The sequence below is a fragment of the Amblyomma maculatum genome, chromosome 11 (assembly GCF_055883805.1).
Source record: "Amblyomma maculatum isolate TAMU_Amacu chromosome 11, ASM5588380v1, whole genome shotgun sequence".
NCBI lineage: Eukaryota > Metazoa > Arthropoda > Arachnida > Ixodida > Ixodidae > Amblyomma > Amblyomma maculatum.
Genome location: NC_139354.1, coordinates 125444007 through 125588185, shown reverse-complemented (window position 1 = coordinate 125588185; position 144179 = coordinate 125444007). Strand labels below are relative to the sequence as shown.

General features: G+C 45.5%; 1 protein-coding gene across 1 annotated transcript; it reads left to right on the top strand.

Moving 5' to 3' along the window:
• Positions 1-70829: 70829 nt before the first annotated feature.
• LOC146174908 (uncharacterized) lies at positions 70830-137741 on the top strand. Its single transcript, XM_084583271.1, has 7 exons — positions 70830-70983; positions 71807-71871; positions 95850-95924; positions 96839-96917; positions 129284-129351; positions 133623-133715; positions 137543-137741. Exons 1-7 carry the CDS (start codon positions 70938-70940, stop codon positions 137624-137626), a joined length of 510 nt encoding a protein of 169 aa, XP_084439397.1. The 5' UTR covers positions 70830-70937; the 3' UTR covers positions 137627-137741.
• The last annotated feature ends 6438 nt before the right edge of the window (positions 137742-144179 follow it).

The following is a 144179-nucleotide window of genomic DNA, read 5'->3' as shown; positions in this document are numbered from 1 at the left end:
GCTTCTGTTCTTTCTTCTCTATTTTATAATTTTTGTTTCACACTGCCACATAGAAATGTGTAAAAAGTCAGCAAGTGTGTACTATCAATATCTGTAATTTTGTGCTTTGATTTTATACCCCGAACCTGCAACAACCTCCGCAAGGAGCTTAGCAGTATGTATCAAATGAATAAATTAAAAAAATTATCTGCGCTCCAAATATGGCAGAAACTTTATTTAAGATAACAGAGATAATGTTGTTAAACCGAAGGTCTTCACGGAAAACAGGATGTCAGCAGTCAATGTTTGGGACTCTGTGCACGCAAGACACTTTTTCTTCTTCTACAGCGCATTGCGCCTCATCGTCTTTGCGGCTCATTACATTTTCCCCTTCACTGCAGAACCTACCGGGAGAGCTACGCGGTGTTTCAAGAGTGGCAGGGCTTCAAGCACGCAAAGTGGAATAGTTATGTCTTTGTTGAACGGCAACCTATCTCGGTTTGAGGCGTGCAGTGAGGTCACATCACTTATGCGGCTAATCTTGACGTAAGGACCATCGTAATGGGACTTCAGATTCTGAGGAAGGCCACGTCATCGTAGTGATCGCCAAAGCCACACATCGCTACTCAGAGCGTAGATAACGGGCTGACGGCGCACATCACAACATTCTTGTGAACCAATGATCGCTAACACGCTTTTTGACCGGAACAGCGCGCACTAAGACACAGACAAGAAGAGAGACACGACACACACGCGAGCGCTGTGTGTCGTGTCTCTCTTCTTGTCTGTGTCTTAGTGCGCGCTGTTCCGGTCGAAATGAGTTACCAACTTGCCTAAGCATCTGTTTTAAAGCTAACACGCCAATCACCCAGCTTGTTCGGCAGGGCACAGTCGCAGCGGCGGATAAATCGTAACTTCCAGAAAACGACAAATTTTTGTCTAGAGTATAGTCTTTTGACTGGCGTAACAAAAAAAGGGTCACAGCTCGTCGTCACGTAGGTCGAAGTTGTAAAGGCGCATATAAGAAAAAGCAGGATGGCACACACGTTCTTGTAAACGGCGGGTACGTAAGTAATAAAGCATAATTATGAATTCGTGTTTATACGCTATGTCACGCCGTTAGTTTCTGGGTGGTAAGGTATGGAGAAGGTAAAACGCGTTGCACATAGATCTAGTAGCTTCTAAATGACATCCGCGGTGAACTTACCGCCCCGTTACTTAATACAACCCACAGTAGTCAATGGTGTAAGGTCACTGAGCCGAGCATGAATAGCGACATTTTATTATATGTAGCCATTGGGATAGCTGCTGTTTTGCAGACCTGAGAAAGATACTTGTCGCAATCGGCAATCCAGTAGTTGCCAAAGAATGAAAGTGGATACAGCACGTTGGTACCGACGTGCTCAAAGAGCACGCTTGAGGGGGGTACAGAGTGAAATAGCCCAGATGGAAAAACTATAGGGTTTTTTAGGGCGCTGGTACTTCGGTATCCCACGTATGGTGATCTGGCATCGGCTCGGACACTCCCTCTGAGCCGATGTCAGATACCATACGGGAGATCGTTATGCACTACGCGCAACACAGACGAACAGAGGCTCTCGGGAACTATGAGTTGTAAACGGGGGTCCGCTGAACAATCATTCCACAGGACACCACCGCGAAACGAATGGTAGCTCCACGGGTCAGCGGGATGTTGAACAATTGCCTGAGACAGGTATTTTCTACATACTTCAGCCAGAACCAAAATGCAGTTGTTGACGTTGTTTGCGTCGCACTCAGTGGTAGATAGGGGAAGACGTGAGACAGTGTGCGTCGGCCTGGCGTCGCCCGTTCTTATAGGCTACCTCGAAGCAAGTGCCCATCTCGGGAGACCACCATATGAACTCATGAAGGATGACAAGCCAACAAAGTGATGGTCGGTTACAATGTTGAAAGGGTGTGGCCGTTCAAGTATAAGCGAACCCGTTGGATGCCGGGGACCACTGCTAGACATTCCTGTACAGTGACCGTGTAGTCCCGCCCTAGTCTGCTTAAAGTGTGCCCTGCTGTTGTTGCTCATTGTAGCGAGGAATCAAAAAAGCCCCAATGCCAAAGCTAACCGTACCCATGAGAGTATGGGGCCATACCGACATAAACTTGAGCTGGTGTAAAGAGACTTCACATTCTGTGGTCGATTCCAAAGAAGCACTTTCTGCAACGGAATCCTCAGGAGCGGGGATATCAGCCAAGCTGTGGGAAAACGACGGAAACAAGAGCATAATCCCAAGAAACTGCCAAGCTCTTTGAGAGTTTGGGGTGCATTAAACAGTTCGACAGCCGCTGTTTTCTGGGGATCAGGTCGCATCTGGTGTTCGTCAATGATATGTTTAAGCCCCACTGCCTGTGCTCGTAAAACCGGCGCTTCTTAGATTCGAGAATAAGGTTGGCGGGAAGCAAGCACTACCGAACAAAAGCTAAGCATCAGTTCACTGCGGGTAACTTTCACTCAAAGTATTTCCAAAAATAACGACATCATATAGTTAAAATATATAAACGTTCCAATTTAAAGCACACAGAACCGCGTCCATAAATATTTCAGAAGTTCCAAGTGCATTGAAAAGTCAAATAGGCATAACCCGGTTATCATCCCGTTGGAACATATTTTGTCTTATAAAAACTTGGCAGTGGCTTATCTTGGCTAAGCCAGGATATAAATAGCGAGATACGTTCCCTGGCTAAGCTCGACGTGGTCACTGTATGTTTAGGAATGAGAGACTTGAGTGTACACATCTGTTATTCATTTTTCTCCAAAGAGACGAAGGCTGCCTGATGATTTGTGAAGTAGCATACAGCGGTCTCAATTTTGTATAAGCAGTATTTCAATTTGGTAGAGTCACTCTGGTTTAGGAAATTCCCCATTATGCAGCCAAGTGCCAGGCGAAAACCTGAGTATCGGAAGCCTTAATATTCTCTTAACTATACCGATATAAAGCAGCGGCTAAACTCTGCTCTGCATGCGTGTAAAACTTGATACAGCCGCCTATTTCATCAGCGCGTTTTATACGCAACGCTGCTCATGCGGCGCGCGGTTCGGGATTTAGAACGGCGTGCAGGGAGGCGGCGATGAAACACATGGCGTACGTGTGGTGTTTCTCTGGTTGCCATGGCATTTACGCATGCTCCCAACTGCTGATCCGGCTAACGTCACGCGCTGCTCCGACGGTGGGGCGGGCGCGCGGCCGCATTCACGCAACTGGCCTCTCCTGTCTAGCCCAGTGTAGCTCAAAAGTATGCAATGGTCCGGCAGAGAAAGTCAAATAAAAATTTCCCTCATGGATAAACATTATTTGTGCTCGTTCACACTGTGTTTTTAACCATTTGCAATGAAATAAAAAAAACGATTGAAATTTTTAGTACAGCAAGCCTGCCCCTTCACAAAGGCATTGTTCTATATGTTCTATATAATTTGGTATAACATCTGTTGTAACTCTCGCGAAAAAATTTGTATGATAGTATATTGCGTTCACGAAATAATAAACAATAGATGAAACGGCTTGCATTCCCTTTCAAGTCCAGAGCTTCGGTGTTGTAATGAGTGTCAGTACGAAGTGTGAGAAGGAGCTCGGACAGGCTGTTCGTAACCGATTATGGGTAATAAAGAAGGTCACTGACGGCGCAAAGTGAAAAGAATAGAGAAGAAACGAGGTGCAAAAGGCTCCACGTTACAGGCACTTCGGTGTGTAACATGTAGCATTACCACCAAGAAATAGGCATATTACAAAGCTGTATCGCGCATACGGGAGCACAACCACTTGTGTGACACACAAGACTTGTTCTCACCGTCTTGCGTAAAGCATGTGCAGTACCTAGATGTTTTTATCGTTCGTTTTTGTTTCTGATTTATTTGCAACCTCTTCTGCTTGCAGACAGGAATATTCTGATTGCACGTGGCGTTGTGTGCGTAAATTGTATTGCGTCATTGTACCTTTAAATCGATTGTAAAAAGAAAAAAATATCTGTCTTGATATCTGAACGCAGAGCTACGCATAATATGTTGTTCTTGATTATCGGCTAAACTTGAGTGCGCTTTCGTAGGAACTATACAATTAATAATGGTAAATTTAGAAAAAGTGCTATGCTGATAATAAATTCTTGTGTAGCAGTAGGTGAGGCCTTATTGAAAGGAGCTGCGCAGTGGTAACATGGACACAATACACACGGAAAAGCCTAACTAGCGCAGACTACCAACTAAACTTTTATTGAAAGACAGCTAGGCCATAATTTATACGCGTGTTCTCTCATCTTTATCCTGTTTTATTTCTTTTCCCTTTGCCATATAAGCCTTTTGACAGCCTGTGACCTTCCTGCGATAATAAGATAACTGTCTTGCAGTGATTTTATTGTGCTTCGTGCTTTCTGATTGCTGGCCTTGTGTAAGTTGGAGTATGAACTACGGCCAATCGTTCAATGCAAGTTGACTTGGTAGTCCCCGCTAGACCTGTTGTTTTTCCGCCGGTCTTAGTGATAGCTCATTATTTCTTCATGCTGAATCACAGTTTTTTGTTTAGGTTGTAACATAAAGTATTGTTGAGCAGGTCTCGACAAATACAATCTAGAAATCAAACTTTAGTCGAAACTTTGGAATGATAACCTAACGCTAGCTCAGTTTTGTAACTTGCGCACTTCAGATATTATTCACACATATTTCCATCGAAATAGAGGAAAATTTATATGCTTTGATCACTTGCTTCTGCCCGGCGTGTTTTGTGACCGGCTCAGCGCTCTAACGCGCGGCCGAACTGTCGCAGATCAATGATTGAACACTCTTTGTAAAAATGTGCAATTGCGTTCTAGTTTCAGCTGAAATCTTGCAGATATGTAGCGTAAGGACAACAGATGGCACGTATTCTTGCGTCGTTGTTAGAATATATTTGCTTGCACTTTTGGGTTGGCATACTTCCGAGAACAGGTGGCCTATCGATGGAGGCAGTGGTATAGCTAGAATTCCGGGGTAAATCCTCAAGCAGCTCTACGTAATTCTGCAATGGCTACGTGTACTTGCAGTGTTCTCTCACAGCATTGCTCCCGCGCGGAAAGCCGAACATATCGAACCTTACGGCTGTGGCTCGCATAAGAGGCTGCTTATTAACATATACAACTATGCCATCCTACACTTCACGGTATGCATTTCTCCAGGAACAACTTCAATATTGTGAATGGCTCATTGGGAACACAATCCTACGTTTTGCAGCCGAAGTGGTACAAAAAACTGTCATTTGGTCAAGACAATGTGTTGCCGCAAAGGCGGGAAATACAAATTTTCACCTTCAATGGCCAATACAGGTGCTTAGAGCCTCTCCATCTATAAACGAATAAATCAGAATGGAATTACAATCGAACTACACAGCTGAGGCATTGACCGCACGTAGGTATACTCTATATATTTTTTGGGATTTAGCTTCGGGGCGTCGTACGCCGTTTAGAAATGGAGCATTGGACTTCGAATCGGTGAAGTGACAGGCAGTAAAATATTTAGCCTGGGCGATTCGCTCCCGGAGAGCTGTCCCATGTGGCCACTTGGGTATTGTGTGGTAGCAAGGGGAAAACAGCGCAAGCTAAACACGGACAAAATGGAGGACGAGACACCCTTTTTGTCCTCCCTTTTTTTCCGTGTTTAACTTGCGCTGTTTCCCCCTTGCGATGAACCAACTAGCCCGCGACGTTTTGTTCAAGTGTGGTAGCAAAATACAACCTGTTAACGTGACCTGGAAAGTTCTTCAAGCCAAGGTAAAGCAGGTAATAAAATTTTATCGTCATTAAAGCTACGGAAATTTCTAGTTTTGGCAAAATAGAGAAGCAAAATGCGAAGGAGAAATCACGCAGGAATTCCGCAACAGGCAGACGACCACTGACTACTGTGTGATGTCGAATGGAACTTATGGCAAGGTCAAAACAATGGAAATAGACGAAGAAGGGGAGTAAGTCTGGGAAATGATCATAAACGTATTAGTCTGCAGATGGTGCCCTTGAATAAAAGAGAAAGGAAATTTAGACAAAAAGTAAACACAAAATTAAACGTGGATCAAATAGCGCAGATAGCGGCATACATAGAGGAAGCAATAGAGAAAAGCCCCATGGAAGACTGGGAATATCAACAGGTAGAACTACTCATATAAGGAAGACAAATAAGGAGATTAAAGTAGCAAACCACTGGAATGGAAAAAGGAAGCCACGAAGCTGGTGGAATATGGAAATCAGGGCAGCCACTGAACAACGACGGGCCGCATCAAGGAAACACTGACAGGCAAAAAAGCACAGGTATCTCAGCAGGAAATCGACCAGAAATGGGAATCATATCGACAAAAGAAACGATCTACAGGCCCTTGTCCAAAGTACAATAAAGCAGTCCACCGATCGCTGGATGGCTGACGTACACGATGCCACTAGTGGTGGACCAAGAAAATTCTGAATCCATATAGGCTGGCTAGGTAAAAAGAATCAAAGAAAGCAGGACCGGATTCAAGATAACGTGGGAAATTGTTTAAAGGGAGACAACGCAGTGAACTACTTTACATCAGTTATAGCCGAGTCAGGTAAGATCGACGATAGGGTAATCTAAGAAAATTAGGAAGCAACACAAGGTAGCAGAATACAAAGCAGCTTAGAACTGACAAATCTAAACTGACAAAAGGCAGAAAAAATATTCGTATAAACATATCTAGAGGTAAAGAAAAATTTCCATCAAGCTTATTAATTAACTTGGTCCAAGAAGTAAGGAAATTTTGTTAAAAGCCTTGGAAACAGTCATAACGAATAAGCAAATCCCGGACAGCTGGCGGCAGAGCAAAATGAATTTGGTTTATAAAGGAAAAGGAGAAAGGATGCACATATAATCCAACAGGTCGCTTACCATGACATCTGTTATGTACAGGTTCTGATAATTTTCAAAGGCTCAACTGATCAGGGTCTTAAAATACAAGGCCATGAAATACCCAGAGTAGCAGAATATAAATGTCTTGGGGTATGGGTAAACGAAGGATTGCATACATTGGCAAGCATAAGCAATCACTTAAGGCAGAAGGGCGAAGAAATGCCTGGATAATGAAGCATAGGGCATTGTGGGGATACAAAAGGTATGAGGTATTTGAGGGGTATTTTGAAAGGAATTGTGGTGCCCGGGCTTACTTTCGGAAATGCGGTTTTGTGCCTAAATTCAGAGGTACAGTCGACATTAAAAATAAATCAGAGAGCTGTCGGAAGATTAGCACTTGGTGCCCAGGGCAAAACCACAAATGAGGCGGTTCAGGGAGATGTGGGCTGGGCATCTTTCCAAGTACGGTAAGCTCAGAGTAATATATTATATGAGGAACGCCTGGCGAAATTTGACACTAACAGATGGGCAGCTAAAGTATTTAAATAGCTTTACCTAAAAAGCGTTGACTCAAAATGGAGGAAAAGAACTAGGAATATAACCAATAAATATGCTGGTCACAAGAACGAAGAAATAACGAGCGTGGAGCAATAGGGGAAAAACACAGAAGGTAAATATTAGATAAATTCGATGAAAAATAAACAGATTGTGGAATTATACTGAAAGTGGAAAGGGCAGTTCAGGAAGGAAGCTTTCTTTGATAACTCAAGAGGCAGTGCACTACTTTTTGAAGATAGATCAGGGTGCCTTAGAACACGCTGCTACAAAAAGAAATTAAACAATGAAGATGACGCATGTGCTGTAAGTGGTAACTCCAGTGAAACAATCGACCATATTATACTCGAATATAATGGTATTCATCCGGAATTCGATTCAGGCGCAGTCACTCTTCCTAAACCTCTGGTGTTTAGAGATACCAGTGGCCGGGTGAATAAACCTGCGGTGGAAGCTAGGAAAAATTGACTGGAAGATTGGTGGCTTAAAAAGCGAAAAGTGACGTAATGTTAGTAATGAGAAAATAATTCAATAAATATAATGAAGGTAAAGGTAACCAATCTAAAACAATATTAAAGATACAGGGAGGAAAATGAGCATGATAGCAACTTCTACCACCCCGTTTCAAAGGGGATGGTCCAATATTCCATCCCATCCATCCCAAATCAAATAGTCGTTGCTGCGTGCGGTGACGCAATTTTGTACATGCATCTCATTTTCTTTGGACTTTCGTCACCAATTACATAATTCTTTATCTGGAACCCCAAAACAGCGAAAATAAAACCTGTCGGCGTGAAATTAGGTGTCTGTGAAAGTTCTGAAAATTTGGATTGCTTAACCGAGAAGTGTCGAACACTCTCCTGCGACATAAGATTTCTAATGAGCTTTTGTATGCTCTGTCTGTAATACTTTATTTTTGCTTTAATCCTCAGCGTTTTGAGTGGAATAACAGGTGGTCCACATTTCAGTGGGATTGGGGATGGTGATTTGCCCACTGGGGCAGGTTGCCATGAATTAGCCTAAAATTGAGCCTATTGGGAGTTCGAAAATGGACACCTGGGTGCCACAAGCAACATCGGTGTAGCTACGTATGAGACGGCCACCTGCCGGGACAGTGCCGCATTGCTTAACCACTGCATTACTGCGCCAGTAATAGTATGATGACCCTTTGGTATTGATAAATCATTGCGGTTCAACGAGGGAGCATATGTGCGCGAGGGATCGCTAATGTTATCACCCTGTATTTGTTAATAGATGCTTAGTATCGTTCAATATTGTCAATGACTAATTTTCTGTGATATTACCCCTGGCTACCCCTGTTATGAGCGGTTAACAATCATCATTCTCATGTTTCTATTTCAGGTATGTCCATAAAACGTCCTCGAATGGTCTTTTAAAGGCGCCGATGTTAATATAAATAAAAACATTTGGGGTTTAATGCAGGCAAGATTGGCGCGGCGTGCCTTGGAGATACAGAGGAGAGATAGATAGATGGATTTATTGATAGGAAAATGCAGAGAGGGTGGCCCGAATAATTCAAATCTGGCCTGCTACTCTGCACTGGGGAAGGGGGAGGAGAGAAGAAAGAAGGTCATGATGGGTGACGATGTGGAAGAAGGTATATGAAATATATATACAGACACAGCAGCTTGCTTTACAAACGTGAATCAAGTCCGCTGGCGCTCAAATAACGGCAAAGAGCGCGCACTGCCTGGATGCCCTTCTCCTTGTCCTGCCAAGCGCCCAGCAGCAGTTCCTCCGACAGAGGCCTCTTGTCTAAATGCTTCAAGGAAGCAGCTAGCACATTTCTTTCGTTCGCATACTCTGGGCACACCAATAATACATGGTCCACAGTCTCTGGGATGCCACAAGTTAAACATTCCGGTGAGTCCATCTGTCCAATTAAATGTAAGTACTTGCGCGTGAAAGCCACGTTTAAACGAAGTCGATGTATCAAGCATGTCTGATGACGCGGAATATCACGCGGAACATTAAATTTAAATGTTCGATCAAGCCTTCTTAGACGGATGTGTCGGGCGTCTGGTTGAGCACAGTAAACTGCTGTAGCAATATTCGTATAACTCTTTAGAAGACACGTCGTATCCGCTCTTGAAAAAGGCACAGCTGTTTGGAAGCCATTGATGAGAGCGCTTTTCGCTTCAAAATCGGCCTGCTCATTCCCATGGAGGCCGCAGTGGGCAGGAATCCATTGAAACATTATCATGTGGCCTTGCAGCTGGGCATATGTGATGAGCTCCGTAATGTTTAGTGCCAGGGACTGATAGGCAGTGTGGCATAAGAAGTTTTCCAAAATTTGTAATGCAGTCTTCGAGTCCGTGAATATACACCATTTTTGAGGTGGTTCCCCACATATATAGCGAATAGATTCCCGAATGGCTATAAGTTCGGCAGCGGTTGATGTAGAGGTATGTCCCAAAAGGAAATGCAGAGTCGTTTTCTGAGCTGGTATGACCACAGCTGCAGCGGATGCCTGTGCTGACACAGATCCATCGGTGTATACGTGAATATAACTGGGATATTCTGACCAGATGTGTGCCAGAGTACGTTGTTTGAGTCCACTAATTGGTACCATAGATTTCTTTAGTATTCCGGGAACACCAAGGTGCACCAAAGGCTTATCCACCGTCCATGGTGGTTGGGTGGGAAGATATGGGAGGGCATATCCTGTCGGTACTTGCGACTGATGGCAGCGGAGTGCATTTGTTGACCAGATGTGTGCCAGAGTAAGTTGTTTGAGTCCACTAATTGGTACGATAGATTTCTTTAGTATTCCGGGAACACCAAGGTGCACCAAAGGTTTATCCATCGTCCATGGTGGTTGGGTGGGACGATATGGAAGGGCATATCCTGTCGGTACTTGCGACTGATGGCAGCGGAGTGCAGATGTAAAACTGCAGTGCGGCCTCTCATCCAGAATCTTGCTGAGTGGGTGAAAACGGTGTCTTGTAAGTGCTCGTAAATATACACGAAGTGGTTCGTGTGACAAGTATATGGACATTGGGCGAGCGTGTGCCTCTTCAATTGTGCCTTTGTTAGAGGTGTATCTGGGCAGTCCAAGGCATATTTTCAGTGCCTACGCTTGCACGCTCTCTAAAGTCCGCAAGCAGGAAATGCTCATACTAGAGAGTACTGGGAGACTGTACCGGATGTAGCCAGCAAACACAGCCTCGTAAAGCTGTATTAAGGAGCGCTCAGTTGGACCCCATTTGATGCCAGCTATGTAACGAAGTACATGGCAAAAATTAATTAGCCTCTTCTTCACCATAACAATATGTTTCGACCAAGATAGTCGGTGGTCAATAATTACTCCCAGGAATCTGTGCCTGGAGAGGTATGGTATTACGACTCCATGAAGGGTAATCGGGTAGCGGCTGACACATTTTCCCGTGAACGCGATCACTGCACACTCTTCTGCCGCTAAAAATAAACCTTGACGCCGTAAGTACATCGATGTTGATGACACAGCTCGTTGCAGTCTCGCACGTAGTTGTGGGCGCGTCGAACCAGAGGCCCAGATGCAGATGTCGTCAGCATATGCACTTATGTGGATGTTAGTTGGCAGTTCACTCACCAGGCCAATTAGCGCAACGTTAAATAAAGTTGGGCTGAGAACTCCTCCCTGTGGAACTCCACGACCGACCTGAAAGTCGGTAGTGTCTCCTTCAGGCGTAGTCATGTAAACAGAGCGGCCGCTGAGATAGCTTACAATCCACAAGTACAGTCGGCCACCAACTCCCACGTCGTCAAGTCCATCAAGAATAGCTTCATGAAGGACGTTGTCGTAAGCTCCCTTTATATCTAAAAATGCAGCAGCTACTAGTCGACGGTGAAGCTTTTCGTGTTCTACTGTCGCCACAAGGTCGATGACGCTGTCAATGGAAGAGCGTCCGCGGCGAAATCCAGTCATCATATTCGGATAAAGATCATTACTCTCTAGATACCACTCAAGTCTTGCCAGCACCGTGCGCTCCACAACTTTTCCAACACAGCTTGCTAGGGCAACTGGCCGGTATGAGGTAAGTTCGAGGGGAGGCTTTCCAAGCTTCAAAAGAGCAACCAGGCGGCTAATTTTCCAGTGTTCAGGAACAGTACTAGAAGCTCATATATCATTGAAATAATTAAGTAGTGCAGTTATACCATCCTTGCCTAGGTTCGATAAGGTTCAATAAGTAATCCAGTCTGGACCAGGTGCAGATGAATGCCGACAAGAAGCAAGAGCGGTGTCTAATTCAGCTATTGTAAAGGGCACGTCGTATTGATCATTCGGCGAAGGTGGTGCAAAAACCTCTGAAATTGGTAACTGTGCCTGGTCTGTGCCCACAACAATTTTACAAAAATCTTCAGCTACGTCAACTTCATTGCGGCGTTGGTAAAGGGCCAGGGCACGAAAAGGGTGCCTTTCTCGCGGAGGTGTGCGCAAGCTTCTCACAACATGCCAGATACGCGACAGGGGCTTACGGGGATCCAGTGATGAGCAGAACTGTCTCCAACGTTGTCGTCCTAACCTCTTCAGGTGACGCAAAACTTGTCGTTTAGCTCGGCGAGAGAGTGCGAGATCTTGCGCGGATTTCGTTCTTCTGTACTTCCTTTCAGCCCGCCGACGGATCGCGCGAAGCCGCTCGAATTCCACGTCTATGCTGGACACTGACACCGGCACACTAACATAGCGAGTGTTCTCACTGAGGGAGAAAGTAATGAGTCCCTCTATTTCAGATGGTGACTGGAGGTCCACGCTGGAAGTCTCCACCGCTGCCCTAAAGGCGGGCCAGTCTGTGTACTGCACACAAGGTGAAGTGGCTGGTGCAAACCACTTGATGCATATGTACGTTGGTATGTGATCACTCCCATGTGTTTCCACATCACTACACCAAGAAACGGAGGGATGGAGGTTTCTTGAAACAAACGCCACATCCAAGCAGCTGCTGTAGGTTGTTCTGCGTAGAAACGTCGGTGAGCCGTCGTTTATATTGACGAGATCTTGCGTATGCATAAAGTCTGCCAGGTCTCTTCCTCTATTGCTCATTATTGCACTACCCCACTGAGGGTGGTGAGCATTAAAGTCCCCCACAATAATACGAGGAGCTGCACAACACTGGATTGTTGAAAATAGATATGATTTGTCCAAGCCATCCCTCGGTGGAATATAAGCGCCAATTAGAGAACATACTCGTCCTTTCAGGGTTAACGTCAAACAAATGTAGTGGTTCGTGTTGTGGGGCTGCAGAGCATGGCGGACGTTCGCAATGTCTTTGCGTACACATGCCAGCACTTTGCTTGTTTCGTTTGCTTCTCTAGACCATATCAGAACATATCCAGAACGGCGGAAAGCAGCCGGCATGTTGGGCTCACAGATCACGATCACAGGAAAGCGGTACTTCTGTACCCGCTGTCGGAAGTCACTCAGCCGACCACGCAGGCCTCGGGCATTCCATTGCATCACAACACTGCGGCGCAAGTGCATCGTCACAGAGGTGGGGTTAGTTTGTTGCGCCATTGTGAATTATTGCAATTCCGCCAAAAGCGGCTCAAATGCGTCCAAAAACTGAACAGCAAATTTTGCTGTTTGCGTGTTGATGCTGGAGAGTAGCACCCGCATTGAACGAACCAGCTATTTCAGCATTTCTTTTACCTGCTGGCTGTCGGGGTTGTCGGAATTTTCAGTACGTGTGGCAACCAACCTGGGATTATGCCTGGCGTTGGCCTTTGATGGTAGAGCTGGCCACTCAGCATCAGAGGCGGTAGGTAATACAACAGCCTCTGTCTGATCCTTGGCCTGTGACACTGTCTGCGACATTACAGCAAGAGTACTCTTAGCGGGATTAGACTCAATCTGTTGTGGCACCTGAGCTGACGTTAACTCTGAAGTTGACTTATCCAGGCTAGGCTTGCCTTCCGATTCCTTGTGTCGGCGTCGGGAACGGTGCTTGCGACGACGAATAGACGCGGCCGCTTCTTGTTGAGTCGAGTTATCTCTCACCATCTTTTTTAGTATACTTTTTTCATCCCGAATTTTAGGACAGTCCTTAGCCGTCGATTCATGGGCACCCGAGCAGTTCGCACACTTGACAGTCTCCGTCTCGCATGCGTCATGAGGATGCGTACCGCCGCATCGACGGCAGGAGACCTCGTTTCGACAAACGGCGCTCACATGTCCGATCTTGTGGCATTTGTGGCATTGAACAGGTCTTGGAACATACATCCGAACTGGGTGTCTCACATAGCCCACTTTAACGTGGGATGGGAGGGATTCAGTTTCAAAGACTAATTTAACGCACTTTGAGCGGCCGAATCGATGAACATCCACAATGCGCGCCGTAGATTTGATCAGCGTGCAGAGATCGCTTTCATTTATCTCGGGTTCAACGTCGCTGATTAACCCTGCAGTAGTCTTTTTCCCATGTGCAAGAGAGGAACGGACCGGCATGTTGCCTAGCGCACCAATTACTTTCAGCTTGTCCACTGTAGCCTGGGATTTGACATCCACGGTCAGGATATTCTTCCAGGGATTAATTCTGACTTCGTCAACTTCACCGGGAACCAGCTGGTCGAAAAACTGCGTCAGGTGCTGTCTGTTTATCACATTCAGATTCGCCGTTGCCGTTGTTGGTACGAAAGCTACGGAAAAGATCCCTTGCTTTTCAGCATTCTTCTTTGGTGTCTCACTCATTACTGATGTTCGGCGCAGCTTCCTTTTCAGGCGGCGCGACTGTACAGGCGTGTAACTGTTGTCGGAATCCATCTCAGTCACGGTGGAGTCATCTGCCGAGTCTGGAAGCTCCACGTCCGCGACGTCAAGGTGACCCGTCGAGTACGCTGTAGCCTGTTCGATGATGGCTGGTGGGCGCAGGGGTCGTGCGCCCGCCATCCCGAAGGATGTCGAGATCACAAATAGCTCACAGCGATATAAAATCCAGAAAAGTGGAAGAGCGCTAGCTTCAGACGTTCGGAATCCTCCACTTCTTCTTCATCGTTCCACAGAGGAGAGAAGCGTTGTGAATGGCAGTCCAAAAGGAGTGGGAGCGACTGAGTGCCCACGCAGACCTGGCTCGCAACCTATCTGCGTCTCTGCCCGGGAGAATACAGGACATTGAGGACGCCGATTGTGGCTTCTCGCGGCACAAACAACAGCGCCACAAGCTATTGGCCGTCATGAAGAATTGGAGGCGGCGAAGGTCACTGATTCAGTCTTTTGCTCACCTTTTGTTTGATCCTTTTGAAGTGGAGACACGAAATCTAGCATTGTTTTTGCTTTCATATGACATTTATGAAGCATGCCAGATTTTTTTATCGTGCTTTGCGTAATCAAGCAAAAAAGCAACGACATTTATTTTGGCAGGATATCAAGGAAAGAGGGCTTACCGCTTTATATTTGCGAACGTTGGATGTCTTGCAAAGACAGCCTTTTCATTGAAATAAAATGCTATGCTTTGGTTTGTGAACCATTGTCATGTAGGCTACAATATGTATCTGCACGCGCCTAAACGCGAAAAATGTTCGAAAAAGCTCAGTTGTGGCTTTTGCTATTTAGAACAATGAGAAGAACAAACAGAAATAAAAGCTGGAAAAATACAAGTGTCTACAAAATTTGCAAGCCAAATATAAGTCCACCCACTTTATTCATTCCATGCATCAAGCAAAAAAACATATTCACACAAAATATAGCACTTCTACTTTGCGAAAACTAGAAGTTGCCGTAGCTTTAATGACGGTAAACTTTTATTATCTGCTTTACGCTCTGCTTGAAGAACTTTCCGGGTCAGGTTAGCAGGTTGTATTTTACCTACCGCTTAATACATACAGCTCTCCATGAGCGAATCGTCCAGGCTAAATATTTTACTGCCCGTCACTTCACTGATTCCAAGTGCAAAGCTCCATTTCTAAACGGCATGCGACGACAAGATAAATTAAAGGAAATATATAGAATATACCTAAGTGCGGTGAATGCCTCAGCTGTGCAGTTCTATTCGAATTCCATTCTAATTTATTCCTTTAAAAATGGAGAGGCTCTACGTACCTGTATTGGATATAGAAGGTCAAAATCTGCATTGGCTGCCTTTACGGCAACACATTGTTTTGACCAGTTGAGAGTTTCTTGTACCACTTTGGAGGCAAAACGTAGGATTGTGTTCCCAATGAGCCGTTCACATTATTGAAGTTGTTCCTGGAGAAATGTATACCGTGAAGTGTAAGATGGCATAGTAGTATATGTTAATAAGCAGCGCCCTATGCGAGCCACAGCCAGCCGTAACGTTCGATATGTTCGACTTTCCGTGCGGGAGCAATGCTCTGAGAGAACACTGTAAGTACACGTAGCCATTGCAGAATTACATGGAGCTGCTTGAGGATTTACTCCGGAATACGAGCTATACCACAGCCTCCATCGATAAGCCACCTGTTCTCAGAAGTATGCCGACCAAAAGTGCAAGCAAATATATTCTAACAACGCCGCGCGTATATTTGCCATCTGTTGTCCTTACGCCGCATATCCGCAAGATTTGCAGCAGGAACTAGAACGAAATTGCACATTTTTACAAAGCGTGTTCAATCATTGATCTGCGACAGTTCGGCCGCGCGTAAGAACGCTGAGCCAGTCGCAATCAAAGCCGGGCAGAAGTAAGTAATCGAAGCATTTAAAACAGTTTCCTCCATTTCGATGGAAATAAGTGCATTTAATATCTGAAGTGCACAAGTTACAAAACTGAGCTAGCGTTAGTTTAGCATTCAATTGTTTCGGTTGAAGTTTCAATTTTAGATTGTATTTGTTGAGACCTGCTCAACAATATTTTATGTTACAACCTTAACAAAAACTGTGATTCAGCATGAAATAAATATTAGCTATTCATTAAAACCGCTACATACTAAGACCGCTAATTAGCGATATAAACTATGCAAAGGTATCTGACGATGTTTTAGCAAAGGGTTGAATTTTTACATAACAACAAATTGATAATAACATGGGAACTAGATTTAAGTTAATGCAATTATACTCGATATGAGCTATTCAACGATTTACGACTTGAAGTAGTCAGGGTAATTTCAATTTTTACTCAGACAACTAATTGGTTTCATAATTAGCTTTTATATTTAATTCAGCGAAATTATACTTGACGTAAGCTATCCAAGTATATATGATGCAAAGTTGAACCGTAAAGTTCAAAATTAATTCACAATTAACTTAAATAGGTTAGCACCACGTTTAGTCCCCTGCAATTATACTCAACTTAAGCTATCCAACGATACAATACTGAACCTTCTAGAATGAAGTTTAATTAAATAGAAATTTGAGACCCACGATTACCCCAGTGCAATTATGCGTGACATACGCTATCCAACGAAGGAACTGCACTCGGCAATAATCTGCAAAGTCACTAAGGAACACTGAACACACGTCGTGTACACGAAGCCCTTGAGCATGAACGCCGCGTATGAAAAAATACAACACAAGCGAAACAGTAGCAATAATGATTACGCATTCAGAGCATGTAAGAAGACGGAGTTCCTGCGGTACCATTTTTGTTTACAATATGCGCACGAACCACGCTCTGCATATATTAAACACCGGGTCTGTAGCGTCAGCATCGAAAACATAGCTTTGACTTATCGAACGTGCATCGTAGAGATGCTAAAAAGAGAAAAAACAGTATGTGTAAAAGCAGCTCGCTCAAGCACCCAAGCGTTTCTTGCTAAATTATTAACACTCCGCGTTTGCATCACTGCGGTGAACGTGAACTGTTCGGCCACAAATACAAATATTTTCAGTACTCCTAGCTCTGGCCACCTCCGTATGTAGCGAATTTGCAGAATATGAAACGAAGATGCAACAGCATGGCGCGTGAAAAACTACGCAATTGTCTGATAGAGCCCTAACGAAGCTAATGTGAAGTTAAGCGCACGGTATTGTAGTCCACGAAGCCTAAATGCACGCAGAAGCACAGGGAGTCTAACTAAATATGGCTTCCTGCATGATGCACCGCTTTCCGGGAAACTGGTCCGCTGCTGCGCGCACTCACCGCGGCGAAATTCTAAGAGCGAAAATAAACGCTACTCCAGCATTTTGTATGCCTCCTTATCAAAGTGAGTTAGCGAGAGAGAGGGATGCTCCTTCTGCCAGCGCATACCCTCGCCACCGGTGCGCGTCGAGGCGCTGTTGCGATGGCAGCGCCGCTATAGCGGACAGCAGCCGTTCCCGGCTTCTTCGGAGCGGCCTGGGAACGTTTGACTTGCCGTGTACATACCTCTCGTCATGCAAGCAGGCACATATTGAAAGAAGTCAGCCAGTACCTCCAAAGCACTTGGTTTATCATCAGATGGCCTGCTGGAGTTTGCTTCGAAACGTTCCAGGAAATCCCACTCTGACAAAGACGTAGTCATTCGAAGTAGATTTCTCGAGCAGACATTTTCTTCTGTAGACATTGCCATGACTAACAAGTGTTTCGAAATCAGGTAGCTGCTTGAAAAAGCCCCGAAGGAAATGGTGCCCTGTGGAGGCGCATCCGCCTTGCATTGGGGAGGTACCGGATTCGATTCCTGGTGCCGCCGGGTATGCACCGGTTTCCAATGGGTACAAGATTTCTCCCGACCTAGTGCTCGGCTCTTCTGGGATTAAATGCTTGGGAAAAGATACCATGGACCGAGAATGTTGTTTAAAAAAGGTCCACATAAAGAGCTTATACCGCGGGATGTGGACGTATTTTTGTTAGATGGCGGAACGGACCACTGTCCCATCGGCGGAACTATTAGGGACCTATAATCCTATTACCAAGCCTTTCACCCCTAAGAATCGAGCACCAGGCCGGGGACAGCTTGCACTTTGGTGAAGGATTATTTTCTGGTTCTGGTGCAGCTGGAGCAGCATTACAAGGAAAGGGAAAAAGATTAGGGACTGAAGTTTCCGTCCCGAAAGGGTTCTCCCACACTCTGCTTCCTCCGGGGACTCTACCGATTGCAGTGGTCCTGGAATGTGTGAGGGGAGGTAGTTTTTTGGTTTTGACCTGTCAGGATCAATGCACGCCGGTTCCTTTCCAGTTCCAGACCCACATCTGTCCTGATGACGTGGAGTGCGGTCGAGAAGAATATATTAAAACCGTAGCACTGACCCGACGGTCTTTTGCCCACACCCGACTTTCGACTTGTAGCTGTTTCAGCTGCCTAGCCATTTGATGGCTGTCGTCGTTATGCCGCTGCTTTTCTCTGACCGCTTCATTTCTGCTGACAGACGTTTAGGTCTCTCGACTTCGGAGGTCTCAGCCGGTTGGGATGCAGCGGTACAATTGAACGTAACCGTCTGTTCACTAGGAGTTTGGTTGGTTGGTTTGTCGGGTTTAACATCCCAAAGCGACTCAGGCAATGAGAGGCTCCGTAGTGGAGGACTCCGAAAATTTCAACCACCTGGGGTTCTTCAACGTGCACTGACATCGCACAGCACACGGGAACCTTTCTTTTTGCCTCCATCGAAAAGCGGCCGCCGAGGCCGGAATTCAATCCCGCGTCCTTGGCAACAGTAGTCGAGCGCCGTAACCACTGCGCCACCCCGGCGGGGCACTAGGAGTTTGGCAGGGCTTTTGCCCAAAGGACCTGGAGTGTTCCTGTATGCCACCAGGACGAAGTATGAATCTGCCGACTTTTCCAGCTAAATTTTCATGGTTTGAAGAGTGAGCTCTGCTGCATCGTTAGATTGCGGATACCAGGGGCTTCACGTGACATGTGTAAACTAGAATGCAGTTGCATCTTCCTTAAACTCTTGCGAGAAAAACTGGCTGCCTTTATCAGTCACCAATGTTTCTGGTATGACATGCCTGGAAAAACAACTTTTCAGCTGAATTATACCGGCAGTAAAATTTGACGACTGTAACAAACCAACCTTCGGATAGCGCGAAAAGTAGTTCACAGCCACAACGGTTGAGATAAAACAGGTCTGCTCCTGGTTTCTGCCAGGGCAAATTCGACTTCGATGGTATCGTTGGTTCTGCCCTTCGTACTCTCGGTTTAGCGCATTCTAAGCAGCTCTTCACCACTGAAACTAATTCTGAACTAATCCCCGGCCACCAGACAAATTCGAGAGCTCGAGCACATCTTACTATCCCTTGAAAGCCTTCATGCAACGCTGTCAGGACTTCTGCTCGCCTCTTCTAAGAGATGACTAGACAGTGATCATACAATAGCACCTCGCCAAAATCTATAAAGTGACCTCGGTGCGAACAAAAAGGCCTCAACCAGCTATTAACACTTCGGAACCCCGGTCATACATTCCGGCAGTAGAACAATAGCTGCCGGCAGATTGCGTCGCATTGTTGCGCCTGCTTCACCTCATTCAGATGGACTGGGAACAGAACTTCGCTCACGGAGCCTTGAACAAATCTTGAGACCTCATCTTGCGAAAACTGGTCCCACACCGGAATTATTTACAAGGTGCCAGAGAAAGGCCATCAGCACTGACAATCTGTTTTCCTGGGAAATACAAAATGGTGAAGGAAAAGCACATACGCACCACGCGAAACATTTGGATCCTCGGAGGTAACACGTCGATTGGCGATTTTTCCAGAAGAGTAACCAAGGGCCAGTGATCGGTTTCAAACTGAAAGTCAAGCCCTCTTAGGTAAACTTCCAGGCGTTCGGCCGTCCAAGTGAGAGCCAGCGCTTCGTTTTCAATTTGCGCGTACCTCTGCTCCGTTGATGGCAATGCACGGGAGATAAAAGCAACAGCCTGTTTCTGCCCGTCTACCTGATCTTGAAGCAGAGCTGCTCCGATGCCGAACGAAAATGCGTCAGCCGATAAAACTGTTTGAAGCGTTGGATCGAACTTTGCAATACACGTTGCTGACGACATCAGCTGTTTCAAAGTAGCAAACGCTCTCTCCTGCGATCGGCCCTAATGTCACACTTTGCCTGTTACGAGCAGTTCACGTAGCGGCACCGATAGTTCAGCTAGGTCTGGAAGAAATCTTCGCAAATAACTCACCATGCTTAGAAAGACGCGTATGACGCGTACTGCTGCCAACGCATCCATTTATTTGATTGCTTGTACTTTCTTAGGTATTCTCCCATCTACCCTTATCCCTAACTGCTCCCATTCCAAGTCTCTGAATTTGTTTTTGAGAAATTATTTATTTCAAAAATACTTCCTCTAAGCAGGCTGTGAATAGTACTGGGGACATTGTGTCTCCTTGCCTAATACCTTTCTTTATGGAAATTTTGTTACTTTTTTTATGCAGAACTATGGTTGCTGTGCAGCCACTATATATATCTTCCAGCACTTTCACGTACGGCTCATCTACCCCCTGATTTCGCAATGCCTGCATCATCGCCGAGGTTTCAACTGAGTCAAATGCTTTTTCGTAATCAATGAATGCTAGTATAAGGGCTGGTTATATTCAGAGCATTTTTCTATCACCTGACTGATGGTATGGATATGATCGATAGTAGAGTACAGTTTCCGAAACCCTGCTTGATCCTTTGCTTGATTGAAGTCTAAGGTTGTCCTGATTCTACTAGCGATTACCTTAGTAAATACCTTATACGTAACAGACAGTAAGCTGATTGGTCTGTAACTTTTAAGGTGCTTAGAGTCCCCTTTCTTATGAATGCCGATAATGTTTGCGTTCTTCCATGGTTCCGGTACCGTCGATGACAACAGGCACTGCGTATACAGGGTGGCCACTCTTTCTTGCACGATATCCCCCCCCCCCCGTCCTTCAACAAATCTGTAGTTATCTGATCCTCTCCAGCTGATTTCCCCCTTTTCATAGTTTCTAATGCTTTCTTGACCTCGTCCTTCGCCACTGGTGAAACGTCTGACTGTTTTTCCCTACCTCCAATCTCATTACGGTCCTGACTAGTTTGGCTACTGTACAGATTTGTATAGAACTCCTCCGCTACTTTGACTATCCTATCCATATTCGTGATGACGTTGCCCGTCTTGTCCCTCATCGCATACATCTGGTTTTTGCCTTTGCCCAATTTCCTATTTACCGCTTTAAGCCTTCCCCCGTTTTTTACAGCATGCTCAAATTTTTTTATGTTATACTTCTCTATATCGGCCACCTTGCGCTTATTGATTAGTTTTGATATCTCGGCCAATTCGAGCCGGTCTGTTGGATTGGAAGCTTTCATACTCTGGCGTTCCTTAATCAAATCTTTCGTCTCCTTAGAGAGCTTACCGGTATCCTCTCTAACTATCCTACCGCCTACTTCTACCGCGCACTCAGTAATGATATCTCTGAAATTATTGTTCCTTGCTTCTAGGGCAATGTCGCCATCCTTGGTTAGAGATGAATACCTATTCTGTAGCGAGATTCTGAGCTCTTCTGCCCTCCTCCTCACCGCTAATTCGTTGATGGGTTTCTTTCTTACTAATCTGTTGCATTATTCTTCAGATCCCCTCAGACCTTAGTAATCTGCGATTTGCTAATGAAATTGCCTTGCTGAGCAACTAGTGGAATGAACTGCAAACAATGATTGATGACCTAGGCAGGAAAAGTAGAAAGGTAGGCTTGAAAATCAATATGCAGAAGACAAAGGTAATGTTCAACAGCCTCGGGAAGGAACAGCAGTTTACATTAGGTAGCGAAGTACTGGAAGTAGTAGGCGAATATTGTTACGTGGTGGCATGACGAGCGATGGAACACGGCGACACAACAGAAACAGAACGACGTGATGACATGATGATGAATTATGCTTTAATGGCCAGCGGGCCTGGCGCGAGCGCCCCGCCCCGCACCACTGCCCGCTTCGTCATCTTCGTAACATTACCCGGGGGCGCCGAGCGATCGTCCCGATCGATTGCTAGGAGTCCAATGCATGAAGCGACGATGAACACAGACACACGATTAGGACATAAAACGCTGGACACCACAATTAATGGGAAGAGGCGATGAATGCTTGCCCCGGAGCATCAGGTCCAACCTTCATCGTTTGCCGAAGGCCAAGGCTCATGGACACGCCGAACGGCTTGGGCGGGGGTGCTGTCTTCGTCATAGTGGTCGTGAGGTCGCTTCGTTGTGGGGTCGGTCGGGTCGGTTTTGGGCTCTTCCTGATCGTCGTGTGTAGTGGTCAGGGCTGGGGACGGGGCTAGGGAGAGCGACTGTTCGGGTCTGTCACAAAGGGCTAGGGTAAAGCTGGACAACGATCTCCACGCGCTCTCGGCTGATGGACCCAGCGTATGGTTGGCTTCGATGGGGCACAGCGAGGATGGGGATGAACCGCACCTCCAACAAAATGTTACGTGGCGGCATGACGAGCGATGGAACACGACGACACAACAGAAACAGAACGACGTGATGACATGATGATGAAATATGCTTTAATGGCCAGCGGCCCTGGCGCGAGCGCCTCGCCCTGCACCACTGCCCGCTTCGTCATCTTCGTAACAATACGTCTACTTAGGACAGGTAGTAACCGCAGATCCGGACCATGAAAAGGAAATAACAAGACGAATAAGATTAGGAAGGAGTGCATTTGGCAAGCACTCGCAGATTATGAATAGAAGCTTACCGGTATCGCTAAAGAGGAAAGCATATAACAGTTGTATCTTACCTGTACTCACCAATGATGCTGAACCGTGCAGGCTGGCCAAGGGAGTTCTGCTTAAGTTGAGGACAACCCAGAGGGCTCTGGAACGAAAAATGGTAGGGGTAGCATTAAGAGATAGAAAGCGTGCAGAGTGGGTCAGAGAAATAACTCAAGTTACCGACATTCTAGTGGAAATTAGGAAGAAGAAATGGACATGGGCAGAACATGTAGTGCGAAGAGAGGATAACCGATGGTCGCTTAGGGTAACAAACTTGATTCCGAGGGAAGGAAAGCGTAGCAGGGGGCGGCGGAAAATTAGGTGGGCGGATGAGATTAAGAAGTTCGCAGGGGTCAAGTGGATGCAGCTAGCACAGAACCGAGTTGAGTGGAGAAATATGGGAGAGGCCTTCGCCCTGCAGTGGGTATAGTCAGGCTGATGATGACTTTCTTAGGGTCCAGTTTGATACCAGATTATTCAACAACGTAGCCTAAAAACGTTACCTCGCGAACGCCAAAAGAACATTTAGCTCGATTGAGTGTTACGCCGGATATAACAAGCTTGCTTGTAACGGCAAGTAACCTTTTATTATGATCAGTCTTTGATGAACCAAAAATCAATATGCCATCCATGAGCTTTACTATCCTGGCAGACAGTCCAAGATTTCGCTCATGAGCTTCTGAAAATATTCTGGGGCAGAAGTTATACCACATGGTAACCGGCGGAAACAGAAGCGCCAAAAGGGTGTAATGAAAGCGGTGACCAACTGATACGCCCCAGCCAGTTTAATTTGATGGAAGTGCGAGTTAGTGTATGACTTCAAAAATAAGATGCTCCTGTAAGTACGCCCAACACATCGTCAACGTTCAGCTACACGAAATGCTCCCGCAACACACATTTGTCTAGTTGAGTTAAATCTACGTAGATGCGCACTGCAACTGACAGCTTAAGTACTGGCACGATGAGCGCGCACTACTCGGTTGGCTCATCAACGTTTCTGATTACTCCTTGTTGTTACATTTTGGGCAGAAAAGAACGGGGGAAGCATTAAAGCGGTAAAGAAGAAATTGGGCATAGGCAAAAACCAGATGTATGCGATGAGGGACAAGACGGGCAACGTCATCACGAATATGGATAGGATAGTCAAAGTAGCGGAGGAGTTCTATACAAATCTGTACAGTAGCCAAACTAGTCAGGACCGTGATGAGATTGGCGGTAGGGAAAAACAGTCAGACGTTCCACCAGTGATGAAGGACGAGGTCAAGAAAGCACTAGAAACTATGAAAAGGGGGAAATTAGCTGGAGAGGATCAGATAACTACAGATTTGCTGAAGGACGGGGGATATCGTGCTAGAAAAACTGGCCACCCTGTATACGCAGTGCCTGGTGTCATTGACGGTACCGGAACCATGGAAGAATGCAAACATTATCCTCATTAACAAGAAAGGGGACTCTAAGGGCCTTAAAAATTACAGACCAATCATCTTACTGTCTGTTACGTATAAGGTATTTAGTAAGGTAATCGCTAATAGAATCAGGACAACCTTAGACTGCATTCAAGCAAAGGATTAAGCAGGGTTTCGGAAACGGTACTCTACTATCGATCATATCCATACCATCAATCAGGTGATAGAAAAATGCTCGGAATATAATGAGCCCTTATACATAGCATTCATTGATTACCAAAAAGCATTTGACTCAGTTGAAACCTCGGCGGTGATGCAGGCATAGCGAAATCAGGTGGTAGACGAACCGTACGTGAAAGTGCTGGAAGATATATATAGGGGCTGCACAGCAACCATAGTTCTGCATAAAGCAAGTAACAAAATTCCCATAAAGAAAGGTGTTAGGCAAGGAGACACAATCTGCCCAGTACTATTCACAGCTTGTTTAGAAGTATTCAGAGACTTGGAATGGGAGCAGTTAGGGATAAGGGTAGATGGAGAATACCTCAGTAATCTGCGATTTGCTGATGACATTGCCTTGCTAAGCAATTCGGGGGATGAACTGCAAATAATGATTGATGACCTAGACGGGAGAAGTAGAAAGGTAGGCTTGAAAATCAATATGCAGAAGACTAAGGTATTGTTCAACAGCCTCGGGAAAGAACAGCAGTTTACATTAGGTAGCGAAATACTGGAAATAGTCGGTGAATATGTCTACTTAGGACAGGTAGTAACCGCAGATCCGCACCATGAAAAGGAAATAACAAGAAGAATAAGATTGGGATGGAGCGCATTTGGCAAGTACTCGCAGATTATGACTAGCAGCTTACCGGTATCGCTCAAGAGGAAAGTAAACAACAGTTGCATCTTGCCTGTACTCACCTATGGGGCTGAAACGTGGAGGCTAACCAAGAGAGTTCTACTTAAGTTGAGGACAACCCAGAGGGCTATGGAACGAAAATGGTAGGGGTAACATTAAGAGATAGAAAGCGTGCAGAGTGGGTCAGAGAAATAACTCAAGTTACCGACATTCTAGTAGAAATTAAGAAGAAATGGACATGGGCAGGACATGTAGTGCGAAGAGAGGATAACCGATGGTCGCTGAGGGTAACAAACTGGATTCCAAGGAAAGGAAAGCGTAGCAAGGGGCGGCAGAAAGTTAGGTGTGCGGATGAGATTAAAAAGTTCGCAGGGGTCAAGTGCATGCAGCTAGCACAGAACCGGGTTAAGTGGAGAAATATGGGAGAGGCCTTCGCCCTGCAGTGGGTATAATTAGACTGCTGCTGCTGGTGATGATGATGATGATGTTCCATTTTGAGTACCTGTGCCTGCGCAGCTTCCCTTAACGGAGTTTAAATACAACGAAATGTACTTATGGCAAAAGGAGAGGTACCCTGCCTCAGCCGTATAGTGTACTCCGCAATCATTGGGCCAAGACCAGAGTACAATTTAGGGCATATGGTTTCAAACTCTTTATCCGATAGGACATCAAAAAACTTCACCACACCAAGGGCTTCAATGGCTGGTAGCCCTAAGAGAACAGTATACACAGAGTCTACCACATAGAGTGTCTATTGTGAAACCGGCTGCTTCCAAACGACTTCTGCCTCGACAATTTCCTCAAGGTGAGGCGTTGACCTCATGCCGCGTTTAATACTACGCGTGACAGCTGTAACCGCATAGACACTCCAGAGAAATCAAGCCGAATCAACCCCAGCAAAAATTGGCACTCTATGTATTTTCCTGAGGAAACCTAGCCTTAGCCCCATTAGACATTCCTACAAAATAGTTTTCTGGCTTCGACTGTTGGGTGGAAACCCCTACCTCTCGTTTAGGGGTGTTGCTAATGCACTCCACAGCGGAGTGTCCTTTGGCTCGGCAGCTGTTACATCGCACCGCCCGAACAGGACATTTGAAGGTAGAATGGTTCGAGCGTCCACAAATACGGAACCGCTGCAAGTCTTCATGACTTTTCTGCGCAGGGCGCAATGTAGGTTGGCGAACGCCGCTGTTACGATAAGTCGAGGCACTCGGTGTCGTCTTTTTAGCTACCGCCCACAGTTCGGAATTCGCTTCGGTGGGGGGTCGGTTTCGCTGTTGTCGCTGAACAGTCTCCTTGAGGCGAGCCTTTGTGAGCTCCGTGTCCAATATGAGACTGGAATCCATCTGGAGCGACTCTGACAGTGCGGCATCTGCAAATCCGACGATGAATCTGTCCCGCACCAGATGAGTTTTAAGGGTGCCGAACTCGCCGCGGTCAGCCAAGATATGTAGCGCAGTTGCGAGCTGGCCGACTGACTCCCCGGGAGCCTTCTGTCTGTGGTGGAAAGAGGCGCTTTTGTACTCTTTTTTGCCACGAAATGAGCAGAAAACTTTTTTTTTCACACTGCCGCGTAATTCTTAGATTCTTCTTCCGAGAGACCGAAAGTTTGGATAATTTTCCTACTTGCCTGCTGATGGTGTAAAGCAGCTACCGCACTTGGATTTCTTCTAGCTTTTCATTCACATCCAAGGCGTATCGGTAGACGTCAAACTCCTGAACCCATTCTGGCTAGTCCGATGTTGATAGAAAGTTGAAAAGGCAGGGTGGAGGAATTGCCAGCGTTGCGGCTGGACTGCCTGGTGTTGACGTGGGGGTGTCCATTGCGCTATCCGCTGTCAGTGGAGTGCCGCGGCACCAACCCTACGGACTGGATCCCACTTCTGATACCACTTCGTGTGAAGCGAAAGGCGCGGCTCCAGCGCGGTCACAGACAAGCCAGTTCATCGTTGAGGGGCAGAAGGACACCCGTCTTTATTTACAGGTTCCTTATATAGTGCCATGCGGTGATAAGCCTCCAATGTGCACCGCCTTATCATGGTTGTGCATGACCATCTGCGCACAAGTTTAAATAACACCACAGTGAGACCAATCCTCACATGCGGCATTGTTAACTCCAGTGGCCTTCTTTCTCCGTAAATCACCACCTTTGTATTTTTAGCGGACGATCGCGTTATTAGCAATAAACAGGCACGGAAAATCAAGCAAGCAAAAGGGTCGAATGGTTGGTGAGCATGGTGCCTTAGCTGCCCTTCTCGTAAAAAATAAAACAACAGCGCAAAAGGCAAAGCTGTAATAGTTGTAAACGAAAAAAGCGTAATGCTCTTTGGATTAGAATGAAATGTCCTTACAATGGTGTGAGCGAAGTGTTCGGTCATATTGCTTCTCTAACTAGGCTATCTGTTTCAATACCCCAACCCCACCCCCTCTCCTTCCCAGGCAGCACACCAACATCGCACTAACCCCGGCCCAACGTCGACAAAAATTGGTATCAACATTGGTGTAACACTGTTTTTTGAGAAATTACTGCATTTTTATATATTGGTCCGGCTTATATGCCAACATTCCGCCTGTCTTGGCACTGCCAGCATAGGCTATCAGTTGGCCATGCCCCTAGTGTCACGAATTGGCATGCCACTAGTATTCATTGGCACATGTGACAATTGGCAATAAACTGGCCGTGCCGCTAGTATCACATATTGGTATTTGTTGGCATGCAACAAGTATTCAGCGGCACACGTGGCATTGGCACTGCCACTGTTAAGCCACCTTTAGCCATGCAGGTATTTCACCCTTGCCCTTACTGTTGCCATTTGCTTAACTGTCACTCTGACAATTGTGGTTTTCTTATGCAGTCATTTCCCAATACCACCTTTCATGTCATCTCCCTAAGGAGCCATAAAAACCATGCAATTAAATGAGGCAAGCAAAATATCTACCGAAAACATTTTATTGAGAGCTCATATACATGTACATGCCACAAGGACATCAGAGGGCCAAAATGCAGTGCAGGAGTCATTGGGTACAGGGTTAATATGGGAGAGGCTAGTAGGTGTAATTGGAAACAGGGCACTAAGCAGCACATGACCAAGTAGTGCAGGTAGAGGTGGTGGGGTGCATTGGTCATGATGGAAGGGGCTGGACATGTTGAGCAGGGTTGATGCACTATAGCCTTGTAGTGCGAGAGGTGTTGCAGGAATAGGAGGCTGAGCATGGGTGCATTCCAAAGCAGTGTCCACCATGGATGGAAAATGGCAGTGGACTGTGTTGAGCATGATAGTTGGCAGTGAAGGGTCAATGGATCAAGTGATGAGGTTGAGGGGGCGGGGGAAGCGCATGGCCCAGGTAGTAAGCTGGGCGCCCCGCAGGAAACAACCATTCAGGAGCAGTTTGTTGAGGATATTGGCCCGTGGGTCTTACAAATGACATCTGCACAGAAGACAAGCATATATCACCATACGATCTAAACTCACCTCCTCAACACTTATTAAAACACATATTTGAAGTCTGGGTGCTCTATACGATTGAGTACAAAATACAGAACCCCGCGATAGTATAACCTCTGATATAGTAAAGTCAAACTGAAGTCCCAGTTCATCTTCCATAGGCAACTGTACATTTTCCTCCTTTATAGTAAAGATGTTTTTGGTAAAAATCGGTTAAAGTGCTTCTGGCCATGGCGACGACTCCCGTGCACTACCTAGAGTCGCGAGGCCAAGACGTTTTGTATTTGAAAACAGAACAATAACCCCGAGTGTTCTTTTAGGTGACTTTACTAATAGCCGTAGCAGCAGTCAGAAGAAGCCTACTTTACAGATGCCTTGGAGCCGTGAGGGAAAGCGCGCAGCGCGAAGAAAAAAGAAAAGCTGTCTACAAACATAGCAAGGAGGCGGCGTGTTCCATTCAGAAAGTAAAGGAGTAAAAGTGCAGCAAGAAATAGGGAACGGAAAGAAATGGGTCAACATTCACTGCAATGTGCAGTACAAATCATGAGGCAGTGGTGGCAGAAAGTGGAGGTGCAGCGAGTAAGGTCTTACAGCACTTGAGTGCCATGCGAATTTATTATTTATTGCCTTTTAAAAGACAGAAAGAGCAAAAAGGGACACCATGTTCATGCAAAGCTTAGTTTTTGAATGAAATCGAACTTGGTTGCATTCGTAATCACGTCTTCATGCTTCAGAGATACTTCCACAAGATGTAGAGAAATTTTATAATGGAAAAGTCACACAAAGAGATGATAAAAGCGAGATGGAAGGTATTTAGGTTTTTTTTTTATTAGGCAACAAGAAGTGTTCAGCAAGTGCCTATTTAACTACTAGACAGCACTTTCAGGACCATGTCATCACAGACCACTGATACAGTAAAGACCATAATATAGTAAATATTTTCGCTGGCCTCAGTGGCTTTATTATAAAGGGGTTCTACTGTATATATTGAAGGCCTATTGCCACACATTCTTCTTTTAGAGCACTTTGCAACAGGTTTCTGGGCCTGCAAGGGCATGCAGCATCTTATGACGTAGGGATAATAAACATATATGCATAATAATATCCATTTCAGATGCAAAAGAAAGATATTTGGACGGAAAAACCTGCTTCTGGCAAACCGATATATTCAGGTGGATGCTTAGTGTTCATATAGATATACAGTTCCTGAAATTATGACGTTCAGGCTCCAGAACTTTCAATTTTTAAAAAATTCTTAAACATTCCTGCAAAAGACAATATGGATTACTAAGCATGCAAAACTAGATGATATTAAAGAACAAATTAAAGAATATTCTTCTGCAGTACACCAGTTACAGGCATGCATACATTACTGCGGCCAGAATAAAGAAATAATTGCCCTGACAGAATCAATCAAGCTATCTTCAATCAGCTGAGGGAGATATGTACATCGCAGATATTCTCAAGCATGTGTACGCATATAATATTCTCAAGACCGTACCATTTAAAGTTCCAGCTTTATAGCTTTCACAGCTTTATTGCTTGCTACATTCTACTATAAATAATTGCCTTACTTGTAATGTACCAAGGAATAGTTTTCATACAGTGCTCATTATAAATTAAAGACACCAGAACAACATGCACACAAACAAGAAAAGAAGAACGGGACAGAGCGCCATCCACAACTGATTTATTGTGCAGAATAAAGTACATATATATCTCACTACCGGCATATGCGCAAGGAACCCATTCAGCATCATGTAGTTTAGGATAAGATATGTTCAAGAAGCCCATGCTTCATACCACAGCCTCTTTTTCTGAGAAAGCATGAACATAGGTTATCTTAAACTACATGATGCTGAATGTGATGTAGCTGAATGTGTTCCTTGCGCATGTGCCGGCAGTGAGATATATATGTACTTTGTTTTGCACAATAAATCAGTTGTGAGTGGAACTCTGCCCCGTTCTTTTCTTGTGTGCGTGCATTGTTTTGGCACATTCAGTTTATAATAAATAAACACGAACAAGCCCAACAAGAAGTTCTAGTAATCATACAGTGCACGCTTGTTCAGCTAAAATTCTTACAGTCAGCCTGCAATGAGCAATTGAGCAAGTACTAGAAATTTACTTTGTATAGGCAAGAAAATGTTATGCTAGGTCTGAGTACAATGATATCGTACTTCCTTATCAGCTAGCAGCCTACCAGGTATGCATTTTCCCTCATCACTGCTAATCGTACGGCCAACCACCGGCAACCTTCCACGTGTAAGATCATATTCAGTTAGGCATACATGGGTGATTTTATGTCCAGGTACCAGGTGTGGTGCTCGGGCATCTGATTTCTTCAATCCAATTCATAGTAGTTGTTGGTACAGAGATTAGTAATCTGCCTGAATATCTCAGGCCAAATATTATTTTCATTGCTTAAGCACACCTTAAAATACAATGCTTGATGTGACTATGGGATCATAAAAAACGATACATCTAGCATGACAGTGATTTTTCACTTTCACCCTATGACAAGTTCCTTGAAAAAGCCGGTTTAATCCTGAGCTGAAAAGTTGTTTCGCACACATTTTATATTTCAATATCTATTAAATGTTGATATTTTGTGAATAGATTTCAAAATCAAAATTTCTTAACAGCCTCACAAATTATTATTTTCTTTTCAAAAATGAACAATAGTTTCTACTCAAATTAAAAATAAGGTTGTGTCTGGAGAAATAGTACTGTTTGCAGAACAAAACAGCGCATACGCAAAAAAGCACCAATATCGCTCAAAATTAATGGGCAATACACGAACTGAGAGTTCACCCAAAATTAAAAGTACAATAGCCCTGTGTACATGGACTCGACAGCACCGGGTTTAATCAGCGTTGAGTAAGCAAGGTCATCATTCTCGACCCGGCTGATGTTTACATGAACTCGCTTTCTAGTGAGTAAGTATCGTAGCAGAGCGTAGCGTCGAGGTTCGAAGTTATTGTGTAAGTTCTTACTCGTATTTGATCCCATTGCCCTTTACTATCGAGAGCTTCGATTATTTTTTATCGTTGATGACCGCTAAAAAGCATTCATTTTGAGTTACGCTTGTCGCCGCTTCAGAGGCTTTTTCATATGCCAGAGTTCCCCACAACTAGACTCCCTGACTGGACAGCGTCTACATGCCTTTAGATAAGCGGGTCAAGCGAATTAACCTACCCCCTGCAAGCGAGTTAACGCGACCTGCTCCGCTGCCTATTTTACTCGACCCGCCTGTGTATACATGAACCCCACAACTGATTTTTCACTCGACAGACGTACTCGACCCCATTCTGCCGAGTTCATATATACGGGGGTGGAACGGACGTGTAACAAGTAACAATGCTGCTAAGAATCCAATCTGCTTTCTTCTGGCTCATCCAGTTTTCTAAAAAATATCTTGTCTGACAAAGGAGGATATTTGGAGTTAAGCAGCTAAGCAACACAAGATCCATATGCTTGCTCTAACGCATGACTCCTCAGTGCACCTACAGTTGCAATTTGCTTGGTCATGTGACAGTTCACTAAACCGTTTGACAAGACATGACAATAAAAAAAAATCGGGGGATGGATCATTTCTACTTTTATTAAGACATGCGAAAGCTTTTTTGTTGTTGACATAGCATTCAGAGACTGCGGGAGTTTGGCAGTTTTATACGTCTTATTTTGTTTGGCAGTTGCAAGGGGATGTAGAAAAAGAAATATAAGTAAGAAATATAAGGGATGACAACATTCCGAAATGAAACTTATGCACCAATGATGTCCACTGCGTATCTTAAATGGCGTCACTGGTAACATCAAACACAGAAAATCGTCCTTGAGTATGACAAATTTGAAGCCCAGGAGGTGGGTTGGTTGTGGGCAGGTAGTTGGAAAAGGGCAGTCCCCCTGAGAGGTAGGCGGCAAGATCACTGACACCCATTACGGGGAAAGCCCTGGCAAGCATGCAGGCAAAGGTGCACATATATAAGAGCAATAAATACACAAGGGATGCATGCCTGAATAAGCAGCTGCATTAATAGTTTCCTTTTGTCTTGCAGCCCACCCCTCCTGCACTGTAAGCAAGTCTGCTCTGTTTTCCGAACACAGAAGCATATGCAAAAACAAACAGAATGTTCTCTAAAATTTACAAAATTTGAACGAGTATTGCATGATGATCTCCTTTCTGCAAATGTTTTGCTCTAGGGTTACAGAATAAATTCATTTCAGCTGCGAATAAAGTGAGTTGGGAGCTAATGGAGAATCTCAATGGCTTGGGGAGAGAATTATTTATAATTGTCTCTATGAGCAAAGTAAATAGCCTGGTTTAGGTAAAAGTAATATTGCATCTACATGGCTGAAGCCAGTGTAGGCAACCAAAAATGCACAAGCAGTCAGTAACTGCATGTCTGTATGAACAAATACACACAGTGCAGGCAGCAGTAATGAATGGAGGGTGGAAGGCAAATAACCTGAGCAATACTGAATGGTTTTCTTCTCTGCCATCTCAATACAGGCTTCCTGCGAATTCTTGTAATACAAGCATAATCAAGTATGCTAAATATTTCCTCACTTAAAGCAATTGCACTCCCGTGTTACGCAAATGACAACTACTTCGTCAGTTCAACAAGCTATGTCTATTATTGTGCTATTACACCACAGGTTCACTCAATCATGCCTCAACTTGAAATAGTCGCATACTGTTGAAATAAAGCAACAAAATATAGCACCAGCTATTAAAGCACTGCCAGGGACATGAAGGATATTGTTTTCTGCATACTGTGGGCAAGACTTCTGAACAAGTAAGTGTTGAGCTAAAAAGCAGCAGTAATTAAGGGAGAGTGGAAGGCAAATAACCTGAGCAATACTGAATGGCTTTCTTCTCTGCAACCTCAATACAGGCTTCCTGCGAATTCTTGTAATGCAAGCATAATCAAGTATGCTAAATATTCCATCACTTATAGCTCCTGCACTCCTGTGTTACGCAAATGACAACTACTTCGTCAGTTCAACAAGCTGTCTCTTATTGTGCTATTACAGCACAGGTTCACTCAATCATGCCTCAACTTGAAATAGTCACATACTGTTGAAATAGAGCAACGAAATATAGCACCAGATATTAGAGCACTACAAGGGACATGAACAATATTATTTTCTGCATACTGTGGGCAAGACTTCTGAACAAGTAAGTGTTGAGCTAAAAAGCCAGAAAACGTCATATAGCATGCAATCATATAGCAAAAAGCCAGCAGAGCATTTAAAGGCTTTATATAACGCAAAACAAAGGCAATGTGTCATACCTACCGAGGCAATGTTTCCTTACACACAGCATATTTCATGGCAAGGCTCCCACAGTTGTTGACAGGTTATGCAGCACCAAAATGTTGACGATGTTGTCTGCCTCACATTCAGGCCGCACCCCTTTGATGGCAGATGATTGCTTGTGCAAAAGCAGTGCGACGATACAAGTGGAGCAGCTGGACTGCGGGCGTTATAGAGCAAAGAGTCCTAAATGCAAGGAAAGAAAGTCTCCATTAAAACGATGCCTCTAAATCATGATAACAGCATACCACGGCTCTCCTCTGTACAGTTAATCTATAATTTCAAATGAAAGCTGTCTCAAAAAATGGACTAATTGCAACTCTATGTTACACATGGTATAACATAGCTGTGCCAGGGCGGTGGGGCGATCAGTTAGCATAACGACCGGAAAATGCATACTGATGTTTCATGCAGTCTTGATGCTGGAGCAAAGTGTCATGGTGCGAAGAACAAAATTAAAAGCATGCACGGGTGCCAAACGTGTGCTACACAACCGACGCGACTAGAGGTGTGCATGGGCACAAATTTTGAGCCCGACCCGGGCCTCATGCGACAAACCCGAACCCGGCCTGGAACTGAAATTGCCTGAGCCCACCCAGCGCTCACACTTAAGGCTCCGGCCCTGCTGGACATGCTATAACAGACCAGTTGCAAAACCTACAAGTCGGCTTCCCTGTGAGGCAGGAATTCGTGCACAGTGGCGGCAGACTCTGATTCAGGGATAATAGGTGCACTACATGCATTTACCACAGTCCACGCTGCTTGAGATGCAGTTCCCCACGCACAGGCCATTGTCAGAGAGAGGTTTGCGGGCTTCTGAACACTGGAATAAAGGGGGGAGCACTGTCACTCTAGGGGCGAAGAAAGAAAATTTAGAGAAGGGACACTAACTGGAGAGGGTAATAGTGGGGCGATAATGCGCACGCGAATAATACTGTGACGAATGGGCAAGAGGTGCGGGAATTACCCTACCCGTCAGGCGATGTTCTAGCACTGTACCAAACTATTACCCCAAAGTCTATGCCGCCATTGTGCAGGAATGTCTGCCGCACAGGGAAGCTGACGTGTAGTTTTTGCAACTGATCTATTGCAGCTGAGGCAACGATACAGAAATATAGCACATATGCGACAATCCCTGGCGATGCATCGCGCGACGACGACGCCAACGCCTGTCGCTGCCGCTGGTGCACATCGCACAGAGCGAAGGGCGCGACAGAGACGCGTTTTCAGCCTTGCTTTGTTAGCGCCGCCTCTCCGTTTGGTAAATGAGAACAGTTACACTATATCCAGTTTCCTGCACTAAACAGCAACGCTGATGAAATTTCTTGAAAAGCGTCATGCCCCCCCCCCCCCCCTCCCCCACCCAAAAAAAATGGTCCCAGCGCGATACAGTCATAATTGAAAGCAGTGGCGTTTTTCTGCAACTTTCGAAAATTAGCAATATCTAGCCACACTAGCCTTTTTTGTTTTGCAATACTACCCTACCAAGCTTTTACTAAACCGTCTCGATGCGCTCACATCTGCACGGATCAGACGAAATGAGCGTCTGCAGGATTTTCGCTCATACCGGACAAGGGAAACAAACTTTGCATGCAAAAAATAAAAGAAACAAAAACAACGAAGGTGAGTACCCCAAAGCATTTTGCGATTGGCTGGCTCGCGAGCTGGTTCCAGAATCATGAGCGATTTTCTAAAAACCCTGAACCTTGGCGACAGCGCCGAGCGGCAATGCTTTAGCGGTCCTCAGCGCACTGCGCATCGTGCTGCCGCGCGACTCATGCGGTTAGCGTTTTATCGCACCAGACCCGAGAAAATATGCTTCTGCCCGGACTCCACCGACTCCGCCCGAGGTCACCTGAGGGAACCCGAGCGGCCGAGCCACGCGACGGCTATACGTCGTTCCAGCCACTGTAACGCCGTGAATATCCGAAGTTGGCTTTTAGGGCTACGATGCCACGCAGTTGTTTACTTTAGGAAATCAGTACTCTGCAAAACAGAAACGGTTTAACTTGAAATAAGCAGCAAAATGATCGGCATCAAGTCGCGCACACTTGAGAACCACTTTTGAAAAGTTTACAACTTAAGAAAAATATGCTAAAAGAAGACGAATCTCCCTAGCACATGGCTTACGCAGCCTGCAGCAACAAGAAAATGTGAGACAACGCTTGTAATTTAAAAAATGCTCAATCTAAGGGGCTAATATTTTCCTCCAATATACACAAACGCTTTATGAAATCTGAATGAAAAAAATTGAAAACTTACTTGGAATATTTCTTGAAGAAAGAGGCATTTTCCGTGCGCGGTGCCACCGAACGCCGAGCAGAGCGAGCGTGGCCGTTGGATGGAAGGATGGGATGGATGGAATATAAGAGCGTCCCCTTTGAAACAGGGGGGTAGCAGTAGCTATCATCCTCATTTTTCTCCATATATCTTAATTATTGATTTAGAATGGTTAACTAAACCATCATTCTATTTATTAAATTTTGCTCCTACATTACTAACATTATGTCACTTCTCTGCTTTTAAGCCACCAATCTTCCAGTCGTTTTTTGCTAGTTTCCACCGCCGGTTTATTCACCCGGCCACTGTTATCTCTAAACCCCAGAGCTTCAGGAACAGTGATTGCGCCTGCATCAACTTCGGGATGGATACCATTACATTCGAGCTTATTATGGTCAATGTTTTCGCTGGAGTTACCACATACAGCACATGCGTCATCTTCTTGGTTAAATTTCTTTTTGTAGCTGCGTATTCTAAGGCACCCTGATCTAGCTTCAAAAAGTAGGGCACTGCCTCTTGAGTTACCAAAGAAATCTTCCTTCCTGATCTGCATTTTCCACTTTCGGTATAATTCCACACTCTGTTTTTTTTTCATCGAATTTATCCAATTTTTACCTTTTGTGTTTTTCACCTGTTGCTTATTGCTCTTTATTTCTCCGTCCTTGTTACTAGCATACTTACTAGTTGGTTCCTAGTTCTTTTCCTCCATTGTGAGTCAACGCTTTTTAGGTACAGGTATTTAAATACCTTAGCTGCCCATCTGTTACTGTTCAATTTCCTCAGGCGTTTCTCATATAATATTTTACTCTGAGCTTCCCGTACTTCGAAAGATGTCCAGCCCATATCTCCCTGTACCGCCTCATTTGTAGTGTTGCCGCGGGCACCTAGTGCTCATCGTCCAACGGATCTCTGATGTGTTTCTAATGTCGACTGTACCTCTGATTTTAGGCACAAAACCGCATTTCCGAAAGTAAGTCCGGGCACCATAATTCCTTTCCAAATACCCCTCAATACCTCATACCTATTGTATCCCCACAATGCCTTATGCTTCATTAACCCGGCATTCATTCGCCCTTTGGCCTTAAGTGATTGCTCATGCTTTCCAATGTATGCCAATCCTTCGTTTACCCATACCCCCAAATATTTATATTCTGCTACTCTAGGTATTTCAAGGCCTTGTATTTTAGGACCCTGATCAGTTAGCCGTTGAAAATCATCAGACCCGACTTAACTGCGCTGAAACTGAAGCCTAGAGCGTCCCCTTCGTCTCCGCAATACTTAACTAGAGTTTACAATTCTTCCAGACTCTGAGCTAGTACCACAATATCGTCTGCATACATCAAACCGGGGAGGCGCTGCATTACCGCCTGTCCACCTAATCTATATGACAGGCTAAAACCTAGGTTACTATCTTGCATCCTCCGTTCTAGGTTTATCATATAAAGCATGAACAGCACCGGTGATAGAGGACAGCCTTGTCTTAATCCTTTGCATACTTTGACATCCTCCGTACTTCTTATCCCTTCTCACGTAATTTTTACTTTATTATCTTGGTATATTTCCTGTAGAAGCTCTATTATGGATGGACGAAAGAACGGAGCGCCGTCTTTGAAACAAAGTACAACTGTCGCCGTCATGCCGGCTAAGCGATTGTCGCGTCATCTTTCGAGCTCTTTAGTAATCGCTTTTTAATCAGCAGCAGCATAGATGCGCTGCTGCTGCTGCTCATCTATGTAGGGCTCTGTGCCAGCAGCGAAGCGCGTCGTCACCCTGGAGACGCGCCTAGCTGTTTTGTTTATAACACCCAAACCTGTTCAAGTTTTATTTTGTGAAAGTTGTGTTCTACTACGATTAGTTTGCTCACTTTTAGCATACCAACGAAAATGCTTTCATACAGTAGGGCTCAATCGAGTGGAATATTTCAATCACCCTGAAATGAGGATTTGAAGCAAGTTTGTTGAAAATTATTGAACTAAGCATCTCAGTACCACGACTCGCCACCTCTTTAAAAGCTAGTTGCATACGATGCTTACATTTTTTCTCATATATCCGCGCCGTCAGCATTATTCTATCTGCTAGATTAGTCGTTTGTTGGCCCGATTCATTAGGCGCTTGTTTCTTTCCCACAGTTTAGTTTCTTGAATATATTTTATTGGCCAAGAAAATGCGGTAAAAGCACATTTCTCTATGCACCCTGTTATGAGAGCCCGGAAATGTTTGAAAGAAGTCTCCAGTGTGTTAGCGTTCGTGTTTTTAATACTGCGCAATTCCTTCCCCTGGGCGGCGGCCGCCCCTTGGACCCTGAGTGGTGCGTCGACCCGTCCACCGCTTTGGCGCACCTGCGTGGATTTAGACGCGCGCATGCAACCTCGGACCTTGCTCGCATCGCATGCGGTGAGAGAGTGCGATCCGGGGAACGACAGGAGTGCGATGTGCGCGAGGACGGGATTGAGCGGTGCGTCAGCACGGAGAGCAGGAGCTGGAAAACTGTGCGAACGAGCGTGTGCGAAACAAAGATGTCATTGTAATCCAGTTGTTAATATACCCACTGTACCTTTTCGTATTTTATTTGTGTTTCCAGTCTTTTCTTTCACATTTTTTTTTCCTTTAATGCGAACAAGTCAGTTTACATGTGGGTATCTTCTCTCCATACACAATATTTGTAAAAAAAAATACCTTCCCCGCGCACGCCTGTAACTGTTCCACCACAGAGGTAGTTAGAGAATAAATAAGCTTTGATACCAAATTAAGGTTAATTGTAAAACAACGACTGCTTTATTTAGTTTTTGAACTCTACAGTTATTCCTTCTTGCCATATGTAGCGCAAGCATTGTATTGCAGTGAACGACGACGGAATCGCGAGTTTGGAGGTGTGAATAAAAGCGAAGAAACGTTACAGACTTCTTTCTTTCGCACTTGTGCAAGAAAAAAAAATAATCGAGAAATTCAAAAATTATGCTATCAATGCACTTGCATGGCGTAGAATCAAATGTTGTTCTGCTGAGCTGCCGTTCTTGTATACTGGCTGCTACACGAAGCTATTTTGATTTCCTATAAAATTCAGTGTGACAAAGCCCCAGGCGGATATATTTCGCGTTTCAAGTTCTTGTGAAAGGTGGAAGGCGGCCCGTCGCCGTGCCGCGGACGACTCTAGCTGGCTCTGCGATCATTTTTGCCACTGCAGTGATTTGAATATCGGTTTGTTTAGCAAATAACTGGCGTATTCGTTTGCCGAGTGAGTGTTTCAAGATAATCATAGAGCATTTACCAGTACCGTATGTGTGCGATATTCCATCAGTGATTAATGCGCCATGGTCATTGCAGTCGTGCTTTTGATTATACACGTCTACTCTTGCAAAGCCTAAGACGTAAGTTACGCTAGCTCTGGGTATGTCAAATAGGTATATGAAAGAAATAGAGCCTTAAAGTATAGCGGCTGACGCATTGCGTCGTGAATTCCCGCCCGGGTTGCGGCCGTGTGCACCTTGAACCACACGTGGAGCGTCAGTGCCTGCGTCTTGGATTGCATCGCGCCGCGTGTAACCCGACAACCCCACCTGCAGAGCGCATTCACTCGGGCAAGTCGGCGCCGCTGTTGCTGGCGCCGCGCCTCCATGTTTTTCTTCCTTTGTTTGTAATGTTTTCAATGCACCTAGCAAGCAGCGAACAGAGCGTCCATATTTCGGCGCGAGTGTGTGCCATCAGTGGACTGGAACAGAAGTGCGCGGTGTGTCGTCAGCAAGGGCGGACGCTTTAGAAAAAACAAATGTGCGAACGAGTGCGATGAAGAAAAGTGAAACTGTAACCCAGTTATTTGTTTCAGCATACCTTAATATTATTCATACTGAGATTTTACGTGCAGTGTTTTCTCTCCATGTTTTTTCTAATACTTCACTTCTTATAGCGACAACGAAGCAGGAAGCGTCGATACGATTTGCCATATGTGGGAACGTGCACGCATGTGCGGACCGACGTTTAATTTACCGCTCAATAACCCAGCTTTAATTTAGATCACCATTGCTAAATCGTTTAAGCGAAAGTATGTGCTGCGATGCTTCGTATTCGTATAGCTTAAACGGCCTATTGTATTTTTAAAGTGTATTTTGATGGAAGCGCGCTCGCCATAGTTGATCTGAGTCACGTACGAGCCTTAATAGGCCGACGCTTAATGCTCATTTTTTGCATCACACTGCATTCGTGTCCTGCGGTAATCGTCTGTTTGAAGCCACTGTTATTAAAACTAATACACTCGGGGGCAAAGAAATTTGCTAAAACGTTTGAAATTCCTTTGAAAGAGCAGCAGGCATCTCCACGGGAGCGGCCATGGAAGAACCTCGACCATTGCCGAATAGAATACAAAAAATCGCAACCCTTGCTATGCACGATATATGACATGCCGTTTTGATTCTTTCTAATCTCCCGGTTGGCGTGGAGCTATTTATCACCGCCGCCACCTTGACGGACCAGCAAACGGTAGTGAACTTATTGATATTTTACGCCGTTGACCGATCGTCGGTCTCATCCAAATTCGCCACAGTATACATGCGGATTGATTACAGTTCCAGCTTAAGTCAATGAAGATCTAGTGTAAAAGAACATGATGTAATCCCAAGCAACATCAACAACAGCTAGGTGGGATTAAAGCAAACACGACGGAAACCAGCACCGCCGAACTATAACTATTGAGACACACGATTTCCGAGGTATTTAAAATTCCATAAGTAACTTGAAAACATCGGTTATAACAGCACTGTTAACGACTCCAAGTACTAAATGAGCCTGCCAACCGCAAAAGCACGCTAATGCGGTTTCTCACGGAATATTTCCAGCCACACGCTAATTTGCATTTATTATGGTCCAGTAGGTGAAATCGACAAGACAATGTTGACTAAAGAGTAAGCCAATGCATCTGGCGGGACATGGTAACAGAGCTGACAGTGTTGCCCAACATATGCCATATATTAGCCAACGTCAGTGGAGTAATGGCTAACGCTGTTCGATATAGCCATCCTTATGAAAGGGCAATGCAAATACCGTTGATATCTTAGGTATGCCAGTGTATATATGACATTGGCGGGCCATTGTAACAGAGCTCACATTATTGTCCAGCTTATGCCGAATATTGGCCAACATCAGTGGACTGACGGCTAATGCTGTCCGTTATAGCCGTCCGTATCTCATGGCAGCGCCGACACCGGTGATACGCCGGATATCCAGGCCCCTCATCGCCATCCTCGTATAATGGTACCATTGATATTGTGAGGTCATCGGATGTGACGGGCCAATGTTGTTATCATTATAAATTGGTACGACAATATTGGTTACCATTGGAATCCTCAGGGCCAGTGTTGGACGTGTTATAGAATGGCACAACCAATACCAGCCATAAGATGGCAGCGCTGGGCCTACATAGGGCTGATCCCTGCCAACTCACTGACAATATTGGCCCGGGCTCTTGTGCTGCCTGGGTTGTAGTTGGTGCAGTGACTAGTATTGTCTGGCATGCTTCCTCTCATGTACCTGCGCCTCCTTTAAAGGACAAAATATGAAGCAGGCATGAGGTTCACTCATATTTCTATCCTACATGAACTACGTTGTCCAAAAGAATATTCCCCTCAGCTTTGTGCGCCTTAGACGTCCGTCTTTTGTAATATCACCGAAAATCCAAAACTTAGAAATTACTTTAAAAATCCCGAGCCTTTTCATGCAGTCACTTTTATGGGTAGTTCTAAATCTCGCTTCGTTTGCATCCTTTACCTAGAAATGGGCATGCCTTACTATTGTCACAGCTGTAAGGTAGCTTCGAGAATTTTTGCGAAAAAAAAAATATGTATCTATATATATATATATATATATATATATATATATATATATATATATATATATATATATATATATATATATATAAACAACCTGATATATCTTTTCATTCTTGTTGTTTCCAGGAGCTACGCTGGAGCATAAAATTATGTTCGTAATGCTTAAGCCATAATTTCCGATGGAACAAGCTACCAATATTTCTTCTGCGTATCAGCATGTGTATGCCCGACAACGTAATGTATTTGTTCAGCAGCTCAAATGCGTAATACTGATTGCCGATCATAGCGAAAACACTAATGTCATTCCTCTCAGTGAAGTTTAAAAACATTTACGCGGAGTGGAAGAACAGATAGATGCACAGGGGAAACAAGGGAAATGAAAATCTATCCGGCAAATGCATTCCTACATTTAAAGTTCCAGCATTGCTACCACACTGTATGAAATAGAAAGTTTGTTATATAGAAACTCCTAGTTAGTGTGCCTTACATTCTTATTGTATTTGTTTCTGAAAAATGTAAAAATATTCTGAAAGAGATTGAAGAGTTCTGAAGACAACAAAAAAACTTGTTTTAAATTGATTAATAAGCTGAAGATTTTAATGCACGTTATTTTTTGGATCTGAAGTATCCAAGAATGAGGATAGCATGGCTGTTTTTATCTTGTGAGATATTTTGTGGCAATATTTTACACTGTCTTATTATATCTAATAAGTACGCAATTGTTATTTCACAGGCCAGAATTGGTTTCTGAATACTGACGCTCTCAATTGAGAGCTGTGTTTCTCAGAAAGAAGATAGAGTGAAGTTACAAACAACACTAAGGAGCAGTTTTTGAATGTAAATTGGAACAGTCTGAAAATGCATGTTTGTTAAATTTACAGTCGAAATCATTAATACCCTGTTGTTTAGCGTTAAAAGAAACCCCCTTGCAATAATACATGTGCTTTATGCAGAGAGGGCAGATGATTGGACTTATTCTCAAGACATTATCGGTGCAGCGCAAACGACTACAACGGGAGGAGACACAGACACAGCACGTCTGTTTCGCTACTCATCCTCGTCGTATGCGCTGCACCGATGGTGATTTATGAATCTGTACAGAAAACACTTTACAAAACCGCCTTGAAGCTGTTTCCACAATGAGAGTGTGATAATCGCCGAAAATTTCCGCGACATAAGACAGGATAATAAGAGACAGCCATCGACAAACCATTGATTTTGACTTTCGTGTACTGGTCAGTCACGCCGGCTTATTCTGCTATTTATACAATGTTGAAAGTTACCGACCGACATTCCCAAAGCTACAAAAACAAGAATGACGGTGGTGCCAGATGATGGTAAACTTCAGACACAGTTGCTATTTCACCAGCACTAAATGCCTCTGTCGCTTCAAATGACGTAGCCCCGAAATGCCTGTGGAGGTCGTCTCTGGCACTGCGATAGATGCGAAGTCACCGCTGCTGTACATTTGCAAGGAGGCGACCAATCTATATGCGTGTTTCCACCTGGCTCAGAGGTGGTTCGTGCTTTAAACAGTGAAAATCTTTTACAATGCTGGGGTAGTTGCTGGTGCGGACGTAGTAGCTTTAAGTTGTGCAAGCCTGTATTGCAACGTTACAGTGCTGCTGGATGGTATCGAATTTTCTCCTTCCTCTCAACGGCATCTCCGTTGAGCACAAAGCACTTTATGAACCTCGCCCCTGAGCTACATGTCGGCGCCATATATGTCTTACTAACAAGCGCTCTTTGCAGAAAATTAGTCTCGTGACAGAGGAAACTATTTGCTAAACGCACTTCACACTGCCTTGAGAGTTCTTTGCATAAACCAAATTTTTAAGAAAAAAAAAACTCCCAATTGCGAGTCATCCATGTAGAAACCCTTGAAAGGTGGCTGATCCGGGACACAATGTCGGTGCAAACTATCTGGAGGTGATTGCGGGCACTGGCACATTAAAGGTGCAAAAAGGCTTTACCTAGTGGTCGTGCTAGGAAAATACGTTCACCTAGATGGAAACGAGAGGGCTCACTGGCCCAATCACCTTACAGAAAGGTGCACAGCCTTGCTTCCTTTATTTAACCATTTATTTTATTTCATTTTCAAAACGTCGACTTTGGCACGTGCCGAAAGTAAGAAACAAAGGCATTGGTGCTGCCCCTTAATGTCCTTTTATTGAACTGACGTGTGCCGGTAATAGAACCAGGAATTTATAGGCAGCGACAATGACAAACGGACTCATCGGTCATGGAACCGCGAATTCCCGACGCTTTCGTCAACGCACAATTGAAGTTCGGCCAAAAACATCAGGATAAATACGCAAAAGGTGACTCAAACAAACTAGAATGATACGGAAGTATGCACGAGTGATACATTCGTCATACATCTCAACGCATAATGAATGGCAAAGAAAATGGGAAAGCCGCGTCTGGCGACACTTGAAGTCAAAACTCAAGGAGCACAAGGACGCTCCGGGAACTTCACTGACTGTGATAGGATCCCATACCGGCGACTGTTAAAAATAAACATTTAGATTGTTCGTGGAACTATGGCGCATGGTTACACGTCGGATATGAGTCTTGCTAAAAATGCGTATCTGTGCTAACGATATGAATGCAGTGCCGCTGTTAGACATTTGGATTGGCAAAAAACATTTATTTATGGACTGTAGTAGAACGCGCGCTCGCGCGCGCGCGCTCCTGAAGCCGGCCGTTTCCGTTCGGCAGACTGCATTTGTCTGTCGGGTGCGTCTCGTGATACATTCTGTGCATCAGCGACGGGCTGGGGAGTGAGCCCGTCAGTAGCTGTCTGAATAAAACGGCTTGCTCTCGACTGAGCCCCGAGCAAGGGGGTGGAAGAGTTCTGCGAGCTAAGCGGAACGTCTTGGTTATTTCGCTGTAGTCGGTCACCAATATTTTTATAACACCGTAAAGAGCAAGCATACTTTTCAGATATTTCACCATCCCTGCGGTAGAGATAGACTACACGAGGAACTTCTAACAACTCGGAGAGCAGATCATCGATCAAAAACATTTTGCCTTTAGAAGAGCCGTCAAGGTATATATGGAAGCGAGTCCAAGGATCTCTTGTGCCCTTACATGGGCGGAATTGCGCTTTACTAGGAGCGAACTATCGTCATGCCTTTTTGGCACACAGCCTCGTTTCGCTCATTCTGCCTTTCAATGCGGACCCTCCACGGAAAGGCTTTGCATGTCAAGACGGTGGGACATGTTTGTAAGGATCCAGCTCCACATGGTGGTTGCAACTCCCGGAAAGAGGGAGAACCGAGGAGGACGATGACCTACGTGGCACATGTGGCGGAGAACTCAGAGAATCTTGCTAAATTTTTCAATATCACATGTTCTACAAATCTCATTGTCAATCTGCCGTGTGAATTATGACTTTTTAGTTATATAATTTATTTCACCATTTCTTTTCCTCCACCTCTCCACTTAAATTTTCTTTTTTACAAGTAAGCATACTTCAAAAGCATTCTTTGCTGCCCAATCCTTGTCCAATCCCCCTCTGTGGGTTTATGCCATGAGTAATTTGGACAATACCAACAACGACACCTAAGAGAGATCGGCGAAGCAGGGCGGCTGGAGGACGGGTGGTCAAGAAGTGCGGCTGATCTCATCCACGAGACCTGGGAGTGGCCAGGGAGCTCTTGCCGATCGCGTCTCACCTTTCCAATAACCCGGGTGACCAGACCTGGGAAAGTCGACTCCTGTTGTGCTCCCGGAGCAAGTAGCCAGCACGCGCGTTCGGCGTCGGGCGTGGTGCGCTGGATAAAAGCACCTCGAAATCGGGCGTTCCTTCTGCGTGACTGCAACCTCAGGCTTGTCGCCTCGGCTGGTCGTCACCCGCCGCCAAGCTACCTGCTGGCCTGACCCAAGCCTCTGTGGACACCGGGCGTTTTTTGCACTCACAGCCCACGTACGGGAGCGTCCGCATAGATTTCCTTTTTCTAGCGTCCGCTGACCTTTACTGGGTTGTGTTCGTCTTCATCTTGTTTGCTGAGCTCGTTATTTTCTATCTGTTGTTATTTGTCTAGTCCTACGAATTGATTATATGTGTGTTTCTTTGATCCCACCAATTCAGCCCTGTGATAGGTGGATTTTAGCCTCCTCACAATGATACATCCTGATGTGCTGTAACGGTAGGGGACTCCAAGAAGTTCTTTGCACATTTGTGTGCTGCTGCTTTGATCTTCCATCAGGGCAGCACTTTGTCCTAACTTAAGGGACGATAACGTACGACCCTATCATATGGACAGCTGTGTTCAGAAAATGGCCATAAACGTTCAAAAGCACCGAAAACCGACTGCAGGTCCTTCCGCTTCGTCGGTTCCGGCACTTGCTTGATGGCCTCTGCCATTTCTGCTGAAGGACGTAATCCATCTTTGTTGAAGCTTTACCTCAGGTAAATAAGTTCTGCGCCTCTGAACACTCGTCTCTGCACTGAATGAAATCTATGCTCTTTGATGTCATGAATCACCTTCTGAGGCCTCGCATCGGTCTTCGTGACTCCCTTCTCGATAAGAATATCGTCCAAAACACTAGACTCCATCAAGGCGGATCAAACGTATTTTCATGTAAGATTAGAAAATAGAAAAGTCAACCACAAATGAAGCCTGCAACCGGGATATATTGAAAAGTACCTTATTTTGGTTTCGGTAAACAGCATGGCGATGTCGCAATCTACAGTCTCTTGTTGATAGGAATTCACCACACGGCGAGAAAACGCTATCCAAGGCTACTAGTCTTAATAGCAGTTACTTGGCTGTGGGCAATGCATGAGTGTCCCAGTTGAGGACTGGGTTGAGGGCTGTGAAGGGGTTCTATTAATGGAGATAAATAAATCAAAAAGGCGCGAGGCGGCAGTACTGTGAAGAAAAAAACAACTCTAACACGTAATAGAAAGAAAAGGATAAGAAACACGGGGAAGGAACAGGATAATAATTTACACCAGGAAAGGTAAGGCGCGTTTATTTGTTTGCGTCCTTGGTGATGCTGCGTCTGACGACGTAATACGGCTCTGCGTCGGTGAGGCGGTGACTTTGGATGCGTCTCAGGTTGACGAGTCTGGTCAACGGCCGCTCTACATAAGGCCTCTGCGCGGTAGCTAGGATCCAACTGTTACGCTTCACATAGGCGTACTTCATATGGTCGGAGCCGCATCTCGTGGAAACGTGGTCCACTTGCGTTCGACCGCCCGGCTGGTGGTCACGTCGTCACAGCTCCTAGTAGTAGTAAAAACATTTGTTTAAACAGAGGAGTTCGGGGCGCGCAGGCCCCTGGGCCCCCGCACGGCCCCACTACACTCAAACGTTCATGTTCCTAGAGATTCATGACGTCGGCAGCTCGGTCTGGGGCAGTCTTTTGCCGGACCGGGTCCTTAGAGCGTAGCAGGGTCTCCGAGTCCAAGTTCATCTGCGCATGAGTCCAGTAGCTCAGGCTCTGCTGTCCCGGGTCCGCTGTCCCGGACGTCTTGGTGGAAGCCCTCGCCTGGTGTGAGGTTCTTTCTTTAAAATCTACGGGCCACCTTGTTCCGTGGCTTATTGTAGGATACCAATCTAAATATACTGCCAGACCGACCACTTTAGCAATGAATACTTTTATCTGTGCACATTGACGGGACGAGAGTATAAGCGAAAAATTAACGAAAAATTGACGAGTCACCAGTTCGTTGGGTAAGTAGGAAAGTCAAGTCGGTGTAGACGCTCCGGTTGGTCACACTTGGTACGGTTGCTGACGTAGGACATCAGCAGGCCTAGCGAAAGGCTAGGCAACCGAACGGGGCCCAGTGAAGGTACGAGGCCTCGGGTTGCCATACCACGGCCGCTGAGTCCGGTCTCCCTAATGTGCGTAGGTCCCGCACGGCAGCGAACGCCCGTACCGATGATGGACGTTCGTCACCGCAGCGAAACTAAGTTAAAGTAGTGGTAATCCCGGGTCCGATCACCCGGGACAACAGGAGGAACAGGACAAGATACGGCCGGCAGGCCCCAGGTCTGGATCCCCGGGTCACGCCTGGCAGAAGACGCACCGCTCTGAGCTCCTTGGACAGCCGATCGACTCCGCTGCTCGCCTGTTTTCTCGTCCTCGTACCTCGTGCTTCTCGAGCCAACCTCCACGTTTTTCTCTTCTTTCTTCGTTCTCCGAACGTGTTTCCCTACTTCGTCTTTTCTCAGACAAAAGACGGTTGGTTTTTCCCCACTCACACACATGTTCTTCACACCTGGTCACTCGGGGCGCCAACAGAGAGACGCAGCCAATAGACTTTTCTTTCCAACTGTTCTCTTCCGTGTCCTCGTCCCCACTCTCTGGTTCGCCTGCGCTCTTGTCTCCACCTGCTGTTTGCTCCACGTGGCACATCACTCATGCGCCACGCGTTTGTTCCTTTTCTCCACGGGGCGCTTTCTCGACGCGCCACATGTTTCTTGCCTTCTCCACTTATTCGTCGTCATCATCATCATCATCATCATCATCATCAGCCTGATTATACCCACTGCAGGGCAAAGGCCTCTTCCATATTTCTCCACTTAACCCGGTTCTGTGCTAGCTGCATCCACTTGACCCCTGCGAACTTCTTAATCTCATCCGCCCACCTAACTTTCTGCCGCCCCCTGCTACGCTTTCCTTCCCTTGCAATCCAGTTTGTTACCCTCAGCGACCATCGGTTATCCTCTCTTCGAACAACATGTCCTGCCCATGTCCATTTCTTCTTCTTAATTTCCACTAGAATGTCGGTAACTTGAGTTATTTCTCTGACCCACTCTGCACGCTTTCTATCTCTTAATGTTACCCATACCATTTTTCGTTCCATAGCCCTCTGGGTTGTCCTCAACTTAAGTAGAACTCTCTTGGTTGGCCTCCACGTTTCAGCCCCATAGGTGAGTACAGGCAAGATGCAACTGATGTATAATTTTCTCTTGAGCGATACCGATAAGCTGCTATTCATAATCTGCGAGTGCTTGCCAAATGCGCTCTATCCCAATCTTATTCTTCTTGTTATGTCCTTTTCTTGGTCCGGATCTGCGGTTACTACCTGTCCTAAGTAGACATATTCGCCTACTACTTCCAGTATTTCGCTACCTAATGTAAACTGATGTTCCTTCCCGAGGAACATCAGCGCCCTACTTATGTGACGCTTGCTCCGCAAAAAAGCCCCCTTAAAATATTTTTTATGTATCGGAAAAAAATCCACTTGCAGTGATGATGTGGGGTTGTAATAGAGAGATAAATACGTTTTCCCCGCTTATTCACTTTAATCACTTATTCACTTTTCCCCACAAAGTGATCGCGTGTGCTACCGAGCGCACGCCGACCACTGCTGGCCGTGCTCTTGGGATCAAAGGAACAACACGCGCTGACCACAAACAGGTATTTATTGCTGCAATAACAACACCAGCTAGAAATAAAACACGCTAATAAATCTTAGTCGTCCGACTCACCAGGAAGGTCGGTAACTAGTTCTAATCTTGCACTGTTCTAGGCAAATAACTATTTGAATCTTAAGTTTTAGCAAGCATTGGAACATTTGAATGCTCAAGAATACTCCTAGTCCTTCTAACTAGAGGACGCTAAGTACACCATGACCGCAAGTGTGTATTTTATCCTGATAAAGTTTAAAAGAGGAATATAAATCGGGCTATCTTTCTGCGGATTTTTAGTGTATGAATGTTACTTAGAATCATGAACTGTGAAGTGGACTCCTCCGTTCTCTACTTTTCAAATATAAACCCAACAGCAATCCTTTTAAAATTTCAAGGAGCTCTGTCTTTTTTCGTGTACGAGTCCCACACAACTTAAGCATATCCAAGTTAAATCCCAATGCGTTTCATAAGGAAAGTTTATATGTGACGGGGCATTCTTTAGTGTGGTGGTGCAGCGGTGGCGTAGCGGTAGAACATCCGCCTCGCATGCAAGAGGACCGGGGCTCAAATCCCGGTGCCGCGCAATTCTCCAGCGGATGAAAGAAAAAAAATAAAAAAAAAATCCGCGTGTTGATGGAATTGCATAAACAGGTTTGGGGTGCGACCTGATGCCGGCGAACACCTCGGAAAACGCACTCCCTCACCAGAACAGGAGTTGGCCACCCTGGTGCAGTAATTGGCCGCAACCTCCTATGATAAGCTCCATAAAACCCCGGCCCTCAGTCACCAGCGGCTGCGGAACAACTGGCCACGGCGGCGGTCAGACCTGTGACGCAGCAGGGGGTGCTAAAAAAGTCTGGCTCCGCTGGACAGGCCGCCATTGGAAAATGACCCTGGCAACGTTTAATGCTAGAACCCTAGCTAGTGAAGCTAGCTTAGCAGTGCTGTTAGAGGAACTAGAGGGCATGAAATGGGATGTCATAGGGCTTAGTGAGGTTAGGAGGCCGAATGAGGCATATACTGTACTGAAAGATGGGCATGTACTGTGTTATCGAGGCTTACCAGAGAGGCGACAACTAGGAGTAGGTTTCCTTGTCAATAAGTATATAGCGGGTAATATAGATGAATTCTATAGTATTAATGAGAGGGTTGCAGGCATCGTAATTCGGCTTAATAAGCGGTATAAACTGAAGGTTGTACAGGCCTATGCACCTACATGTAGATATGATGACCAGGCAGTTGAAAGCTTCTACGAAGATGTAGAATCGGCAATGCGAAAAGTAAAGACGCAGTATACTGTACTAATGGGCGATTTCAATGCCAAGGTAGGGAAAAAACAGGCAGGAGACAAGGTAGTAGGTGACTATGGCATTGGTTCTAGGAATAGCAGGGGGGAGTTACTAGTTGAGTTTGCAGAGCGCAATAACTTACGAATCATGAATACCTTCTTCAGCAAACGGAAGAACCGGAAATGGACATGGAAAAGTCCTAACGGAGAGACTAAAAATGAAATCGACTTCATAATGTGTTCAACCCCCGCCATTATGCAAGATGTAGAGGAAATCGGGAAAGTACGATGTAGTAACCACAGGATGGTGAGGTCCCGAATTAGCCTAAATCTGAAGAAGGAACGCAACAGATTAGTAAGAAAGAAACCCATCAACGAATTAGCGGTGAGGGGGAGGGCAGAAGAGTTCAGGATCTCGTTACAGAATAGGTTTTCAGCTCAAACTGAGGATGGCGACATTACCCTAGAGGCAAAGAAAAATAATTTCAGAGATATCATTACTGAGTGCGCGGTAGAAGTAGGCGGTAGGATAGTTAGAGATGATACCGGTAAGCTGTCTAAGGAGACGAAAGATTTGATTAAGAAACGCCAGAGTATGAAAGCTTCCAATCCAACAGGCAAGATCGAATTGGCCGAGATATCAAAGCTAATCAATAAGCGCAAGATGGCCGATATTAGGAAGTATAACATGGAGAAAATTGAGCATGCTGTAAAGAACGGGGGAAGCCTTAAAGCGGTAAAGAAGAAATTGGGCATAGGCAAAAACCAGATGTATGCGATAAGGGACAAGGCGGGCAACGTCATCACTAATATGAAAAGATAGTCAAAGTAGCCGAGGAGTTCTATACAGATCTCTACAGTAGCCAAAGTAGTCAGGACCGTAATGAGATTGGCGGTAGGGAAAAACAGTCAGACGTTCCACCAGTGACGAAGGACGAGGTCAAGAAAGCACTAGAAACTATGAAAAGGGGGAAATCAGCTGGAGAGGATCAGATAACTACAGATTTGCTGAAGGACGGGGGGGATATCGTGCTAGAAAACCTGGCCACCATGTACACGCAGTGCCTGGTGTCATCGACGGTACCGGAACCATGGAAGAATGCAAACATTATCCTCATTCACAAGAAAGGGGACTCTAAGGACCTTAAAAATTACAGACCAATCAGCTTACTGTCTGTTACGTATAAGGTATTTACTAAGGTAATCGCTAATAGAATCAGGACAACCTTAGACTGCAATCAAGCAAAGGATCAAGCAGGGTTTCGGAAACGGTACTCTACTATCGATCATATCCATACCATCAATCAGGTGATAGAAAAATGCTCGGAATATAACCAGCCCTTATACATAGCATTCATTGATTACGAAAAAGCATTTGACTCAGTTGAAACCTCAGCGGTGATGCAGGCATTGCGAAATCAGGGGGTAGACGAGCCATACGTGAAAGTGCTGGAAGATATATATATAGCGGCTGCACAGCAACAATAGTTCTGCATAAAGAAAGTAACAAAATTCCCATAAAGAGAGGTGTTGGGCAAGGCGACACAATCTCCCCAGTACTATTCACAGCTTGTTTAGAGGAAGTATTCAGAGACTTGGAATGGGAGCAGTTAGGGATAAGGGTAGATGGAGAATACCTCAGTAATCTGCGATTTGCTGATGACATTGCCTTGCTAAGCAACTCGGGGGATGAACTACAAATAATGATTGATGACCTAGACAGGAAAAGTAGAAAGGTAGGCTTGAAAATCAATATGCAGAAGACTAAGGTAATGTTCAACAGCCTCGGGAAGGAACAGCAGTTTACATTAGGTAGCGAAATACTGGAAGTAGTAGGCGAATATGTCTACTTAGGACAGGTAGTAACCGCAGACCCGGACCACGAAAAGGAAATAACAAGAAGAATACGATTGGGATGGAGCGCATTTGGCAAGCACTCGCAGATTATGACTAGCAGCTTACCGGTATCGCTCAAGAGGAAATTATACAACAGTTGCATCTTGCCTGTACTCACCTATGGGGCTGAAACGTGGAGGCTAACCAAGAGAGTTCTACTTAAGTTGAGGACAACCCAGAGGGCTATAGAACGAAAAATGGTAGGGGTAACATTAAGAGATAGAAAGCGTGCAGAGTGGGTCAGAGAAATAACTCAAGTTACAGACATTCTAGTAGAAATTAAGAAGAAGAAATGGACATGGGCAGGACATGTAGTGCGAAGAGAGGATAACCGATGGTCGCTGAGGGTAACAAACTGGATTCCAAGGGAAGGAAAGCGTAGCAGGGGGCGGCAGAAAGTTAGGTGGGCGGATGAGATTAAGAAGTTCGCAGGGGTCATGTGGATGCAGCTAGCACAGAACCGGGTTAAGTGGAGAAATATGGGAGAGGCCTTCGCCCTGCAGTGGGTATAATCAGGCTGATGATGACGATTCTTTAGCGTACATCTTAAATTCGATAGCTTTCGTAATGATCTGAATAAATATTGATAATGGTTTCTAAGCAATTTAACTCATTGTGATGTGTTGCGTCTAAAATTTTGTATTCTTCAACTTCCAAAATCGCATTGCCGTGTAGAAAGTAAAGAAGCAAATTAGGAGACTTTTTCTTATTATTCGCAAGACATTGTTTTTAGTATTAAGTTCGCTGGGCAATTTTTCACACCACTTATCAATGGCATAAATTGCTTTTTGTGCTGAATTAACCGATACATCTCCAGGAAAAACTGTAACTCAATCATTTATACATAATAAGGACAAGAACTTCCCAAGCACATTTTCCTGATGAACTCCTGAATGAATAATGAGAACACTTGAAGGGTTCTCTTTAATTCTGCCTATTGCCGCGAAACCTTCAACACTGTATTTGTTGTTTTTTAGCAGCCGCCGCTACACGTCCTTATCACTTTGATTCCGGATCACGCATCAGTTCTGTATTCTTTGTTTGGTTATGCTCGATGTCGCGAGTCACACCTTTATCAGTTTCGTTGTAGCGCATGATGCACCGAGATCTATCCCGAAGATTCCGGCCACTAGTTTGTCTTTCTACAATGTTCCAGCTTCTCTTTGAGACGTTATCTAGATTGATCTGAGCAGCCTTTAAATTGAGCGTTGACGAGTGTGACGGGCATTCTTTGTTCCACGATCGACGAGCACGTTTGTTTCTATCGCCGCCGCCTAGTTGCTTAGTTCTTTTGCGGGCGCAAGTAAGCCCAAATAAAGTTTCTTTAGTGCAATCATCGACCCCTTCATTTGTGTCGTCGACCTCGTCACCACTACGTGACATCTGGTGGAGGTGCTGCTTTTGATCCTTCAAGAGAAGACCCAAGCAATGTCCCTGTAGCCCTGGAAGACCAGCTTCCAGGCCATCAAGCCAGCCGCCGACTTCAAGGCCTACAACCCGAACACGGTCTGCTGCCTGACCCCATTCGATCTCGGAAGGCATCGACGCTGACAGTGACCCAGCCTGCTACAGCACCGGTTGTTTTCGTCCAACCCCGTCAGCCCCCCTACTTCCACGGACGACCGGATGAAGATGCTGGAGACTGGATGAACCTTTTCGACCATGTGGCAGAATTCAGCGGCTGGAACGACGCTGCGAAACTCAGGCAGGTCTACTTTGCTCTTCAAGGACATGCCCGAGATTGGTTTGAAAATCATGAGGCAACTATGAAGGATTGGGAGGTTGTCAAGGAAGCTTTTTTGACTGCCTTTGCAACCATCGTCCGAAAGGAAAGAGCCCAGGCCCTCCTGCAGTCAAGACTTCAACTTACTTACGAGCCTGTCATGGCATACTTTGAGGAGATGAAGCGCCTCTTTCGCCGCGCAGACCCTAACATGACCGAAGGTGAGAGAGTCAAATTTTTAATGCGAGGCGTCAAAGAATCACTTTTGCAAGTCTTGTCCGAAATCCGCCAAAAACCGTGGCAGAATTTGAAACGAAGGCGTCTACTATCGAGAAGACGATGGCCACCCGGATGCGCCACTACGAGCGACCACTTCAGCCGGACTGCTCAACGCACTACCCCAACGCATCTGCAAGCAGAGAGAACCTTCGGGACCTCGTCCGGGAGATCTAGCGAGAGGAGCTCCGCCGAATGCTACCATCATCGCAACAACCCCAGGTGGCGATGCTCGCGGACGTCGTCCGTGAAGAAGTCAGCAGGCGCTGGGCGTTCCTAAAGCGACGACTCTGACGGCTCCAGAGCATGAATCAGCAGCGATGGACTATGCAGCTGCATTATGTCATCCTGCATCCCGACGCGACCTCCCAAGCCCTCATCGCTACCATCCTGCATCCGAAATTCGCCCCTTGGTCCCCGCCCGCCAAGAATACCAACGATCCCCAAGCCCCAGAAAGTGCGACGCCTGGAGGACAGCAAACATCTGACCGCTTTGCTTCCTTTGTGGTGAGCAGGACACATCCTCCGTCACTGCCCGTACAGGCGGATCAGCCTCCGTGGTTTCGCTGTCGACGCCCCACGACCCCGTCCTGGCGAGCGACCACAGGAAATCAACGACTTCCTACGCAGCGGAGAACACTCGTCGCCAAGGCGTCTGTCACGCTCCCCATCACCGTACAATGCCCAATTTGCGTCGCCGGGCCGCGGTTACGTGCTAGGACAGTATTCTAGCCCCCGTAGGGGAAACTAAAGGCAGCAACCTTTGGAGGTGAGGTTGCTGAACGGAGAAAAGACGAAGATCCTCCGCCGCCGACGACCACTAACGACGACGCAACCATTTCATCGCCGCTCCACACGACGACATCGACGACAACACGACCAGAGTGCAAGCAGACAACGCTGCCCAGCGAAGTAACAACAGTATGCCCCGGCCATAACCTGAAGACGGTGCCGAGATCGGACACTAAGGCCCACGTGCAATGCGAGGACGCGATCAAGTGACCTTCAAGTTAATATCGACGGTCGCTTAGCCACTGCCCTTGCAGACACCGGAGCTGACTATTCAGTCATCAGTGGACCGTTAGCCTCCCATCTCAGGAAAGTTACACCCGCTTGGGATGGCCCGCTGATTTGCACCTGCAGGTGGCAACCTGATTACGCCATCGGAACGATGTACTGCAAGAATAACCGTAAATTGGCGTATCTTACCCCACCAGCTTTGTGGTCTTGCCGCCGTGTTCCCGCGACGTGATTTTAGGCATGGACTTCCTAAATGAAAATAGGGCTATCATCGACCTCCGATCCAAGCTCATCAAGCTCCCTGCAGACAAAACCATACCTGCTACGACGACTTCGACGCAACACGTCCCTCTAAACGTCCTCGACTGAGAATTGACCGCGCCACCCCGATCAAGCGTCGAAGTCATGCGAAGGTAGCACAGACATTGAAACCGCTGAAGGCATCGTCGAAGGAAATATCCAATTGCTCTTGGAACGAGGTATCGGCATCGCAAGAGGCATCGCGAAATTCCGGAGAGGACAAGCTCAGGTGCTGGTAACAAACTTCACTGAAGAATACCGGCATCTCAACAAGGGCACGACCATCGCTTTTCTCGACGAATTAGCGGATCTCAAAGACGTATTCGCCCTCCACGACCAACCACTGGAAGACGCATCGGACCAATTCCGTCAGCCCACGTTTGTTATCAACCCAGTATTAACCCACAGCAGGAAAATCCAGATTCGCAGTCTTCTTCGAAATTACAGGGAGTGCTTCTCGTCATCATCGAAGGTACGACAAACACCACTGGCCAAGCACCGCATTATAACGGACGAACACGACCGACCTCTGCGCCAAAGCCCTTATCGTGTATCGCCGCGAGAACGCCAGGCCATTCGCGATCAAGTTCAGGAAGTGCTGCGTGATGACGTAATCCAGCCGTCGAACAGCCCCTGGGCAGCACCAGTCGTTTTGGTCAAGAATAAAGACAGCTCACTTCGCTTCTGCTTTGATTACCGCCGCTTGAATAGCATAACGAAGAAGGATGTCTACCCGTTTCCCCGCATCACCGACACTCTCGACCGGCTCTGCAATGCAAGGTACTTCTCATCCATGGACCTGAAGAGTGGATATTGGCAAATTGAGGTCGACGAAAGAGATCGCGAGAAGACCGCATTCATCACTCCGGACGGTCTTTATGAGTTCAAGGTGATGCCATTTGGCCTCTGCTCCGCACCAGCCACGTTTCAACGAGTAATGGACACAGTCCTGGCAGGCTTGAAGTGGCAAATTTGTTTGGTATATTTGGACGACGTTGTTGTCTTCTCGTCAAACTTTGAAGACCACCTAAAACGACTACAGACAGTGCTGGAAGCCATCAAGTCATCGGGACTAACGCTAAAAGCAGAGAAGTTTCACTTCGCCTACGAAGGATCCGGTTCCTATGTCACATCTTCAGCAAGGACGGTATTCGCCCAGACTCGGGGAAAACAGCTGCAATCGCGCAATTCCCACCACCTGCCGACAAGAGAGCTGTGCGCCGATTCCTTGGGCTGTGCGCTTATTATCGACGATTTGTCAGAAACTGTTCCGGATCGCCGAACCGTTGACGCAGCTTACAAAGGCTGACGCACCTTTTAAATGGGAAGCGCCGCAAGGAGAAGCCTTCGACGAACTCAAGCGCCGCCTGCAATGCCCTCCTCTACTTGGCCACTTTGATGAAAACGCCGAGACCGAAATTACCACCGACGCGAGCAGTGTGGGCCTAGCAGCCGTTCTCGTCCAGAAGAGTGCCGGACAGAAGAAAGTAATCGCCTACGCTAGCAGGTCCCTCACAAAAGCCGAAGTCAATTACTCGACGACCGAGAAGGAGTGCCTTGCAATCATCTGGGCCACTTCTAAGTTTCGTCCATACCTATACGGCGACCATTCAAGGTGGTAAGCGACCATCAGCTAATTTGAAAGATCCTTCCTGCCGCCATGCCAGATGGAGCTTACGACTTCAGGAATTTGACATGACTGTAGCCTATAAGTCGGGCCGGAAGCATTCCGACGCAGACTGCTTATCCCGCGCTCCCATCGATGCTCCCCCGAAGGACGATGACGACGGCGCCTTTTTGGGACCGGTAAGCGCCAGCAGTTTCGCAGAACAGCGATCAGACCCTGAGTTGAAAGCGCTAGCCGATTACTTGGAAGGAAAGACCGCTTCCCCTCCTGGTTTGTTCAGGCGACATTTATCATCCTTCACGTTAAGCAATTGCCTCCTCGTGAAGAACTTCGCACCCAACAAGGCCGCGCAGCTTCTCGTAGTGCCTAAAAGCCTTGGGCAAGAAATTCTGCAGGCGTTGCACGATGAGCCCACAGCAGGCCACCTCGGATTTGCGCGCATGTTGCGTCGAATCCAGGAGAAGTATTACTGGCCGCGACTGCCTGCCGAAGTTGCCCACTACGTGTATACGTGTCGTGAGTGCCAACGACGCAAGACGCCGCCGATCAGACCAGCAGGACTACTAAACCCGATTCCGCCCCCAATCCTGCCCTTTCAACAAATTGGGATGGATCTCCTCGGCCCCTTCCCATCCTCGTCTATGGGTAACAAGTGGATCATCGTGGCCACTGAATACCTTACCCGTTACGCCGAAGCAAGAGCACTACCAAATGGTACCGCGGCAGAAGTCGCCAAATTTTTTTTCGAACAAATTCTCTGGCGACACGGCGCCCCAAAAGTGCTCATCACGGAAAGGGGAACGGCGTTTACGGCAGAGTTGACGCAAGCCATCCTGGAATACAGTCACACAAGCCATCGACGAACAACTGCGTACCATCCCCGGACCAATAGCCTTACGGAGCGCCTGAACAAAACGATCGCGGAGATGATCGCTATGTACGTCGACGCTGAACACAAGACCTGGGACGCCATCTTGCCTTGCGTGATCTTCGCGTATAACACGGCAGTCCAGGTGATGACCAGAGCGACCCCGTTTAAGCTTGTGTACGGCAGGGAGTCCACTACGACGCTCGACGCAATGCTGCCGCACGTATCCAGCGAAGACAACCTTGACGTCGCCGCCTACCTACAGCGTGCAGAGGAAGCCCGACAACTCGCACGGCTGCGTATTAAAGACCAACAGCGCACCGACAGCCGACGATACAATTTACGACAACGCCACGCAGAGTACAATCCAAGAGACCAAGTGTGGGTTTGGACACCAATTCGCCGTCGCTGATTAAGCGAAAAGTTGTTGCGTCGATACTTTGGGCCATACAAAATCCTTCGCTGCGTCGGATCACTTGACTATGAAGTCATTCCCGACGGAACGTCAGCATCACAACGGCGACGCGCGCGCCCAGAAATTGTACATGTTGTGCGACTGAAGCCATATTACGCGCGTTAAAGAATCTGTGGTGTTTAAACTTTGCGGTGTTTATGTTTAAGTTTCTTTGTTTTGGAACATCGAGGCGATGTTTTTTTAAGGGGGAGTAATGCCGCGAAATCTTCAAAGCAGTATTTGTTGTTTTTTAACAGCCGCCGGCATACAGGATTATCACTCTGATTCTGGACCCCGTATCAGTTCCGAAATCTGTTTGTTAATGTTCGATGTCGCGAGTCACACCTTTATCAGTTTTGTTGTAGCGCCTGTCTCGAAGGTTCCGGCCACTCGGGTGTCTTTCCACAATGTTCCAGCCCGCGCTGGTAGCTGTTTGCGACGTTATCTAGATTGTTCTGTGCAGCCTTTAAATTGAGCGTTGACGAGTGTGATGAGCATTCTTTATCCGACGACCGACGAGCACGTTTGTTGCTATTGCCGCCGCCGAGTTGCTTAGTTCTTTTGCGGGCGCAAGTCAGGCCAATAAAGAGTGTCTTCAGTGCAATCATCGACCTTTCAATTGTGTCGTCGACCTTGTCTCCCCTACGTGAGAATATATATACATATATATATATATATATATATATATATAGATGTTACGGGGATGTACTTAATGTGACGGCACTGCGATGGGCTGAACTGGACGCAAGACTTCGGTAGCCGTGCAGAATCCGCTCTCCCAGCGTCGTTCTCTTTTTCAACGCTTCGTCGTGCCTGCGTTCCTTGATCGTCGTCTTTGTCAGTGAGCACATCACTTTGGTCTCGCGTTTCCCGGTAACACTACCCCCCTCGGCAAAAGGCACCGTCCCGGTGCGTATTAGTCGTGCGGTGTGGAGGGGGAGTAATATGGCTTGAGGCGGGCGACATGTACAATTTCGGAAGTGGGTTTAGCAGTCGGTGACTTTGGGTGGAGCGGTGCAATCTCATAGGTCACGTCGGTCACAGGGCGTAGTACACGGTAAGGACCCGTGTAGTGGGGCAGAAGTTTCTGACACAACCCCACACGACGGCACGGAAGCCAGAGCAACACCAGAGATCCGGGAGGATAGTGCACATCGCGGTGGTGAGCGTCGTAGCGGCGTTTTTGAGCTTCTTGAGAGACGGTGAGATTGTGACGAGCAATCTGGCGAGCAGCGTAGGCTCGGGCGATGGTATCGCGGGCATAGGTGGTGACGGGGCTAGCGGCGGGAAGCAAAGTGTCGAAGGGCAGTAAGGGGTCTCGTCCAAAGAGAAGATAGAATGGAGAGTACCCAGCAGTGTCATGACGCGAAGAGTTATATGCAAAGGTGACAAATGGCAGACTAATATCCCAGTCGCGATGACTGTCGGATACGTACATTGCGAGCATGTCGGTGAGTGTGCGGTTAATACGCTCCGTAAGGCCGTTCGTCTGAGGGTGGTACGCAGTGGTGAACTTGTGCCGAACGGAGCAAGAACGAAGTATTTCCTCAACAACTCGGGAAAGGAAACAGCGGCCACGGTCGGTAAGTAGTTGACGGGGAGCACCATGGTGTAATATGACGTCGTACAAAAGGAAGTCAGCAACGTCTGTGGCGCAGCTTGTTGGAATGGCGCGAGTGATCACGTACCGCGTGGCGTAATCGGTGGCCACAGCGATCCATTTGTTTCCTGATAAGGACTCGGGGAAGGGCCCTAGGAGGTCAAGGCCAACACGAGAAAATGGCTCAGTCGGGATAGCAATCGGCTGCAGGTGTCCAGGTGGCAGCACAGGGGGTTTCTTCCGGCGTTGACAGAGGTCGCAAGCGGCTACATAACGTTGGACAGAGCGGTAGAGTCCAGGCCAGAAGAAACGCCGGCGCACGCGATCGTATGTGCGTGAGAGGCCAAGATGACCAGCTGTAGGGGCGTCGTGCATTTGTTCTAGAACGGCAGAGCGTAGGTGTTGGGGAACGACGAGCAAGTGCTCAGCACCATCAGGTCGCATGTTGCGGCGGTATAGCGTATTCCCATGAAGGAAGAACAGGGCGAGGGAAGAGTCACGGCTGTGTGTGCGGAGGAGGTCGATAAGAGAACTGAGGGTTGGGTCCAAGCGCTGTTCGTCGGCTATGTGAGAAAAGTCCGATATAGAGAACACACAGGGGTCCGACTCGTGGTCAGTAGAGGAAGGGGGATCGACGGGATAACGGGACAGACAGTCTGCATCCTGGTGGAGCCGGCCTGATTTGTATACAACGGAAAAGGTATACTCCTGCAAGCGCAGTGCCCAGCGGCCGAGGCGACCAGCAGGATCCTTGAGGGAAGAGAGCCAACATAGGGCGTGGTGATCGGTAATTACAGTGAATGGTCGGCCAAACAAGTAGGGTCTGAATTTTCCAACTGCCCAGACGAGAGCCAGGCACTCCCGTTCCGTAATCGAATAGTTCTGTTCCGCTGATGACAGGAGACGACTGGCGTAGGCAATCACGCAGTCTTGGCCACGTTGTCGCTGTGCAAGAATGGCACCAATCCCGTGGCCACTGGCGTCGATGCGAAGTTCCGTCGGGGCAGACGGGTCGAAATGGGCCAACACAGGAGGATTGGTGAGAACAGCGATGAGGGTGGAGAATGCGTTAGCCTGCTCTGGTCCCCATGAGAAAGGAACGCCTTTCTTCAGGAGATTGGTGAGAGGACGAGCAACAGCGGCAAAGTTTGGGACGAAGCGGCGAAAATAAGAGCACAGTCCTATAAAGCTGCGGACATCACGGGGTGAACGGGGAGATGGAAAAGCACTGACAGCACGAATTTTGTCAGGATCGGGTTGCACGCCGGTGGAATTCACCAAATGGCCAAGCACTTTAAGTTCGCGGCGACCAAAACTACACTTCTTTGAGTTCAGTTGAAGTCCGGCACGGCGGAAAAGTGCCAAGATGGAAGAAAGGCGACGAAGATGGCTTTCGAACGAGGGCGAGAAAACAATGACGTCATCCAAGTAACATAGACAAGTCGTCCATTTGAAGCCGCGGAGTAAGGAGTCCATCATTCGTTCAAACGTAGCAGGGGCGTTGCAAAGTCCGAAAGGCATACCCTAAATTGGTAAAGACCATCGGGTGTGACAAAAGCTGTCTTCTCGCGGTCTTGTTCGTCAACAGAAATCTGCCAGTAGCCGCTACGAAGGTCGATAGAGGAAAAGTAGCGGGCTCCATGTAAACAGTCCAAGGCATCGTCTATTCGCGGCAGCGGGTAAACATCTTTCCTTGTAATCGTGTTCAGATGTCGATAGTCGACGCAAAAGCGCCAGCAGTTGTCTTTTTTTCTAACGAGCACGACAGGAGAAGCCCAGGGGCTGTTCGAAGGTTCGATGATATCGTTGGCCAACATCTTGTCGACCTCCTGTTGGATGACTTGGCGCTCAGAAATGGACACACGATAAGGCCTCCGATGTACAGGTTTTAAATCGCCGGTGTCAATGCGGTGAGTCACAACTGATGTTTGCCCCAGAGAACCGGCAGCAAAGTCAAAAATGTCGGAGAAGGATAACAAAAGGTTGTGCAGGTCCCGAGCGTGTTCGGGGCTGAGGTCAGAGGCAATCATTGCGGAAATAGGGTCGGTAATTGTGGTGTGGAGTACGGGTGTTGGAAGGACGCTTGAATGTGGGCCAGGAGTGAGTGCACAAATGGTGCAGTCTGTGAGAGGAGACAAGGTAGCAAGGGATATTCCTTCGGGGAGAACTTGGGGTGACAGACTGAAGTTCAGAATAGGAAGGTAGGTGTTCTGTGTAACGCGTACGATGAGATGAGGAAGAACGACGTTGCGGTCAAGAAAGACCTCGGTGATAGGGCAGGCAACATAGTCACCGTCAGGCACAGGCGGGAAAGGTGACAGAGGTAGGTAAACAGCAGAGTCAGGGGGCAGGCGAGCGAACTCGGTGGAGCGAAGGCGGGGTGTTATCGGTGCGGGGCGGCTCATAACGAGGCGTGAAACGGCGGTGACCGTAATCGGAGTAGCGGTCAACGTAAGGGAAACGTCTAGGTGGTGATGTCCAGCGGCTGCGGCAGTGGCGAGAGATGTGGCCAACACGTGAGCACGTGAAACAGATCGGCCTGTCGTCAGGTGTGCGCCACTCCTCAGGATTGCGGTATCGGTAGCGTGGCGTGTAGGTGTTGCGGGGCGCAGCGTGGGCGACCATGGGAGGGATGGGGCTCGAACTGGGGGGTTCCACGTTGTGGCTATAGGGGACGCCCAAGTTAGCAACCTCTTGACGAACGACGGCTTGAATGAGGGATATCGTCGCTAGGTTACTGTCCGAAGAGGGCGGGTTGGATGCAGCAGGAGCGAGCGCTTCCAGTTCACGACGCACGATGCGGGTCACATTTTCAGTGTTGGAAGGCTGCCTTAGGGTCGGCAGATCCTCGCACATGGAGCTAGGGGCAGTGTTAGGGAGCCGATTGAAGCGATGTGCAATGCGTTTGTGTTTGGCCTGCTCGAAATGTCGACAAACTTGCAGAACGGAGTCAACCGTAGAGCAGTCCCGACAGAGTAGAAGATTGAAGGCATCGTCGGCTATGCCTTTGAGGATGTGCCCCACCTTATCAGGTTCTCTCATGTCTTTGTCGACTTTTCTGCAGAGGGCCAGAACGTCTTGTATATACGTAATATAAGGCTCGGTAGATGTCTGGGCACGTGTGGCGAGGTCCCTCTTGGCGGCGAGTTGACGGCCAACCGGTTTTCCGAACAGGTCACGGAGTTTTTGTTTGCAAACATCCCAAGAGGGTATATCTGCTTCGTGTGTTTCGAACCACACGCGTGCCGTTCCGGTAAGGTAGAAGATGACATTGGCCAGCATGAGCGTAGCGTCCCACCTGTTGTGCTGGCTAACACGCTCATAAAGCGAAAGCCAGTCCTCGACGTCTACCTCATCTGTACCGCAGAACGTGCCAGGGTCACGGGGGTGGGCTACGACGACAGTTGGAGTTGCGGAGGTTGATGGAGCCGCGTCGGTTGTCATCGTAACGGTTCCGATGTGACGGCCACTGCGGAGATCCAGCGTCAGATTGTGTCGAACCCGCGACCTCCACCAAGATGTTACGGGAAGATGTCCACCAAGATGTTCTTCGCCCTGTAACCTCCTCTCCCTGCTCGTGGATGGTGTTCCCGTCTCTGCCCTCATTGACACTGGTGCCCAAGTCTCGATCATGAGCTCATCATTTTGCCGCCGCCTCAAGAAAGTACAGACCCCCGCCGCTTTGCCCACCGTTCGTGTTGCCGATGGCAGTACTGCTGCCGTCACTGGGCTGTGCACTGCCCGAGTCACCCTTGCCGGTCATCACATCCCTGTTTTGTTCACCGTCCTCAACCAGTGCCCTCACAATGTGATCCTCGGCCTTGACTTTTTAACGGCCCACTCTGCCCTTATCGACTGTTCCAGCGGCCTTCTTCGTTTGGACTTACCTGTCTGCTCAGAACATCCTCCATCTATACCCCGCACCTCCACCAAGATGTTACGGGGATGTACTTAATGTGACGGCACTGCGATGGGCTGAACTGGACGCAAGACTTCGGTAGCCGTGCAGAATCCGCTCTCCCAGCGTCGTTCTCTTTTTCAACGCTTCGTCGTGCCTGCGTTCCTTGATCGTCGTCTTTGTCAGTGAGCACATCACTTTGGTCTCGCGTTTCCCGGTAACACTATATATATATATATAAATATATATCTGAGATTAAAACATTCAACAGGCTTTCGTTGATATCGTGGAGTAATCTAAACTGAAGACGCGTTGCACATTCCCAGAAAACAGTACAGAACAATGAAAAGGTATTAGATCACGTTAGCATAGGGCCATTGAACTCTTTATGTAGATAGGCTGTAAAGTTAGAAATACTGAACCAGTTATCGCGAAATATCTTGTTACTTATGACTAGCCGTGCTTATAAATGATTTTACCGTGTGATTAACATATATGCCGCGTGCCTTTTTGCAACGTTTTCGAAAGTTGGGCGCACCCCGTGGCCAAACACCGCATTATCATTGACGCGGAGACCAAGCTGATTTTCCAACACCGATACCGCGTGTTGTCAGCGGAACGTGAAGCTTTTCGAAGCCAAGTGCAAGAAATTCTTACCGACGGCATGGTGCAGCCATCTACCAGCCCCTGGCGTCTCCAGTAGTGTTGGTGAAGGTAAAAGACAACACCTTGCGTTTTTGCGTCGATTATCGTAAGTTAAATCAGGTAACAGAACGGGACGTATACCCGCTCCCGCTTATCAAACGCATTGGAGCAGTTACGCAATGCCAAATATTTCTCGTCTCTTGACTTCAAGAATGGCTACTGGCTTATAGAAGTGCACGAAAGGGACAGAGAGAAAACAGCGTTCGTCCCTCCCGACGGCTTTTATCAATTTAAAGTGCTTTCTTTCGGTCTCTGTTCTGCGCCAGCAATCTTCCAGCGGATGATGGACACCGTTCTCTCTGGACTGAAGTGGCAAGCGTGCCTAGTGTATCTCGACGATGTCGTCATTTTCGCGGCTAGTTTTGAGGAGCACCTTGACCGACTGCGAATGGTGCTACAGGCGGTTCAGCCCACTGACGATAAAACTGGAGAAATGTCAGTTCGGATTCCAGGAGCTTAGATTTCTTTGCCATGTTATCAGTGCTGAGGGCATGAAAACAGATTCCGACAAGAGTGCTGCTGTAAAGAACGTCCCGCGCCCAAACACCAAAACGTCAGAAGGTTTTGTGGGGTATGTGCCTATTACAGGCATTTCGTCGATAATTTTTTAGCGATTGCCGAGCCTCTTACGCTTCTTACCCGAGACAATGTTTCTTTTGCGTCGCAAGCAGATAAAGAGGATGCCTTCAACGAGTTACGCCGGCGACTGCCGGCCGCCCCGACACTTGCCCATTTTGATGAAAACGCTGCTACAGATATTCATTCCGATGCCGGTAATTTTGGACTCGGTGCCGTTCTGATTCAGTGGCAAAATGGCATTGAGAAAGTTATCGCTTACGCCAGTCGCTCTCTTTCAAAAGCAGGGGCAAACTACTCAACCACAGAAAAGGAATGTCTCGCGGTAGTTTGGGCGATAACTATGTTCCGACCTTATCTTTATGGACGCCCTTTCAGGACTTCGAGCGACCACCATTCGTTATGCTGGCTAGCCAACCTCAAAGACCCCTCTGGACGGCTTGCAAGGTGAAGCTTCGTCTCCAAGAGTATGACAATACGGTTGTATACAAGTGCGGCCGTAAGTACAACGACGCCGATTGCTTGTTGTGTGCACCAGTTGATGCAGCCTTTCCAGACATCGAAGACACGACTTCTCGTTTCTTGCTGTAGTCACGACCACTGACATGGCCCAGCGTCAACGGGCTGACTGCGGTTTACGCCCGCTTATTGAGCATCTCGAAGGCCTTGATGTAGCTTTTCCATGTGCTTTCGCATGATGTATATCCTATTAAAGCATTCGTAATCGCATCCTATATAAGAGAAACTTTCAGCAAAACAAGGAAACATTTCTTCTCGTTGTTCCTTCCGACCTCCGACCAGAAATCTTGCAGGCATGCCACGATGAGCCTTCGGCTGGTCATTTAGGAGTCACGCGAACATTAGCACGCATTCGACAAAAATACTATTGGCCCAAGTTGCTGCCTTCAGTCCAGCACTACGTGAGATAATTCCGAGATTGCCAGCAGCGAAAGACACCTCCGCTGAGGCCTGCAGGGCTTCTTTAGCCGATACCTCCGCCAACAGCCCCTTTCCAGCAAGTGGGCATGAATCTTCTGGGCCCTTTCCGACTGCCCGCATCAGGAAACAGATGGAGAGTAGTGGCGACGGACTACTTAACGCGATATGCCGAGACACGGGCACTTTCCCGTGCATTTGCCGCTGATGTTGCCCAGCATTTTCTCAAGACCATCGAACTGCGCCACGGTGCCCCATCAGTTATTATTACTGACCGCGGTACAGCCTTTACGGCCGAACTAATGCAGGTTATCTTCATTCTTACCCGCTCACGTCATCGTAGGAATACTGCTTACCATCCCAAAACAAACGGACTGACTGAACGCCTTGCAGACATGATTTCCATCTATGCCGATGTTGAAAATCGCACGTGGGATGAAGTTCTTCCGTATTCAACTTTTGCATACAATACGGCTGAACAGGATAGCAGCTAGTCTACGGTCGTCCCGTCACCACAACGTTAGACGCTATGCTGCCCATAAGTCACGGCGACGATGCCACCAACGCCTACGCGGACATCGACATATTTCTGCAGCGGGCCGAAGAAGCGCGCCAGCTCGCACGGTGCCGTATTCAAGATCAACACTTTATGCCAATCGGTCCAACCTCCGACACCGAGGCATTCACTACCGACCTGGCGATCTGGTATTGGTGTGGACACCAGTGCAGCGTCGAGGACTCTCCGATTAGCTACTTCTCCATTACTTTGCGCCATACGAGGTCATCTGCGATTTGCTGATGACATTGCCTTGCTAAGCAACTCGGGGGATTAACTGCAAATAATGATTGATGAGCTAGACAGTAAAGTAGAAAGGTAGGCTTAAAAATCAACATGCAGAAGACTATGGTATATGTTGAACGGGCTCGGGAAGGAAGAGCAGTTTACATTAGGTAGCGAAGTACTGGAAGTAGTAGGCGAATATGTCTACTTAGGACAGGTAGTAACCGCAGATCCGGACCATGAAAAGGAAATAACAAGAAGGATAAGATTGGGATGGAGCGCATTTGGCAAGCACTCGCAGATTATGACTAGCAGCTTACCGGTATCGCTCAAGAGGAAGGTATACAACAGTTGCATGTTACCAGTACTCACCTGTGGGACTGAAACGTGGAGGCTAACCAAAAGAGTTCTACTTAAGCTGATGACAATCCAGAGGGCTATGGAACGAAAAATGGTAGGGGTAACATTGAGAGATAGGAAGCGTGCAGAGTGGGTCAGAGAAATAACTCATGTTGTCGACATTCTAGTAGAAATTAAGAAGAAGAAATGGGCATGGGCAGGACATGCAGCGCGAAGAGAGGATAATCGATGGTCGCTTAGGGTAACAAACTGAACTCTAAGGGAAGGAAAGCGTAGCAGGGGGCGGCAGAAAGTTAAGTGGGCGGATGAGGTTAAGAAGTTCGCAGGGGTCAAGTGGATGCAGCTAGTCCAGAACCATGGTTAAGTGGAGAAATATGGGAGAGGCTTTCGCCATTCAGTCAGGCTGATGATGATGATACGAGGTCATTCGGTGTCTTATTAACGTGACCTACGAAGTTGTTCCTCGGGATTAACGACTCTCAATACGGCAGCTCTCAAGTGCTGAAACTGTTCACGTAGTGCGGATGAATCCGCATTAAGAGAAGGAGTGATCTTTTACGCGTGTGCAACATTGTGTTCCCTGCTTCTCCTGTGTGCATCTAGTTTAAGGACACTCCAGACGTCGAGTCGGCGCTTTCGAAGAAGGGGGGTAATGCCACGTGCCTCTCGGAGCCGAGGAAAACGAGGACGAAGCACTGCCACGTGCCTCTCGAAACCGAGAAAAAAAGAGGATGAAGCTGAATGTGTGAGACTGATCCGTTCAGGGGCTGGTGCCTTCTACTGGTTGCAATATGTAAAGTGCCTTCTGCATGTTGTGTAAACTGATCGTTGCTTTGGTTATGAGAAGCGTAGGGGCTGATTACATTGAAACATGTTTTCGCGTTGAATGTTGTGATTACATAACTATGTACAACGTCTGCGACTACCTTTCTCCGAGGTATTTTTGAAGCTAGTCGTTCTGCTTCATTCGCTAAGGAATGTGGCTGCTGAGCTTGATGTCTGTACGATAATATTACGGGGCGGCATGCCGGAGAACAGGGAGAAAGAGAACTTAACGAACAGGGGGAGGAGAAGGAAACAACATTATTTAACGCACTACCAAGCATCGCGAATGTCTTGGGTCAGTTTCACCAAAACCAACTGGTCGTTTAGCTAGTCAAAAGCTTACCAAGCCCACCACCTTGGGGGAGGGTGTGGTAAATGAGGAGACTGAATTGCCACCGGAGAGGAAAACATGCTGTGTTCAAAGTTTGCACAGTGTTCAGAACGATTGGGCATGCAGTGGAATATATGATTCGGTATAGAAACGATCGGGTAGGAGTAAGGAGTGTATTCTTTTCTACGCGTATAAGAATGCGTATTTCCGTAGTTGTGACGAATTTATCATGAAGAGGAAGATAACTGATCACCATGAGATAATTTTAATTAATCGCTGCGATAATAGCGTGAGCGCTCTTACCCGCGGTACTGCCCGCTTCTTCATCGTCCATAACATTTCCCGGGACCACCGAGAGATAGTCCTGACCATGGATGAGGAACTTTTCTATGTCGATTACATCTATGGCAGGACGGTGGGCGTGACGGGATGGTTGAAAATAGAAGAGGAAGAAGAAAGAAGACATCGACTTGCCGCCTATATAATTCTCAGACGAAGCCTGGCGCAGGACGCATTTGGATCATAGGTAGCCAATATTCGTTGGCCGAAAACAAGCCACGCATGTTTTGAAGCGTCTTGGGTCGGTATAGGGTCTTTGCTGGGCACGTCTGGTCAGTGCGATCACATGGTCTTTCTTTTCTGTAGTTCTCTCTTGTGGCCGTGTGCGTAGCGTCTCGACGCAGTCTCTTGTTCGTCGTGTCTTGTGGTCGAGGCAGGAGAAGATTCAATGGAACGGAACGGTCGCGTTGAATCCGGAAGGCTAGGGACCAGCCATGCGTTGCCTCCTATACCTTTTGCCAGCTGTGCAAGACGCAACGTGCCGAAGTTCCGGGCCAGTGTGAGAAGTGATGACGTAACTGGCATCTCCAACTAAAATTTTACGGGGCGGCAAGCAGAACAGATAGAAGATGACTGATGACCGTGAGAGAATTTTAATAAATCCCAGCCGGCCTAACGTGAGCGCTGCTACCGCGTTCCACTGCCCGTTTCTTCCTCGTCCTAGCTATATAGGTCACTGAGCCCGCGATTTAATGAGGGTGACGCGACAAAAAATTAATATGCTAAAACTATTATTTAACATTGAAGATCCCAAGAGAGTCTGAAATACCCGAATTCTACTTCTCATTCGAAGCCGGAGTCATTTCAGGTTGTGAAACACCACATATCACTTCATATCATAGTGTATAACTTTAGTGTTGGATGCCTTTCATTTACGAATAAGTTACTTTTGATTTAGGTTCTATATTTCACCTCAAGCGTACTTTAAAGGTAACCGCCACTGCTGCTGGATTTTTAGACTGAAATGAACTATGCGAGCTAAATGTTTTCAAATGGTAGGCTTTATAACCTGGTTATAAAAATGTGCACCCAGCTTCGGATGGAAGGGAGAAGAACGTAAGTCGATTTCTTTATTGTACGATGAGACACTTCAACCTAAACGGTCAGTTGAATTTCAAAAACAATGCAAAAATATTGTTACATTTATCTCTAAATCTATTTTATTTTACGCTTCCTTGCTGGTTTACCTTCAAATTTGCGTGGGATAGAGAAGATATCATACACCAAATGTGGATTGCGATTATGTAATTTGCTTCTATGAACATTTTTTTGAGCTTGTATAACTACTGCCACAAGCCCTCTCGCTTTTGAACTTCTGTAGCTTCAATACCACTTTGATCTCGATTCAGCCATTGCTACTTGCAAGATTTGTAGCCCACGTGTATAGAACACATGCACGTAAAGGCGGAGATACAGCACACTGCACCTGCTTAAACGTTTGACTTCAAGTAACAAAAGTAAAGACTTCACAGATGTTAAAACAACCTGGCTGTTCACATCTACTGCGTTTTCTTTTTTGTTACCATGCATTTGGAAGGTACAATTGAGCCTGACTCAGGACAACTGTTTCACTTTTACAAACGTGCTTTGGACATCTGGCCAGATAATATTTTACCACGTTATGTCTTTGTCTCTTTCTGAAACAAGCGTAGGGAAAATCCTATAAATGCGATTTGCGCATTGAACATAACTAGGCACCAGAAAGGTGCAGTGGTTCTTCAAATGAAGCTCGCAATCGTGAGTTATCTAATTTTTTCAGCAGCTGCTGGTGAGTAATAGCATGACATGAACTCATTAAGTAGGGGGCCTACCTCTGAGAGATCATTTATATAATGATCACGTTAAGTAATGCCGAAAGTTGGGCGAGTTGGTTAACATTCATGATGGCGATTTGCGCATTGAACATAACTAGGCACCAGAAAGGTTAAGAGGTTCTTCAAATAAAGCTCGCAATCGTGAGTTATCTATTTTTTTCAGCAGCTGCTGGTGAGTAATGGCATGACATGAACTCATTAAGTAGGGGGCCTACCTGAGAGATCATTTATATAATGATCACGTTAAGTAATGCCGAAAGTTGGGCGAGTTGGTTAACATTCATGATGGAAAATAGCGCGAAGGTACACGAAGTGTCTTCCTTCCATCCTTCGTGTACTTTCGCGCTTTTTCCATCATGAATATAATAATCAGTAAAAATTGGGGAAAGCGGAAACCATATGAATATCTTATGCATATGAGTATCTTATGCATATGTCGACTATTTCTGCACCTTCAGGGCCTTCATTGCGAAGCGTAAAAGCAAGCCATATTGCCATATAAGGTTTTGTCCAATTCATTCGAAAATTACGAGCAAAATGCTGACATAGCGAATTTAGGTTTTTATACATCGTAGCCATTCTTCCGTAACGATTTTAAAAGTGTAGAAATTTTTCAATTCTATCAGAAGAACTACCATTGGTACGTATTGTCGCTTGCTCTTGTGAAATCTCTACTTTCTGCACCTGTTGTTACACAGAAACGCTTTTGTTGCAATTGAATTACGTAGTCAGCCACTGCATCAATATTTTCAATGGACGCTTACCTGTTCTTCGCAGTTGATATACGTCCTCCTGTGAACTCTTATCATACTTCTAAAACATGCCGCAAGATACGCTTGATGGTAAGTGCAGTTTTTTTACCCGGTATTTACAAAATTTGCCTTTTTTGAGCAATTTAGATTATAGTGTTATATACACAAAGGCTTACACAGGGCTGATTGTATGTTGCCTTCAGTACTGACTAATATGAGCAGAAGTAATACACATTGCTACCTCCCAAACGTTGAGTAGAAGCGGTGTAATTGCGAATAATGGCGGTGTTAAAACTGCTGAAGGTTCAAGCCAAAAACAACATATTTTAGAGTTATCGAAATTGAAGCACCGCAACTGCTTTTTTTTTTTTTCAAGTTATTACAGTAAGCTCCCATTGCAACAGTGCTTTTGCCGCGATAGGAGTTGGGAGGCAACTGCCTGCATCGCTGGAGCATTACTGCGCCTTTGCAGAAGCACATTTTACATTCTGTACCGTCATCTTACTGTGCCTTGTTCAGTGCTAAGTTGTACACTCAAGGAGGGGGGAGAGGGGGTTGCGAATTTTTGGAGCGTCATCGGCTACGTTGCTGATACCTGAATCAAGACTCATGCTTGAGCCGAAAGCATAACACTCCTGCAAGCTTTTGGTTGGTCAGATAGATTGTTTACTGATTGAGTAAACATTTTGCTAATTCGTCAAAATTCTAGTAGCCTTAAGCAAATCCTCTAATATAGAGTAAACTATGTGGAGATTAGCTATTTTTCACTACGATCGCAAGCTTGCAGAAAAAAGGCTATAATGGAAGGCTATGAAGATTTACTAGACACTCTATAACTACACAAAACTACGCCCTTGTGCCATTTACTCGAACCAGGAATAAATTCCTGTACGTCGAATTTCTGGTGCTGAAAGCGCTAACCTGGACGGGTATACGTGAAAGAAAGCAAGCTGATCGAGAACTCGAAATGCAAATTCAGCTGGTATTCTTTGGGAAATTATCTATGATGGAGCCAGTCTGCTACCGTAACTGATGATTCAGATGCAAAAATTGTCCCACGCCTTCCTTTACATCCTTTCAACACTTGCTCAAAAGCAAGTGGCTGTTGCTTCCAGAGGCAATCATATAAGACAATCAGTTCGCAGATGCTGTATTTCCAGTTGCCCCAATGTGCAGCGATCTGACATTTCGAAAATATTTTGGTGCCTATATTGAGCTTGTTACACGGCGAGAGAACCTAAAATGCATCGAATATCATCTTGTATTTTCATTGTGAACAATAGAGAACTCTTAAGAGTTTTGGAGAGCTGTTTTGTATTTGAAGGTGTTCTGAATGCAATAAAAAGTTCCGATGAGTACATTTGTGAGCCCAGTTAGCAAACAGAGCATAGACTAAACGTCCGCAGTAAAAGTGTACATGGGACTACATCCTGAAAGTACTAATACATTAAAACGAAAAAAATTACCGACGATTACGTTACTTCCTAATGCGAAATTTGAGCGCAGCAAATAAGCTGTTTCACCTTTTCGGTAGATTGAGGCAAAGAAATCGAGCAACACATGTATGCGCTATCACAGATTTTTTTTTATTTTTCACACGTATTCCTTTAACAAAGACTCCCTTCTCGGCGGCGGCGATGAGCTTCTGCTTCAGCCTCGCTTAGACCTGGTTGCTCTCGACGGTGGCGATGAGCCTCCGCTTCGGCGGTGCGAACGGCAGGGTCTTCTCGACGGCGGCGATGAGCTTCTGCTTCAGCCTCGCAGTAACCGATCTGGCTCTCTGATTGCCACCGCACAGGGGTTGCATTGGAGGAGGAGCGAAGAAAGGAATTAAGTTCGAGCCGGCGCTTTGACAACCGGAGACTCGCAGGAAGAGGGGGGAGGGGGGCGGCGTGTACACCCAGCGGCAAACGATGGGGGCAGAAGCGTGCGCAGCAAGCGGACAACGCGATAAAGGGAGGAGGGAAGAGATAGCAGCGACTGACTGATGCTGCTGACGCCGATAGTGAGTCAACCCCAGCTGCGGAGTTGGTTTCAGGGACAACGCCGCCGATGCCGACGCAAACAATATGATAGCCTCGCTTCCTCAGCGCCAAGAACCAGGTCTAGCCGTGGGAAGGTGGTCACGGATTCGTCGACGTGCCGGGGCCTACGTGAAATAACCGACGCGTCGGCAACTGAAGAGAACCCTATCCGCCACACAGGAACAGGGGGGGAGGGGACCCTCCCCTCCTCTTTCTGCATGGCGGCGACGGTGTTGTGGTCGAAATTACTCCGTAGCCCTCCACTACGGCTCCTCTTTCTCTCTTTCCTCTTTCACTCCCATCTTCCTCCCTTCCCTTACGGCACGGTTGTGGTGTCCACAGATATCAAGTGAGACAGTTACCGCGCCTTTCCCTTCCTATAAATAAATCAGTTTATGCAGTCACGTTATCTTGACTCTCTAGCGGCGTCAGCGGTATCAGTAGGTCGCTGCTAGCGCTGGGGGGATGAAAGGGGGGCGGAGCTGGTTACGAGGCCGACGACGACGCCGACGCCGACGCGAAACCCAGGAACGGACGCCAAAGAGCTGCGCTCTAAAATGAATACCTTCATCTGCGCGCCATTATTGTATTCAAAAACCTATGAACAGCATGAAGCAGCATTGAAATTAACTCTTATTTGGGCTTACTGCGGTTACAGTGAACTAATAATTTAGTCACGGCAACAGCAGCAAACTTGGTCACCGTTTGTCAAGTTTGATAATTACCGCTGCTTTCAGCACAGCTCAGGTGAAAACCAGCATCGTCTATGTGTTACAGGCAAATGTGATACTTCACATTCGCAATCACGATGTCTAACATCTGTTGGACATTAACTCAACCGGAATACAGATGACTATGCATCTATCTTGTAATCAAATGGATCATCTCGATGCATCGCATAGCCTAGAAATTGCAGCAAATGCTGACCGCCATGCTTACAGCCGTATAACGCGAATGCGACCCAACCGTGCCGGCCTCCAGGAATTAGATTTAGTTTCACGTACGCGCAGAGTTCAAATTCGCTAATTTGACGTGTTCACACAGCCTACGCTCATGTCATTTGAAACCATTTCAGTTACGTCATGTACGCCGTCATTGTTTCCCGGGCTAAAAGCGAGCAGCTTCTGGCTGCCTTGCAGCTGAAGCTATATGTCTGAGAAGCAGTTGACGTTGTTCTGGCCCAATGAGAATCATGTGCGCTGCAATAGGTAATTATTCTCCTATGCGCCCCTTGTCCCCCGAATTGGTGGGGGCAATAGTAGGATTACAATTATCGATTATACTGCATCATGCGCGCTACAATAGGTAATTGTTCTCCGACGAGCCTCTCGCCCCATGAAATGGTGGGGTCGACAGTAGGATCATAATTATCCATTATAGTGCGCAGGAGCGAGAGACACAAAAGAGCATAGTTATCTGTAATAGTGCGCATTATCCTGAATGGGCCAGTGTTTCGCAGTGCCGCAAACGTTTTGGGAGATGTATTATAGGCCGGAATAGTAAAGAGTCAGGTGGTTTTTACCATGCACTGGCCTCTACTGATACGAGTGAAGGTGCAGCTAGGTGAAAAGGGCAGCTGAATCAGGTAGCCCACTATTCTCGCGGCGGGAACAAAAGCCACGAAGCCCGTCACGGGCCCGTTCCTACCTAGCATCCTCTGCAGCGCGATAAAGGTACTGCTTGCAGCCACTCTGGGCTAGTGTGATATTGCAAAATATTTCCTTTGACGGGAAGAAAAGCTTCGCGCTAGGCTGAAGAGCTGGAAAGGCGCCCTTAAATTTCAAAAAACAGTCTTTTTGTTCCTTGAAATATGTGGAAATGTAAGGTGGGCAAAATGAACGAAAATCCCACGGTGTTTACCACAATATCCAGTCTAGGGATTAGCCGCAATGCTATCACCACAGAGAGCAGGCAAGACGCCGCTATGTTGTTATCTGCACGTACGCAGCAAACCGAAGACCTCAACGTGGAAATCAGAATAACACGTACTCCTGTGAGACTCATGTAGACCCATCAAGTTCTGCGCATGCAGAGTGGTAACCAGTAGGATTTTCATGTACAGCCTTTATCAAAAATATACAACCCAGAGAGTTTGCTTTTAAGCTGTATAACATGACTTCCGTAATAATCGTGGAAGTCCAAGCCAATGGAGAGGGTAAGACGAAATGTTTTCTTGCTTTCAGCAAGTATGGAAACCTGGGAATGCATTACGAGCCACATGATATCGCTCAGAAGTAGACGGCGTGGGATATATACTTTTGATAAAGGCTGTAAATGAAGCTCTCATGTACGTGCAACTAAAACTCTTTTACACGGCGCCGGCGTTCGCTGCGCTGAAGAGTACTTTCCTGTAGCGCTGTGCTACCACTGCAGGTTACCAATAAGTCATTTCCCCAATCTCCTGCATGGCGCGTCTTCCGGCATCGGGCACGCTCGATCCGTTATCCCACTTCGCGGCAATTGACCTGACCATGCGGGAGCCCGGCGCAGCTGATTGCAATACCGACGACCAATTCGCTGTTCAGGCCTCGGCCGACCAAGGTGAAATTCTTGGAGGTGGGCATGAGTGAGGAGGTTTCATAAACCGACCAATCGAAGGAATGATTTGGTAGGATAAAGAACACTCGACCAGACCGGTCAAAATAGGAACATATACTTTACACAGAAACATTATACTACACAAATCTAAACAAATTGCAAGTAATTAGCTTAACAAGCAAGACGAAGATGAATACAAACTAGGAAAGGTCACCCGATTCTAGAAGAATGAAGTCCATGCGGAAGGATCTGGTGACGTGGGCTCGGGATGCTATAAACGCCCGGTGTCTACAGCCGCTTAGGTCATGCCACAGGGTGGCCATGCGGGCTAGTTGGTTTGAATCAAGCATAATGCAACCAGCGAACAAAACGGAGCACAAGAAGGAGTACACAGGACAGCGCTGGACTAACAGCTGAAGTTGTATTGGAGAGTGGTAAACCCAGGAAGCCAAACGACACATGCGTATCAGCGCGTTACACCCACGTGATGAGACCCCCTTACACGTGCAACCAACAGCCCCCCCCCCCCCCTCCCCCAACCAAAATACATCGACACAGGAAAATGTCTTTTTACTTTTTTTCGCCTACACGCGTACACTGTTTTCTATCAACCTATATTTTTTATCCGCAAGGAACGGAACTGGAGCGCTAACGCACTTATCACTGCCTTGCAACCTAAAGTGAAAGGTGTCCAGTATTCCCCTCTCCTCTTTGCTCTTTCCTTTTCCCAGTATGGAAATCTTGTCTAAAGCCGGCACGCAGTCTTTACATTGTCTACAGTGACGCGGAAGGTTATTTGGGTCTGACACAATTTTCAAGGAATTATTGTATTCGCGTGCCCGGTCATTCACACATCTACCGGTCTGGCCGGTGTAAACCCGGGCGCAAGAGAGGGGTATCTGGTACACGACACGTGTGGAGCACGCAACAAACTTGTTCAGATGCTTGACAGTGCAGCTGTTGGTAGCTTTCCTTTCTCTGCCTTGCGCAATTCTCGAGCACATACCAGAAAGCTTACTGGGTGCAGAGAATACCACAGTCACGCCGTGCCGTTGTGCCACTTTCTTAATCAACTTGGAGTGACTTGAACAGAAATTTAACGGCGGCTTAGAACTATACTCGTGGTGCATATTAGTCCTCGACCTATTTGTCCTCGCTCTTTTGGAGCCACAACAAAATGCAAAATACAGGTTGGACAAGATCAGCAGGAGCTCCGTGGCCAATCCCAGGTCTGGAATCCCGGGTCTTATGCCAGGCGAAACGCGATCTCAGAAGCTGCGTGGCCACTTGTCCTCCAGCAACGCCGCACCACCGTTCTCATTTAACTGTCCCTCTCTTCGATCCCGCGCTCGCCACATACTTGCGTCGTCTTCCTCGTTCCTCCCTCGTGCCGAGAGTTGCCATACCGGCGGTCGTCTCCTGCCTGCGGCAACGGTCAGTTTTCTGCCGCGCGTAGTGGTTGAAAAAAGAAATTGATGTTGTCTCGCGTGCAAAAGCAGCAGTTAAAAATTGAGTGTTTCCATTTCAACTTCAAGTGTGCTTCAAATGCCGCCCATACCTTGCTAAAACCATCAATACGAATACAGCAACAAAGTAATTAAGCGCAGCATAGCGTAGTGGCAATATTAAATGCACTAACATTTCAGTCAGCAAAATTGAAGAAACCAACAGAAATAATCCACTTTGTTATCAATAATTGAATAGTTCGTCAAAAGTGATTTTCCACATTATGCAGTCATTCACAGCTAAAGCCAGGATGACCAATTGGAATTCCACAATTATCTGTCGGAGTTCGTGGTTTGCTGTGCAGCCCAGTATATTGTAAAATGCGATACAAACGACATTTGCTGCCAGTCTCTGGGCTTCAATAGCTTTGCGAAACTGCACAGTTTAACTACAAAACGTAGTTTTACAGCGTCAAAACAATTAGATATGAATTTAGCAAGCAAATAATAAAGCCCATTCATGACAGCTCTAGTCATGGATTCACTGCTTTAAGATTATTTGCGGCCTTTCGTCATCATTAAGCATCTATGTGTTTTTGTCTATTGCCTTCCATAGACTCCTCCGATTTATGATGTTTATTTTATGTTTTTTCCAAAAGCAGTCTGCTTTTTTATTTCCTTTCATCGGTATGCCACTATGCCTGTTTCCCTGTCTTCCATAATTCTTTATTTGTGCCCGTCCTTCTATATTATCCTTGACGGCTTTCGTTCTTACCCCGCCGCATCTGTGCGGCAGGGATGTCCACTGTCTCCTCTCCTCTTTGCTATATATTTGGAACCATTGTGTAGAATGGTAACTGCGAACGAATACATTCGCGGTTTTAAGTTGGGAGTATGTGAAGTGAAAATATAGGCATACGCTGATGATGTGGCGCTTTTTTGTGGAGACCGCGAAAGCGTTTCGGAAGCTTTGAAAGTAACAGAAAGGTATTGCAGGCAAACTGGTAGTGCTGTTAATTTAAAAAAAAAAGCCTCGGAGTCTGGCACGGAGAATGGGAAGAGGAACCGGAAATTTTCTGTGGAGTAAGATGGGGGGGGGGGGGGGGGGGGGCTACAAAGCCCGGAGTTTATTTGGGAGTCCCATCGGACAAATACGGGGAAAATGCGAATTACTGCAATGAAAAAGCGGGAGAAATAAGGGAAAGGACGAAAGGGTGGATGGGACATAACCTCTCTATTTTCGCCCGTGCGGCTGTAGGCATTACCTTTTTGGTGGCAAGAATAATGTATTTACTTCAAGTATTGTATTGTGCTCGAATCAATATACAAAGGTTCCATCGTGCATTTGCGGCCTTCATTTGGTCGTCCAACTGGGAACGAATTAGCAGAGGTAATCACTTTCGGCGAGTTAAAAACGGAGGGTTGTCTCTAATGCATCTATATGTGCGGCAGATGGTTTTAAGGTTTTGTTTCCTACGTGACCAAAAAGATGTATTCCTGAGAACCTTTATGCAAATCATGCTATGCAGTGCAATTCCAGAGTTTATAGTCTCTTCATGCTCTAGTCGGGGATACACTGTGTCACGCTTCCTGTGGTCGTGGTGTGGTCGTTCAGGTTTTGGCGCGTGCGGTACTCTGTAAAATGAATGAAAAACTTTATTTACACAAAGAAAATTCTCCCGGCGTTGGTGGGGCCCTCAGTCCAGGGCCCCAGTGGCCTTTGCCGTCTTGCGCGCTCTGTCAATCAGCTTGAGCTGGTCGTCAGGCGTCGGGCAGGACAGCGCAGCCTCCCACTGCTCCGGTGTTGGTGTGGTGTTTATTGGTGCTACCTGTGTTTCTTGACAGGCCCAAGTAACATGGTAGAGTGTTGGGGGTTCTCCGCATAGTGGGCAATTATTTTCATATGTAGTGGGGTGGATTTTACTGAGTAGACTCAGATTGGGGTATGTGTTAGTCTGTAGCTGTCTCCAGGAAACCGACTGCTCTCTATTGGGGTCTTCGTGAGGATTTGGATAGGTCCTCCTTAAGGCTCTTTGATGTTCAAGGATGGCTCCATAGCTTCTAGTGACTGCGTCCGGTTCCCCGTCGTTGTTTGCCCCCCGGTTGGCGTATGCTCGGGCATTGGCGTCGGCGCGTTGGTTACCTTTGACAGTCTCATGGCCTGGTGTCCACGTTATGAAGCATCTCGAAAAGCTGATTTTTCTTGCCTCGAGTATGCGGATGGCCACAGTGGATATGCGTCCGCTGCTATACCTTCTGCATGCTTCTTGCGAGTCCACAATTATTTTTGTGATAGCCTCCTCACCCTGGTGGGTGATAGCGAGAGCGATTGCCGCTTCCTCAGCCTCGAGAATGTTGTTGCTCTTGGTCGAGGCGCAGTTGACTTCTTTAAGCTGGTGATCAACCACACTGGCTACCGCTCCGCGTTGTTCTTTGTATGTGGTCGCGTCGACGTACAATATGTTTTTTTTCTCCTGCGAGGCTTCTTTCGTGTGCCTCGGATCTAAATATACTGGGCGTGAGAGATGCTTGCAGAGAAATAAACAGCACGGGCAGCATACCGAAAGAAATAAGAGAGATCATTAAGGTCAATCCGATTCCGAAAAACATGCATCCGAAAATACACAAGGCCAGAAGAGTACTCTGTAGAGTATTTAGCGACGGTGCCACCTAAGCGGCTGTGCAACGATCTTATTTCACAATTGTTCCCAGCTCCATTGTACTGAACCTTATACTGTGAAGACCCAGGGAAAGACGTGCTCAAGCGAGTTAAATGCATGACTGTTACACCGGGCGTAAAAACATTCTTTTTTAAATTGCATACAGGAATCCTCCCAGTCAAAACATGGATGGAAGAAAAAGGCATTGTGTACCTTGGGCCTCAAACTGTCTACTATGTAGAAAACTTGAAACAGTTGAGCACGTGCTCCTGGATTGTTGGGATGTGGTGTTTTACTGGGATGTGTTACAAAGGACACTTAAAAATGACCTGCCATTGACGCCACGTGGAACTCGGTACTTGACAACTGTTAGTGATTTTCAGTATGACCTCATGCTTTCACAGTATTTGGAGGAGTAGGATGGCTTATAGACACTGTGATGTCGATGCACGATCTGTATGTGATTATTTTGTTCAACAAGTGTATAAACTAAAAGAAATTTTGAAGCAGCAAGACGCTGCGGAGGAGGTCTTGAGTCTGATGGGCGTACTTGTGGTAATGAAAGTCGATTAGACACGGTTGTCAGAGAAGGGGCATGGCAACCACGATCTTTTACTAATGTAATTGTACCAATTCATGCAATAAAAAAAAAGCCGGGATGGCGCAGCGGTTACGGCGCTCGACCACTGTTCCCAAGGGCGCGGGATCGAATCGCGGCCTCGGCGGCATCTTCTCGATAGAGGCGAAAAGCAAGACGCCCGTGTGCTGTGCGATGTCAGTGCACGTTAAAGAGCACCAGGTGGTCGAAATTTCCGGAGTCCTCCCCTACGGCGTCTCTCATAGCCTGAGTTGCTTTGGGATGTTAAACCCCACAAAACCAAAACCAAAACCAAGGCTTTCGTTCTTTGTTCTCCACACACCTGCTAATAGGAGTCTTTGTCCCTCCTATCTTTTTGACACATACGTTTTCCTTTTTTCAAGGATTGTGTATTCCTTAAGTTGCATGTACATAGTGGCTCTTAGCTAAAATTTAGAGCCACACGCTCCACATGCTATAAATTCACTACGGACCTCTTTATTTATAGGAAGGGAAGGCGCGGTAACTGTCTCACTTGTTTTCTGTGGACACCGCAACCGCGCCATAAGGGAAGGGAGGAAGGTGAGTGAAAGTGGAAAGAGAGAAAGAGGAGCCATAGTGGAGGGCTATGGAGTAATTTCGACCACTTGGGGATCTTTAACGTGCGCTGACATCGCACAGCACACGGACGCCTCTTCGTTTACCCTCCATCGAAACGCAGCCGCCGAGGTCGGGTTCGAACCCGGGTACTCCAGCACAGTAGTCGGAACCGCGCCGAAAGGGAAGGAAGGAAGATGGGAGTGAAAGTGGAAAGAGAAAAAGAGGAGCCGTAGTGGAGGGCTACGGGGTAATTTCGACCACCTGGGGATCTTTAACGTGTGCTGTGCGATGTCAGCACACGTTAAAGATCCCTAGGTGGTCGAAATTTTATTTGAATAGTATTAAACTCGTGGGAAAGACTCCATTTTAACTGTTTACATCTACGCAATAATTGGTTCACAGGAAGGGAAAGGGCAGTATCTGTCACACTTGCTCTGTGGCCACCTCAACCGCGCCGTAAGGGAAGAGAGGAAGGTGGGAATGAAAGTAGAAAGAGAGAAAGAGGAGCTTTAGTGGAGGGCTACAGAGTAATTTCGACAACCTGGGGATTTTTAACGTGCGCTGACATCTTACATCTGCAAATGTTCCCGTAAACCATAAGTTAGAGTGGCATTCCAAATCTCTACACGAGAGTGTTGAGAATGAATGAATGAAAAAATTTATTTACACAAAGGGAATTCTCGCGGTGTTGGTGGGGCCCTTAGTCCAGGGCCCCAGTGGCCTTTGCCGTCTTGCGCGCTCAGTCAATCAGCTTGAGCTGGTCTTCAGGCGTCGAGCAGGACAGCGCAGTCTCCCACTGCTCCGGTGTTGGTGTGGTGTTTATTGGTGCTACCTGTGTTTTTTGACAGGCCCATGTAACATGGTAGAGTGTAGGGGGTTCTCCGCATAGTGGGCATTTATTTTCATAAGTAGTGGGGTGAATTTTACTGAGTAGACTCAGATTGGGGTATGTGTTAGTCTGTAGCTGTCTCCAGGCAACCGACTGCTCTCTATTGAGGTCTTCGTGGGGAGGTGGATAGATCCTCCTTAAGGCTCTTTGATGTTCAAGGATGGCTCCATAGCATCTAGTGACTGCGTCGGGTTCCCCGTCGTTGTGCGCCCCCCGGTTGGCGTATGCTCGGGCATTGGCGTCGGCACGTTGGTTACCTTTGATAGTCTCATGGCCTGGTGTCCACGTTATGAACCATCTCGAAAAGCTGATTTTTCTTGCCTTGAGTATGCGGATGGCCACAGTGGATATGCGTCCGCTGCTATACCTTCTTACTTCTTGCGAGTCCGTATTTATTTTTGTGGTAACCTCCTCACCCTGGTGGTTGATAGCGATAGCGATTGCCGCTTCCTCAGTCCCGAAAAGGTTGTTGCTCTTGATCGAGGCGCAGTTGACTTCTTTAAGCTGGTGATCAACCACACTGGCTACCGCTCCGCGTTGTTCTTTGTATGTGGTCGCGTCAACGTACAATATGTTTTTTTTCCCTGCGAGGCTTCTTTCGTGTGCCTCGGATCTTGCTTCTCTTCTGGCCTTGTGTATTTTCGGATGCATGTTTTTTGGAATCGGGTTGACCTTAATGATCTCTCTTATTTCTTTCGGTATGCTGCCCGTGCTGTTTGTTTCTCTGTAAGCATCTCTCATGCCCAGTATATTTAGCGTGTTCCTTCCCGTTTGCGTCTGCACGAGTCTTATTTTCTGCGCGAGAAGGTGGGCCTCGATGTGTTGCACTGTGTTGTTTATGCCCAGTTTATTGAATTTTTCGGTCGAGGTGTTGACCGGTAATCCAAGAGCGCATTTGTAGGCTTTCCTCAGGATTGCCTCCAGTTGTTGTTTCCTGTTCGAGCGGAATTTGGTAAGGGACGCCATATATAATTCGGCTTAGAACGACGGCCTGTACTAGCCTACATGTGTCCTCCTCGGACACGCCTCATCTTCTGTTGGAGATTCTTGCTATCATTCGCGTGATCTGCGCGGTGGTACTTGCTAGCTGCCTGATTGTTTGATCTAAACGGCAATTGCTTTGTATCCGCATGCCTAGGATTTTTATTTGCGATACTTCCGGGATCTTCTTTTCCCCTATGTAGATGTCTATGGAGTTGTGCAGATCGTACCCTCTTCTGTGGACTCTGAGCACCTCAGGTTTCTCCGGAGAACATTCAAGGCCGCAATGTCGAGCGTATGCGTTGACAGCGTCTGCTGCTCTCTGCAGACAGTCTTGCTTTTCTCTTAAGTATCCCCTGGTCACCCAGATCGTGATGTCATCAGCATAGATAGCATGTCTGGCTCCTTCAATTTCTTCCGAGTTTTTTTGCTAAGCCGATCATAACAATGTTAAAGAGCATAGGGGATATCACTGAGCCTTGCGGTGTTCCCTTTTTGGGGGTCGGGAAGGTGTCTGTCCTGATGCCGCCTATTCCAATGGTGGCGGTTCTGTTACTCAAGAAGGCTTTCACGTAGCTGTGTATTCTCTGCCCGCAATCTAAGTTGCAGAGCCCGTCTAGCACTGCCCTGTGACTGACATTGTCGAATGCCGCTTTGAGGTCGAGCGCGAGCAAGATGTTTTCTCCGTATTTCGGGACCGAGTTAAGCACCTCCTCCTTGATCTGCAGGAGGATGTCCTGTGTTGATAGATGTTTTCTGAATCCGAACATAGTGTGTGGCATGAGGTCATTGTCCTCCAGGTGGGTCTGCAATCTCTGAAGCACCATTCTTTCGTATAGCTTTCCCAAACATGACGTCAATGAAATGGGCCGTAGATTTTCCAGGCTGGGAGTTTTTCCGGATTTAGGAATCATTACTATTTCCGCATGAGACCAGTCTTTCGGGATCGTCCCCTGCTCCCAGCGTGTGTTGATGAATTCAGTAAATCTGTGGATTGAATTCTCGTCTAAGTTCTTAATCATGGCGTTGGTAATGCCATCCTTGCCTGGGGTGGTGTTTTTTGTGGCAGACATAACAGCGTGTCTGACTTCTTCTATAGTAATGGGTTCGTCAAGAGTGGGATTTGCTTCTCCTGTGTATGGCAAGCTGTAGTCGGCGCCCGATTCGTCACCGATGTATCGCTTGTTGATGTTCTCTAGCAGTTCCCGGTCTGTACCTTGGAATTGGTGCGCGATCCTTTGGATTGTCTTATGGTTTTCACATTTGGTCTTAGTTGGGTCTATGAGAGCCCTAAGCAATGCCCACGTCTTGGCCAAACCTAGAGTCCCCTGTAGATCTTTGCATTTCTGGTCCCAGTCCCGTTTCGAGAGCTCCATCGCATATTCTTCGGCTTGTTTTGTGACCTCGGCGATCTTTTGCTTGAGCTTTCTGTTGTGCTTCTGCCTTTTCCATCTCTTTAGCAACCCCCATCTAGCATCCCAGAGGTGTAAGAGATGTTTATCCACGTTGGGCGTTTTGTTGGTGAGAGTGACCTCTTAGTGACTTTTTCCCAGTCGGATTTGATACCCTCTACCCAATCCTTAATGTCCTTGATCACTGTATCCTCGGACTCCGCCCTGGTCTTTCTATACGCTTCCCACTGTGTGAGTCTAGCTTGGCCATAATTTTTCCTGATCGGAAGAGTTTCTATCTGGATGCGCGAGATGCAGTGGTCACTGCCTAGCGTCTCCCCGTCGTTTTCCCATCTTGCCTGCCTTATTCCTTTGACGAACGCTAAGTCTGGGCACGAATCGCGGTTGATGCCATTTCCCACTCGCGTTGGCTGGGTGTGATCTGTGATTAGGCTGAGGCTTCTGCGATCAGCTTTTCTGGCTAGATCCTTGCCTTTCGGAGTTTCTCTGACATAGCCCCAGCTTTTATGCCAGGCATTAAAGTCCCCAAGGATGAGAAGACCCCTCTTGCCTGCTGTTTGTTCTGCCTTGCCCAGCAGGTAGCTGAAGCTAGCGTTCTTTTGACTGGGCGGACTGTATACGTTAAGCAGGAAGATGCTTTCTTGGCTTCTCTTTTGGGTAATGACTTCGATAAGAACGTGGTCAATGTCCGTTCCGTCGATGTCGTGTCTGATTGCGGTGATAGTTTTGGCAACCAGCGTGGCGACCTTGCTTTCCCCCTGCCCCTCATATGCTGAGTAACCCGGGAGAGTAGGTGAGCAGCCGATTTCCTGTAGGGCGATTATGTCTGGCGGTACTGTACAATTTGTGATATGTTGTTTAAGAAGACCCCGCTTTTTGCTGATCCCGCGGCAGTTCCATTGCCATATTTCAAGGGTTTCAACTTGACCGAGCTCTTACGGTGCCTCGCCATGCTCGGTCAATAGCCTATAATAGGGTTTGCCTCTGGATTTCATGCTCGTGAATTGTACTAGGCGTTCTCTATCTCTTTGCGCCTCTGCCTGGATGTTAGAAATGAGATTACTAAGATTAGCTAGTGAGTTGTTCATGGCTGCCATGGCAGTTGCGAATTCTTGCCGCCCTATGGTGGCTGGCTGAGTTTCATCTGTTCGCGCGTTCGTGTCAGTCTGCCCTGTTCTCTGGGCTTTGAGCTCTTCTATAAGGTCGTTAAGTTTCTGTCTCAGTTCAGCATTTTCCGCCCTGAGTGTCTGAATGGTTTGTCTTAGTTCTTGCACTTCGTTAAGTTGTCCACTAGTGTTTTTACTGAATTGTGCCTGCGCGTTCGTGTTCTTTGGAACAGTGGGAGAAGTAGAGAAAAGCTGCGCTGCCCAGCTCAGCTTACTCTGTTCCTCCTTTTTTATCTTCTTCTGCTGCTGCCCCTTTTTTGTTTCTGGTGGCTCCCTGGTCCTTGATATCGAGCGCGACGCCGACCTGGACCTGGATGGCGAAGTAGCATCTGAGCTGAACCAGCGTTTCCGAGCCCGGCCGCGTCCGCCCGTGCCGCCATCGCCCTTTGCTGCGCTGTCGGTTTCCTCTTTCGTTCTGGTCCGTGGACTCCTCGGTTTTCTTAGGCGTTGCTTGCACTCCTTTGCCCCTGTGGGATGCGCTTCCTTGCACAGCGCACACCTGGGCTCACACGAATGACCGTCTTCGATGACTGGTTCACCGCAGTACGAGCACACAACGGTGTCAGGTGTCGGGCATACGTCCGCCCTTTGCCCAGGCTTGAAGCATATATAGCAAACTTGGCGCGCGATGATCGGTAGAGGTAGCAACGCGTCTCACCGCCGTAGTAATAAACGTAGCGGGGAACGATCTTGCCTTCGAATGTTATGACGGCGCTTTGTGATTTTCCAAGCATTCGTGCATAAAGGATTTTCACTCCTTGGGTGCGTACCCTAAGATGGGACAGCAATTCGGTAGGTGTTGTACCGACATCCAGTCCGTGGATCACTCCTTTGCATGAATTGTCCGGCGCGGCAACGTAAGCCGTCACAGCGTAGTCTTTTGCACCGAAGCGTAGTCTCGGAATGTTCTGTACAACGTTGGCAGTCTCCTTGCTTGGCGTGCTGATTATGGCGATGTTAGATCCGTTGTGCAGCCGTATAAGTAGGCTGCTTTCGTTGCAGATGTCCGGGTGTCCACATGCTTTAGTTATAGCCTGGGTCATCTGATGCGTGCTCAGCTGGCTGATGTCGAGCCCATTCTTTGGTCTAATAATGATTTTGAAGTCTGCTTTCGGCAGTGGAGGTAGTTTGCCCTTGCGATTAAGATTTTCCTTTTGTTTGGGCTGGCTCGGTGGTGGTTTGCCTGCCGCTTCGGTCCCGGTCTCCGGAACGGCAGTCAGCCTCGATTTGTGGTATTTTGCGACGAACCATCCTCCGTTGTCGAGTGCCTTCTGTGAGTCGTTGGTAGCGTTCTCTTCGTGTTCTGTCTCTTGAGTCGGTGTCGTGGCTCCGGTCGATGCCGCTGCGTTGTCAGCAGCCATCCTTGGAGGCTCCCGCGTGAGCTTGAGCAGCGTTTCGTCGGGCCGATGACCCGAAGCTGCTAGGCTTAGCGCGGCGTTCTCCACTTCGGATCTGCGAACGGCCAGAAGGTGGTGAAATCTGGACTTACAGATGAAAATCTGTTATCAGCAGATTCAGCTTGATTAGTGGAAGCCGATGGAGTATCCCACTTTCTGTAACGTTGATGTTTTCAGGGTAAAATACGGCGTCGAAGCAGGAGGTCATGTGGAGCGCGTCCGCTCCATCTGGCCCCCTAGCGGTGTTGAGACTTCACTATACAAGAGAAAACAAACATTCTCATATCGTGCGTTCAACCGTTTACGTGGAGGTCTCGCGACCTCATTGATAAAATAATTAATTATTAGTTCACAGAGAGGGAAAGGCGCAGTCTCTGTCACACTTCTTTCTATGGACACGTGAACCGTGCCGTAAGCGAATGGAGGAAGGTGGGAGTGAAAGGGAATAGAAAGAAACTGGAGCCGTAGTGGAGGGCTGCGGAGTAATTTCGAGCACCAGGGTATCATTAACGTGCACTGGTGATGGTGGTGGTGGTATGACAACGCACAGCACATGGACGCCTCAAGCAAGTTTCAGTTTTGAACCCTTTCTTTACGTCGGCTTGATCAACAGGACAATAACTGCTTGTACCGCGCCGAATCAAATGGATAGAAACACAGCAAACGAATATTAATGTGCAGCCGCACTCGTATCCAATAACAATATTCATGCCAACCAAGAAAATAAAAGAAATCAGTCAATGGGATGAAATTTCTTGCAAATAAAGGAATGGTTAGCCACACCTAGTGCGATTGCGTTTCATAGCGCCATTCAAATTTCCAACTGAACACACCAACTGAAAACCCACGGTACGCAAAACTTTTTCTGAGGTCTTGTTAAGCTTGGACACTCTATGTACTACAACAGGAATTAAAACCGGCACCTTTTGTGGCGTATTTTTTAGTAGTAACGGCTTTTCGGTGATTTGAAGCGTAATGCCACTGCACGAAAACAGCAGCAACGGAAGTACCAGGTGCGTCAGTAAAAATAAAATGCAACATAAAGCAAGTCAATAATAACTTTTCGTTAAAACAGCGCTAGAAACACGGACAGATAGGAAGACAAACACACATTGCACTGACATATTTGCCTTGCTGTCTGTCCGTGTTGCTAGCGCTGTTTTAACATTAAGTCCAACCTTCCCGCCCAACAAACCACTTTGCTCAATAAAGTCATATGATTTTTTAGTATACAATGCAGTTCATAAACTATAATGCATATGCAAAAATAGTTAGCTGGAATTAAATTGCTTGCAGTAATACGCTGATCATGGCTGTTGCTTTCGTCGCGCCATCTTTAATAGAAATGGCGGAAATATTGTCAAAACAAATAAGAGCATATTTAAACCTTTAATTACAGTCTCTACTGTGGCGCAATAAAAAACCACTAATCTCAAGACTCAAATATGTGTACGAATCCACTGAATGCATTTTTTTAATTCACAACATGCAGCTACATTGCTAACAGCTTTCCAGGGGTGGGTTCCGCTTCAGGTTCAATAATGAGGTATGTTCGATTCTTAATAGCCTCCAAACTACCCATGAACACAGCCACGAGGTTACGGTATGCCAACTCTACACCTTAACCGTAATGTTTTCCTGGCTTCAGGGACGGTATCTCACCTTTAGAATACGTTCAGACACACCTCTCAGCAACAATCGCTGTTTAACTCGCTGAGAGATAACCAGTCAGGAGGAAGAAATTGCTCGATGCTACATTTGAAACAACCAAATTACGGCCCGCCGATACCGAAGTAAACTTATTCAGCGTAGAAATGACGGCGCGAAGGATGCAAACGATGTATTAAGCGCTTACAATAAGTAATTTTAACCCATAAAACAATTTTACCAAAATTTAATTTTTTGTTTGCGTACTACGGTGTATGCTCGTCAAGCTTTATTGGCTGACTTTTTGTTGCATTTTATTTTTAGTGAAGTGCCTGGCACTTTCCTGTTTGGAGCTTCCGGGAAAAAGCAATGCGCTGATTCGAAAGGCGCAACACGTGAGAGAAGCGGCCTGGCGCTTACATGTTCGTCCTACGTGGTTGGGACCTCCGTCGTCGGCAGTTATGTACAGCAGATGCCCACGGCGCAGGCCGCCCGATATTGAGGAGAAAAGGACCAATTAAGTAACTCTAAACTTTCGTCAATGCCGTTCGGCGGAGACAACAGAGAGACAAATCGGCTGTTAAAAAGGGGCCTAATATTTCGACAGCCGAAGGCTAACCAAGGCAAGCGCAGGGGCCGTAGGCGCACTACAAAAGTGAGCCGATGCTGACATGATCACCTCTACGAGTGCGTGCACAACGGACCAAGAAGCACCCTCCATATATGCAGCATCACGCGTATCCACAACAGCTAAGGAGTCAGAGCCCCTGTTCACAAACCCCTCCCCTCCATGACCATAAAGTGTGTTTATTGCGCGAAAAGGTATGCAGCTCACTCGGGCAAAAAGCTGACGGCGTCGTGGCTGGCACCACTTGTCAGAAATATTCGTGTGCCAAAATCCCGATGAGTAGACAAGGTTATGACGTCAACAGCACATGACCTCATGCAACAAATTTTAAGCACACTACATTCAAAATGAAGCTATATGATGAGTTGATATGAAGACTAAATTGGTGTGCTGTTTCCTCTAACTGAGGGTTTCCAAATTTAGAAGTAGTTCAAGTAAAAAAATTTGTCTCCTAGGCCTCGAACCAAGGTCCTCAGTATGCTAGACGGACACGAAACGCACTGGCAACGAAGGGACTTTTTTATTTTTAATTGCACTCAGGTATACAACATATAAACAACCAGCTCAGCCGTATTTGACTAAGGTAACATGATTAAACATCATTCAATGTCTTCAATTTGTCAGTTTGTTAGAGCAAAGGAGGTGCGGGGTCTAGAAGTTTGATAATTTTCAAATAAAGTATTCCTCAAGATATTTGTGACGCTGTTTTTATATACTACGCAGGCCCACTGCCAATAAGTGAATATATTGAATACCATTCTCATTAATAGGAAGATACATGATACCGTGACGGTTACGCGAAAAATCTTTCTTAAGAGTCTTTGGAGGTCGTGCCAGAAAAAAAGAAAACGAGGTCAATAGTTAATTTTTTTTTGTAGTAGCCAGTGGTCTCATCATAGTGCAAAAATTATTTTCTCTTGAAACCATGCTTTAGCAGTTAAATTAGCGCTATGCAGTCTCAAAAAGAGTGTTTTGGCTGCAGGAATGACGTCCCTTTTTCAACTCGCTTTAGAAGATCGTGACCCATGCCTGCGCTGTACATGGTGGACACACCACTCAATGGCAGACAGAGCCATAGGTCCCACGCATCTCTTCTAAGTTTCTTGCGTAGGCAGAAAGTGCAGCAACAAAATGACGAGCTTGTAAAACATCTCATATACCTGCGAATATGTTCTTGGGTGAAGTGGCACGCAACATAAATGCAGGTTAAACTCTGTCAAGTTTCAACTGAAACACACATAAAAAGAGGTCCTCAGCATCCCTAACGAAAATACAGAGTCAAAGAACCACCGCATAAATATGCGGCATAAACCATGACCTCCAGTGCGTACGATGCGAAACAGGTTGTCTCGACTTCCTTCCCAAGCGAAGAACCACAAAAACGCCCCTAACTCGCTTTACAACCTTTACACATTTAGACGTGAACGGTGTCACACTTGCATCACGTACGAGAACAAGCTGGCTAAGAAAATATTGCAAACTGTGGCACGCTCAAAGGGATTTAATGCCCTAAATCCTGCAGCTGTTCCTTGAAATGCAGCAGCCTTATTTCGCCAGTAAGGTCCAATGTCATCGTAATATTCATGAGTAACACCTAAAAAATTTGGTGCACATGTTGTCCACGATACATTGTCGAAGGAACTGGTAGTCCGGGACCATTCACGATGACCAATTGGCCGCAGTACCACTTGCTTGGCAGAAAGCTTGAACTTTTCTAACATCCAAAATGTTTTCATAATTGGAGTACATAACAGCAACATCATCCGCTTACGCCAGAAAACGAACTCCCTGTTTGTGATGTCGAAATTCTGAAATACATTGGTTGTGGATGATACTGAATCAAAACAGTTCAACGAAGATTGGTGGTACCAAGCGTGTCCCAAGGCGCCTAGCGAACGTGTAGTGGTACGCATCACATTTTAACAGTGTGTTAAGGATGTCTATTGATGTTAAACTAATAACAATATGGACAGATATGACATAAACAAGAAAATAAAACAAATTAAAGGAATAAAGACATTGTAAAATACGCCTAATTATTACTCTTATGACGAAGCGTAATCGTCCCCCTAATTTTTTTCGCCATCTTTTGCGGGCTATACCTTTGCGCTATACAAACGAGAAAACACATACAAGGGCTTCAAGTGGCGGTAGGCTCCGACGCAGCTACGGCGCGTCTATTCAGGTGCGTGCCTTCGTATGAGTTATCCCTGCGTAGCGAGGTGAAATCCTTTTAAATTTACTTTTTTGGCTTGACGTAATTACGGCTCTGATTCGCAAGTTCGTTCGTTAATTGGCATTTGCTCATTCAAAACTTACAACCATGATTTCTATTCCTAAATACTTGTTCACATTATTTTGACGCCGTGATGTTTCGTTAGATCTTTTGCATGTCAGTACTCCGCTTCAGTGCAACGGCATTGTAATCCGGTATGGATGCAGCAAATGAGTAATTATGCACTGAGGGACAAAAAGAAGAATCCTCAAAATAAAAATCAAAGTATACTTCGATATCTATTCAAGCGGGTCTGAAAACATTACTTTCATGCACTAAAGAAAACATCTCACTCGATGCTAATGCAACCAGTTTGGGTCCGTTAACGTGCACTGAAGAAACACAATACACAGGCTCGTTGCGTTTTGCCGCCATCGAAAAGCGGCCGCCGCGGCCGGGATTCCATTCCCCTCCCCCCTGTCATTGGGTGATCGGATACAGCATACGAGCACCTTAATGGCTGCAGAACCTGGCGGGAGAGCAGAATGAACACATGCGGCCCTTATTCGAACGCATACTGTACATAACGAAACATCACGCAATAGCAAGGCCGCTCCTTAAGTATATGTGTAACAAATGATCCAATTTTATTCAATATGTTGCATACTCAACTGGAATGCTGATTGCGTTGAAAGTTTAATTCACATTCCAAACAGCGAAATGTATTCAGAGAGTGGAACAATCTCCTAATTGCTAAAATATGTAAAAACAAAACACGACTTATCCACGTACTCAATAGCAGCTAAAGTATGCAATTTACAGAAACAAGAGCAATAGTCTATACAATTACAAGAAAAAATAGAATTGGTTTTGTTTACTAGGTAAACCTTCCTGGACAGTAATTTTTAAGCTTCAAATTTATTATTTTGTGCCAACTAGCTAAGGCATTAAGCCTATTCAGCATGTTTAGGACGCACCCCTTACCAGTGATATGCGCAATTCCTCCAACGAGAGTTTGACTCTGCAGCGTCGATGACCTTTCGAATACGTGCAAATTTTGCGCCGATGGCGTATGCATTAGGATGACACCATGGTACTGATTACACGCGCGGGCAAACCCACTTACTCGTGCACACACAGACAGGTAGTGGCAGTGTGGACTATCTCATCGACCCATGGGGAGGCTGACGGTGAGGAGGAAAAGCGGAGGGGTGTTTCTGGCTTCATCTGGCTCCCCCGCTTATACTGGCCAGAACCGCGTCAACAAGGCGTCAAGTTCAAAGGCGCCGCATCGCAATGCGGAGATTCGATGTTGCAAAGTTAGACTTATCGCTTTAGAATAAGCGCCTCCAACATTCTAATTCTTCTCTCGTCGTTGTGCGGCTTAATGTTTAGTTCATGTGCCGTACTTCATGCACACGAAGCGCGAACACGAGCCAACTTGCGGATTGAAATTTAATTAAATACTATTTGCAGGTCACAAATGAATGCCTCAGAGCCCTGCGCGCAAGCTTCTTTAAGGCTATCCAGAATTGTTGTCTAACAAATATTGGCACAAAACACACCACTATTCTTTCTACAGTGTGAAATAAACTGCATGCGACTTTTTTTTTGTGCTGCTCGTAACAGATACCACGAAATTTGGTAGGGCTGGATGAATGCATAAAGGTCTGATTGAACAAAATTTGACATAAAACGTAGTTTTCGGCTCGTGCAATGTTCTATGCACTGCATGATGTTCATTAAGGCTCCTGGAGGATGCCTGATTTCCACATGGTCGAACTAGGTTCGTCATTGCTCTACGCCAGCAGAGCATGCCAGCGATCATATGAGACCTTTCCATCATCTCCGGCTTTCTGGTCCTCTTGTCATAACGACTCTAAGCACTCTCGCGCTTATCTGCAAGACGCTGTTTCCGTCTTTGCAGACTAATGTTAGCTCGAAGTTAGGACTAAATTCTCTTATGAAATTTCTATACAGTACAGGTTGTTACTGCAGAACGTTTGATTTAAGCACATCGCTGTTTAATCCGCATCGCTCTCGTGGCCCAAATCAACACAAACGTGTCGGGCCGATTGTTATGGTCGGCCTGATTGCTTACTTTTGAAAACCAATTTCCTATGTACCGCTCTCTTTTAAAAATATATTATACTCGCAAAGTGTTTAAATTACAAGCGGTGTTACGCTTCAAGCACAGCGTTTAGGCGCCTAATGTTGTTGAGTAAAAATAAAAAAACAGAAATTCCTTTTCAACATGGTGCTTAAGACGTGTAAAAGTATCTCACCCTTAGGCACTCAGTAAAATATTTAAAATTGAACGTGAATGTTCGCGGTGTCTACGATCAATATTTATTTATTTATTTATTTATTTATTTATTTATTTATTTATTTATTTATTTATTTATTTATTTATTTACTTATATATTTATTTATTTATTTCAAAATACTGCAGGCCTTATGGCCCAAGCAGGCTCAGTGAACGTTCTGGCCTTCGCCAGAGCCTCGGCTCTGGTCCAGATATAAATAAAACTGTACCGGAGTTCTGTACCAGCAAAATAAGCGGATATTCATAAAATCCTATCATATTGGCTTTCGCCGCTGGCCAGTGCATCAGGTTGCCAAACTATCAATTATTACTTGCACTACATCACTGCGTGCACAATACTGAGCAGGTTCACAGGCACGCTGACAGGGATCTTCCTCCTCTGCACAACGAAGTCACCGAGAAAACGTAAACTATAATAGCTACATCAATATTCTATTTATCCCCTCGCTGAATATATGCTGCAGCACAAGGCTTTATGTAAGACAGCTGTCAAAACACCAATGTTGATCTCGCCTACTCGCAGCTGCTGCTAAACCTGAATATAAAGCAGACCAAGGGGATTGATAATTTTTCCTAAAACTTAAAGACTGTTTCCTCCCAGAAATGACGTATTGCCCTCCCAAAACCTTTAAAACATCTCCTGGAAAACAAACAAGCTTGGCCGTATTTTGTATTACATGTAACAAACGTCGCTTTTTTGCGTTAGTGGTACATAGAAACATCAGCTCTAATTCCACAAAGATTCCTTCGTCAATTCAGCAGACAACCTCCCCAAAGCGGAGATGTGCTTTTCCTCTACCATCTCCTCTGAATACATCAGCACCCCCTTCGTAGAGAAGAGTGGGCAGAAGAGAATAATGGGTAGTACATCAGGGTCAGCCAGTGCCTGTCCCATACCGCTCTCCCGTCAACAACTTATACAGTTATGAAAGCCAGAAGAATAAGACCACAGATAACTTGAAGGAGCTTTTTACCCCTTATAAATCCCTTCAAATCACTTTATTCTCATTTCTTGCCATATAGCCTCTTCTCCGCGGTTTAATTATCTGTTATTACAGTACCATAAAAGTTACTTTCATAAAAACAAAACAAAAAAAGAGAACATGCGTCTGAAATTTCGGAGTTAGTGATGGACAAAAGTTCATCTGCAATCTTCTCTCCAATGTAAGTTTATTATGCCAAATGACGGAACACTGAGAATAATAGGTAGAAATTGTGCCATCACGACATCCTCAGGACGACGCTTAGCTGGCAAGAAATGACAATTCGAGAGGGTCATTTTAGTTTGAATGCTGGATTAGATGGGAATACTAGTCCAAGGCACACAGGCAAATTCACACGGCTTGCTTTGACCAAACCTTTAACCAAATGCTGTAGTTTACGATTGCCAGCAATGAGCGAGTGTAATATAGTCGAGGCAGAAATAAAGTATTTATCAATAGTCGAGTCGCAATACGGAATGTACGACTCGAAAGAAGAGTCACATACGGCATCCGTTAACGCTTCCACGCAATTCATTTATAAGCGGATACTAAATAACCACCCGGTTTCCTTTTCTTTCAGAAGGGCTACGCACCTGCACTCGAATACTCATGCGTTTACAAGCGTGGGAGTTATCCTGAAAATACAGTTTGCATAGTGAGTGAATTTCTTTATTTCCATAACCTGTACATTTTTGCAGCGCTCTATGCACTATAACTCAAGAGGAGGAGGAGGTAGCAGAGGCAGGATGATGAAGTGAAACACCAAGGAGGTAGTTAAAAGATCTTTGCTGAGTATGTATTACAAGTAGAGCTTAATATCTTCATAAAGTAAATGTTTTACCGACTACATAAAGACTGCGCGTCTCCATTTCACGATAGGCAAGTCTGACGATTAGCGCGATTTGAATGTAACACCAGGGTTACTGGTATTTTAAAAGGCGCCTCAAATTACCGTCCAAAGAGAGCCTGCCTTTTGAGCGCGTTATTACTCCTTTTTCTTTTGGCACTCCGTTTTGGGTACCTATTGCCTCAATGGATAGTAATAAGGTTTTTTAGCGCACAATTCGCACAATATCAATAACACCTTTAGAATGTCTAACTGGACCGACAATACTATTCGTTTTCAGATAATGGTTCTGTAAATACGGTAGCATTAGATTTAATAGTCTTGCTTCGATGCAGCCTCTGTTGGACCTATATTAGCTTAAAGCACATTTCTCTACAACAGAAACGCTGCTCTTTTCAATTGTGAAGCATGACTGTCATTTTTTTAATTGGAACCCTCAATATTATGCCATGCGCCCAATCAAACAAAAATATACATATATTTTCTACTTCATTATCATTTACCTAGAATTCAGAACACTATCGAGCAGGCCGACGAATAAATCTTCATTCCACTGGTAAAACAAACGCTGCTGATAGGTTTAAAAAATTGTGCACAATCAAAGAAAATATGATATGAGAGCATGTGAGCAAATGTTATGCTCAGAAATTTGAAGCGAAAAAAATAAATTGTTTGCAAGTTTAAGACTTTCAAAATAATAATACAAACTTTATTATTTGCAGCCAGTAAACACGCGCCGAAAGCGCATTGATGCACCTGGACTATGCAGAAAAGGAGTGTGCAGGCCGGTTTACAAGCTGAGTGAGTCCACAATCATACCTTTTGGCGGATGTCACAACGACTAATCCAAGCTTCCTGACAAAAAAGCCGCCCTATTTTCAACAAAATCGAAACATGCATAAACTACCTCGTTCAACCATGGAAATGTGCATTATTAATGAGCTCAGGCAGTTTACTTAACAAAGCTGCAGAGTCGGCCTCATACGATGAGAGCATAAAAACAATTTTTCATGGTACAGCATACTGTGACGTTCTCTTTTCATATACGTGGTGTTCGTCCCGCGCAGACTAAAGCGTTGAACCCTTGAGGAGCACATCTCGTTAGTAAAAGTAGACCTTAAGAATTCTTAAATGCAATTAATGATAAAATTATTTCTTGCGCATTGAAATATGATTTACTTACAAAGCTGCAATTAGAGAAACAAACGTAACTAACCTAGAGAAGTAACGTCAAGAATAAACTTCGTACACTTAACAATTCCAAAATCACTAATTCAGAGAAAACAAATAATTTACTGCGTTGGTTGTGTGACAGATAAGGGTATAGATATGCGCGCAACAATTCAGTTCAGTCGTTCAGTCATGTCCGACTCTTCGTGACCCTATGGACCATGTCACGCCACGCTTTCCGGTCTCTCACTATCTTCCTAACATCACATAACTTCATCTGCAGTGCCTCGACGATGCCATGACTCCTCTCTTCTCATCAGATGACCAAAGTAGCTGAGCTTTAACTTTAGAATTTGACCCTCCAATGAGCAGTCAGGGTTTATGGTCGACAATATCGACTGATTTGATCTTCTGGCAGTCCAAGGAACTCTCAAGAGTCTTCGCCAGCACCACAATGCAAACGCGTCAATTCTTCGGCGGTCAGCTTTTTTCACAGTCCAGCTTTCGCATCTATACATCACAACTGGAAAGCCCATAGCACGAGTTATACGGATCTTGGTTGGCAGACTAATGTCTCTGCTCTTTACTAGGCGGTCAAGGCTAACCGTTGCTCTCTTTCCCAGAAGCAGGCATCTCCTAATTTCATGGCTGCAGTCTCCTTCCGAAGTAATCTTGGAGTCCAAGAAGAGAAAATCTGTCACAGCTTCCACTTCTTGTCCCTTGATGCTCCAGGACTTGATAGGACAAGGCGCCATGATCTTTGTCTTTTTAATGTTCAGTTTAAGCCCAAACTTCTCACTCTCTTCTTGTACGCGCATCAGAAGTCTCTTGAGTTCTATTTCACTTTCTGCCATTAAAGTGGTATCATCCGCAAATCTAAGGTTGTTGATAGGTTTTCCAGAAATCTTCACTCCAGCTGAAGACTCGTCCAGACCGGCCTTCCTTATGGTACACTCTGCATATAGGTTAAGCAGGCAGGGCGACAGTATGCAGCCTTGCCTCACTCCTTTCTCAATCGGAAACCAATCAGTAAGACCATGCCCAGTTCTGACGGTGGCCTCGTGCCCTTCATACAGGTTCCTGAGGAGACAGATGAGGTGAATTGGAACTCCCGTCTCTTAGAGAGCTTGCCACAATCTGCTGTGACCTGCGCAGTCGAACGCTTTCGCATAATCAATAAAGCAGAAGTAGATGGGTTTCTGGAACTCTCTTGCTTTTTCCATGGTCCAGCGAAGGTTGGCAATTTGGTCTCTAGTTTCTCTGCCCTTGCGAAACCCAGCTTGCACGTCCGGAAGCTCCCGATCCACATACTGCTGCAGCCTACCTTGGAGGATTTTCAACATTACCTTGCTATAGCATGCGAAATAAGCGCGATCGTGCGGTAGTTGGAACAATCTTTGGCACTGCCTTTCTTTGGAATGGGGATGTAAACTGACCTCCTCCAATCCTGTGGCCACTGCAGGGTTGTCTAAATCTTCTGACATAATGTATGCAGAATGTTAACAGCGTCATGGTTGCGGTTTTGAAGCAACTCAGCTGGAATGCCATCAATTCCGCTAGCTTTGTTCTTAGCAAGGCTGGCTAAGGCCCATTCAACTTCACTCTTCAGGATGCCCGGCTCGAGATCAGTAATCACAACCGTCTTATTTTGGGTTTGTACATTCGGGTCCTTCTACATTTTATAAAAATTTGATGTGTACGCCAATACTTTATCACAAAAGTAGAAGGAATAGCGACTATAAACCCGCCTTTTTTGTCCCAGTTCTTTTGTATTCTTTTTAAACGTTTTAAATATTTAAATTATTATTACTGCAACGTTAGTCACCATCAGAAACACACGTTACTAATACATACGCTAAAACGCCTTTTCTAGGCATCCACTCGACAACAAATGCCCCTCACGGAGTGCGTGCGCGCGGGGCATGCGCGGGGCATGCGCGGGGCATGCCTTGGTTACAACTTTAAGGGTGACAAATTCGCTCTATCGTTGCGAATACATTAGGCTACGTTTCTGAGGCCAAACCGCGCACGCAAAAACTGGACGCAAAAAGTGAACCCACGATTCTGCATGCGATCCTTAGTGCGGTCAAGTAGTGTGTTGTAACGAAAAATCATTACTATGTCGCAGAAAAACAATTTAGTCTGTTGTATTAGTATGTAGCAGAGAGAAACCATTGGTATGCCGTAACGACAAACAAGCTGATAATGAACATATTGACAAGGAAACGTGAGAAATAAATCAAAGATAAGATAATTGCTTTGATTTGGTGTATGAGGTACGTCCAAAATTGATTTAGGCTATGGATATGTCGTCCCGCCGGGGTGGTGCAGTAAAGCAAACATCTCCTGATAATAGTCGAAGAACGCACGTGCAATGTCGTTCTTATCTGTCACGAGGCTTCCGTTCCATTCTACTTCGGTTATGTCATTTCGATGAGACTGCGCTTTTTCAAGACCCAGAGCCCGCTGACATGAAGTTGGAGACGTTTAAGCAGGTGTTCGTTCCTCCTTGCCACGACTGGATGCCACCACAAAAGAAAAGTTAGAGCAGCCAATTTCCGAGGACGAGGTTGTAAGCGCCATTGATAATCTGAACCCAGGAAAACCGCCTGGGCCGGATGGTTTGACCGCAGCCTTTTATAAAGCATTCAAGTTAGATCTGGCCCCATTGTTAGCTGCAGTATTCAACGAAGGCTATGTATGAACTTGGTGCACTCCCTCCTTCGTTCGCATCCTCACACACAGTGTTAATTCCTAAGTGAAACCAAACAGAGAAACTAAAATTTGTGACGTCATATAGGCCTATTTCTTTAACAAATGTGGATTACAAAATACTGATAAAAGTTCTGGCAGCCAGGCTACAGACAGTGATAAAACATATCGTTGGCTCCCACCAGACGTATGGTATAAAGAGCCGGTCCATTACAACAAATATGCATATGGAACGTTGTGACGTTGTTCGCGCGACGGTCGCGCTTCTTCAGCTCGACCTAGAAAAGGCGTTTGACTGTGTTCCACATATGCATTGTTTCATATCAATGTTGGTTCCATTATAAGAGAGGGCGTAGCCCTGGCATACCGAAACTGCACAACGCGATTGATTGTTAATAAAGTACTAGGGGAACCTATAAATTTGCGGCGTTCGGTACGTCAGGGTTGTCCCCTCAGCCCTCTTCTATTCTGCATTTATATCTAAACTTTATGCCACTATTATGCAAAATCCATCTGTTCAGGGCTTTCAACAGTACATGTGTGAGGTCAAACTTTTGGCGTACGCTGATGATGTGGCAGTGCGAACAAAGAAAGTATTTGCGCCGCAGTTGAAGTTGTGAAAGATTTTAGTGTGACCACAGGAAGTCCAGTAAACTGGGGAAAGTGTCTTGGCTTCTGGCACGGGGCGTGGACATCAACGCCTGACTTTTTTGCCAACGTTACATGCATTTACAACACCCGTGAAGTATTTGGGCGTACCTCTAGAATTCTATGCAGAGAGCAAGCCATTTTGGTGCGCCCAAGTTCAGGAAATACGGGAGAAGGCTGAGAAGTGGAAAGGAGTGCCGCTGTCTATCTTTGCACGAACCACTGTATGCAATCTATTTTTTATTGCCAAGGTGTGGTACGTCATTCAAGCACTTCAATGTTCTAGGTTGAGTGTTCAAAAGCTACACCGAATCTTTGCTGTGTTTGTATGGGCATCAAGCTGGGAAAGATGTAGTCGGGATAACGTGTTCCGGCCAATTAAAGACGGAGGTCTCGGGCCTGCTCACGTATTCGTGCGCCAGCTTGTAAACAGATTTATTTTCTTTCGCGACGTTACCGACCCCTTTTTGCGCACTGTGTGCCAAGTGAGGCTCGCGCGGGCGTTGCCCAATTTCGTTGTTGCCACGGAAAGCATGCCAGGGCGTCTTTCTATTTTTTCAAAGAGGTTGTCAGCAGTGTTCGAATTCTGTCAGCTCGCTTCCCGACAGAATACTTAAGTTCAGTGAAAAAGAAGAACCTGTATAAAGCTGTTTGTGACGACGTCTTTGTTCCTGTGTACAGAACCTTGTATAGCGGCCGTCTAGGTCAAGACGTACTGAAGCGTGTCAAAATAATGCCAGTTTTTCCTGGGGTAAAGACGTTTTTCTTTAAGTTACATACAGGGACATTATCGGTACAAACGTTTTTTGAAAGCAAGGGCTTTTATCTGCCATGGGGTTCACTTTGCTTAATATGTAAACAGCCAGAGATAATAGACCATGTATTTGTTCACTGTTGGGAGGGCGTCTATTTTTGGGATGTGCTGCAACGACATTTTAAAAAAGAATTACCATTAGACTCATACGGGATTAGATTCCTGCCAACTGAAAATAAAGATGGAATTCCACTTGATACGGCTATGCTAATAGGCCTGCACAGTCTAATGTGGTCCAGAATGACGGGTTTTAACTGTGACCCTGACGCCCGCCCTGCAAGGCTCTACTTTCGCGAGAGTATACACGCATTGGTTGAAATGCACAAATTGAAGACCACTGTGCCAGTCTGGATCTCAACCACAGTCGAACCACTATGCGAGCTGAAGGAATTTTAACTTGACAAAAAAAAAGCCGGGGTGGTGCAGTGGTAAGACGCTCGATTACTGTGCCAGAGTACCCGGGTTCGATCCCGACCACGGCGGCTTAGTTTCGATGGAGGCGAAACGAAGAGGCATCCGCGTGCTGTGCGATGTCTGCACACGTTGAAGATCCCCAGGTGGTCGAAACTATTCTGTAGCCTTCCACTACGGCTTCTCTTTCTCCCTATCCACTTTCACTCCTATCTTTCTCTCTTCCCTTACGGCGTGGTTCAGGTGTGCAGAGAAACAAGTGTGTCAGATACTCCGCCTTTCCCCTCCTGTGAGCCAATTATTATTATTATTATGGAGACGCCGCAGTGGAGGGCTTCAGAATTTTCGACCACCCGGGGTTCTAGCAAGAAATTTATTAATAACAAATTTATGGTAACAAATGTAGTGATACAGAAACTAGTGAATAAAATAATTGCTTATGAAATTAGTATAATGAATCATTAAGAAATTAGTGAAAAGAGAAGGTGTGATAAGAAGGTAATGATAAGAAACCTGGCGATACAAAATTACTGATAAAGATGAATTCGCATATCTTCAACGTGGGTTACCCAGTTATGCTGAAGGTTTTGAATAGCCTTTAGTTTAGAGCGAAAACTCTTCTACAACAGGTTTCGCCATGGCCATTGAGTGGGATAATTTCACCTTGAAGCCAGAAACTGCAGGTTGAGTAGAGTTGAGTTGGTTAACTCAACCTGCAGTTTCTGGCTTCCCCCATAACTTTTGCAATCCTCCTTTCCTCAGCTATTTGCAAAGCCTCTTCAGATAACCAGTTTGCTTTCTTGCATTTATTTTGCTTTGGCACTACCTTAGTAGCAACTTCTTGTATTATATCACGAACATCAGTCCACACCTCTTCGGGCTCTGTGTCTTCTAGATCTAATTCTTGAAATCGATTCCTCACTTCCACTGCATATTCTAATGGAATTTGATCCAGATCATACCTGAAAGGCCTTCTAGTTTTCTGCGTTTTCCTCAATCGAAGCTTAATTTTGGCAACAAGAAGCTGATGATCGGTGCTACAATCGGCCCCAGGCCTTGTTGTTACTTCTCTGCCGGCAAAGAATACAATCGATCTGATTCCTGTACAGACCGTCCGGTGAAGTCCATGTGTACAGGCGCCTCTTGTGCTATTGAAAATGAGTATTCGCTATGGTCAGGTTGTTTTCTTGACAAAACTCTACTAGCCTCTGCCCACCTTCATTTGGCTCGCCAAGACAGAACTTGCCTATAATTCCGTATATTTCTTCACTCCGGACCTTAGCATTCCAGTGTCTTATGAGAAAAATGACGTCTGATGATGGGGTGCGGTCTAAAAGGCATTGTAGGTCCGCATAAAATCTCTCAACGTCAGCTTCTTCAGCAGTAGTGGTCGGTGCATAGACTTGGATAACTGTTATGTTGAAAGGGTGACCTTGGATCCGAAGTGAAATCATTCGGTCGTTTTTGGGGTTGTACCCTAGCAGTACTTTGCCCATTCTTCTGTTTACTATGAGAGCGACCCCATTCCTTCTCTTGGATTCGCGCCCACAATAAAATACATAATGGTCGCCGGAGTTAAATTCTCCCATTCGGGTCCACTTGAGCTCGCTGATACCCAAGATATCAATGTTCAATCTGTCCATTTCTCGCTTGACGACATCCAGTTTACCTTGCGTCATAGAGCTTACATTCCATGTTGCTATGTGATATATCTCCTTGCAACATCGGACTTTCCGGTCACTTCCCGACACATCCACAACTGGGCGTCCTTTTGGCTTTAGCCCAGCCGCTTCATTCGTCCTGGACGGCCCACAACGACGGCCCGCAACAGACAAAAAATCTGTAGCAGGCCAGCCCCCGCCGCAAGCGGCGGTGATCCATCTGTTCCAGCCCCATCAGGGGAGTACGCATTCTGGGTGTGGTTACAAACACTCTTCACGGCCTCAGCCGCCAGGCGGGTCGCGTGCCGCTGAAGGGGGGATCTCCGCTCCGCAGCCAAACCTTCCAGGCTTCTCTACTATCAATGTTAATGCCGGCGCCTGGGGAATCGGTGCATTGACATATTATACGATCTAGCGTGCCTTTTTGGCTGCAATTTTTACATTTAGAATCTTCTTCCTCCCCGGTCTGTGTTAAGAAAACCCAGACAGGGCAGATGTAGTCATCGGCTTGTAATCGCTTCCAGATGCGTGCTTCATTGTTAGTGAGAGGCCGATCTGGGGGAGGGTATACTTTCGAACTAGTTTGTAAGATTCTGTGATCTCATTGTATGTGATATCGCAATCTTTAATTCCCTTGGGAATCATTAACCGGTTGTGACATCACATCGTCAGCACCCGCTTTCGTACTTTGGAGCCTCCATAAGGATGCCTTCTTAGGTTGTTTAAAATTATAAATACAAAATGATTCACAATAAAAAAAAATGTGCCGCATCAGTCACATTTATCACTGGCTACCTGAAGTGTGTTGTAAAAAAGAAAGGTGGGAGTTAAAGCAAAACACAAAGATTTGACGGGGGGGGGGGGGGGGGGGGGACGGTTACGGAGTAATTTCAACCAAGAGCTCTGACACAACAAAGGACAGTGTAAGAACCCCCTCTCTTTCTCGGCCATCGAAACGCAGCCGACGGCCGTCAAGGTTCACCACTGATACACCTGTTTAGTATTAGATAGATAGATGGATTTTTTGAAAGGAAAAGGCAGAGAGGTTGGCCGGAATAATTCAAATCTGGCCTGCTACTCTGCACTGGGGAAGGGGAAGGAGAGAAGAAAGAAGGTCATGATGAGTGACGATGTGAGAGAAGGCATATGAAATATATATACAGACACAGCAGCTTGCTTTACAAACGTGAATCAAGTCCGCTGGCGCTCAAATAACGGCAAAGAGCGCGCACTGCCTGGACGCCCTTCCCTTTGTCCTGCCAAGCGCCCAGCAGCAGTTCCTCCGACAGAGGCCCCTTGTCTAAACGCTTCAAGGAAGCAGCTAGCACATTTCTTTCGTTCGCATACTCTGGGCACACCAATAATGGTCCACAGTCTCTGGGATGCTACAAGTTGAACATTCCGGTGAGTCCATCTGTCCAATTAAATGTAAGTACTTGCGCGTGAAAGCCACGTTTAAACGAAGTCGATGTATCAAGCATGTCTTATGACGCGGAATATCACGCGGAACATTAAATTTAAATGTTCGATCGAGCCTTCTTAGACGGATGTGTCGGGTGTCTGGTTGAGCCCAGTAAGCTGCTGTAGCAATATTCATATAACTCTTTAGAAGACACGTCGTATCCGCTCTTGAAAAACGCACAGCTGTTTGGAAGTCACTGATGAGTGCGCTTTTCGCTTCAACATCGGCCTGTTCATTCCCATGGAGGCCGCAGGGGGCAGGAATCCATTGAAACATTATCATGTGGCCTTGCAGCTGGGCAGATGTGATGAGCTCCATAATGTTTAGTGCCAGGGACTGATAGGCAGTGTGGCGTAAGAAGTTTTCCAAAATTTGTAATGCAGTCTTCGAGTCCGTGAATATACACCATTTTTGAGGTGGTTCCCCACATATATAGCGAATAGATTCCCGAATGGCTACAAGTTCGGCAGCGGTTGATGTAGAGGTATGTCCCAAAAGGAAATGCAGAGTCGTTTTCTGAGCTGGTTTGAGCACAGCTGCAGCGGATGCCTGTGCTGACACAGATCCATCGGTGTATACGTGAATATAAATGGGATATTCTGACCAGATGTGTGCCAGAGTAAGTTGTTTGAGTCCACTAATTGGTACCATTGATTTCTTTAGTATTCCGGGAACACGAAGGTGCACCAAAGGTTTATCCATCGTCCATATTGGTTGGGTGGGACGATATGGGAGGGCATATCCTGTCGGTACTTGCGACTGATGGAAGTGCAGTGCACTTGTAAAACTGCAGTCCTGCCTCTCATCCAGAATCTTGCTGAGTGGGCGAAAACGGTGCCTTGTAAGTGCTCGTAAATATACACGAAGTGGTTCGTGTGACAAGTATATGGACATTGGGCGAGCGTGTGCCTCTTCAATTGTGCCTTTGTTAGAGGTGCATCTGGGCAGTCCAAGGCATATTTTCAGTGCCTGCGCTTGTACGCTCTCTAAAGTCTGCAAGCAGGAAATGCTCATACTAGAGAGTACTGGGAGACTGTACTGGATGTAGCCAACAAACAGAGCCTCGTAAAGCCGTATTAAGGAGCGCTCAGTTGGACCCCATTTGATGCCAGCTATGTAACGAAGTACATGGCAAAAATTAATTAGCCTCTTCTTCACCATAGCAATATGTTTCGACCAAGATAGTTGGTGGTCAATAATTACTCCCAAGAATCTGTGCCTGGAGACGTATGGTATTACGACTCCATGAAGGGTAATCGGGTAGCGGCTGACACATTTTCCCGTAAACGCGATCACTGCACACTTTTCTGCCGCTAAAAATAAACCTTGACGCTGTAAGTGCATCGATGTTGATGACACAGCTCGTTGCAGTCTCGCACGTAGTTGTGGTCGCGTCGAACCAGAGGCCCAGATGCAGATGTCGTCAGCATATGCACTTATGTGGATGTTAGTTGGCAGTTCACTCACCAGGCCAATTAGCGCAACGTTAAATAAAGTTGGGCTGAGAACTCCTCCCTGTGGAACTCCACGACCGACCTGAAAGTGGGGAGTATCTCCTTCAGGCGTAGTCATGTAAACAGAGCGGCCGCTGAGATAGCTTACAATTCACAAGTACAGCCGGCCACCAACTCCCACGTCGTCAAGTCCATCAAGAATAGCTTCATGGAGGACGTTGTCGTAAGCTCCCTTTATATCTAACAATGCAGCAGCTACTAGTCGACCTGTTTAGTAGATGGGCATGTTAACCACTCAGCTGCCATGACGGGCTGGTGCTAACTCAAATAAGAGTGGCCTCAGTGGGCATCATAATTGGTGGGTAATTCATGGCACAGTGCGGACATTGGCAGCTAATTTTGCGGGCCGCAGCTATCTTCCGGAACCTTCATAATGACAGCCTCGTTCCCTCTTCTTTCATTCCCGCCTTCCTCTGATCTCATACGGTACGATAGAGGTGTCCACCCACAGCAATTGCAGATAACGCAAAATTTCATTCTGGAACATGTTATAATTTTACTAGTAAACATAAAAGTGTACTGTGCGGTATAAGTGCCCGCTAAGGAACCCCAGGTGGTCGAAATTTTGAAGCCCTCCACTACGGCGTCTCTAACGGGCGAAGTCGATTTTTGGACGTTATACTCTATAAATCGAACATACTAAACATTATACCCACGGAAGTTTAGTACAGTAGTCACATGGCTCTATTTAGAATCGCTACACCATGAGAGAGGCTAAATGAATAAACATTGAAAATAACCTTGGGTTATCTATCAAGAAGTGTGAATCTGCGTGAAGGAAGTCGATGGCATCGTCGATGCGTGCAAGTGGATACACGTCTTTTTTGTCACAGCATTAAGACGATGATAATTAACACAAAATCGACGGGGGAAGTGCAACATGCTAAGGTTCGGAAGCGAAGAGGTAGAAGTAAAGGGGAAGGAGCGGAATCTGGTGAGCCTTGAATTCTCTGTTTCTCCAGATGAGAATAAAAGCCTATCTGCTCCGTATACTCCTTGAAGTGAGCGACAGAATTAAAACCCACGACACAAACAAAAACAGACACAAAATTATGTGGGTGCCGGGGCACGGGGGGGTGGCAGGGAACCAAGAGGCCGACAGGATAGCTCGAGCTTACACTACTTTCCGGGCATCCGACAAGTACGGTGAACTTTTGCCAGCACCCAAGGCATACTCGGCCATACTAGAAAACTATAGAGGAAGAAGAATGCGATATCCCCAACCGCACAGTTTTCTCACCGGAGAGGAAGCTGTCATATGGAGGCCATTACAGACGGGTTCATACCCAAACCTACACATACTAAACAAAATGCACCCTACCATATACGCTGACAGATGTCCGTGGTGCGATGAAAAACCAATACTATATCACATCACATGGGCCTGTCAAAACATAGATGTGGTCCCTAAATTCGAAACCCGAGCGCGGAGCAATGGGAGATTCTGTTGTCCAACGACCGCTGCGAAGACCAGCAAGGCCTGGTACAGCGAGCCCAACGGGCGGCAGTAGCCAGCGGAGCCCTTGACTGAGGGCAACCGACCACTGTACAGAATTGTACGAGGTCGACGGAGAAGACTCTTGTAGATTCAACAAGCAGACATCTCTGAAGACGTCTCAAAAACCGCCAAGTAATATAGGGCTAAATAAAGGTTTTCCTTCCTTCCTGCGTACTCAGTACGCAACAGTTTGGTGGAGCATGCGGGTTAGCCCAAGACGGATTCCTCTCACCTTCGAGGCAGCCGCCGACTCACTGGTTCACCTCCGCTGCTCTTGAATATGGCTCAAGGAGGCAACGCCCAGCGCACGCCACTAACGATGAACAATTGGTAGTATCATCGCAAGCCTCGCAACTTAAGTGGGAAATCCGACGAGGATGTCGATGAGTGCCTCGCACATTACAAACGGGTGAGCCGGTACAATGGATGTGACCCCACTGTGACACTGAGTTATTTATTTTGGAATCTTCCCCTCTAATCTTATTCGACAACCAAGAAGGCATCCTAACTAACTGGGACCGTTTCATAGAAGAAAAAAAAATGTGCTTCGGAGATGGAGCTACAAAGAAGAAATGCGCCGAGCAAACGTTGCTCCAGCGAGCCCAAGTACCTGGATAGACTTGTACAACATTGTAAAGAACATGTGTGTGAGTGGGGAAAAACCAACCGTCTTTTCTCTGAGAAAACACGAAGACAGAAAACACGTTCGGAGAAAGAATAAAGAAGAGAAAAACGTGGAGGTTGGCTCGAGGAGCGCGAAGCACGGGAGAACAGGCGAGCAGCGGAGCCGATCTGCTGTCCACGGAGCTCTGAGCGGTGCGGGTTCTGGCAGGCCTGACCCTAGGATCTAGACCTGGGGTCTGCCGGCCGTATCCTGTCCTGTTCTTCCTACTCTACAAGGTGATCAGACCCGCGAGTACCACAGATTCATCTCAGCGCCGCTGCGGCAAAGGCAGCTCTTCAGTGGCACGCGCGTTCGGCGCCGTGCTGGACCCAGACACGTCGGGGAGACCTGACTCATCGGCCGTGGTACGGTAACTCGAGGCCTCGTGCCTCGACTGGGCTCCGTCCGGTGGCCTAGCCTTTCGCTGAGGCCTTCCGTCAGCGACACTACAAAGCTTGACCAACGGAGCGTCTACACGGACTTCCCTACTTACGCAGCGAACTGGTGACTCTTGTCAATTTTGAGTAAAGCCGTCGTTATACTCTCGTCCCGTCCATGTGCGCAGATAGAATTATTCGTTGCTAAAGTGGCCGGTCTGGTCGTATATTTTGAACCGTATCCTCGTTTAAGCCACGGAACAAGGCAGCCCGTAGAATACAAAGAACCTCTCAAACATACATTGAGGAAATTTGGAAGCTTTGTAAAGTGGTGAGCCCACGAATGTCGGAAAAAGATAAAGTTGGGCATTTGCTGAAAGACATCGCTGAAGATCTATATACATTCCTTATCAGCAAAGATCATTTGATCTCCCTCGCTGACGTTATCAGGCACTGCCGTACTTTTGAAACCCTTAAGTTATATCGTATCGCACCTAATTCGGGCCGACTGGCCAATGTCACCTCCGTGGAAAGTGTAAATGTTGGTGCACCCGAATCAATGACTGCCTTGATACGGTGGATTGTCTGAGAGGAACTGCTTCGAACCCACGATATATTTTTTTCCGAGATGGAGCTCAGCATGAAGGTTGCGCTCTATAGCCTGAGCCCGTGACCCCATGTGCTGTTTGCACTTCAGCTCGCACTGCACCTAACTTCGACCACTTCGACAGTATGGCACTCTCTCTTCACAGCAGCGCTTGGGACGAAGGACCACCGGCATATATGGAGTCGTTCGCTAGCAACGCAGGCCTGGTTACTATTCCCGCCATTATTAAGCTGGTACTCACTTCACCGCTGGCCGGTGGCGCCCGCCACCTGTGCACCACAGCTGTAAAATGACCGGACATACATCTCTCTACTGTTCGTCGACGGGGCATGCCCCCGTAAGTCTACCGCCTCTGGCCCAACAATTTTCATGGGCTCGATACTGAAATTTCTACCAACACCTCCACTAAACTATTACCATCTGAGCACGTAACCAGGCTTTTATTCTCAGCTGGCGAAACCGAAAGTCCAAGGCTCACCAGATTCCGCTTCTTCCGCTTCACTTCCACCCTGTTCTCGTCCTCTTCGCGTACGAACCTTAGCACGTTACAATATATATGTTGAAAACAATACTTATACATCAGATTGAACTTTTCAAGGAATGTGTCGTATGCGGCATTGGCATCTGTTAGTACTGGAATATCCGAAGTTAGTGTACAGAATCGCTCAATGAAAGTATGGAAAGTTCCAAGGTAAATGCGTCGGCAGTATGAGCAGCCCAGTTCGGTATCGCCTGTTGTGTGTTTACATCGTAAACAGGAAATACAGGTGAACGATCGCTTGAGTTAGAGATCACGGTTCTGGCGTGTATGCATATCTTAGCAAGAATGATAATGAATAGATAAAGCATTGAAGATCTTTGTTTAGTTACACGCGTTGTTGCAGTGACAAGATTTTCAAAGCCGAAGGAATCAAGCAGCTCACTGACATAATTTTGGCATCTTGAATTTGTACTACATGTCAACATTCATAATCACCATGCAATATAAAATTTGCTGCTTTCTCGACAGATGATCGAAAACAGATTCAAGCACATGAAGATACTTGTTAAAATGACCGTCAGGGAGTCGATACGAAGCGCTAAATACATATTTGTCACTTTCTAATCTGGCTATCCCGTATTCTGCCGTTGATGTAGTAAACTAGGTAATCCGTATAGTGGGCAGAAGATAAAGTGCTTCAATTGACACACAACAGCTTCTACGGATTGACAACAAAATGTGAACAGGAATCGGCTACTCAAATAATTTGAGATTTTGTTGCACATAGTTTCGGTACAGATTGCTATATTAAAAGGCGAGGTGACGCTAGTCGAATAACAATCTTAAGATTATTTCAATCAAATCAAATCAAATCGTTTATTTTCACCATCTGGTTGCTGATTGGAGCACCTGGGCAGAACTCTGCGCGAGGCAGCTTGAGGAGGCCCAGGTGACCATAATAAAAAAAGTCAAGGTAGGGCGTGGCGAGCGCGAAAACACTTAAAAAAGAAACATCGAAAACCTACGTGTTTACACGTGCGCTACACAGGCGTTCAGAAACCAAGATATACAGTATATAGAACAGATTACAGATAAAATATACATAACATCTGATTCCAAATACATAACAGCTGATACTACTTGAAAGAGCAGACAGTTGTCAGTTATAGAGTATTTAAAACAGCACATCACATATGTAAGTTAAAGAAAAAGCAACAGGGTATAAAAAACAAGAGCATTAGAATGTAAGATGGACTAAACAACTTCAACAAATGTATTGCATAAGACCAACAAAGATTACAACATTACAACAGAATACAACAGAGTAGAACAACATTGCTCATGCAGTTTTCAATCTTACATGTTAAAAAATTGGTTCCTCAAAGGGTTTAGCGTGGGCGTAGTAATATAACGGTACCTATTTAATAGTGTTGAGAGGTTATGTATTATAGACTGGGTCTTTCTTTTCTTATATTCACGTTTTATTTTCTCGTTTGTTCGTATAAAACAAGCAAGTTTTATGTCTTAATATCGTTTGAATTTGTTCTTTCTATTTTGGTTTCTTGCTGTTAAATTATGTACATACATTCTACTCCTGCTGCCCAGCCCCGCACAAAAGCGATAGCGCTCAAGCGGGCTGAAACATGTATTTTCTGCACAGACTGGAATAAAGAATATTTTTATTATTATTATTATTATTATTATTATTATTATTATTATTATTATTATTATTATTAGTAGTAGTAGTAGTAGTAGTAGTAGTAGTAGTAGTAGTAGTAGTAGTAGTAGTAGTAGTAGTAGTAGTAGTAGTAGTAGTATTATCATTGTCATTATTATTTTCATTATCATTTTTTATTTGTGCTGCAGCACGAAGACCACATGGTTGTTGCTGCGCACATTAAATAAATAAAGATTGATTGATTGATTGATTACTGTTATTATTATTTTTTTCCAAGATGGCGCCCAGTAAGGACACATGTGCGCTGTGCTCTCGGCCATTCGTGTGTAATGTGTGCGAGCCGTCGTCGTCTGACGGTGTTAGGCTTAGCGACGGTGGTGCGCCGGCGGCTACGTTCCTTTCTCCTGTCGACCCACTCCTGCCCAGCCTACCGACCAGTTTTCTCCCTTCAACCGCGACCGGCGAACATGGCGGTGAGTTTGCCCCGCTACGGGCTCTCCTCCGCGACGCGCTTGAGGGAATCTCTTTTCTGAGCGATGAGGCTGCCCAGCTACGAGAGGAGAACGAGCGCCTTCGTGGAGAGAACGAGCGAGCTTTCGTACAAGAAGCCGAAGTCATTGCCTCTCTACGTGCCGATGTTCGCGGCCTACGCCAGGAGCTTGTGCGGTGCGTTGCTTCACAGTGTGAGCATCCTCTCGTTGTCTCCGTGGGCAATCCTACCCGTGAGGAGCAGCCGTCTGTGGACTACTCCTCCGCTCTTCATCGAGGGATGACTCCCGGCCATATTACCTGTTCATCTTCTGACTCTGCTCCTCCCCGTGCGGTTAACTCACCCAGTGCAATGAAGTAGCACCGAAGTCGAGCCATTACTGGCGCATCGAGCTCATCTGTCCTCAACGTTGCCATTTACCAAAAGAAGCGTCCGGAGACTATTTTCGTCTCTAAACTCAGTCCTGATACAACATGGGTAGACCTTACCAACCATCTAAAATCTGTGAATATTACCCCCATTTCCTGCCGGCAGCTGAAAGCAAGGTACGACTCCTACTCGTCCTTCCTTATTGAAGTTGATGAAGAATCCTACAGTAAGCTTGTTGAGCGTTCGATGTGGCCGATGGGTTGCATATACAAGGACTTTCGTGGGAAGCTTTACGACGATATGCTTCATCCCTCAGAACTGACGCAAAATTGCAGTGGCCCCTAATTTGGATATCTATTATCAAAACGCCCGAGGTCTTCGGACTAAGGAATCTGAATTTTTTTCTAGCGTCTTGCCCTCTTGTTATACCGCTGTTGTGGTTACCGAAACCTGGCTGTCAAGTGATATTCCTTCCAATGATTTCTTTCCAAATAAATATACTGTTTTTCGTAGCGACCGCCATGAAACAGGTCCCAACTCGAGAGGAGGTGTAGTGCTCATTGCTATTGACAGTTTTATGAAGTGTGTTCGACGTTCCGATCTGGAAACTGTTGAAGAACGTGTGTGGCTCGAGCTCACTTTAAATCGACATGAAAAACATTTACTTGCAGCTTTCTACATTCCTCCGAATCTTCCTCCTCCAGCCTATGATGACGTTCTGCTCTCAATCGAACATGTTATAACCCGTCATAGCAAACACAAACTTCTTATTTTAGGCGATTTTAATACTCCTGGTATCAACTGGAACTCATTTATTTCTTCTCACAACAATCATTACATATTAAGTAAGTGTAATGCTCGTCTTGATTTTATAGCCTTGAACTCTTTGCAGCAACACAATTTCATTGAAAACTGCTGTGGTAATATTCTTGACATCGAATTTTGAAAGTGTTCGAGTCTCGAGTTCAGACATACCGCTGAGTCGCTGTGACAAATTTCACCCTCCGCTTTTAGTTGCTACTGCTGTCTCTGCCTCACCTTCTACTAATTCAGATCGGGTGAGGAATTTGCCCCGTTTCGCGTATGCACGTGGTGATTATGTCGGTCTTTTCAATTTCTTCTCTTCCGTCGACTGGTCCCTTTTAAATGACATTAATGATTCAGATGGACAAGTCAGTCGCTTTACAGAAATAGTTCTTGATGGTATGCGTCGGTACATACCTTTGCATACTCCTACGCGCAGGAAGTTCCCTTCCTGGTTTTCAAGGGAACTAATAACTGCGTTAAAACTCAAGGAACGGGCCCATCGTAAAGCGAAACGCCCTGGGTTTCACAATTGGACAGATGAGTTTTGCCGTGTGCGTTCTCTTTGCAAACGCTTATACAAGCGGGACTACGACTCCTATCTTCAGTCTTTAGAGATGAGTGCCTCAAATCGTCCTAGTCAGTTCTGGCGTTACGTTCGTAAGCGTTCCATTAAATCAGATTTAAGTATCAGCTTAGTTGACTCTCAGGGTTCGGAAATTCGGGATGTTGCCGACAGTTTTGTCCAACATCTTTCCTCCGTTTACAAACATCCACATTGTGATTCCGTTTGCCTCCCATCTGGTGCACTATCTAATTCCATTCTCTTTGACGAGGAGTTGATAACGGAGAGTCTTAAGCGTCTGAGACCATCTTTGTCTCCTGGACCTGATGGCATTCCAGCTGCCATAATAATAGCCTTGAGTTATATCTTTGTACCAGTACTGACTGCCATATTTATTAACTGTTTAAAAAATGCTGCCTTTTCTCGCGTGTGGAAAATGGCACGCGTGTTTCCTGTCTTCAAGTCTGGAAACAAATCTGATGTTTCCAGTTATCGTCCGATTACTCTTCTATGTACAACCTCTAAGCTTTTCGAATTAGCTTTGCACAGCGTACTTTCCTTCCATCTCAAACATATCATAGTACCGAATCAACATGGCTTCATGTCGGGTCGCTCTACTTCTACCACCTTAGTCACGTTTATGACGTATGCCTCTGCAGCAGTCCTTCAGAGGGGTCAGGTTGACACTTTGTACTGTGATATAAGCAAAGCTTTCGACGTTGTTACTCACTCATTACTTCTTGAAAAACGTCTACTCTCTGGCGTTGAAGTCTCACTCGTAGCCCTCCTACGCAACTATCTCCTTGATCGCTTCTGCTTTGTCAGTATCAATGGACAGACTTCTTTCGTTTACCCTGCAACGAGTGGAGTTCCTCGAGGTTCAGTACTAGGCCCGCTTCTCTTCACCATTTTCATTAATGAAGTTTCCTTGGCGATAAAGAACTCCTCGTTTCTTCTTTATGCTGATGATATAAAAATATTCAAGGTGATACATTCTTTTCAAGATTGCTTGTTGTTGCAATCGGACATATCTGCTTTTTGTGATTGGTGTGCGAAGAACTGACTTACCCTCAATTCTTCCAAAACTAGGGTTGTGTCCTTTACTCGTAAAACACATAGCTTTCTCTACCATTATTCTGTGAATTCTGTGCTGTTGGACAGGGTTGATGAAATTAATGACCTTGGTGTACTTTTTGACCACACCCTCAGCCTCTCCTGGCACACTGAACGCATTGCTGAGCGGGCTATGCGCACACTCGGATTCGTTTGTAGACTTTCGAGAGAGTTCCATACTCCACTTCCGTTCCTAAAACTGTCCATGTCCATATGCTTTTCGCTCTTAGAGTACGCGTCGGTTGTTTGGAATGGCACTTGCAAATGGAACTTGGACAAGGTTGACGGAATACAAAAAAAAAAAATTTACGGATATTTCATTTTTGCTTTCCTTGCGCAACTTCTCCCTCTCGCTCCACTAGGAGCGCCCAACTGAATCTTCCTTCTCTTCACAGCCGTCGTATCAGACTTGATATCATTTTTCTGTACAAACTCCTTTATGACCACATTACGTACCCTCAGCTCTTAGAGCACATCCTATTGCGCGTTCCGCGAAAGAGCATGAGGGAATGCAGAGCATTTCAAGTTTCTCCTTTTGATTCCCACTCCCCTCTGGACAGGATGAAGCGGTTATTTAACTCTTTTTGTCCTCACCTTGCCATCTTCAAAAACTCACTCTGTTCATTTACATTGGATGTTCGTAGCATTGTATTCTAAATAGTACTTTATCACATATAACTCCCACTTTCTAGCCTTAATATTGTATTTACTTCACTTTTTGCTTTCTCTCCTGTTCAATGCTGTCTGTATCTTGAACTGCTTTTTATCCGTTTCTTACTTATATTTCAACTTTAAGCTTTATATTCGAATCTTACTGTCCCATGTTCAATTCTATTTCTTTATTGTATTATTCGGGATTTCTAGCCTGTGATTTAAGTACCACAGGCACTTGTTGTGCCCGGAATGGTTGTTAATTGTCTGTATATTTCTATATTACTATAATCAATGTCAGGTATTTGTTTTTGTTTTTTTTCTCCTCTATCTACCGTTCTTTTTTTTTTCTTTCCTGATGTGCTCAAAAATTCTCCCATTGTGTATATAAGTGATGCTACTCATTGATTGCTTACATTCCGTGATTCTTTTTGTTTCAGTTTCATTTGATGTATATTTATTTCTTTGTTGGTGTTCTCTCTGTGTGTTTACACATGTTCGTGCATTTTCATTTTTGTTTCTTTTTTTTATTTGTGCTGCAGCACGAAGACCACATGGTTGTTCCTGCGCACATTAAATAAAGATTGACTGATTATTAATATTATTGTTATTAGGAAACGCATTGCTCAGCGGGCTATGCGGACACTCGGATTCGACTACAGACACATCTTTGTGCATTTTCATTTTTGTTTCTTATTTTTTTTTTTTTGTGCTGCAGCACGAAGACCACATGGTTGTTCCTGCGCACATTAAATAAAGATTGATTATTATTATTATTATTATTATTATTATTATTATTATTATTATTATTATTATTATTATTATTATTATTATTATTATTATTATTAGGCAACGCATTGCTCAGCGGGCTATGCGGACACTCGGATTCGTCTACAGACTTTAAGATTCTCACCTTGTATGTACATTAAAGCAGGCATGTTTTCACCTGATTAGTCACCTGACTGCGCAACAAAATACCACCGTTATTAGCCCAATATTAGAATATGCTTCAATAATCTTGGATCGTTTCACTAAATGTACATTCCAAAGAAGAGCTCAGTATAGGAAGCAGTTAGGCATATCTAAAATTCATATACACGCACACCCATCATTGTTCTTAACCAAAGCGGTTTTATTGCAGTCTGAAAAACACCACATTGTTCTTCTTACATTACCTTTACGAGTTTTCAATGGTGAGAAAAACTTCATTGTAGTAATAATAAATCCTGCTCCTGGTTATTACACAAACAAACGCATGAAAGAGAGAAAGAGGGAGAGATAGAGAAGGAATACCAGAAAAGATAAATAGGTTATGCCCAGTAGGCTAGCCTACACGTGGAGAGGGGAGAAAGAGAAGATGAAAAAAAAAAGGCATCAGTGAAATCATGTAGTCACGTGCTAAGATAAGGAAGGCAATCTCTCGCTCAAGTCGAGAGTAGTGGCAACTTATATGCTAAATCTTTTCATCACATGCGCAATGTTCCCAAGTTGGAGAATGTGTCGTTGTGATAAAATGGGGATATCAATTAGACGCAGAAATGATCAGATATAACACCTCAATTTTCCTAGAGCGACTACAGACTGGGCTGCGATGCAGAAGTAAACACTACACTAAAAATATCCCAAAATCTCCGTCAAATTTCTTACACCTTTTGTACCGCTACATTCCTGTGTTTAAATTGCACTTTCGCACAGGTTTTTCATAAATTTCAGTTCTCCCTTTTGTTGTTTGCATATTCCATGTGCTTAAATATGGTAAGCACGCTCTGCTAAAGGTGTTGTAAAAGATCGCAATATAAGTAATTACATGAATAAAAAAATGTATGAACACCTTGCGCACCCACTCTTTGTGGCGCGTACAAAGCGCTGTGAAATTATTTTGGTTTTGTGAAAAGGCCATGTAAAAGCTGAACAAATAATATATAGCACTTCAGCATATTATATCTGGAATCTGCTGTCTATAAAAATAACACCGCTGCTTTTTATCAGTGAATGCCTATGCCTAATCGTATGGTTTGTATTAGCTTAGAGGTGGGGCAAATTCCTTTACTAAAGCCGGGCTATCCATTATAAAACTTTTTTTAAATGAAAATTTGCTTCATGTTTTTGAATAGCGTACTCGCAAAACATTGCCCGATGTAGGAATTATTAATATCTTACGGTAATTCAAAATAGATATATAGTCTGTAGCTTCTTATTCGGTTTCATTCTCGCTATTCTCCACACATCCGATAATTATCCTTCGTTTAAAAATTTATCAACTGGATAAAAATACTTTGGAGTAAATATGTGTGTGTACGTGGGGGGGGGGGGGAGGGTATAATAACGCTTCATAAAATATTTGGGAATGTCCCCTGGTTCGGGATATTTTTCAATGCCAAGCTTCAACATATTTAGAGCATCTCCCGTGGAAATTACCAGGTCTTGAATTGACAATAAAATCGCTGAATAGAATGAAAGGGACTTTCACGCTATGTAAATATAGTTCTCACAAAAATGAAAGCTACCCAAACCGACGCATACTCAACCTGACACATTGTATGTACTGTTAAGATATCATACTGCCGCGAAACCTTCAAAACAGTATTTGTTGTTTTTTAACAGCCGCCGGCATACAGGCTTATCACTCTGATTCTGGACCGCGTATCAGTTCCATAATCTTTGTTAATGCTCGATGTCGCGAGTCACACCTTTATCAGTTTTGTTGTAGCGCAAGATGCACCGAGATCTGCCTCGAAGGTTGCGGCCATTCGGGTGACTTTCCACAATGTTCCGGCCCGTGCTGGTAGCTGTTTGCGACGTTATCTAGATTGTTCTGTGCAGCCTTTAAATTGAGCGTTGTCGAGTGTGACGAGCATCTTTTGTCCGACGACCGACGAGCACGTTTGTTGCTACCGCCGTCGCCGAGTTGCTTAGTTCTTTTGCGGGCGCAAGTCAGCCCAATAAAGAGTTTCTTCAATGCAATCATCGACCCTTCATTTGTGTCGTCGACCTTGTCACCCCTATGTGACATCTGGTGGAGGTGCTGCCTTTGATCCTTCAAGCGAAGACTCAAGCCGTGTTTCTGTCGCCCTGGAAGACCAGCCTACAAGTCACCGAACCAGCCGCCGACTTTAAGGCCTACAACCCGAACACGGTCTGCTGCCCGACCCCATTCGATCTCGATAGGCATTGACGCTGACAATGGCCCAGCCTACTACAGCACCGGTTGTTTTCGTCCAACCTCGTGAGCCCCCCTGCTTCCACGGACGACCGGATGAAGATGCTGGAGACTGGATGGACTTTTTCGACCTTGTGGTAGAATTCAACGCCTGGAACAACGCTGCGAAACTCAGGCAGGTCTACTTTGCTCTTCAAGGACATGCCCGAGTTTGGTTCGAAAATCATGAGGCCGCTGTGAAGGATTGAGACATTTTCAAGGAAGCGTTTTTGACTGCCTTTTCAAGCATCGTCCGAAAGGAAAGAGCCCAGGCCCTCCTTCAGTCAAGACTTCAACTTCCGAAATCTTGTCCGAAATCCGCCAAAAACCGTGGCGGAATTTGAAACGGAGGCGTCTACTATCGAGAAGACGTTGGCCACCCGAATGCGCCACTACGAGCGACCACTTCAGGCGGACTGCTCAACCCACTACCCCAACGCATCTGCAAGCGGAGAGAACCTTCGGGACCTCATCCGGGAGATCGTGCGAGAGGAGCTCCGCCGAATGCTACCATCGTCGCAACAACCCTAGGTGGCGACGCTCGCGGACGTCGTCTGTGAAGAAGTTCAGCAGGCGCTGGGCGTTTCTAAAGCGACGACTCCGACGGCTCCAGAGCATGAATCAGGACTATGCAGCTGCATTATGTCGTCCTGTACCCCGACGCGACTTCCCAAGCCGACGCGACCTCCCAAGCCCTGGTCTCTACCATCCTGCTTCCGAAAGCCGCCCCTTGGTCCCTGCCCGCCAAGCCTACCTACCAACGACTCCCTAGCCTCAGAAAGTGCGACGCCTGGAGGACAGCAAACAACCGACCGCTCTGCTTTCATTGTGGTGAGGCAGGACACATCCTCCATCACTGCCCGTACCGACGAATCGGTCTGCGCGGATATACAGGCGACGCTCTACGACCAAGGCCAGGTGAACGACCGCAAGAAATCGACAACTATCTGCATAGCGGTGAGATTGCGCCACCAAGCCGTCGGTTAAGGTCTCCATCGCCGTACAGGGCCCGCTTTGCGTCGCCAGACTGTAACTACGATGAAAGTGTGCGCGGAAGGTCTCCAAGCCCGCGCAAGGGAAGCTAAATAGAGCAACCTTTGGAGGTGAGGTTGCTCAACGGCGAAAAGACGCACATCCTCCGCCGCCGCCGACCACTAACGACGACGCAGACATTTCACCGCCGCTCCATACGACAACATCGACGACAACACGACCACAGTGCAAGCCGACACCGCCGGCCAGCGAAGTATCAACGGTATGCCCCGGCCATGACCTGAAGAAACGACGGAGCCGAGATCGGACACTAAGGCCCACGTGCAATGCGAGGACGCGAACAAGTGACCTTGAAGTTGATATCGACATTCGCATAGTCACTGCCCTTGTAGACACCGGAGCTGTCTATTCAGTCATCAGTGGACCGTTAGCCTCCGATGTCAAGAAAGTTACAACCGCTTGGGATGGCCCGCGGATTCGCACCGCAGTTGGCAACCTGATTACTCCATCGGAACGATGTACTGGAAGAATAACCTTAAATGGGCGTACTTACCCCCCCAGCTTTGTGGTCTTGCAGCCGTGTTCCCGCGACGTGATTTTAGGCATGGACTTTCTAAATGAAAATAGGGCTATCATCGACCTCCGATCCAAGCTCATCAAGCTCTCTGCAGACAAGGCCATACCTGCTACGACGACTTGGACGCAGTACGTCGCTCTATTCTTCCTCGACGGAGAATTGACCGTGCCGCCTCGATCAAGCGTCGCCGTCAGCGTATGTAGCACAGACATCGAAACCGCTGAAAGCATTGTAGAAGGAAATATCCAATTGCTCTTGGAATGAGGTATCGGCATCGCAAGAGGCATCGCAAAATTCCGGAGAGGACAAGCTCAGGTGCTGGTAACAACTTCACTGAAGAATACCGGCATCTCAACAAGGGCACGACCATCGCTTTTCTCGACGAATTAGCGGACACTCAAATATGTATTCGCCCTCCACGACCAGCCACTCGAAGACGCACCGGACCAATTCCGTCAGCCCACATTTGACATCAACCCAGTATTGACCCACAGCAGGAAAAACCAGATTCGCAGTCTTCTTCGAAGCTACAGGGGGTGCTTCTCGTCATCATTGGAGGTACGACAAACACCACTGGCCAAGCACCGCATTATAACGGACGAACACGACCGACCTCTACGCCAAAGCCCTTATCGTGTATCGCCGTGAGAACGGCAGGCCATTCGCGATCAAGTTGAGTAAATGCTGCGTGATGACGTAATCCAGCCATCGAACAGCCCTTGGGCGGCACCAGTCGTTTTGGTCAAGAAGAGAGACAGCACACTTCGCTTCTGCGTTGATTACCGCCGCTTGAATAGCATAACGAAGAAGGTTGTCTACCCGTTTCCCAGCATCGACGACACTCTCGACCGGCTCTGCAATGCAAGGTACTTCTCATCGATGGACCTGAAGAGCGGATATTGGCAGATTGAGGTCGACGAAAGAGATCGCGAGAAGACCGCATTCATCACACCGGACGGCCTTTATGAGTTCAAGGTGATGCCATTTGGCCTCTGTTCCCCACCAGCCACGTTTCAACGAGTAACGGACACAGTCCTGGCAGGCTTGAAGTGGCAAAATTGGTCGGTATATTTGGACAACGTTGTTGTCTTCTCGTCAAACTTTGAAGACCACCTAAAACGACTACAGACAGTGCTGGAAGCCATCAATTCATCGGAACTAGCGCTAAAAGCAGAGAAGTGTCACTTCGCCTACGAAGAACTCCGGTTCCTAGGTCACCTCGTTAGCAAGGACGGTATTTGCCCAGACCCGGAGAAAACAGCTGCAAACGCACATTTCCCACCGCCTGCCGACAATAAAGCTGTCCGCCGATACCTTGGGCTGTGCGCTTATTATCGACGATTTGTCAAAAACGTTTCGCGGATCGCCGAACCGTTGACGCAGCTTACAAAGGCTGACGTACCTTTTAAATGGGAAGCGCCACAAGGAGAAGCCTTCGGCGAACTTGCAATGCGACCTGCAGTGCGACCTGCAATGCCCTCCTGTACTTGGCCACTTTGATGAAAACGCCGAGACCGAAATTCACACCGACGCGAGCAATGTGGGCCTAGGAGCCGTTCTCGTCCAGAACAGTGCCGGACTGGAGAAAGTAATCGCCTTAGCTAGCAGGTCCCTTACAAAAGCCGAAGTCAATTACTCGACGACCGAGAAGGAGTGCCTTGCAATCACCTGGGCCACTTCTAAGTTTCGTCCATACGTATACGGCCGACCATTCAAGGTGGTAAGCGACCATCACGCGCTCTGCTGGCTTGCTAATTTGAAATACCCTTCCGGCCGCTTCGCCAGATGGAGCATACGACTTCAAGAATTGGACATGACTGTAGTATATAAGTCGGGCCGGAAGCATTCCGACGCAGACTGCTAATCCCGCGCTCCCGTCGGTGCTCCCCCGAAGGACGTTGACGACGACGCCTTTTTGGGACCGGTAAGCGCCAGCAGTTTCGCAGAACAACAGCGATCAAACCCTGAGCTGAAAGCGCGAGACGATTACTTGGAAGGAAACACCGCTTCCCCTCCTGGTGGGTTCAGGCGACATTTATCATCCTTCACGTTAAGCAATGACCTCCTCGTGAAGAAGAACGTCGCACCCAACAAGACCGCGCAGCTTCTCGTAGTGACTAAAACACTTCGGCAAGAAATTCTGCAGGCGTTGCACGATGAGCCCACAGCAGGCCACCTCGGATTTGCGGGCACGTTGCGTCGAATCCAGGAGAAGTACTACTGGCCGCGACTGCCTGCCGAGGTTGCCCACTACGTGAAGACGTGTCGTGAGTGCCAAGGACGCAAGACGCCGCCGATCAGACCAGCAGGACTACTAAAGCCGATTCCGCCCCCAGTCTTGCCCTTTCAACAAATTAGGATGGATCTCCTCGGCCCCTTTCCATCTTCGTCTATGTGTAACAAGTGGATCATCGTGGCCACTGACTACCTCACCCGTTACGCCGAAGCAAGAGCACTGCCAAATGGTACCGCGGCAGAAGTCGCCAAATTTTTTGTCGAACAAATTTTCTTGCGACACGGCGCCCCAGAACTGCTCATCACGTACAGGGGAACGGCGTTTACGGCAGGGTTGACGCAAGCCATTCTGGAATACAGTCACACAAGCCATCGACGAACAGCTGCGTACCATCCCCAGACCAATGGCCTTACGGAGCGCCTGAACAAAACGGTCGCGGACATGATCGCTATGTACGTCGACGCTGAACACAAGACCTTGGACGCCATCTTGCCGTATGTGATCTTCGCGTATAACACGGCAGTCCAGGAGAAGAACAGAGCGACCCCGTTTAAGCTTGTGTACGGCAGGGAGCCCACGAAGACGCTCGACGCAATGCTGCCGCACGTAACCAGCGAAGACAACCTTGACGTCGCCACCTACCTGCAGCGTGCAAAGGAAGCGCGACGACTCGCACGGCTGCGTATTAAAGACCAACAGCGCACCGACAGCCGACGATACAATTTACGACGACGCCACGCAGAGTATAATCCAGGAGACCAAGTGTGGGTTTGGACGCCAATTCGCCGTCGCGGATTTAGTGAAAAGTTGTTGCGTCGATACTTTGGGCCATACAAAGTCAGTCGCCGCGTCGGACCACTAGACTATGAAGTCATTCCCGACGGAACGTCAGCATAACAACGGCGACACGCACGCCCAGAAATTGTACATGTCGTACGACAGAGGCCATATTACGCGCGTTAAAGAATCTGTGGTGTTTAAACTTCGCAGTGTTTATGTTTAAGTTTCTTTGTTTTGGAACATCGAGGCGATGGTTTCTTAAGGGGGGAGTAATGCCGTGAAACCTTCAAAACAATATTTGTTGTTTTTTTTTTAACAGCCGCCGGCATACAGGCTTATCACTCTGATTCTGGACCACGTATCAGTTCCGTTTGTTAATGCTCGATGTCGCGAGTCACACCTTTATCAGTTTTGTTGTAGCGCAAGACGCAGCGAGATCTGTCTCGAAGGTTCCGGCCACTCGGGTGTCTTTCCACAATGTTCCAGCCCGTGCTGGTAGCTGTTTGCGACGTTATCTAGATTGTTCTGTGCAACCTTTAAATTGAGCGTGGCCGAGTTTGACGAGCATTATTTGTCCGACGACCGCCGAGCACGTTTGATGCTATCGCCGCCGCCGAGTTGATAGTTCTTTTGCGGGCGCAAGTCAGCCCAATAAAGAGTTTCTTCAGTGCAATCATCGACCCTTCATTTTGTGTCGTCGACCTTGTCACCCCTACGTGACAATATAATCCATTGTCGGCATTTATGTGCCTCCAGAATTTCTCATTGTTTGTTTTAACGAAGAAAGATAGCTGAATATCAAAGTTTCTATGCTTGTCCTGGGCAAGCTGCGGCTTTAATTTTTCTGATTGTTTGAGAACAGTTTCTTGCTCTCAATATCTCACTTCTTTTAATTTTGGATGTGAGCGTAATGTTTGTCGTGTGACCCGCGGATTAATGTTTGAAAACGTTATTACAATTTTCGAAACAAATCGTTCGATGCTCTGAAATCAAAATAATTGAACAATAGCTAGCGTCATTCCCATTGCCATTGAAATAGCTATATGTGTCATGATGAATATCAAGCTTAATAACATATAATTCAACATGTGTGGGAGAAAGAATGAGGATAGACACTGGCAGTTTATCGCCGATCAAATTTTCGCTATCATCAATGTGAGTGCGAGAGATTAGAAATAGGGGCCGGTACATAACATTCGAGTTTCCATTGACAGCATCATTTACAAAAAAGCACATTAATAATTGAACCTTAAACATTGCTGTCTTTACTAAATTTCCTAACTACGTCAAACACGTCATAAAAATACAAAGCATAATTTCTTTAATTGTGTACTATAATATGAACCCAAGTCCATTTTATGTTTGGTGAATTAAATTCGCCAGTGTACATCAGTCTATCATTCGTTTTCATAATGCAGTGTAAATCTCTCTCGATTTAATAGGACTTTTGTTGGCCTATATACAGCTCCAAAAATGTAAAGATCATTATTTTTTGTAGAAATACAAAAATCTATGTTCAATATACCGGCTGATGTCCTCACGGGCAACGTAGTCGTAGTGAAATCAGCGTCAACAACATTGGTATATAAGCAATAGTTGAAAATTAACTTTTAGTATATTAAGAAAGTCGTAATATTTTATTATATCTACAGCCAGTATTTGTTGTTTCAATACAATTCAATGCAAAAGTCATGTAAGTCGTGTTGTAATTTGTTACTGTTCTGTAATCTTCAGTTGCTTTCTTGGGGCAGTAACCGATCACAATAATGAGATATGTTTCAGAAAGCGTGATTGCAATTGTAATCTGTTCCTGAATTTCTATAAAAGGTTGGGTCCCAATTCTCTCTGTTTCCATGTTAACTATGCACTTTTGTGAACATGGCAGTTACATGGTTGTGAACATGGCAAAGTTACATCAGATGAATATGGCACACTGTTTTCTTCGAGGTACTGGACGTCATACTAATTTGAGTAGTACTTCCGGAGTCTGACGGACTTCACATTTTTGTTCGTTACATTACCCCAGGCCGTGTGTTGCTTTCGTCAGCTATTGAGCGCTATAATAACAGTCTAATGGATACAGTTAGGGGATCAAACAAGGACGGTGTGTAATCGTACAAACCAGAAACGGGAGATTGAATTGCGCATTATATAAGGGGTGTATTTTTGACCGCAGTACAGGCAAAATGTTGCTAACGTGTGGTAGATGAATAAAAAGGTGCTGTAGTGTTTATGCGCGTTGATTCAGCCGACATGCACAAAACCAGGAGGCATGTTGGAAACTGGAGGCACGCCGAGAGCGTCAAGCATGAATAATACCTACGTTCTCGTGTTAACAAATTAGCTGATGGTCTCACATTATGGGTCGTTGTTTTGCCGCAGAGTTCAACTCGCGCAAGGCCTTCTAATATTGCACACCCTGATGGTCGTCGCGCTTCAGTGCTTAGGGATAATATACCTGTTTCCCTCCCTCATCTGGTCTCCACTTTATCAAGCAGCCGAGATACAGGTAGCTTTTGCGAAACGACGTGATTAACTCGCGCATATTCTTCTAAATGTAACAGGGAGAAGCTCGCTGTGCTCGTAGACGATACTTGTACTTAAATATTGTAGATGTCGAATATTGTATATCTGCTAATGACTATTATGCGAACACATATATATTGCTCCATCATATTGCCTTTGCGAACTGCGAGTTGTCCCGAATTATGCGCAGCATGAATTAATCCAACTCGCTAATTTCGCACTTGCATAGCTGGAGAGGTTGCTCATACATTGTTACTACCTGAATTCATTCAACAAAACAAGAAGATTGGTTAACATTTATTTTAAGGCATAAAGAGCTACTGCGATAGTGTAACAATGAAGTTAGCCTAGGGAATCACAAAATGAACGGCCATCGCCAACATAACCACGCGTAATAAATAGAATCTTGCTCAGCTGCTGGAAAACAAGAGAACTTTTCTTTATTCGTTCAATAAACGCTCAGTGGGGGTGCTGCCGCAAGGGGAATACATAAGGTAAAATCCACATTTCCAATTCTTACCTGTTGGCGTTAAATCTAATCCCCTTCGCTGCTGTAAGAAACAAAGAGGAATTGACATACATGTTAATTTTGACACGGTATTCGAAAACTTGCGATATGTGGGGCTAGAGATGTTAATTAGTTATAACTGGGTATTACGGCGCAAAAGTGACCAAGGCCATGCTACACCAAACACAAGGTTAAAACTGATGATAGATGTTAAAATGGTATATCTTGATTATAGTTTCTTCAAAATGTTGGCATCTTTAAGGAACCTAAAAATCTGCGCAGAATCAAGAAGTGCTTGTTCAACTTAAATCAGCATGGGCTGTAATGGGATGTTCTTTATAAAATATTATAAAATATTTTGTCTTTGATCTTCTTGTTCTGAACAGGCAATTAAAATGTGGTTAACTGTGAGTTCATCACCGCACCTTTCACAGAGTGGTTTGTCTTGCTTTGTTAGTAAAAAAAGTATGGGGGAGGTGAGTGTGTCCGAAGCGACATAAAGTTGCTTCTCTAAAACGTTCCTAATTTCCACAGGATTTCCATTCAGATAAAAAGGGCTTTACGAAATGTAATTTGTTGCCGACTTGTTCATTCCATGTAGCTTGCCATTTACCTCTTATTTCACTGTATAACAGTTTTAAACAATCCCTATGTGGCATGCTCACTTCTGTAATTTGACCGAACCGGGCTGGTGCAGCACATTCATCCACTCTGTCATTGCCCTCAATTCTAACATGGATAGGGAGCCAGCAGAAGTTTATGTTATGTTTTGCAGCTGTGATTTTACCAATGTTATGTAATATGGTTCCTATATTAAAAATTGTTTAGGGTTTTTGTGTTGTATGGTTTTAAGCAGGCTCAAGGAATCGGTGTAGATTACACTGTTTTTTTATTTTCTTCTTGGCTATCTCCTCTACAGCGACACATACGGCGTAGCATTCGGCAGTGATAACCGAAGCGCACTCCGGCAGTTGTACTATTGTTTTATTTGTGCTTGAACTACTGCACTTCCTACTTGTATTTCTGTTTTTGAGCCGTCTGTATTATATTCGGTGTAGGCAGCATATTTTTCATGGACTGCAAGAAATTCTTGTAATATGTACTCCTGGGGTGTTTTATTTTTCTGCAAATGTGTAAGTGAAAAGTCACATACTGCAGGGAGGTTGCACTAGGGGGGTAGAGGGTCATTTCTTGGTGCAATGCCAGGTAAATCATCAAGCAAGTTTAGCTCTTTGCATTTATCTTCAAACCGCAAAATCACCGGCCTGGAAGAGTTTGGTCTGTTGGGGAGAAGTGTTTTAGACGGGCATTTCGTAACAATGGGGCAGCAGCGATGATTCTGGAGAGAACGGATTTTTTAGACATATGTGCACATTTGTGCAGTTCTGCGATTCTCTAATCGAGGCTCATTTCAGTCTACACATAGACTGGCTACAGGGGATGTTCTATACGCTCCGCATGCTAGGCGAAGACTAAGATTATGAACGGGATCGAGGAGTTTCAAGTAGGACGGCCTTGCCGAGCCGTATACTATGCATACCTTTGATACCAGAGGTTATCCCTCAACTTCCTTCGTTCATTGGAAGGTTTCCCAACGTCAAGCAAGATACATCATACCGCATACTGGGACACAGGTCTAGAGTGTGGACAAAAACGGACAATATAACATAATAAATGGGCCTGCCTGAAAATAGATTCAGTGACTATAATTCACAACGCCACGCCGGAGCAGTGGGAGGCTGCGCTGTTCAGTTCAGAATCGAAAGACCAGCTTTGGATGATTGAACGGCCCAGCCGGGCAGCAAAGGCCGCGGGAGTCCTGGAATGAGGACCCAACCACGGGAGATCTATATTACTATGCTTTTTTTTGCATTACATAAAGTGTGCTCTCTCTCTCTCTCCCAGCGTAATTCATTTTTGATCTCGGTGCGGCTATCAGTTCTCCAGTACGAATAAGAACGAATCTTGCTCCCTTCTTTTGTCATTTGTGCAGTTTTATTGCTCAGATTTGTTTGCCAAGGATCGCATACGACAAAAAACGCCTATTCGAACAGTGGCGGAAGGTATGTTAGAGGCTGCTGATTTCAGACAAAGGGGCACGTGCTTGAAATTTCGCGGAACGGTCATTTATAGGCGGATAAGAAGCACTTTGATATTGTGCCATTTTTTTGTCTGCGGCATAACTTTTGAAGCCGTATTATTGGACAGTGGGTATATTTTTACGCTTGTAAAACGCTGTGATGGCATCATTTTTTGAAAGCGCAGCTACAACACTAATACAGAGCGAGATTTCGGTATTCAGGATCCAAATACTCCTCACAGTATATAATGAAGCGTGCGTTTATATTTGAAATCATTTGGCGCGAACTTGAGGAATCTGAGCATGTGTGGCCATAGTACTGATGTCAGATTAGACATGATATATTGTTGTCACCTTTTTCGGTCCTGAACATATGAACGAGCTGTCCTAGTGTTCCAATCATTAGTATTGTATAGTGGTGAATTCAAGAATATCGCATAATCAGTATCAAATTAGGCATCACCGGTGAAGCACGAGTTCTTTAGAAACTACCTATTGACCTCTAGTCGGGCTATCAACTAAACGAACATTTAAACTTTAAGGCCCTTTAAAGTACAACCGTTTTCTTCCTACTTACAGAGCCAAAAAAGGAGATTTGCGTCCACCACCCCTACCTGCATCGTTGTGCAGATAAAGAAAACACGGCAGTAAGTATTGGGCATGTATACAATCATGCATTTCAGTATTTGTACATGTAGCTCCATTTCGTGCATCTCCTGAAGAATATTCTCGCATTAAGTTCTTGGTGCATATCGTCACTAGGGATTTATAGTTTCTAAACGCGCAATTCAATTAGGTGCAGAACACTATTAAATGTAGCAAATACAAAAAAGGGGGATGCAGGCTGAGTTAAAGACAAAAGGGTCCAATTGAATTCTCCAAAAGACTGGCTGCTACCTAAGTAAGAAAGTTTTAAACAAAAAAAGTTCAAAGAAACTTGCAAATCTCTCTTTATTAGAGTAACACATCCCAGCCTGATGTCAGAAAAAGATGTACTGGTCGAAGTTAACAATGTCCTTCATTTCCTAAAGGATTAAAGCTCTAAACAAACTTTAAGAAAAAATATACTGTTACGATGCGTCTAGCCGATGAAGAAAGACGACAGACCAAGACCGATGGCGATGGTTGATGACGTTTAATGAATGGTACCGGGCCTAGCGCGAGCGCTCCTGTCCGCGCCACTGCCTGCTTCTTCTTCCTTGATGTCGTCCGTAACATGACCCGGGGCCACCCAGCGATCGTCCCGATCGTGGACGAGGAAGTGTAAGATGTTGATGATTGCATGGCATGATGATGGGTGTGCCTGGGTGCTTGAAGGAGAGGAAGGAGGAAGAAGAGAACGGCTTGCCGGCACGATGATTCCCGATGAACCTTGGCCCAGGAGACTCTCGGGCCACACGTTGCCACGACTCGATGGCGGAGGCCAACGCACGCACCGCATGGCATAGGCCGGGGAGGATGTCTTGAAGTGTAGCGGTGTCTTGGGTAGTGGAGTCTTGGGTCGGCACATCTGGTCAGTGGGGTCACAAATTGTCGTTCGGGTCTCTTCTTCTGTCTTGTGGTCATGTGTGGCGTCTCAGGTCAGCCACTCCTTCGTCGTGTCTTGCGGTCGAGCCGGGGGTTCGGGGCGGAGGAACAGCAAGATCTTGCTGGGTCCGACAGGCTGGGGAACAGCCATGCGATGCCTCCTAACCTTCAGCCGCAAGCGCAAGAAGTTTATGGGCGCCGAAGCTCCGGAGCAAGATTAGGCGATGATGAAGAAGTACCCCGCACCTCCAACCAAATATTACTATGCGGTAAGCCGATGAATAAAGAGGACAGAACAAGACCTATAGCGATGGTTGATGAAGTTTAATGAATGTTTCCGGGCCTAGCGCGAGCACCCCTGTTTGTGCCACTGCCCGCTGCTTCTTCCTTGATGTCGTACGTAACAATATATATACCAGTCCTTATCCACAAACTAAAAATGAACCTTGTTCCTGGCGCATGCTAGCCTGAGTTGCTTATGCTCCAAAAACCCCAATGCAATACAATACAATACATTGCAGAAACAAAGGGGCAGTCAATAAAAGTTTGCTAGGTGCCAAATCATTTTGGAACCTATTTCAACGAGAGAGCTGACACATGTACTGCAGCAGCCCTTAACACTAAAATAAAACACGTAATCATGCAACATATAGATATCTTGAAACCCGTTAAGGAAAAACTGAGAGAAAAATGGCAGGCTTCATGGAACAATGCAACAAACAATAAATTACGCTTTGTCAAACCAGTCCTCCAGGGATGGACATCATGCAGCCATTTTAAACGCTTTGTTGAAGTCATTATATGTCGCCTTCGCTTCGGACACATGCGCCTAACACATGGCTTCATCCTAAGAAAAGAAAACAAACCTATATGTGAAAGTTATAGAGTTGATCTAACAATAAATCACATTTTCCTGTTAATATCTAAACCAGATAAATTAAGAAAATAAATATTGTCCAATGTTTTACAAAAAACAGATCTCTTAACATCCTAACCTGCTTTTAGGAGACGATGCACTCGTTGAAATTTCTCACATTTTTGGATTCTTTAAAGAAACAATGCTCCTCAACAAGCTATAAACTTGAAAAAATTGATTAGTCCATTTTATAAAGTAAAACCAAACCACCTGGTTCTTGGCACATGATAGCCTTAGTTGCTTACGCGCGAAAAACCACAACACAAAAAGAATAAAGTAACACAGACAGAGGGAAAATACAATGCTTGCCAAAAGTATCAACAAAAAGTTTTATTTTTCACCCCTGACATATTTAAAAAAGTATTTCAATCATATTTAAATCCACTGGCGTGCGAGTTTTTGAACTTGCATATTTCAATAAATACAGTTACGCTCACGAAGGAGGCACTTCACTGTTCGCAGTGAAATAAGGACTGTTTACTGGATTAAATCGGTACTCCTTTCCCGGCTGCTTTCAGCAACGATGATGCCTTCCAAGCACTCCTTTTTTACAGGGAAATACCCATGTTTCAAAACGACGCAATAATGACTGCATAGAAGTGGCTGTTCTGATACTTGTCCAAGACTTCAGAAACTATGGAGAATTAGAAAAGACCCGTTAATACTCTCCTTCTTTCATGGTGTACCTACAAAAACAGCATATGAAGGGAACTGTAGCAATTTTGAACCCCGTAATAATTTGGTCTTGTGTCCTGCTAGTGTGTGGAGCACTTTCTCGTCAAGCCTAAGGATTACTTTTGGCTTGTGGGTCCAACACGCTGGCAGCAATTCATAAGTAATGCTGCTGTGGCATTGGGGCGCCTTGGCTGATAACGTTAGCTTATTTGACTGTTGCGCGATTGGTCTATTAACATAGAAGTGCTGATGTTGAGCATATAGGTCGCAGAGCACCAGCATGGCTGCCGCAAAAGAAAGGGGAGATTCTAGCTGAATTTACTTTATTTGATATATCCTCAGAGCCCGTAAGAGCATTCAAGGAGTGGGCTAACAAAACAAAAATTCTTAATCAGGTTGTTTACAAGGGTATGGATCTGAATAGCAATGATATCAACGCAGTCACAGTATAAGCAGCAGCGCAGTCATGCCAGCACGATTAGCTACAGCGGTGCAAAAATTTATTTTATCGGAGACAGAAACGATATTTGGGAATGTTGGTTTCATTCACTCGAAGTTTGAGATACAGAAGACTACAAGGAACCATGTATTTTCATCTATGAAGGCCGATTTTACGATGGCGATCGACGCTATGTGTTATGTAGTGAAGCTGGATAAAGACGTTTTTGCTGAGCATAGGATGATGATATAGTTTGTGGAAAAGGACTCACCTAGCTATTTGCCAAATTAATGGCAATGATTGAAGTTGAAGTTTTGATTTCATAGCTGCAATACTTTCTGTTCGGCTGTTATTAAAAATTGAACTGACCGGAGCTATTCTGAACACGATCTATGGCTGTGAATAGCTTTCCGTAACCAGGATCCCATACGGATGATGCATAATCTAGTTTTTCATTATACACGAATGGTACTGTTATTACTTGTTGGTGTGCATGCATATTTCTTAGTCATAACATAAACTTGTGCTACGAATATTTTTCACTCCCTTACTAAATAATAGGAATTGTATGTAAATAATGACCCACTATAAAGTTTTCATTCAAAGAATGAGATCCAAAAGAGGCGGCGGTATTCTTTTTAAGGATTCCAAAAATAAAGTCCACAATGCATATTTTATTGATGCTTAAGCGGACCCATATTTGTCGATCGGGTGGATTTCTGCTTAAGCAGATATGATGTATTGATATGCGCACAATGGTCAGAAATAAAGCATAGAGCAAATATCTCAACTGAAATCTGGCCATGCTCCAACTAAAGCCATCGAACTGGCAATGAAGAAACTCAGTAAAAAGATTAGTTGAAACTTATTGGTTGGTTTGGTTTGGGTGGTTAACGTCCCAAAGCGACTCAGGCCATCAGAGACGCCGTAGTGGAGGACTCCGGAAATTTCGAACACTTGAGGTTCTTTAACGTGCACTGACATCGCACAGCACACGGGCGCCTTGCCCTTCGCCTCCATCGAAAAGCGGCCGCCGAGTCGGGGATTTGATTCTGCATCCTTGAGAACTGTAGCCTTTGGGAACTACTGCACCAGTCCGGCGGAGCTACCTGAAATATTCAGCTAAAACGGAAGCGAAAACTTTATACCTAGTCTTTAAGATTAATTTGTTTTCTTGAAAAGGCTTGAATCCCCCTTAGTCCTTCAAATGTGACCAGCGAAATGTTGCCTGCCGTCTGAAAAATTATACCTATAATGATGTACACTTACATTGAGTTCTGCTATGGAACATCAAGACAAATGTTACATTTGGCTTTCATCTTTATTGACTAAAGAAAAAGTGTAACGCTTTTTTTTTTCAGAAAATTGTGCTCGACAACTGCCACTTTTACTGTACAGTTAAGGGTAGATGGTATTTTGGCAATTATAAAAGCAACTACAGCAGTTCATGTCACGTAAGTATGTCTCCTAAGGGTACAGACGTCGTGGTGTAGTCGATGTAATATAATGTGCATTACATTTGGTAATTATAGGAGCAGTTATTTTATGCATCTGACTATTTTCACTTTTCGTGTGCTAATTTTGACCTTTTCATGCTGAATGTATGTTTTCAATTGAAACATGCATTAAAATATTCTTTAAACGCCAAAGGCAGCAAGAAAACGTTTTTTTTTTTTACTTTGATTCAACAAATGAATTAGAAAGCTGGTAAATATTTACTAGAAAAAAAAATAGGTCTTAAAGGTGTTCTAACACCTTTGGATATAAAGTTTTGTACTTTCGGCCTACAGGGATTCTGAAGAAATTTACTCCACAGTTGTACTAAATTTCGTTCGAACGGCCTGTACACTCGATTGCAGAGTTATACTGTTATAGTGTACTCATATAATTCTTAACTTGTATTTTGCAGAATAAAATGATAATTTTAGGACGTTTTAAACGTTGTGACCTACAAGAAAAGAACCAATATTATATGCTATGAAATAGCTTGAAGGTTTGATAAAGCATACAAAAAAAAGTTGCAGTAGGATATCACCGCCTTATACTTAGAGAAAAATGAGGGCGAGGAGCAGTGCTGACGTATTAACCGCCGACGAAATGGAAGTAGGTCCGAACAGTGATCCCTAATTTTTTAGATATCAGCTGCCTCTTTGTCTATATCTTATCCTTCAACTTTCTGAGCACATTTATTTCCTTTATATATTTTGAGAAGACGCCTGATTCAAAGACACCCAGGAAAACACTAATATCGGGCTGGTTCTTATTTCACTGCTTAACTTTAATGCTTGAAAGAATACATTGATATGAACACCTGGAATGCGACTAGAATTATCTTTAAAAACATGAATATACTTCTCCGCGACTACGATCATTATATATGACCCTAAGTCGGCAGATCTTGCGTTAGGAGATGGTGATTTTGTACCCACTTGCACTGAGTGTGTTAAGAAAAAGTTCAAGTCATTACAAACAATACAGATCAATATATCTGCTATGGAGTCGGAAGTTCTCAATGTGCAGACTATTTATCTCCAGTACATATGAAAGCATTTTACGAAAGTTAAATGGCGGTCGCCCCCTACTATCTAAATGTTATTCTCCAATAAATTGCTCTTTAATGCTTCATAATAGTGTAAATTTGTCTTGAAATTGTTTTTGTACAAAACGCTCTGTGGGCAACATACAATTGAAAGTCCATGTTGCACCCGCCATGTTCAATTCAAAGAGTGAACGGCCGAGAAGTCAGTGTTTTATAGACGTCATATTGCGACAGTAGTATCCTCCTTTGTTTATATGTAATGATAGCTGCAAGCATTTTAGCAATCAACGCTAAAGAACAACGGCCCAATGGAGTACAGCAGGGATATGGACCATCGCCTCATAAAACATATCTTTTTTAAAGTTTAACAGCATTTATATTCGAGTTAATGGTGCAGTAGTGTATTTCATTCATTAAATAACCAGAAAGAATTTGGGAACAAGCTTTCAGGATGAGGACATCGCAGAATTAGAATTTGGTATGTTGAAGATTTGAAGATGTTGCTTGAAGTTCCAATAGCAGTGAGATGAGGAAAAAGAGACGGTAAGAAATAGGCTTTGTTTTCTTTTTTTGCTGATACTGACAGCGGTGACACTGTAACTATGCAAAGATGCGAACGATACTATGCATTTTCCGAATACACTTTTGAAGATACCTTATTTAGATCTCGTTGAGAAATATCAGAAACATTTTAGAGGCAGTCCTTCATTTTGAAAATAATCCACTATGATATTTTACCAGCTCCAGCAAGCCTTGCTGCTGCACCTGTTGCAGCCGGTTGATGGCAATGGCTGCCGTGTTGTTGGGCAACTACCGATTTGTTGGTAGTTCATACTCAGGTGGTACACAGTATGAGCACATTACCACAACAACACGAGACGCGCAACCTGTGTTTAGGACTTCTCAAACTGTCTTCATAAAGAGGGCACTTGGACTGAAAGAAATGGAAACAAGATCGTGGTTACAATTCCCGCTCTACGAATTTTAGTTGTTTCGCTGTCACCTGGGGAGCAACGAAATCACGCTATCGTAGTATATGGGAAATTAATAAGCGAAATAATGAAAATTTTGAACAGAAGAATATGCATCTGCTGTGAATGTCCCTTTTGCTTTTCATCGCGATGACACGGACACTATTCCCGGTAGTCTAGAATAAGCTGTTGAAACCTTGGACACAGAACACTTGCTTGGTTTCCAGCAAGCGGCGTTCTTTCTGCAGCAGCAATGCCCGACCGTGCTTGAAACCACAATGTAGACATTTCTGAAGTAACACAATCTCAAGTAACCGAAAAGCGAGGATGTATAAACAGCGCCGTCGCAAATCGTTGCGTCCAAGTAATAGGCGGAACACAGAGACGCTGCTTGGAGTTCGCATGTTCCTCAGTTATTTCGCGATAATGCATTGCTGCATTTCCTTCGCTGGATTTGTACATTATTTTCATTGAGGACTAACAAACGTTTTTTCCAGAATTTGCGCTTTAGTGGTCTAATTTACTCTCCGGTTTTTACACAGGTTTGGGGATATGAGCTGATAACATCTCCACAAAGAACAACCTTAAGGGCATGTTGACCTTGTAGCTAATTATTGTAGTGCTGCAAACAAGCCTGCTGTAGGGGCCAGCGCTGGATCTTCGTTTCGTAAAATGGACACTATCTATTTTGAAGCTTTGAGTTTTTTTTCGCTCAATGCATTAGCTTCAGGCTCTATGGTTTGAGTGTAGCATGATCTAATTTGGGTGTGACACTCGACTCTTGCAGTCCTAAACCTTCGCCTACAGTGATCTTTCAGCAAATTAATGTTTCGTCCCTCTGAACTGCTTCTTAGAAAGTAAGAATGAACTACGGCGTCACTGGTCAAGAAAGTATTGCTTTTAATAATAATACCTCACATACTGTATCTCACGAGTTTTTATTTCTCGCTTTCCTAAATTGTAGTATTCGTTGATCTTCCTTGGCACACATATCAAATAATTGATTATTTATTTATTTATTTGTTGATACTGCAATCCCAGTGTTGGGATTTTAGCAGGGTGGGAATACAAACTATGTAGTTTAACAAAACAGGCAAAAAATAAACAATAATTACAGTGCAAGTTGAAGCTCTTCTGAACAATTAATTATAAAACCAAACATATACAACACAGTAGTGAAATAACAAAGGCAATAAAAAGAAACTAGGTTATACGTTGCGAGAACAACGTCAGTGATGGCTGCAGCACTTCATTGTTAGTGAGGTTATTCCAATCGGAAATAGTTCGTGGAAGGAATGAGTATTTAAAGCAGTTATTTCAAACGCGAAAAGGAGTTAAAGTTAGCTGGTGTCGTTGTCGGGTTGCGTATCCGGGCGAAAAACAAGCAAATCGGTGAGTTCTGATCTGTAGTGTCCTTTAATTAATTGGTACAGAAATTTAAGTCGTGCACAACGATTTCGCTCAGTTATTGTCGGAAGGCCAGCTTGAATTAAAAGGTGTGTTACTGATGTACGCCGGTAATTATTATATATGTATCGTGCCGCCCTCTTTTGAACTTTCTCTAATTTATTCATGTTAGTTTGCGTGAATGGATCCCAATAAATCTCAGTTGTCAGCTTTAGGTTACGTGTCTGGGATGACAGCCTATGTCCAATGGATCAAAAACAGTGATTGTGTAACAAATGAGAAATCGTTGTGCATTACATCAGTTCACAATGACTTCGATCTGCTCAAACATTTTGTAATAACCTCATTATCTCCCTCTCTGCAGCTTCCCCGTCCACCTAGGCCTAACCAGTTAGGCTGGTGCTGCAATGGAACATGCTTTGAGGAGGCCTTTTGTGGAAATAAATAATACACGAAGCTTCGGGCCATGTCGCATGCAACTGAAACCCACGGCATTGCAATAGCTCAATGATTTAAGCTGTGTCGGGTACGTTATGCAAATAAAAATATCCTCTCCACTTTACTTCCACGGGTGTTCCTCTCTTGCCAGAGATGACACTCAGCCTTGAAAAATATAATAAATAGTCGAGATAAGAGTAAAAATAGAGAAAAGTATTTTTGGGGTCGCCCATTTATCGAGTTTTGTAACATTGTAGCTATATGTCATAACAAATAGAATGAATCCTGCTGTGTATGTTAAATCAAGACCGCAATTATTCTTTGGACCCTGTAAGTAGTTTTTCTGAAGTCACTGTCACTTTTGTTTCATATCGCCACAATCTGCAGTTAATAGATATCAAAACACCTTAAGACATGGTTGCTGCTATTTGGTTAATTCTCATTTGCTTCTTTCTCATATTGAAGTATTGTCACGGTTCTCAAGAGAATGCTCGAGTCTAAAGAATAGGTCAGACGCGAGCTGGTACTCAAAGGGATCTTAATAAGGCCTAATACCAAAACACAGTCTAATTGTACACGCGACAGTGCATCAATAATTGGCTACAAGGCGGTCTTTAACAATCGAAAGGCTTACCCCGCTGGTGGCGTTGGACGGCCTCCATTGTGAGTTCACTGCAGCGTTCAGGCGGACCACCTGGGCGATGCATGTGGCAGGTGGTAACTGTGTTGGTCACTAGAACACTGGGACAGGTTCAGGCACGGGAGGAGGCCTATTTTACTGTGGTGTAGAGCATGGTACCACCGGAACGACAGCAGGCGTTGCCTTCTCCCAGCCAAGCCGCCCCTGACTATGCGGACTCTCCGCTTCTCTTGTTGCATCGTCTAGTCGCGACATCTCGTGCGCTTTTGTTTTTGCTGTTTTGCCCTCACAGAATTCTTACTTCGGGTTAGTACACCCCATCTTTGTCGTCGTCGTCGTCTTCATCGCGTTCTTGTCTTTTTCAGCAATCACAACTTGAAGGTCGCCTCATAATTCTTTCTCAACTTCTTTATCCTTCCATTTGTACACATGTACACGTACTTCGTATTTTCTTCTTCTTCTCCCTCGTTATAATGGCACATACCCACAGGGGAGGATTGGCCAGAATTCGTTGTAGGTGACATATTATAATTGATAATGTCGATTTCACTGTATGATAGATAACCTAAGAATTAGGAGTTAGTGTTGCTAAGTCAATTTGAAATTTTGAGGCGATATTATTAGAAAACAATAAAAAAAGGATTAAAATTGTAAAATATTAAATATAATATTAAAAAGAAAAAAGAGTACAATTAAGACAGATCAGCGCTAACACACAAATCTCAGTAGCAACGTAATAATTATGAAGTAAGTCACACACTGGTTCTAGGGCATACCCTTCGACGGTTGCACCAAAGGAGAGGAGGACAGGAACTGTAAATGGCAATCCTTGGCGAGCGAGAGGTATTTCTATATAATTTCTTCTCGGAGTAGCATACCTGCGGCAGGAGAGGATGTAATGTTCAATTGTTTCCACGTCATCAAATGACGCACAACGATTCGACGGCGTGAATCCAGAGCGACATATATAGATTGAGGGAAGGAATTATACAACGCATGAGCGTCATGGAGACCTCACATTGCCTCGAGGTACAACATCAGACATCCCAATGGAAATTTAAATGGCGAAAATCCGTAGTCTCAAGGAGTGGCTCATGGCTCAAGGAGTTTAGCGTTTGAAAACGTTCAAAACGGCATATATTTAGCAAGATAATATTGGGTTCAACGTCGGCAACAGGCCTATTGCGAGCTGAACTTGCTAAATAATCCGCTATTTTATTATAAGCGATGCCACAGTGTGCCGGAACCCGCTGAAAACGTACTTCCTGTAATTGTATCGGAAGGAAAAAATCAGGGTTTGTTTCAAACGACATATTTTCGGGCTTTCTAATGCTGCTAAGACTGGCAGGTAGTTAGAGAGTAGGATTACGTGAGTAACGTTATCGGGAACTTTTTGAAGGGCCAAACCCATGCAAGCAATTCAGCAGTAAATATTGGTGTGTAATCAGCGATTCCGTCATTCCGTTGTGAGGCATCTGTGAAAATAGCTAGTGTCGGGGATACTGTAATAGATAATCTTCAAGGTGGCCATTTATTACAGTGGTAGTCAAGTGTTTTGCATTAGATGGCAACGACTGGTCAAAGCACAGTGCCGAACTAGCTTGAACATTGCCAACACGTCTTACTGACATAAGCAAAACTGCAATTTTAGACAGCAAGGACTGAATAAATACAAATTCTGGTTGCTTATATTGCGACCAATGATAATCTAGAAACAGCTCGGTGTGTAATAAAAACGGCAAAATCCACTCCAGACAGAGGCTCCAGTGCTCGTAAAAAGGTTCGCACAGTGAGGAGCTCTAATCGAGAGTTCAAGTCACGTACCCGGGCCTCTAAATAGAGGACTGCATTTGAAACTGAATTTTACAACCCCAAACATAGTCGTAAAGCGCGCCTCTCCAGTAGCAACAAAGATCGTAGTTTGTATTTAGGACTGCCCGAGAAAAGAACACAGCCAAACTCCAGAATTGGTCAATAATAAGTTTTATAGAGAAACAAATGAGTATCTGTACGCATACCGAATTTCTTATGATAATTTGAATCAGGTGACCAAGGGCTCACTCACCATTCAGACAATTACATTTGATATGAGGCCGCCAGTCTAATTGGGGTGGTATAATACACCCAAGTAATTTAAGGATTCAACCTGTGGGATTTGTGAACCGCAATACGCAAGGGAGATATAAAGAGGGTGTGCCGGGGGGAAAACGAGCATTGATGATTCCTTCACGTTAAGAATTAATTTTACGTTACCCAGCTAAACTTTAAGGGCATTAAAGTAGGCTTGCAATAGCTGGTATAAAGAATGAACATCTCGTGCAGAAGAGAAAAAGGCAATATCATCCGCATACACGTACACCTTTATATTTGGATGAACAGGAATATCCCTCATTAACATATTAAATAGCAATGGAGATAGCAGCGATCCCTGAGGCACGCCTCTAGTTTGGTAATAAGTTTTACAAGTTAAAGAACCTTCAGTGCAGAAAAGAGTTCTATTGCTTAAGAATTCCTTTAGCCATGCAAAAGTGTAAAAAGGTGGCCTAATTTAGTTTATCTTACTCAGCAGAATAGAGTGTTCTACACTGTCATATGCTTTGGCGATATCCAAAGTGACCAATGTCGACACTTCTTTCTTCTTCATTGCTAACCTAATTCTACTCTCCATATCTGTATGAGCCGTCCAAATCGAGCACCTTTGACGAAACCCAAGTTAATCTTCGCGAAATGCATTCAGGGTCATCACATGGTTTATGAGGTGCATGTGAACTATGCGTTCAATAAGTTTCACTAGATTTGAAGTTAGAGAAATCTGCCGAATATTATCCAAATGAAAACCTTTTTTTTTATTTTTGAGGATTATTATAATTTTAACAACTTTCCAGTCTTCAGGCAACAAAGCATTTTCTAGGAAAAAATTTACAATATTCAACGCTTCCGGGTAGTGGTCTTGCACTAATGCATTCAGCATAACAACTGTAATACCGTCCTACCCAGGAGCTGCAGGTGTCGAGCAGCCGCTACACAATGCAGTTCAGATGGCTACACTGCAATGAAATCAGCACGTGGCGTAGGTCAAAGTAACGGAACTACCGTTTGCGCTTGAAAGCGAATAGCAAGACCGTTCGCAATTTGTTTAAGTTCATCTTTTGCTTCATTGCGTGATAACACCTCTGACTTAGTTACATGTGGTGGAGAGGAACTTTGGTCGCGTTCCATGAACCCATACAATGCCTTCCGATTAATTGCATTAGAGAGATAAATATTCATATTAGCATTATACTCATCCTTTGCTATACGAATATTTTTTTTTAATGAAGACGCATAAAATTTATAATTTATCCAATTTTGGGGACACTGGTTATGGGAAAGGCTCTTCAATGCAGCTTTTTTACGACGGAATGCTTTTTCACATTCTTCGTTCCACCATCGGCACGACATTTTGTTAGGGACAGACGATTTCACAGTGAACACTGACCGCTCAGTGGCATCTAACACAGAAGAGAGTGCCTGTTGAGCACGTTCAGAATGCTGAGATGATGCTATCGAGGAAAAAGACGAATTCGCAAAGTTTTTAAAGAGTTCATGGTTGACAAATTTTTGTTAACAAGTAATTACTCTAAGGGAAGCAGATTCTATATTAAACGTAACTAGGAAAAGTTCGCTAGATGTACCACAATCCACTGTAGCCCATGATGACAGCCTTTTTTCATTAGCTGCTAACGCTAAATCAATTACCGGCCTTTGAAGCTGCTCGTATGTAGGTTATGCCTGGACTATTACAGCAACGCACATCATTTACAGACATCCAGTTCCAAAGCCGCTGCCCACATATATCTGAACGGTAACCCCAAATAACATGGTGTGAATTAAAATCGCCAGCAATAATCAGTCTGTTCGTTGAACTCAATAGATCACTTAAACAATCTGTTGTACGGACACCTGTTGGGAAGTAGACATTTGCAATAGCGAGAGGAGCACACTGTGTAATTGCAATATCAACTGCAAGCAGTTCGCAGTCTTATCGTAGACTCTTGTGAGACACTTTCGCCCGATGAAATGTTTTTGACGAAATTAATGTTAGCAAACCGCCACCCCGACCGCTAGTGCGATCTGATCTAAAAGTTTTAAAATATTTTAGAGAAAATGGCCGATTTAGCAAAAATCAAGTTTCTTGTAATAAAATTGTCTGGGTTGAAATTTGAGATAAGATTCTGTAAATCGTGAAACGAAGATGCAATTGAACGACAATTCCACTGTAGTACTTTTAACCCGTCATGATTATTGTAGACTCCGGGAGGCTGTAACAGCCTCCTTTAAGACATCAGTATTATTCTGAAGGATTGGGGAGCCGTTTTTACTTTTAGTGTTAGATTGGGCGGAATTTGAAGAGAGAGGAAGAAGTGCAGCGCTTTTGGGATGAACATGTCATCTCTACATCAAATGAGTAAACGGTGTACACGTGGGCATCCACAGGACCCTGACCCTTTACTTTCATTGAAGAAAAAGGAGTAGGCGTCGTCTGGAATCTCCAGTAACAGGGACCCTAGCAACTATAGGAGCATGGAATTAAGCTATACCAGGTTTGCCAACCTGCAAAGCTGCAATTTCGGTCGAATCAATCTTTGCAGCTATGACCTGTGACACAGCTTCTGTAAACGTGCTTAGCATACGCTCGAAGAAACCATCAAGTAATTTCTCTACAGCTGAGACAACCGACTTTGTCATGCCTGTTTCCACGTCCGAAGCTAGTGTTTTTGCACAAGCTGCATACGAATTTCTCTCATGGTCTAGCTGTGCATAGACATCTGCTCTAGAACACTTTTTATGCTGGATAATGTTGAGAAGAGTTTGCTCATCTGCGCGTTTTGAGCATGTATGATCATCAGCAGGGTGACCTGCGTGACATAGTCTGCAAATTACTACAGCAGAGGTGCACATGTCGGATGAATGGTTGCCTCCGCATAGTCTACAGCGTGTTGCGGATTTGCATGCCTTGCTGCTGTGTCCGAATCACCAGCAGTTTTTGCACTGCAAGGGCGAGGCTGCAGGAGGTCTACACGGTACATAATAGGCCATACCTTAAGCTCTGTTGGACAGTTAGCCCCAACAAACGTCGCTATCATCGGCACCCTAGAGCCAACAGCATCCTTGCTGCAACGGAATAGTTATAAGATGCAATGCCAGCCTCATTAAATTCCTCGATCATTTCTTGCGGAGAACCCGATGAATCCACGCCACGAATAATAACTTTTGCACATGCCAGCTGTTAGATACAAAAAACTTTACTGGCAGTGATGCAAACGATATGCATCGAAGCAAGTCCGACACACACAGTATATTCGAGGACTTACAGAGGATACCTCTCCTGCCAAACGGACGCACCTCAGAGATTTCTAGGTAGTGGGGGCTGACAGCCCTTAGCGGGTCCTGGATTATTTTGGATTTTTCAACTTCATGAATCCATCCCCAGTTGGTACAAATGCCACCGGTATTATACTTATTCCATTCCTTCGAAAAGATTCCAAGTCCATGCTTAGGGCCGGCAGACTGGCAAACCAGGATGCCGAACCCCCAACTGGGGAAGCTAGATACATTATAGGCCTAATCGTACATGAACCCTAATTTCGCTTTAAAACAACTACTGGCCAAACCCCCTACGTGAAATGGCCTCACCGGAGAGAACGGTCAGGCTCGCAGACAAGACAGGATCCAGCAGTCGGGAAGACAACAGAACAACACACCAGCACACTAGCACACTAGCACTGACCAGCAGATCGGCTTCTAGCTTTCTCGCTTGAGCCTCTGCATTTCTTCTTTTTCCTCTCTTATATGTGTAGAGCCTTCTATCACTCATGCAAGAGTTAGGATCAAACGAGCGGTTGCAATCGCAAGAGGATGGTGTGAGGATACAAAATAAAAA

Coding starts and splice junctions, on each gene's coding strand:
- LOC146174908 (XM_084583271.1), top strand. CDS start 70,938: ATGAAGCTCGCAATCGTGAGTTATCTAATTTTTTCAGCAGCTGCTG. Junction 70,984..71,806: donor AATTTTTTCAGCAGCTGCTG/GTGAGTAATAGC, acceptor TGTTCTTCGCAG/TTGATATACGTCCTCCTGTG. Junction 71,872..95,849: donor GCCGCAAGATACGCTTGATG/GTAAGTGCAGTT, acceptor CTTTTCTTTCAG/AAGGGCTACGCACCTGCACT.